The sequence below is a fragment of the Apium graveolens genome, chromosome 10 (assembly GCF_009905375.1).
Source record: "Apium graveolens cultivar Ventura chromosome 10, ASM990537v1, whole genome shotgun sequence".
Taxonomy (NCBI): domain Eukaryota; kingdom Viridiplantae; phylum Streptophyta; class Magnoliopsida; order Apiales; family Apiaceae; genus Apium; species Apium graveolens.
The window spans coordinates 220,401,986-220,546,164 of NC_133656.1; the positions used below are offsets into that span (position 1 = coordinate 220,401,986).

Sequence of the window (144,179 nt, forward strand, 5' to 3'; positions counted from 1 at the left end):
GAACTTAAGTTAAGTTCTGATTTAACTCATCAGTACTTAAGTTCTGATTCGACTCATCAGTACTTAAGTTCTGATTTTATTCATCAGCTCTTAAGTTCTGATTCTAATATCAGAACTTGTTACAGATCAGATTATTTGCAGGTTCAATATATTTAGACTACTTAGCCTATTTCAGAACCCAGCCCAATAATCCAATCACCGATAAATAAATTCGAATTAAAGTAATTCTCAAATAAATAAAATCCTCGCCCAGGTCGCCTCGCGTACGCGAGACGCCGAGACATTCGCCCAAATCGCCCTTCGACCCGACCCGGTCCGGTGCGTGGCGGGGCGGGCGCGCGCGTGTGTGTGCGCGCGCGTGAAGCACACAACAACACAATGGACCATCACACACCTTAGTAGTTGTATACTACTCATGTGGTTAATACCATATAAAGCACACAACCCCCTTTATTTATTTCAATGTGGGACAAATATTCTCAAATTTTCCAAGCTTTTCCAAGCTACTTTCAACTCTCATTTCATATGGATTTCATTAAGAAAATTCTTAAAACCATACATGAAAATTTAAGTTCAAATATCATTGAACAATTTCCAATCATTAGATTTTAGGATTAACATCAAGAACATAATTAAATTAAGCTCTAAAATCCTAATTTTCTAACATTTGTTTCTTTAAAAGCAATTTAACATATTTCTTCTGAAATATATTATTCAAACCTCTTAAAAAATTAAATAAAGTTATTCTTACACTCCCCGAGGAATATAGCTTTTTCGTATATTGTCCAACAGCCCGAATCCTGTCTTCAATGAAATCAATGCTCATAACTTTGTGTTAAAAAAATATTGGAATTAATCGGTAAATACACTTATAATAATTAATGGGAATGATTAATCAAAACACTCCGATGTGTTTAATAAAATATAAAAATATTTAATTTATTAAACTAAATATATTAATTTAAAAAAATATAATAATTAATTAAATTATAAAATTAATCGCCAAAACACTTTAAAATAACTAATCAATAAAATTAAAACAAAAAAGTTAAAACAAAACCACTAAGTAATATATTCAGACTCCGCCACTATTTAATGTTAAAATTTATATCTCTTCTCCAAGTCGACTTGCGCATTTGGAACTTGGTTGGGACACGTTGCGTGTATAGACCTGGCAACATTTCTAGTAGTACAAATATTTTGTGTATTTTTGTATTTTGTGTACTAAATTTTAAATCCGAACCTGATTTGGATTTGCATTCGTATATCAATTTGGTGACACTAACCTGAAACTAATATATTTATATTTATCCGCTTTAGTATATAGACAGATTATATATAAAAAATATTAATCGTTAAAAAATGCAATAGATAATTAAATGGTGAAGTGCTCACTCACATAATTGAAGAACAATAAAATATATTTTAATATTTACAATTATATATATGTTATTTAGAATAGATAAAATTCACATTTGATATTTAGTATATATATATTATTAATTTTTTAAAAATTTAATTATTTATTTATTCCGTATACTTTTGTTTCGTGTCGTGTACCTATATTGGAAAACCAAACCCGACACTAATTATATTCATGTTTTTTCGTGTATCAAATTTTCGAATTCAAATATTAATTATTTGTATTGTTTCGTATGTGTTCACCTGTATTGCCGCCATCTACATATAGAGGAGATAAACATAACTCTTGTGTGATTACTTAATCTACCAAAAAGGAACTCTTCTTAATAACTTAACGGTCTTTTTAATGTGTGTCCAATAACATACAATAAGCACTAACTCCTATGAGTTTGGTTTATTTTGACTAGTGAAATTGTTGTAAATGCAAAGTTTATCAATATTTATGATTAAAGGATCAATCAAAATATATCAAATTTATGGAAGTTAGTATTTATTGTGTGTTGTTAAACACACATTAGAAAACCCGATAACCTAATACATTGGTCAAGTACAACTTGCTCAATCAAATAACATCAAATTATTGTCACGTAGTTCCAAAAAGATGAACTAATACAACCTCACTTAAGTATCATTACACTAAAATCTTGGACAATAATATTTTTGATATCCGGATAAAATATTATTATAAGAAGATTGTTTTTTAATTAAGGATGATATATAAATTTTGAATTTTTAAAATTAATTAAAAATATTTAATATATATCATGAACATAAATTTAAAAAATATATCATAATTTTTTAAAATAAATTACATAATGACTTGTTTGGAAACAAAAATTTCATTTGACATGATGGATTTCAAATGATATAATTTGAGTTTTCATTTCAAAATCTTATATTTACACTAAAATTTGAATATTTTAAATTTCAAATAAAATTTAAATTCAATTTTTTTTATTTATCCAAACATGTTATAACATAATATTATATGCATGAATTTGAAATAACTTATTAAGAGGTCTGTTAATAAATGATTATGGGGGCACAAGTTAAATGATGCAGTGTTAATAAAAAAAAATATTACTTTGAAGCCAGGTTAACAAAAATGAGAGTATAACTTTGAAAAATATTTTAAGTCGGGTTTGTTTATGTAAGAAAATTAAAAATATACAGGTGTGTGTATATATATATATAAGTTTGTTAATCTCTATATAAAAGAAAATAATAAAGGATGGTCTTAAAAATGTATTATAATATAGAAATTATTTTTAATTATAACTGAATAAATGAAAATTTTAATTTTTGATTATAAGAAAGAGATTATTACTGTATAAACATTATTAGACAGAGGTTGTGGTCTGCTTTTAACAAATGGTATGCAGGTCACCAACCCTCACATTGGTTACCATTCTGCCTAAAAATGACGAAGGTGAGCAAAACTGTTTTCTGCCCCCTTTAAAGTTTAAAGTTTAAACTATGCTCTGTACAAGTGCAGGTATGATATCTGTATATACAAACTATAGTCAACTGATTTTTGCGGGGAAGCAAAGTTTAAGATAAAAAAAAAAATTACAAATCTTTAGTAACATCGATGGAGATACGACACATTTGTCTCCATTTAAGTATTGTAAACGTAAGAATTAAAATTACTCAACTCGGCAAGGCATATCCTTTGCCTGGCTTCCCATTTGCTTCACATTTTTTTTTCCGATATATACAACAACATTTAAGACTTTAGTTTAGTTCATAATGAAAAATGAAAGTACTAGTAGTTAGAAAATGGAAAGTTTGGTGCTGCTAGAACATATTTTATTTACCGTTTCTCTCTGGCATGAGAGTTGGTTGTCCTACCTTATTCTAAGCCTAGCCGTCCTACCTTCTTTTTCACATTTTCTATCCATCACTATCTTCGTATTCATCTCCATCTACTTCTTTTATTTACTTTTTTTCAATAAAATCGAGAATTGTTCCAAAAAACTCGAAAAATTCATTATATTTCCTTTTTTTTATTTTCAGATCTAGTGAGGTAAGAGCTTGAATTTTATAATATAATTCAGTTTTTTGATTCAAAATCTCCGGTGTAACAACATTATAATTTGGTGTCATTCCGGGATTTTTGAATTTTGTGTCTTTTCATATTGTTCTATTTAAGTTATTACATGTGTATTTTATTGTCTCATTTTATGCGATTTGTCTCGCTTTGTGTGATGTGGTGGTTGTATTGAAAATGAATTTGAGGACGTATTGGAAGATCTGGATATCTCGCATCAACAACACTTTCGGCAGATCTATAGCTACTGTCTGACAAATAGATTTTAACAACCCAACTAATTAAGGTTTCTCAAGGTAATACTTATTTAAATCCAAACTCCATTAAAATCCAATAAAATTTTACAACTTCTCAAAAATACAATAAACTTACAATTCTTGAATTAAAATACAACTAAATTACAACTACAACAACAGACTCTAATAAAAATCTAAGAATAAAATCAAACTCCTAAGAGTCTTGGAACTCGCACTCTTCCCCTTAAACATCCCACCTAAAAGAGAGAATACCTGTCGGAGGAAAATAAGAAAAATAAAGGACCGGCAGTGAGCGAAGGGCTCATATACGGATATAAAACAACGCAATACTGAACAAAGACTAAAAATGATGGGGATAAAAGTTGTAAGTCATATGTCAGAGACCTATTTGTACATTCGAGGATTCAACTCAACTCAAATAAGAATGTAATAAGTAAATAGTGGATCGACCGTCAGAGAGATCTCGCAAAGTAATATCTGTCAAAGGATTCAGAAACAAGGTTCTTCTACAGACTTGAGGAGTTAATTCACTGGAAGAAGTTCAAGAAGTTGATCATGCCTCAGTGATATAAATCAAGATCGTGGATTTAATCAAGTGACAGAGATCTCGTCAGAGTATCATTAATTACAAGGATTTAATCTCAAGAAAATCAAAGTGTCAAAGTCAAGACATGAAGAAACGTCACGGAAGTTAGTCACTCATGAACCAGACAGTACATCGAGTGTCAACATTGAAGTGGTGGAATTGATTCATAATTTTCAGTAATTTTCAGAAGATTTGCAGAAGGATGGGTGCTGTTGAAGACTAGAATTAATTCTCTATTAATTAATTAAGTCATCTAATTTAATTAAGAAAATAAATTATATCTGCGAAGAATAATTTATTTATTAATTGAATTAATTGATTAATTAATTCTGAAATAATTTTAGGAATTTTCAGAATTTAAATTGGATTAAAATTCATTTAAATTCAGCAAGTCAAACTGATTGTACTAGTATGACAATCGGTATGACAATCAATAGTCATACCGAAAGTCATGCTAGTACAAACAATAGTCTCACCGAAAGTTACACTGAGAGGAATATTGTCTTGCTAGTTCATTCTGATTGTCTTGCTAGTTCATTCTGATAGTCTTGCTAGTTCATTTGATTGTCATACCGAAAGTCTTGCTGAGCTCAGGATTGTCATTCCAGTTCAATTCAATTCTGTTGAATGAATTAAAAAGAAAAAGAAGCAGCAAAAAGCATCATCCAATACACAAGTCAAGAACAAGAACACAGCAGCCGCAACAAATATTTCATTTTCATCTGCAAAACTTCAAGATCAACTTCTAGATTGTAAAGTTAAATCCAATCAACTAGAAATCTTTATCTTGTTCTTGTATAACAATCTAGCGGATCAAAATCCCTAGAACTTAATCTCAAATCGCGTTTAGCATTTGATTCTAATTATTGCAAAAATAGAAAAAGTTCATGTCGAATTTATTCTAAATTTGTGATAATTAATTTGAGATTAATTCCTTGTAATCGATACAGTTGTTGTAACACCTTTCAAGTTTAATAATATTTTTATTTAACTTGAATTTTGTTTCATATTTTTTATTCCGCATTTATTTGATTATTCGGTACTGTTTGTATTCAACCCCCCCTTCTACAAACACATTGGGACCCAACAATTGGTATCAGAGCCTTCTGATTAACGAACAAATCTAGATCCTAGACTTTTGTGATTTTTCAACTCCTTGAATTTTTATTTATTCAAAAATTCATAATGACTTCACAAAAAGTTGGAACCGTTAAAATTCCACTATTTGATAAAGAAAATTATATCATGTGGAAGAAGAAGATGCTATTATTTTTACAAGTTGCAAATCCCAAATATCTGAACTTGTTAAAGAAGGGTCTAAAAACTCCGATGGTTATTGAACCAGAGGTGATAGTAGATGATGTTGTGATTACCAAAGCTAGAACATATCCAAAAGAGCCTGAAGATTTTACTCCTGCTGAGAAGGAAGAAGCCTTCTTGGATGTCAGCCTTCAATTAATATTAATTGATTCCCTTGATCCCTTGATGAACAGACATGTGATGAACTGTAAAAATTCCAAACACATGTGGGAAACTATTGAGGTGATTAATGAAGGCACAAAGGAAGTTAGGGAGAACAAGTTGGAGATCCTAACCTCTGAGTATGAATATTTTAAATCAAATCCAGGAGAAGGAATTACTGAAGTGTTTGAGAGGTACAATGCGTTGATCAACAACCTGAACATAAATGGGAAATATTATTCAATTAGGGAGGTCAACAAAAAGTTCCTTTTAACACTGCCAACTCATCTTGAACATAGAATCACTGCCATTAGAGAAGCTAGAGATCTGAGTGAGATTTCTTTGGACAGGCTCTATGGAGTGTTAAAAACCTATGAGTTGGAGCAGATTCAACAGAAGGAAGTCTACAGGAAGGATAGAATGGTCAGCACATCTACTGCACTTGTAGCTGAAGGTCAACAACAACAGCAATCTCAACAATTGGAGAGAATGGTACAGTGTTCCAAGGCTGAGGAAAATATGTTAGTAGCAGAATATGATCCTCCTACTACAAATCAATCAAGTGATGATTTTTATTCCTTGGAAGAGCTGGAGCAATTGGAAGACGAGTCAATGGCCCAAATTGTCAAGAGATTCTCCCATGTCAGATTCAAGAGGAATCCCAAGCTTAAGTACAAGTCCAACTATAACAAATTCCAGAAAGGTGGATCTTCATCCTCTAACACCAGCAGTGGTGGATACAAAACAGGGATGGTTGATCGGAGCACCATCAGATGCTATAACTGCAATGAGTTGGGACACTTTGCCACAGAATGTAGGAAGCCAAAGCAAGTAAGAAAGAACTCTGAAAGGGCTTATCTGGCAAAGGGAAGAAGCTGGGATGATACTGACAGTGAAGATGAAGAAGAAGAAAATCTTGCTCTTATGGCTATTGATGGAAAAGCTTCATCGTCAAGAATAGAGGTAAAACTTTCTGATGCTGAAATGATTTATCATCTAAGAGGTAACTTAGATTGTGCACGTCGTGATAATGAACTGTTAGGTTTACAGATCACAGACCTTGAGAAAGAGGTCAATGAATTAAGACTTGTGCACATTAATCAAGACAAATTAAAAGAACATGTATCTTTTCTAGAGAATAGAGTTGACTGTTATAGAAAACTCGAAACTATTCTCAAAGACAAGATCACCGGTATTGAGACTAAGGTTAGAGCCTACTTCAATTCTTGTTCGAAGGCTAAAGAGTTCTACAGTAAGCAAGCTGTTAATCAAACATCTGGAATAGGTTGTGATTACAATGCTGCTATTGGAGAATTAGGCATAAACTCCCCTCCTCATGTCTGTGCTAAAGGGAGGGAAGTACCATATGTGCTTAAGGGTGTTGATGAACCCCTCTATAAAGCATCAATTGCTGAACCATTTGATGCGACCTCTTCTGTTATTCAAGAAGAAATACGTGCTGAGGATCATGCTTATGAGAAGATTGTTTCCAAGTCATGTGAGTCGAAAGTTCCAGTCAAAGTTGTGAAAGCAACTGAGATTAACTCAGACACACATGAGTTGGATAACAATAATGTCATGTCTACCATGCATAAATTGCCTGCTGTTAATCACTCTCATAGAGCATGTAATATTGCTAATTGTATGTCTTGTGCTTTTAATATGATGTATATTTATTTTAATGGTAAGCATGTGTCTAATGATAAGACTACTCCTCGTCAGCATGTGAATAACAAGAAGCATGATAGGTCTAAGACTGCTAGTCCTTCTAAGACTAGAAAGGAGACATTTGTGCCTAAGCTTAAACAGAAATTTGTTAAGGCTGTTTACAAGGTCAAATGTTCAGTCATTGAGAAAGTTGAGGCAATTAAAATAAAAAATGTTGTTTTGCCTGACAAAGGACAGTTCTACAAGTATGCCGGGCCCAACCAAGTTTGGGTTCCGAAGAAGGTCTAATCCATTTGTAGTGCAGGGCATTAAACAGGTGTAACCGGTAGTGTGGATTCTTGACAGTAGATCATCAAGACATATGACCGGAGATAGAGCCCTGCTATCAAATGTGGATTGAGAAAGCTGGCCCCCTGATTACCTTTGGAGATAACAGCAAAGGTTTATCTGAGGGATATGGCTGTTTGCAAGCTGGGAATGTTATCATTGTAATTTTGTATATTGTGCTAGGTTATTATCAGGAAGCAGTATCCAACATATAGCACCAGTGACGAGACTTGGGAATATTACGACATATCAAGCACCTGCTGCACATTACACTTGGAATTGTACTCTAGTAAGATGTGTACAAGTGTACTCCTGGTTGGTGAGTTAAAAGAGGAAGTCAGTGCACCACAGTTCATGGACTTTGCAGCTGCAGATCTATTGGACTATGCAATCTCTTCTTCACAATCTCACTTCAGGTTGGTATGAACTAGTATACTGCTCAAGCAATCGTCAAGGACATGGTATGGCACTCTAACAGAAGTTATAATTTTATATGAATAAGTAGAGTCGTCATATTAATAACTATCTTATCACTAGGCACAATCATATTATTTTATATGTGCAGTGGTATATTGATTATGCAACATAACAATTAGTATCTAAAGTACTTGACAAGTATCGGTCAATGATATCTTGTTAACATTATGTTGCAGATATTTGTAAGCTTTTGACATGAATGAGAATTACTTAGACTTTACCCTAAGTGATCAATGTTTTATCAAAAACTCATTCATATTGAAAAACAAAATCAAACTTCTTTCTACATTAGTGATTTCTTATTTCATGTAAAATCTTTTGAAATCACTATTGTAAATCATTTTCTCTCTATTACCATATATTCTGTGTTACAGGTTCAGTCTCCAATGACTTTCTTTCATTGACAGTCATGAGGTTGAAAACCCACAACGTCTATCCCAGACTGTAAAGACAAACACAAAAAGAGAACCAACCAACACTCTCTTACCACTAAATGTAGTATGAATGAGCGTGAGGGAGATAGTTCCTAGTGCACCACATAAGGAAGGTTCTGTAGTCAACCCAGTAGCTCTGTCTCATACATAGATGAGTAGTATTTAAACCGAGACAACTGCTAGCCCCCAGACATCTTCTCAAAAAGATGTAATGGCTGAAAAGGCACAAAAATAGTTACTAGATTCATTCTCTCAACAGGGTGCGTCAATTGAATTTTGCCTGTCGGCCAAGGTATCCTATGTAGTGTCACCACTTCAAATATAAACAATTCTTGATGCACAAGGAGAGGTTACACACACAAAGGATGAGTTGACGGAAATAAGAGTTTCGACCATTTTAAGGTCAGATGCGATTGTTCAAGGTTCGTTAATGGACCAATTGCCTTTACAGGTGTTAGGAGAGGATATTGATCCAAAAGCCATATGTCAGTGGTCAGTGTCTACCTCCCCAGGCTTAAATCCCCTGGATGCATCTGCGGATAGTGGATCTGACATAGGTGCAGATCGGCAACTTGTTGACAATGATTCAGATATTACCTGATGAGTCACAAGGAAATGTCTTCACAGACATTAGAAGGGAACCTTGATCTTTATGCTAAATTCTTTGGATCATTGTTTACCTTCCCAGAATTCAAATCTGGAACCCTAAAAGGGAAACTAGCAACTTGTAAATTATGACTCAGATTCATCTGACGAGTTTAACAAGGATGGGGATTTGCGAACTCCCATTGCACCACCTGTGACCTCCTTAAGGATGGCTCAGGTGATTTTCCTTGCAGGTACAGCTGGATTATGGAGCTATGAGAGAAGAGTGATACACTTGTGAGAATGAGTGTAAACACGAGTGGAGAGAAGAGTGAAACACATGTGAGGTACACTAAACAGAATCACACACTCACAGTGAGGAAGAAAGAGAAACTACTTGTTATTTCTTTTCCAACCAAGTGAAATATGAGAACTTCTTCAGACGACGACATACATTCCTTCACTAAGGGGGAGATAAAAGCTTAAGTAATAGTTTGGAGGATTCATCAACTAAGGGGGAGAAATAGCAGGGAGGAAGAAAAAGATCATATGTACACTACACCACACCATTGTTGTTTGTAACTACGGATCCTATTGTACGGGAGAGGTGGTAAACACAAGGTGATTTCCTAGTATGGGAAGAAGCTGTTAGGAGAGTACCATTGGTTTTTATCTGCGGATCCTATTGTACGGGAGAGGTGGTAAAACGAAGGTGATCTTCTTTAATCAGTTGATTCTCATAGGGGGAGAAGCAAGAGATATGAGCTTCTCAACAGGAAATGTGGTTGTACAAATGAAGATGGAACTACTTGAAGATATGTTCAGTCTAGAGGAACATCTACTTGGAATCTGGAAAATGTTAAATCTAGTCCAGAACTTTTCTACTATTTACTTTGCATTTCTTTTTATATCTTTTTTCTTATTTGTTAGTTGAGTTATCCTCTAGGTATTTGTGTGTTATTGTCTAACAAACAAATAGGGGGAGATTGTAAGTCATATGTCAGAGACCTATTTGTACATTCGAGGATTCAACTCAACTCAAATAAGAATGTAATAAGTAAATAGTGGATCGACCGTCAGAGAGATCTCGCAAAGTAATATCTGTCAAAGGATTCAGAAACAAGGTTCATCTACAGACTTGAGGAGTTAATTCACTGGAAGAAGTTGAAGAAGTTGATCATGCCTCAGTGATATAAATCAAGATCGTGGATTTAATCAAGTGACAGAGATCTCGTCAGAGTATCATTAATTACAAGGATTTAATCTCAAGAAAATCAAAGTGTCAAAGTCAAGACATGAAGAAACGTCACGGAAGTTAGTCACTCATGAACCAGACAGTACATCGAGTGTCAACATTGAAGTGGTGGAATTGATTCATAATTTTCAGTGATTTTCAGAAGATTTGCAGAAGGATGGGTGTTGTTGAAGACTAGAATTAATTCTCTATTAATTAATTAAGTCATCTAATTTAATTAAGAAAATAAATTATATCTGCGAAGAATAATTTATTTATTAATTAAATTAATTGATTAATTAATTCTGAATTAATTTTAGGAATTTTCAGAATTTAAATTGGATTAAAATTCATTTAAATTCAGCAAGTCAAACTGATTGTACTAGTATGACAATCGGTATGACAATCAATAGTCATACCGAAAGTCATGCTAGTACAAACAATAGTCTCACCGAAAGTTACACTGGGAGGAGGATTGTCTTGCTAGTTCATTCTGATAGTCTTGCTAGTTCATTCTGATAGTCTTGCTAGTTCATTTGATTGTCATACCGAAAGTCTTGCTGAGCTCAGGATTGTCATTCCAGTTCAATTCAATTCTGTTGAATGAATTAAAAAGAAAAAGAAGCAGCAAAAAGCATCATCCAATACACAAGTCAAGAACAAGAACACAGCAGCCGCAACAAATATTTCATTTTCATCTGCAAAACTTCAAGATCAACTTCTAGATTGTAAAGTTAAATCCAATCAACTAGAAATCTTTATCTTGTTCTTGTATAACAATCTAGCGGATCAAAATCCCTAGAACTTAATCTCAAATCGCGTTTAGCATTTGATTCTAATTATTGTAAAAATAGAAAAAGTTCATGTCAAATTTATTCTAAATTTGTGATAATTAATTTGAGATTAATTCCTTGTAATCGATACAGTTGTTGTAACACCTTTCAAGTTTAATAATATTTTTATTTAACTTGAATTTTGTTTCACATTTTTTATTCCGCATTTATTTGATTATTCGGTATTGTTTGTATTCAACCCCCCCTTCTACAAACACATTGGGACCCAACAAAAGCACAACTAGATATCTGAATGAAGATCAAAAGAAATAATTAATGAGGCAATTAGAGAAAAAGGATACTCAACTCACAAAACAAAACTAAATGCTTACCACCCAAAACTTATCATACTCTTACACATATCCTTATCAATTATACATAATAATCACAAATAATATAATCGAAAGAATAATGATAAAATGAAATCATACCCTTACACATACTCTTACACATATTCTCACACTTACAAAATAATACATAAAATAGCTTACATACGAACATGAGAGATAATCTTACACTTACAGGATGTCCTACATTTTCGGTAATCCAGAAATATGTAGTCATAAAAACTTACAGGGGCTTGCACAACACAAAGCAAATGCTACCCAATATCTTACAGGGGCTTGCACGACAATAAGCACGTGCTACCCAAAAGGCCAAATCATACACATATTAGCCATGGCTATACGTGTCCCACAACTTCGGCGACACGCCCATACAATTTAAGTACACCGCATAGGAGGTGCCAAGCACGAGATTATCCACTCGCGACGGATGTCTTACAAACTCTCAAGTCATACAAATAACATAAATAGCTCAAAATAAATACTCAAAGATCACACACTCAGATATCTTACATCTCCAAAATCATATATAAATTTATCAAATAACCTCAAAAAAACTATAACCCAACATCACGAAATAAAATAACATAACAAACCACTAATTATTGATAAGCTCAAATCTGATCAGCTTCAAAGAATGTCAAATTACTACATAAAGATGAAGTCAACTGAAAAAGTACGAAACACGAAAGTCGTAGGAAATTCCGAGACCTTTCCAGAATGGTAAGGCTCGTCAAAAAAAAACAAGTAACGAATTCAGAAAACAAATAAATGTAGACTGCAAAAAAGAATCAGCCCCTGATTACAGTAGTATTTTGATGTTTAAGACATCAAAATCATAGAATTTAGCAGCAGAATGTAAACGCAAATTGTAGATATTGAAAAGAGCTTTCCAGAATGGTATTGCTAATAATATTTGAACAAATATTCAATTTATAATGAATTTTTGAAGTTAGGCCGAACAAACAGAAATTTTGGCAATAGATTACACAAACAACGGATTTTGACATATTTACAAGCAGAATTTCAAAAAATACAAAGAACGATAAACGAAGATAATCAAAATAGATTTCCAACGAGAATAAAATCACAATCATACAATGAACAGCGAATCGGATGTGAATTTAACAAGATTCAGAATATGCAATATACATACACAGATTCGAATACGAAAAGAAAGAATACAAGAAAGATATTCGTACCTTGAGATCTTAGTAACCGAGAATGCTAATAACGATTTCAGAACCACAAATTACAAGAACCCAATTCCACAAACGCCAAATTTAAAACCCTCAAAAAAGTTCTTGATGTTCATCTCTATCTCTATCTATTTTCTCTTTCTCTTTCTCTCTCCCTCTCTCCTCTCTTCTCCGATACGCAAACCCTTATTTTTTTAGCAAACCCTAACTCTTCCTTCTTTCTCCCTTTTTTTATTAAAACCCTCACTTTTTTTAATAAAGCCTTACTATTTTTTTAAAACTAATACTTTTAAAACAATATTATGATTATAAATATAAAAATAAACTTACACAAACTAATTTAATTACAACACATTGACATTAATAAATAATTAAATCAAATAATCCAACTAAAAATAATTATAAAATATCAGGATGTTACATAGATAGCTGGGGTGCGCTTGGAACGGTAGTGAAAATCACGTGTGCTCACCTCTCACAAAAGATATTTGTTCATAACATGAGGCATATAAACTCAATTGTTGCAACTGAGTCCTCTGAACATTGCACTTTCAATGGAATTAATGTGAGGGTCAATTGTGAAGCTACTATTTTTGGGGTAGATGCATGCTGGATTGCCCGGGAAATCATTACCTTCATTTTTAATTTTCTGAATATTTGTATTCAGTTTGTTAAGCAGTTCAGAAATAAAATGGCTAATTATTTAACTCTATTTATTTTTCAACCTGGTTGCATGATCGGTTGGGGGGTTTGTCCCGATTGAGTCTCTTTCAAGTTACTAATGAAATTTGCTTTAAATTTGGCAAAAAAAAGGAATGTTTGAGCCTTATTTTAGACATGTTGTTGATGCAATGCCATAAAACTAATTGTTGGAGGTTGATCCTTGATATGAGTACTAAAATTTTAATGTTTGAATTCAAGTCATTTTGTTAGTATAATTCATATAGAAATTCATGTAAAATGAGTAGTTTCAATTGGGTTGTGTGGGTTTATCCCACATTGATAAAATAAAGATGAGTTGATTATTTTATATAGTACCATGTGCAAGTATAGTGTATAACTATTAAGGCATGTGGGTGTGCACGATGTTATTGTGTGCCTCACGCACAAAATACTGATGGTTATCATAGATGCTGATATGATATCAGCATTTGTTGAGAGGCTGTTAAATATGTAACTGTTATAATTCTGATTCTGAAAATATTCTATTAAATGCAATTTAAGTATGAATGACTTGTGAAATTAGGGATGACAATTTTACCCGACACGCCGGATACCTGATTCTTTTGGATTTACCCGAACCCCCGATTTTTTGAATTTGGATTTGGATCTTATTTTTAGACTCGAAAAAGTTTGGATCTAGATTTGGATCTTAGGTATACCGAACCGATACCCGACCCGAAACCCGAAATCCGTTCCAAACTCGATCCGAACCCAAAACCAAAAAAAAAATTGATAGCATATTCTTATCTTACATAATTTTATAATAATAATACATGATTTATATATATATATCAAATATTTAAATATAATATTTATAACCGGGACATTTGATAATTATCGATACTTAAATTTATTATATTTGACGCTAATACTGAATTATCAATATACGTAGAGTACTATTTTTTAGTTAAATAAACACATTGAGTGATTCGAACTTTTAAAGTACGCTTAGGAAATTAAGACCTCGACCACTACACTAACCCTTTATTAAGAATATAAAAAGTACTCCCCCCGTCCCACCGAAATTTTTACAGTTACTATTTTGAGTCGTCCCACTCATTTATTTACATTACCAAAAATAGTAAGAAATTTAATATAATAAAATTATTGTACTGAATTTAATTATCAGAAAAATTCTATAATCCAAATTTAATGAAAAAATAATCATATTTTATGAACTAAACTAATCTCACCCACCAACTCCTCAAACTTTTAAGCTTACTATACCCACACTCGATCAAACCAAATATGCTTCATCTTTCTTTATTCCTCAAGAACCCTAAATTAAATATCTTCATTTTCATTTTGTATCGTTTGTATACATTCGATTAAGCTAATTCAATGGAGTCTCAAATCATAAACGATTCAGCCCTAATTTTTGATTCAGATTCTGAAATCGAATCATCTTTATCGTCGTTAGTCTATACAATTGGAGATATTATGGATTTGTATGACATGATTGTCGAAGATACTCCGGAAAGGGTGAATAATCACGTAATTAAAGAGGAGGCACGTAATTTAAAAGGAAGAAGATTAAACTTTGATAAGCCAATCGGCGTATTTCAAATTTTCGACTTTGTCGAGGATGGTACAGAAAGGTGAAGAAGCGTGTTGTTGAACAAGACCCAATTAACATCAAAGCAAAAAGGTTGAAGATTGATGACGCAAATGGCTTATTCCTGAATTCTGAAGTTATCGAGGACGGTTCGGAAAAGGTGTAAAAGGACATTGTTGAACAAGAGCCGATCAATTTAAAAGCAGGAAGGGTGAAGTTTAATGACCAAACTGGATTGTTGCATGATTTTCTATAACACCACTGACCCTGTTTTTACTTGCTCTAACTGCTGGTTCCTTAATTGTGAAGGGAAATATCCCTATTTTCCCATCAAAAGTACAAGTACCATCTTCATCATACCTAGGTGTATCAATAGCACTCATAAACATTATTTTGGTTATAAATCTATTTGATTTGGAGTTTCTATGTGGTTCCGTTTCATCCGGAAGCAAGTAGTACTTTTGTGATGTTCTTATCATATAAAATCATTTTTCATCTATGTAAATTATAGAAAATATGCATACATAGGCTGGATATGTGTGTAGTGTTGATCTTTCGATATGGGTTAAGACAAACTTCACCATTGCCTCAATATTTAGATGTGTTAAAATAGGGTTTCCAAGCATTTGAATGCGATTTGAATTTTCCTTTCTAGACCAACTTATGGACGGTAGATTTAGGTGTACCGAGTTGACAAGAAAGTGTTCTAATATTTGTTCTTTAATGCATAGGAATTAATCGTACCTTTTATAAATCCACTGTGTATCCATGGCACGTACCTTTATATTTTTTCTGGACAGTGGGAACTTCACCAATTTTTATTGCTTGTAAAATCACTCTCCATATCTTTAAAATTGTCACTATGCTCACTGCATATTCAGAGGCAAGATTTTTGATTATTCCTTTTTTGAGCTAGTGATTGTTGTAATTTATTGATAGTACTTGAACAATTTGATTCCTTTCTGCACTTGACAATCTCTTTCCTTTTGCAGTGACCATAACTTAACTTGAAATTAAAGCAATATTCTCCTAAATTTGGAAATGTAGCTGCCATTTTTATACCTTTGATAGATGAGTGTGTCTATATATATATATATATATATATATATATATATATATATATATATAGAACATAGTTTGTACATATGTTAGCTTGCTATTTATAGTATCTCTGTTTTCTATTTTTGGAGCCAAATTTTGGTGGAGCCAAATTATATTGTAATTTGAGCGGGTTATTGTGTTACTTTCCCCCATCAGCTAATTACTTTGTACCTTTATATTAAATTAATGCTTAACTACTGCTTGTGTCATTTATTTTATTAATTGTTATGCAGTGCCTTGTCCTTCGTGCCTACTGGTTATGTAAACATCCCAGTGGGACGGAGGGAGTACTATTTTTATATACTTAACATTCAAAAAAAATATTTGTATAATAATATATAAATTTATTTATTTTTAATTAATTAATTTTAAAATATTCGAATTAAACCTAAAACCGGCCCGAAATCCAAAAAAAACTGATAAATTGGATTTGGATCTTTATTTTTAATATCCGGACCCGAACCCGATTCGAACCGAAACATAACAGATCGGATTTGGATCTTACGAAACCCGATCTGACCCGTTGCCATCCCTGTGTGAAATCCTAACTGCTACTTTTCTTTCTATCCTCTCTACAAATATACAGATCTTTGCATAGGTTTCTGGGCGAACTGAGATACAAGTCGTTGTTGAGCATCACGTGACTGTGATCTGAGTGCTCTGTGTTATTTTATCCTGAAAGTAGTGATATTGCTGCAACCCAGTACAACGTAAGTGAGGTAAAAATCTCTCAAAAACAGTATAGGTTTCTCGAAGGTTGGACGACTCAGCTGTTATTGATTTTTTCAGATTTATTAAAACTTCTGTTAGAGTCGAGTGTTCTTTCGTATCTTTGTGAATTTAGTTAGTGATTTATGTTGTTGTTTCGCCTTCGTATTTTGTTTCATTATTTGATTTATTACCTGTTTTTATTGACCATGATTAATTTAATTGTGCCATTGTTGCGCGTAATATTAAATTATACCCGACATTAATAATAGACATACCAACAAATTATGATTTATGGGAATGTGACTCTATTGTGAATTTATTAAATTATATGTATTTGGCTTAATATATTTTGACTTAATATGTTTTTGGGATTGAGACTTAACTTGATTTTTGAAAAAAATTACAATTTGATTAGGATTGTTACAAATGTATTAAAATATCTGACACATATTTTGGTTAATTAAAGATTCATTTATTAAAGCTCCTGAAAAAATAAAGATTAATTAAAGTTTGAGGTCTTCACTTTTATAATTAATGACAGGAAGATATGTCATAAATTAATTTTAATTCTTAACAAATAATTTGCCATATCCTGATTCTTCAATCTTAATTCTGATGCAAGTGATTATTTTATTTAAATTTGAAGTTTTTTAAGTCTCGCAAACAAACAGTAAAACAAATATGAGGAGTCTACATGAGATAGACCACGAGTCACGAGTACATTGTGCATGCTTAGCAGGAATGTTGGATTTGGCATTTAGTCCTCCTATAAATACCCAGACAGTTCTGCACCAAAACAGAATTTGTCAATATATAAATGTTAATCATACCACAAACCTAACAGAAAATCCCTCAAGAAGCTTGATTTTGTGAAATTTAAATTTCTTTTATAAAATTTTACCTGGCTTACAATTAAACTATATCTCTCTAAAGTAAAATTTGTAGTCCTCTAAAAAGTCATAATTTTAATAAATTTGTGACTTAGCAAGCATTTGTAGTTACTATATTGCCAATAATTCGTCATAATGATACAAAAGATGTAAATTAAAATAATCACTTATGAAATTAATTTCTGTACATCCAAGTCAAGAAAGTGAAGGAGACAGTTGTATTAAAGTAAAAACATCCCCATCCTTTTACAAAACAAAATAAAACATAAAATGAATTAACACAACAAAAGTTGATAGCCTACAAAAGTTGGTCAAACCAAAGAAACACAAACACTAGTAACTGCTACAGCTCAAATGTTTATGTGTTGTAAAATTAGCAAATTTACAAACAAAAGTAAAAACAACATCCAATGTGAGACAGGCTGGAACAATACAAACCCAACCCCACTCACCCATTATTATTTACAATTAATATAAACAGCCTCATTGTACCATATCAATCACTACTGTGTTTTGTTTGTATTTTCCACAATTTTTCAAACCCAAAAATAAGAAAAACCCACCTTCCAATTTATAAAATAAAGGTGGGTATGGCTTCTTTCCTTTTTCTTCTTCTCTCTGCTTTTCCTTTTCTTGCTGCCTCTACTTAGCATTAAGCATCTTTTCTCCATTCATCTCACTCACCCTTTTGTCATCTTTTCTTCAAGCTCCATTCTTTACCCTCATTCTTGTTCTTTTTTATATCTTTCCTTTCTTTTTCTGGGCTTCATTTGCTCTCTTCTGCTGTTATTACAACATTTTTCAGGTAAATTCTTGGCCTAAATTTAGTGATTTTTTCATTCGGTTTGTTTGTTTTTCATTGTTTTTCTGATCAGAAAGTTGGGTTTCTTTTTTCTTGTTTTTTCAATTCTTGGGTTGGTCTTTTTGGGCTTTAGTTTGTTACAGAAGTTGTGTTATTGGGTTTTCTTGATTAAGTTGGAAAAAGAAAGAATGCCCTTTTAATCTTGCAATTTGAATTTTGGTGTAGCCCTTTTGATTGTGATTTTTCTTGCTTTATTCAATTGCAAGAACTTTGTGTTTTTGTCTTTTTTCAATTCAGTTTAGTGTAGTTTGTCTCTATATAAATCTTTTGTTATCAAGTTTTGAACTTTTTGTCTGTACTTCTTGTTTTGTGATTAGTGGTTATTGTATTACAGAAGGGTTTGTAATTCTCTATGGGGCTTTGTCATGGAAAACCCATTGAAGCCTCTCAAAACCAAACAGAAAATCCAGTAATTCCTAGTGAAAATGAGTTAGTACTCAATTCTCAAACTGGGAAAGCATCGGAATTTCCATTTTACAGCCCGAGTCCTCTTCCTGGTAGCGCGTACAAGGGTTCTCCTGCCAATTCTAGCGTTAATTCGACTCCTCTTCGGACGCCTCTTCGTTTGTTTAAGCGTCCCTTCCCTCCACCTTCTCCAGCAAAGCACATTCGGGCCTTGCTTGCACGAAGGCATGGTTCGGTTAAGCCTAATGAGGCCTCGATTCCTGAAGGAAATGAGCTTGAGATTGGTCTAGATAAGAATTTTGGGTATTCTAAGCAAATTTTACAACATTATGAGCTTGGTGAAGAGGTAGGCCGAGGGCATTTTGGTTATACTTGTTCTGCTAAGGCGAAGAAAGGGAGTTTGAAGGGGCAAGATGTGGCTGTTAAAGTCATTCCAAAATCGAAGGTCTGATGTTTAGCCCTTGTAGTTATTCTTGTTTTCTATTCTATTGATTTTACACTATTCTAATATTCAGATTTATTTCAAGGTGTTCTTATTAGTTAGATGTAAATTATCATTTTAATTGCGGCTAGTTAGTAGAGTCTGATCTGAATGTTAATTGCTGCCATTTCTAATAATTTCAGTGTTGACTATTGATGCTTTGCAATCAAGGTCATTGTTATTTATAAAAGATAGTTTATTACTTTCCTTTTGTATTTATAAATTATTATCTTTCCACGTCTCTGGTCCGAAATTGGTATTATGTCACTTCAAAAAATCGATACCAGTTAACATATCATTGAATTGACAAGGGATCGTATTTAAGGCAATATATTTATTCCATCAATCAGAACAGTTTATAGCTGTCAGCAGATTGGGGTTAGGGTTTTTTTTTTACTTTATTATGTCACTAAAAGATGTTCTTATATAGTCATTAATTGCTACTTAGTCCAATGTTTCAGATATCTTCATATAGCAAAGCCCATATTTATTGTGACATATTCTTAAATGAAGATGTTCTACGTAATCTAAATTAAAAAGCAGGATTTTCTTCCAAATTGGGAGCTGTTGTTACTTACTTTGCTTAATTGAAGTATACTATATTGGACATTGTTCCTTTATCTTCAAGCAATTTGGAAGTGGTATAGTTCTCTGTTGTCTTCTAATATTAGGAAGAAATGTATTTTTCAGATGACTACAGCGATTGCCATCGAAGATGTAAGAAGAGAAGTTAAGATATTACGTGCTCTAACCGGACATAAGAATCTCGTGCAATTTTATGATGCCTATGAGGATGAAGACAGTGTTTACGTAGTGATGGAGTAAGTCCGAATAGTATTGTCTACTTGTTTGGTTGGCACAAACCTGCTGTTGCTGATTTTGTTTTATTACTGTACTCAATATATTTACATGCATAAAAACCAGGCCTGTAAACTAAGGGCGATTTTGCAAGTATTCTGATCTATTGACCTTTTTAGTTCCGTAGGTATCTAGCATGTTTTCCCAAGTGCTTCCTGCATATATAAGATGTGTAAAGCTAAATTGTATTTATCGTACATTTGTATTGTACACTTTCTTAAAAAAACATCTAAATATAACCTAGGAGCAATAACGGTTCAGTATGGAATGTAGTACTATATTAGACTAATTCCGTTATTGGTTCGTGTTATAAAACATTAAGAGTTGTGTTCATAATAAAAGTAAAAAAGAGATATGTGTACTTGAATTCATCTTTATTCGAGGAATGAAGCTAATTTCATACTATTTATTATCTTCTACAGGCTTTGCAAAGGAGGGGAATTATTGGATAGAATTCTTTCAAGGTACCTATTCAGTTACACTTGTATTTAATGGTTACTCCTTGCGTTGCTGTGCTGCTATCCTGATAGTTTGATAACTCTTTACTCGTGTTATTTAGGGGCGGGAAATACTCAGAAGAAGATGCAAAAGCTGTAATGGTGCAAATTTTAAGTGTTGTTGCTTACTGTCATCTCCAAGGAGTAGTCCACAGGGACTTGAAGCCCGAGGTAATTGAATATAATCGTGCAATATTGTCATAGTCTTGGACTACTTTGGTTAATGGTCCCTCCCCACACTTGTCGTACTAGATCACTATAGACCGGTTTTGTGTTCCCATTCTATCTGCTTTCTATTGGATAGTCGATAATTACTGACTATTCTAGTGCGAGAAGCACTAACATATTTTGTATGATCTTGCGACATGTACTAGCTTTGTGAAACAAACATCCACTACCCGGTTGCACTTATAAATACGCTTAATTTTTTTTATATTTAAGCGTTGGTGGCCCAACATGATATAACAACCGGCATGTTGCTATGACATTTATATCCATTTATTTAAAGATGAAATAAATGGGATGAGACTGTGACACATTATTGAAAATTGGTTTTTTAATTTCTGCTGCAGACATAAGATGAACAAAAATTCACTTTGGGAATTCTAGCGATATCATTCTAGCCTTGTATATATAATATGCGGCCATAACTATTTAGCATGTCTTTCCCAAATGACCCTCATCATATATTAGTTTTTATTATTAGTTTAGTTGGCTTTACTAGAGCCGAGTTGTTTTATTAGGATCCAAGTTTAAAGGCATAGTTAGAGTGAAAGCTCTTGCAGAGGTGCAGCGGCCTACTGGTTTTGTCTTGGTCTATTTTTTCTCTACCGGTCTGCAGCTTGACACATTAAACCTAACAACACTCCTTTGGCATGGTTGGGAAACCATTAATGACTCTTTGTTTACTGAAATAATTATCAGCTTGTAATTCTAGCTATAGATAGATATGGTAGTTATGATATTCTCATATTCCCTTGAGTACACATTTACCTTTTTTAAATTTTCCGAATAATATAGATGAACTAGGAAAATTGTAAAAGTAATTATTAATAGATTTGTTGTATGTTTAGAGTTTATTTAATGTTATTACATGTCTTCATCTATAGCCTATCAAAAGAGATTTATGAAGTCTCTTAACCATGATGAATAGATTTATCATTATTTTCTCTTCTCAGTTAAATAGTCTATGCTTACTCTTTTTTCTTTTGGATTTCTTTTTGCTACATTTTACCTCTGCATTCCTTTCAGCGTGTGTGATTGACTTGTCATTCTGTTCTCCAGAACTTTCTGTATGTTTCTAAAGATGAGGATTGTCAGTTGAAAGCCATTGACTTTGGACTCTCAGACTACGTAAAGCCAGGTTAAATTAATTACTAAAGACTTGTGCATTTATCTACTTTTATCATAATTATATATCAAGTTTAAGTGTCTGACAGCTAAAGCTTTGTACAGATGAAAGGCTGAATGACATCGTGGGGAGTGCATACTATGTTGCTCCAGAAGTTCTGCATAGATCATATGGAACCGAGGCTGATATGTGGAGTATTGGTGTAATTGCTTATATTCTTTTATGTGGAAGCCGCCCTTTTTGGGCTCGGACAGAGTCTGGGATCTTTAGAGCTGTACTTAAAGCTGATCCAAGCTTTGATGAAACCCCGTGGCCTTCTTTGTCTTCAGATGCAGTGGACTTCGTGAAGAGATTGTTGAACAAGGACTACCGCAAGAGATTAACTGCTGCACAGGCCCTTAGTAAGTCACTTACAAAATACACCTTTTGGATGCCATAATTGCATTTCATTTATGTTTTTTTTTCATGCATTTCTTATGTGTTATAAATAAGAGAAACTAGTTGATTAATTAGTCTAATATCTGTGCGCTCGATATATCTTTACTAGGTCATCCTTGGCTAGCCAACTGCCATGATACCAAGATACCGCTGGACATGATAATTTACAAGGTTGTTAAAGCCTATATATGTTCATCTTCTCTGAGAAAAGCTGCATTGGGGGTATGTCCTTCCGTCTCTTAAAGGTTACGTGTGTTTATTAGCTTAGTAAATGCTTCACAGGAAAGTAACTTGAAGGAAATTGAGAGTAAATGTAAATAACAATCTGCACCTAGAGCAATATGGTTTTAGTTGTACACTTGTACTTATCATCATTCTTGTAACCTTGTAGCTTAATTATTTTTATTTTGGACTAAATTATCACCCCTGTACAAAGAAAAAAGCACCTTGGTGAATTAAGATACTGAATGTGCTAAAAGGAAAGTGATTAAATTCTATGACCCTAGCTAGGCTTAAATCACTAAACTAGTTTGTTATTGTTAGTTGGGTAACAGTGCACCACATTTATGGGATATATATAGTTCTATATACTCATTTTAGCTCATGCGCCCAGGTTGCTACTCCCTGATTATCCTAAGATATTATGCCACTGTTTCAGGCACTTGCTAAGACATTGACAATACCTCAGCTAGCATATCTGCGCGAACAATTTGCTTTACTTGGGCCTAGCAAAAGTGGATTCGTATCTTTACAGAACTTTAAATCGGTTTGACCTTTTTGCCCTTTCTGATTTATCAATACTCAAGGTTTGAATTTTGGGGTCATTCTAAAGTATAGTTGTTCTCAGGCTGTAACGAAAAACTGCACGGAGGCCATAAAGGATTCACGAGTTCTAGATTTTGCGAACATGGTAAGATTCTAGATCCTTGTTTTTTTCTTCAGATCACAAAGATGAGCCTTGATGATCGATAACATTGTTGCCACTTGGAAAAGATTTGTGCTGAATTTATAGTCATGTTTATGGCAGGTGGGTTCTCTTCAATATAGAAAATTAGATTTCGAAGAATTTTGTGCTGCAGCTATAAGTGTACATCAGTTGGAAGGAATGGATAGCTGGGAGCAACATGCTCGCCGTGCCTATGAACTGTTTGAGAAAGATGGAAACAGGCCTATTATGATAGAGGAACTTGCCTCGGTATGTTCTCACTTTTTCTCTCGCTATAGGCATGTCTGCGCAATGTGGTATCATTGTCGCATATAGTACTCCCTAAATTTTTGAACATTTTATTAGAAACAATTAACTTATGTGTACATTCGGCAATCTTGCGTGTATATAAGAACGTATATGCATTCTGGCCACTTTGTGCAATATCCGCTGTCCGTAAGTTTCTTCAAGTAGAGAGAATCTATGCATCAATCCAAGACACATAATTTGACTACAAATTTCTTATTTTTAAAAGTTCCACAGTTCTCCATTTCAGGCTGTTTTACCATTTTTACATGTTACTATGTCAGATATTTTAGATACATGCATTTTTTTGCTAGTCGTTGTAATGTATTAAAGTATTTTAATCTTACCTTTTCTCATCATGGAGATGTCTGCTAAAAATGTTAGATATTGGTTTGGATATAGGTTATAACTGCTATATTTTCCATAATCACATTTCTCAGCTAGTTACATTCTTTCAAAAGCGAGGAGCGTCCTCCTCTACATATTAAAATGTTTCTAAATATTGCATATGGTCAGCTTTCTGATATTTACACTGCTTTCTGTTCCCCAGGAGCTAGGACTTAGCCCATCGGTTCCAGTTCATGTAGTTCTCCAGGATTGGATAAGACACTCGGATGGAAAGCTCAGTTTCCTGGGTTTTGTGAGGCTTGTGCATGGGGTTTCTTCTCGCGCATTTCAAAAAGCTTGATATAGTATGCGGGCACACATACTCACCCATTGGGCTTACAGTATGTTGATGAACTGGGTTACATATAATATTATAGGAGACAAATTGCTTGAAGCGGAGAACATACCTCAAGAGCAAAAGCTATACCCAAGTATAATCCTTATTCACAGACAGCAGAAGCAATCTAATATGTTACTATGTTCTCTATCATTAGAATGTTCTCGCACAACTTATTTTTTTTTAGTAATTTTGTTTTTTGTTTCTTTCCTAGTCGAGCGCTGGTAGAGAATTGTACAGCTGAGGTAGATCACAAAATGTTTTAGATTAGAAAAAAGACAGCTTAATGTTGCTGGAGTGAATGTTGTGTTGTTGGGGGTATCACTATCGTGCCCGCCTGTGCACATTCTTAATAAATTCTTGTTGTGATCTATGTCATTTTTAACTTTTTTGAACCTGGGCTTAGCATTGTTCATAATTAGCTGGTTAAAAATTATACCATTTTTCATTTTTTCCAGACTTCTGCAATCCAATTATAATGATATCAAATCATGTACTTTGCCGGCAACTGATATTTGATTGAAATCTGAACGATTCAATCTTCTAAAAAATGAAAAGATTTAGCCAAGTTTTGTTGTAGAAGAAAAATTATCATCTCATCACAAAAAGAAAACACAAAACAGAAAAGAGAGCAAGAAATAGCTGCATGCCCTGTGGTCTAGAAATAAGCAAATATAAATGCAACATTTTTCCATAAAAGCAATACTTTTTATGCTAATTATGAGCTTCATCTCAATTCTCAAGTCTTGCTCAGGGAAAAAAGGCACTACGCCACAATGAATTGTAGACATCTCTAAATGACGCCGTCTCTTCCGATCCCTGTGAATTCTGATCATTAGCAGCCCCATTATCGTTTATCACCGACTCATTAAACCAATATGGGATTGGCACTAATCCATCATTAACTAAATCAGTAACTGAGTTTTGTTGCTCCACCACGCCTGTAGCCAAAACTCCAATATTGTCACCAGCACTTGTCGAAATTTGATTCCCAGTATCGCATTCAGTACTCATCTCAGCAATCCTTTTATTAATTTCTGTCATTTTATGTTCAATCAAGCTTCCAAGATGATTTAAATCAGACAACTTCAAGTTATTCAACCCTAACCTCCCTGTCAAGCATTGATACATTACCTCAGTCATCTCCTCTTCACGATTATCCGTCATCTGTTGGTTTAGCTTCTCATTTGTTTTCGCTATACGTTGTTTAATGATACTCTCTAAACTCATCATATTCCTGCCTTGTTCTATCTCTGGCATGCTTTTGAATTGATCCACCACGCCTTGGACAGCAGTAGCATTAGGCCACACCTGAGGTTGCGGATCATAAGGACTGTATGTGATGGCACATGCATTAACATCACATAAGGTGCTTAGCTCATCCATCTTCTTCAACAGATCCTTCTTTCTTTTGTTATATGCTACTCTTCTTGTAGTGTTATTAGTGATAAATCCCAACTTCACTTTCTTCCTTGCCATGACAAGCTTCAAGCCAACAGGGTAATAACAATAAACGTTTATGGAATTCTTGAGAGAAAACTAGTGTGTGTGGCCTCTAAATCCAAAGGTGTGAATTGAGATATATTTATTTACGTAAAAATAATATGCAACGAAGATTTTTAATATCCTGTAATGTAAATGATTATCTAGATTATATCTAATTATCTGATTAGAATGATTTATTCTTCAATACATTTTGTTGTTGAAATCCATAATTTTTGTGCTAGCAAATTTCGAAAGATAATAAAAATCAATTATTAAATTATTAAGGGCTTTATCAATTGAGATTTTCACTGATTTTTTTTTTTTGGATTATGAAAAAATTATGAGTATTCTATTTGAAATTTGGATAGTCCATTAAAATCTGATTAAATTCAAATAGAATTTTAAAAAGTCTTAAAAATTATAGGGTATTCAATCCAAATTTCAAAATAGGTGTGTTCAATGAAGATTTAAAATAATTTATTAAAACCTGGTGATATTCAAAAAGTCCTGATTTTTTTTGAATTTAATAAAATAATAGATCTAATTGGATTTGCTAGTTTACTTTACATGTTTTGAAATCAAGTCAAATCTTGTGAGATTTTGATGGATTCCTAAATTTTTATATGAGAACTTGAAATATTTTGGAAACACTGTACTCTTGTTAAACATATTTACTTCAATTCAATTTATACAATCTCTCATTGTTCACAAATCCTAAAATCGTCATTTATTAATTAGTTTTATAATATCTTGAAAGACTAATTTAATCTATGACATCTTATTATTATTTTATTTACGGTAATTTTTTTTATTTGTACTGGATTATCTTCGAATTTATTTTCTCTAAGTAAAAATAAAAACGAGATTAAATATCATACAAGTTTTAAATAGAGTAAATATAAATTATTTAATTGTTCAGAAAGTTTAACTTATTACTTTCGTGAAATTTTTAAATGCTAATGGAATCGAGATTAAATATTAAATCGTAAATTATACAATTTTATTAAAGTGAACATGACGAGATGACCGATCGGACAGGGAGGATGTAAACTTGATCAAATAGATCGAAACAAATGAAGAAGATGATGAAGAATAATATAACAAGAGTGAGGAACACATGAATAAAAACCGATGAGTTAAACTTGATACTTGAATCTTGTTATTTATTTTGGACTATAATATTTTTTATATATTAGTTGATATGAAATTGTGATGTAAAAGAAATTATAATGAACCAATCCAATAAAATCCATGAATTGCATTTAATTCGCCAAAATTTTGATAGATTAATTCATCAAAATATGTATAGAATTTAAAAGTCAATATACAATTTTCATGGAATTTAAACCATTCGTGAATTTACAAATCTAATAAAATTTATTGATTATTATTGTCAATCCATTAAAATCTTAAATAAATAAACCCTTTGGGGTTGTTTGGTTCGAGAAATGGGATGGGATAATCATGTTAAAGTGGTATAGAATTGAGGTAGCATTTATAATTATTTAAAACATTTTTTTAAGTCATTATTATTAGTTTATTTAAAAATTTAGCAAAAAATATTTATTTAAAATATTTTTTAAATTATTATTTTAATAATTTTTGGTTCATTAATTTATTTTTGCATTAAATAGTTATATTTGATTGCTTAAATAGAACTAAACTACTATAAATAAAATTGATTTTTCATACTTGAACCGACCTAACCTACCCGACAGCCCTCACCTAACCCGAAAAAATTTAAACTGAACCTTAGTTGGATTAAAAATTATAAAAACCGACTTAAATAAATTGGATATACTTTTAAGTGTAAATCACTCATTCTAAGCCTACCTGCGCCCTTACTTTTAACAATATATTTTGATTTCATTTGATCTTTGCATCGCATTGGTGCAATACTTAGTTAACATTACAAGACATGTTCTTTTTTTAACAAGTTCATAACTTTGCTTCGGGTAGACGAAAAAATAATCAGGTCCGAAGACTTAAAGATAAAACCGGAGAGTGGAAATAAGAGGAGAAAGAGATACAACAGATAATTACAGACTACTTTGTTGAGCTATTTACATCATCAGGAAGTGCAGGTAATCTATCGAGTAGAGAAAAAGTGGGATGTGTCACGGAAAAACAAAATAATGAGTTACTTCAGCCAATATCTAGAGAAGAAGTGAAAGATGCAGTTTTTGCTATGCATCCGGAAAAGGCCCGAGGGTATGATGGTTTAAACCCTGCATTTTATAGGCATTTTGGAGTATAATCGAGAATGATGTGGTGGCATTTTGCCAGAATTTTTTCAGCACAGGAGAGCTAGCACCGAAATTTAATCGAACTATGGTATGTCTAATTCCGAAGGTCAAACAGTCAGAACAAATGTCTGATCTAAGATCAATCTCGCTGTGTAATGTGTTGTTTAGAGTTTTAACCAAATATTGGCAAATAGGTTAAAAATAGGTTAAAAACCTGCTTACCAAACTTGATATCTGCCAACCACAGTCCATTCGTCGAAGGGAGACTGTTAACAGATAACGCATTGATAGCGTTTGAAATTAATCACTATATTAAACGACGGACGCAAGGGATGAATGGTGTAGTCGGGCTCAAAATAGACGTGTCTAAAGCATATGACCGATTGGAATGGAATTTTGTCAAGGGAATGCTACTCAAGTTTGGTTTTCATGAGACCTGGAGATCGAGAATTATGTCCTGTATAAAGACTGTGTCTTACAGCTTTGTGCAACAAGGTATAGTTTTCGGAGAAATTTATCCTCAAAGGGGGATTCGGCAGGGAGACCCGATATCCCCATACCTGTATATCTTGTGTGTTGAAGGCCTTAGCTCAATGATTAGAAGAAACAAAGAAGTGAAACTGATTCATGGTTGTAGCATTGCTCGAGGTGCTCCACCTGTTTCATATTTACAGTTTGCCGATGACTGTTATCTTTTTTTCAAGGCAACAACTTCAGAGGCAACAGTAATGAAGAAAATAATAAATCGATATGAGAGGTTATCTGGACAAGCTATAAATCTTCATAAATCTACCATCACTTATAGCCCGAATACGCCAGAAGAAGTGCGAGGAATGATTTGTGGTCTGCTGGGAGTGGGGAGAGGTCAAGTCCAGGGAAGTATTTGGGTCTGCCGATGATAATAGGGAGGAAGAAGAATGAGGTGTTTAGTTGTCTAACCGACCGTGTGCGTCAGAAATTGCAAGGTTGAAAAAATACTGCTATGTCGAAGGCTGGGAAGTGTGTTCTACTAAAAACAGCGGCGCAATCTATACCAAATTTTTGGATGAATTTGCTGCTTATTCCAAATGAGATCTGTAATACAATTCAACGTCAAATGAATAGCTTTTGGTGGGGGGAGGATCTGACAGGAAAGGAATCCGATGGATGGCATGAGATAAATTAAGTACTGTAAAAGAGGCAGGAGGGTTGGGTTTCAAAAATCTGAGAGCTTTTAACATGACAATGTTAGCAAAGCAAGGGTGGAGGCTGATAAATAACAAAAATCCTCTTCTCACGGGGATTATGAAGGCAAGGTATTTCCCCAATTCTGAGTTTCTTGACGCAAAATTGGGAGACAACCCAAGCTATATGTGGAGGAGTATATTTGAAGCTAAAGGGGTGCTTGCACAGGGATGTCGTAAGAAGATTAGGTCAGGTAATGAAACAAGGGTGTGGAAAGTGTCGTGGCTGCCAAGTAAGGAGAATGGCTACATCACAACAGATTTGTCAGTCGAGTTACAGAACATTAATGTGCACAGTTTAATGCGAGAAAATGAGAGGGAATGGGATGATGAGATACTAAGGGATATTTTCAATAACATGGATGTTCAACTCATTCAGAATATTCCCCTGCCTGTAGTAGAAAGAAAAGACTCTTGGATGTGGGTGTACGAGGATAGAGAAAATTTTACGGTTAAAAGTTGTTACCGTAAGCGTATTGGAGAGCATAACACATTAGATGCAGTTTTTTGGAGGAAGATCTGGACACTGGATGTGCCTGAAAAAATTGTGTTTTTCATATGGAGGACATGCAGGCTATGTCTTCCTACAGCACAAGCTCTAATAACAAAATGGGTTGAAATTGAAAGTAGATGCTCCTGGTGTCGCATGGGGAATGAAGATGCGCTACATGTTTTGTTTGAGTGTTCCTTCGCAAAATCAGTATGGGAGTCGCTGAGGTTTTCAAACTGGGTCCAAGTGCTCCAAGATGAATCGATTATTTATATCTTCAAACGGTTGTTTACAACTGGAATGAAGGAGCAGTACGTGTTGGTTGCGGTGATTTGTTGGAGTATGTGGAATCGGAGAAACAAGTGGGTGCGGGATAAGATGGACCTGTCGGTGTTTGGTACGAAGAATGTTGCTTTAAATTTGCTAGCTGATTGGAGGAAATCACAGTTAGACACTGCAAAGTACAAGCCAATGGTGAGCTCAAGTGACAGATGTTGGCATAAACCTCCAAGGGACTGGGTAAAAATTAATATAGATGCGGCTGTATTCATGCTGAATCATGCAGTTGGAATTGGAGGGATTATTCGGGACGAAAATGGGAATTTCTTACGAGCAGGGTGTCAAAGAGTTGCAGGGATATGGCAACCCCGAGAAGCAGAGGCCATTAGTTTTAAGGAGCTAATGACTTGGACGAAGAAGTGTGGATATACAAGGTGTGTTTTCGAGACTGACTCGAAACTCTTGGCTGATGCATATAACAGAGGGACTGGGAATTCTTATTTTCATTCTATTGTTAGCGATCGCATTGAACTAAGTAAGAATTTTGATAGCGTGCTAGTGCAATTTGTGTATAGGTCTGCGAATGAGTGAGCTCATTTGTTAGCTCGGACTTCTCATTCTGAGTCAAACTTCAGGGAGTGGAGTACTTTTGCTCCGGACTTCCTTATGGATGTAATTACTGCTGAGGCATTCTAATGCAAGTACGTTTTGCTTCAAAAAAAAGTTCATATGACTTACTGTAAACAAAAAATTAGAAGTCCCTGAATCCCATGCATATAACTGTAATATACTTTGTTAAATATCAATATTTATTTAAGCATATTATTTAAGTTTCTATTTTTTTTAAAAATTATTAGATGAAAATTTTGGGGACAAGTTCGCTTTATTGATTTTTCTAGTAGCTTATTTTACCTGACCCAAACTGAAACGATCCAACCAAAATTCTAACCGATTGAATTTGATAAAATTTAAACCGAACTTTAGTTAGGTTAAAAATTAAATTAAATAAATTGGATTAGAATTTTGCTCGCAAACCAACCTGCGGACACCTCTACCTCACTCGCATCCATCGTCGCCTCTCTTCGATATAAAAAATCGATAAATTGAGGATATTAGAAATGAGTTTGGATAAATAAAATTTCAAACCAAATATTTGGGGTTAGAATAACTGAAATTCATAAATTATACCTGAATGTCTCCGACCATGCTACTTGTTATATTCTGAAAATGAATATTTTGACAATATTTTAATAAATGTAATTATTGTAATTGCTTAATTTCAATGGAAATATTAATTTTTTTTTTTAATTTTGTTGCTATTTTACTCTCTTTTCAAATATTTACAAAAATACGAAATTGAGAGACGAAAATAATTAACATATTCAAGATCAAAATATCGAAGTGCAAATATCTCATAGATGAAGTGTAACTAGATCTAGTAAATCCTAAACACTGGCCAGATTAAAAGTTTAAATATAATAAAATAGGAAGATTTAGGGCATTTTTGATGGTGATCCAAAATATGTAAATTTTGGATAAACTATCCCAAATTCTTGAATGGTCCAAATAGTGATCCAAATTTGGATCAGTGAATAACACTGATCCAAATTTGAATCAACACTGTTCACCGATCCAAATTTAGTTTTAATATAAAATAATATTTTTTTATTAATATATTTTAGTTTATTAGATTTAAAATTGATTTGTGATTAATTAATGAATGTTAATAATATTTTATATCTTAATTAATAAAATGAATATGTTTTTCATTAATTGAGCATATAATTTTTTAATTATTTTTACGTATATTAACATTTTTCTTTGATTTAAATAATTTATCAAATATAATATAAATAACTCATAATGGTTAAAAATTAAATTAAAAAATGAAGAGTTTAATATAATATTTGTGTATTATAATATGAAAAAGATAATTTGGATCGAAATTTGGATCATGCTTTTGGAGTTAATTTGGATCAGAATTTGGATCAAGTGGTGATCCAAATTTGAATTTTTGGATCAAAACGGTTAGTGATGACCTTAACATTTAATATCTACCTGTTTTCAAAATAAGAAGTTATTTTCTTAATAGATTTGTAGTTATTAAGGAATGAGAGTCTCTATAAATAATAGAAATAAAAGATATGAAACCAATTAGTGACTATCTTTAAATTGGGAATTTTATCTAAATTGACAATTCGAAACAAAAATTGAATAAATTTTAATAAAATATAATATATTATTTTTATTTATGATAAATTATATCAATCAAAATAATATTAAGTAATAAATTAAATTTTAAAATTAGACAGATCAAATATTTTTAAAATACGATATTTGAAAATAGGACATTTTTTTATTTCAAGGAACATTTTTTATAACATTTCTTTTAATTACGAGTAAACTTTGGGTGTTTTATTTCCTTGCACAGAGTTGAGCGTGCAAGTAGAGTTGTCTGTAATGGCGATCTACAGAGCTCAAAAGAATAAACCCCAGAAACCCAGATCTCCAGTTCTGATACTTACAGCCGCCATTCTTGTTATATCTATATTATATCTTCTTTCTTCTTTCAATTCCACAAATGGGTCATCTTCTAACACTCAAAAAAGACTCAAAGAGTTTGTAAGTGTCAATACTAAAAACACAGTGTACGATAAGTACTTGTATTGGGGTAATAGAATTGATTGTCCAGGTAAGCATTGTGGGTCCTGTGAAGGTCTCGGACATCAAGAATCTAGTCTTAGGTGTGCTCTTGAAGAGGCCTTGTTCCTTAATAGGTAACTTTATCTTACATTTTCTTTGTGTTTATTGTAAGTATATAACTTTAATAATAATAATAATGTGTTAAAGATGTTTGCTTCATCACATTGGTAGCTTAATTAGTGATTTAGTTTGGTTAATGTATTTAGTACCATGATAAATTAATTTCCAGTTTGGGTGTAATTTAAGACTTTTAAGGTTTTTTACCAATTAGTAGAGGGTCTTGAGGATGTACCGGACCCCTTGTGTTCAGGGATTCCCTTCGTAAATGAATTTTATCGTTGAAATGAAATTGGAAATATGAATTTATCAAGAGTCATCTTATTTTTGTATAAACTAAATTAAGCTGCATTTAACTATTCTTGGTTATATGTTCTGGTGTTTGTGATGGCCTGTCACAGCTGATTTTTTCTTTTCTTTTCTGTAAGTTTTAAGTTGCTCTTGTATCTTTTTTGCCGTCTTTCAATTAAAGTATACATTGCTCTTATAGTTATTTTTTATTGGTGATTGATTCACAAGATTAATATGATTAGTCCTAGTTTAGAAACATATTGTAGACCAATTTGTGAACGTATCACTTACACTGTCTTTGTTGTGCAGAACTTTTGTGATGCCTTCCAGGATGTGCATCAATCCAATACACAATAAAAAGGGGATCCTTCATGCCGCCAACAACGGAAGTTTAGATGATGGGTGAGTTTTGGTTTTGGTTCTTGGTACTAGCCCTTTATTTGTAAGTAGTTCCTGCTTCTTTCTAAATATCAGAAGAGGTTGAGTTTCAATCTCTCTCCATGCTGTACTAATATTAGTGGTTATCTCTGCGTGGCTTGCTCACTGGTAGATGTTTTTAACAATGAGGAACTGAAGCAGCCTGCACACATATTGTTGGCTTTTTCCTTTTGTTTACATATATTGTTATTGCAAATGAGAATCTGTTCCTTGTTTGTTGGCAATCGACCTTAATGACCACCAGATGAATGTTAATCATAGGAACAATAGTTGTGATATGAATATTGTATGTTTTATAAATAGGTGGGCAGCAAGTTCCTGTGCAATGGATTCTTTATATGATTTAGAACTCATATCCAAGACTGTACCTGCAATTCTGGATAATTCAGAAATGTGGTTGCAAATCCTGTCAACAAGCCTGAAGATGGGTTCCAAAGGGGTCGCTCATGTAGCAGGAGTAACTCGGACTGATCTTAAAGAGAGAAGTCAATACTCGGATATTTTTCTCATAAATAGGACGGCAAGCCCTCTTTCCTGGTAAGTCTTACCTCTCCTTCTTGTTTCATAGCTCCTTGTTTTTCTATAAACAGTGTTTTATGTCCCTGAAATTGATTGTAATGTAGATGGGCCCCATTGAAAAAGTGGTTTTAGACAAGATTTAAGTTTTACATTTTTCTATTACTTAAAATATATTTCAACTCGCACACCCATGTAAGTGATATGAACCTCTGGCCTCAATTGAGATGAGCGGATGCCTTACTACCCGGGGGGGATCCTTCACTTCTAGCTTTTATAATATCTAACAATAAATATTTTCAATATACATGTTTAAGTAAGAAATAATAAAATTAAATTTGCCTAGTGACCCGCTTACTCAGCCTAGGTCCTCCAGATTTCATTCAATGCCTAGGTCCATGGTCTACCTTGCGCTTCTAAGTACACTGTAACTTGGTAAATATAAAGTTTCTAAATTATTTTGTTATATCGTTTTGGCTAGTAAGTAATAACTGATCTCTATCTCTTTCATAGATAGAGACGTCGGCGGACATAGTCGCGTGCACATGCAAACAAACCTTGATGTCATATGTTTCACAACTAAATAGTTTTAATTGTGGTGAAGCAGAAAAGTAAAGCTGCTAAGTCTCATATGCTGTTACATTATTAATGGTAATAACCATGAATTTTTATTCAGGTTTATGGAGTGCAAGGATCGGAACAATCGCAGTGCTATTATGTTGCCATATTCATTTCTGCCTTCCATGGCTTCTAAAAAGCTTCAGGATGCTGCAGATAAGGTTAGTTTGTGGCTTACAGTTCAGGATTTTATCCCTGGATGTGGTATTTTAAGTTAAATGGGTAATCATTTGTTACAACATAGTAATTTGTTTTTTGAACTCTCCCATTGATGATAAGATTGGGAGCATTGCTTTCCTGGAAATATTACTACTAATGTGATTAAACGGAGCATTCTCTTCCCGTGTCCGGATGTTTTGACATGTATACATTTCAGTTATAGCATCTCACCCAGTTTTTTACCCAGTTCTGCCTTGCATAGCAGCATTGGAACGAAAATAGCATTATTATGCATCACCCCCACCTTTTTTATTGTGCTTTTATTAGGGCATCTCGGTTATATGATATGTTTATATTGCACTGTGTTGCTGTCTTCTATATTTGCTGAAATGTAGGAAAATGATATTCCTTCTGTGCTGTTATCTCTCTAATCCATGAAGTTATGTCAACCCACAGATTAAATTACACCTTGGTGACTATGATGCTATTCATGTTCGTCGAGGTGATAAGATAAAAACTCGAAAAGATAGACATGGGGTTGACAGGAGCTTACATCCGCATCTGGACAGGGACACACGCGCTGAATTTATCCTCTGCAGAATCTCAAAATGGGTTCCAGCAGGGCGAACACTTTTCATTGCTTCAAATGAGAGGACACCTGGTTTCTTTTCACCTCTCTCAGCGAGGTAAATTTCTTGATTGTATTTCTTACGTGCGTCTTAACTTGGCTAAAATCAGGTGCTGAATTGATACGTGTATCTATCTGGAACCAACATAAATCCTGTAAATGCTGTCTTAAAATTTTATATAAAGACATGATATAGGTCCTATGGGAATTGTCAAAGTGGTTGTGCAAGGATTTGGAGGTTAATTACTTAGTTTAATTGAAGTTAATGGATTGTGAAGGTAAAGATTTAGTACCTTAAGTTAATGAATGCTAAATGTTATGTGTATGTGGAAATGATTTTCGATTTGGTTCATAAGTAACTAATGAGTCTCATGTATGATACTACATTTTAACTTTGCTTCAAAATCATGCTAATACTCTTTAGCTTTGCTAGGTTTCTAGATAAGCAAATGCAAGGCAGTACCTAATAGGAGAAATACTGCTCACTTTAGATGCGGAATTTTTTTTGTATGCTGGAGATCTCATATTTGTATGAATTGATTATGTACCTACAGCTTGAATTGTACTGAAGTTGGAAAAATCTATTATTATAATAGCATTTGTGATCATGGACTGCATGAATCTCGAACTCAAATCTCTTGCTGACGGGTAATGTTGCAGGTTCAAGCTAGCATACTCATCCAATTACAGCTATATCATAGATCCATTGATCGAAAATAACTACCAACTATTCATGCTAGAAAGACTTATCTTGATGGGTGCAAGAAAATTTATTAGAACATTCAAAGAAGATGAGAATGGTCTCAGCCTAACAGACGATCCCAAGAAGAATACAAAGGCTTGGCAAATACCTGTTTATACGAAGGATGGAGAGGAGTGTTGACATTATTTTTCCTATACATATTCATCGTTCTCAAATATCCTTTCCACGGATCACAATGCTATACCTTGTGGTTGATCAGTTACCTTCAGCAGAGTAGAGCCACCACATCTGTCTTGAAAATCGGAATTATCAACCATCTGCCGTTTCACATGTTTTATATTCCAGTAACCAGAGAGTACTACTAAAGTGGCACTTCTGATGCTGTATGTTGTGGCATTGTTATGTGTCAATATATGTACAGAAGAATTAGCAGGTGATTATTTTTGTGATTATTTTGCCTTAAATATTATTGCAAGCTGTGCCTGTAATGGGTAACTTGTCCGTTTAGGTATTTTAAGAGCAATCTTGTTGCTGTTAAATGTGTAGGAATTAGATAAGCTCATTATTTCTAAGCATTGTTTGATTAATTGGGAAATAGCGGCAGAAAATTTGTTATCATTTCAGCAATATCTTTGTGTTTTATGTCACATTATAGGGATAATACCAATTTTACCCTCAAAATTTGGACATCAACCCCCATATATTACAGTCTTACTCTTACCTTCTACCCTAGAGTTTTGCACTTATACATGATGATCCTTTTCCATTTTTCTTCCAATATTACCCTCAAAGTATTTTTCACTGCTCTCGTGATTTTGATTTGTCGTTTACTTTGAATTCCCAAAATATTTCATAGATTGTTTGCAAGATTCAGGTAAATCACGACTTTAGATATCCTGTGTCCTTAACATAAAACAATATGAACGGAAGTGAGATGTTTTTAGTATGACAAAATCTATGTTTACTATGTGTAGCATATCATTTATCTCTGCTGACAGAAGAGGGTGAGCCTTATGAGCTTCCCGCTGTGCATTTCATTGTTAAGGACAATTGATCCATTTTTTAGGCTAAGCACAATTGATCCCTTAAAGGAACCGCCACCCATTATTATCAATATGACAATCCATCTCGTGTACTATATTGTCAATGTACTGTTGGACCTTTTAAGAAGATAAATTCCCAAACAAAGCTCATTAATTCTTTGAAAAAAAATTCCCAAACAATACAAACTATTAAAAAAATTACTCGCGTACTTCATATTTTTGCTCCTCATCCGTAAATTGATTTGCTAAAGTAGCAAGACAATCATCCTTCTCGCTTCCTCAATCTATGTTTACTCCTGATAATGAAATGGACTAGTTACTATACCTTCTCCAAAAACATAAATTCTTTGGGACTGCTAGTTTATTTAATACTGGTTTATAAAGATGCCTGTCACAGGGACAGATACATAATGTCAAGCAAACAATTCTTCATTTTGCATGCGAGCACTCTGACTAAAACTGGAAGATCGTGCATGTAACTGAAAAATGTGCAAGATTGAGACCTGCAACTCTGCATATCTCTTTACATATGAATTGCCGATACAGTCAAACAACTCAGCAGCTCCTATATTTTCAAATGCAGTCAGTGTACATATGCCTAAAGATTAAAATAATTGAGTTCAAATGAGAACAGAAGCCCCCCCCCCCCCCCAAAAAAAAGAAATATCATGACTACACGGACTTTTTGCAGCATCAGATCAATCTGATCCTTGTTAGCTTTAAAGATGAAATAGTCTCCCTGTGTGGTGCTCCATTCTTCCATTTTATAGCAAACTTCCTTTTCTGGAGAGTAAGAAGATAATTCCATTAGATCAGTGAGACTGTGACTCCAGAAGGATGTTTGTCGCAGTGTTAATGTCATTTCTGGCATGGACAAGTGCTTGTCTGGCCGAGGTCCTATCAAAACCCATTGAAACGAGTGTTGCAATTGAATCCTCTGGCGGCTCTGCCATGGATGATACTGGCGTAGGCTGGTTTACCTGAGACGAACCAAGTTTAATTTTAGTTGTTTCAAGTCGATGAAAATGTAAATGTAGGAAAAATCTCAACTGAAATACAACCACAAAAATTCTACATATTGCCCAAGACAAGGGAAATTTTAACTTGGTTTACCATAATTCTTTAGTTCAATAATTACCCCACTCATTCTAACATCAGTGTCCGATTTTCAAGCGGACACTTGTGGACAATAAACCCCAAAATCTAACCCCCTCGGCTCCTCTCTTCCACCTTGATATAGAGTAACTTTTAATGCAAGAAAGAAAGATATTCATCATGATAAACCACTGCCACCCAGATTGATCTGTGCACCTAAACCCTGGGCAGGTTAAATTTATAATCATAATAACTACTCCTGAAAAATTATTTACCCAATTTATTACAATGATAAGGTAACTTACAAAGAAAAATAAAATCCCTCCGCTAATCCCTTTTGTTTCTATTTGACTGCTTCTACAATTTTTTGCTTTTAATACCCTTTTGTTACACTAACATTTGACGCTGATATACTGAGATTGTAAGTAATGGATGCTACAAATTGATCTGCTAATTGATTATATAGCTGGTATATAATAAACTAATAATTGCAATCCTGAAACAGTGCAAGAAAAACACCTTGAAATGACAGATAAATGGAACGGAATCAAGGTGAAAACATGCAAACAAAAAATATCATGAAAGTCGATAAATAAGCACAATAATGTTTACACTGACATGTCTAAATTACTCGGTAAAATGCAAGTTCATATCTCTCTTTATACCCCTTTCTTTTATATTAATTTCATGCTAGGACTTCTTTATTTTCTTTGTATTATAAACTCATAATATAGTTCCATTAATCCGTAAAGAAGCTGAAAAAACAAAATTTAAATGTAAACTCGCCTCCACTTGGCGACCAGCTGCTGCATATGTAGGTACATTTCCCATAACATTTCTAGTTGGTACTGCAGATGTACTCCCAACTGAAGGTAAAGAGAGCCTTGAAAAGAATGAGGCAATGGACTCTGGAAACTGCAAATTTGAAAAAGGGACACACATCAATGACGGGTTCCAAAACAAAAGTTTTTATCATATGTATCCATATTTGTTGGCAACAATTATTCTATATCAGAAAAGCCATTATATAAGATGGACATGCAATTATGCTTTAGGGAATTCTATAACGAAAACTAGAACTTCAAATTCCAGTATCCATTTTCATTAGTTATTATGCAGTACCCGTGCACTTGTTACAATACCTATCTAACATATTAGTATCAGTTGTTATTATGAAGTACCACGGACTTGTTACAATATCTATTCAATTAATCTGATACAAAAAAAAAGATGAAATTGCCTGTAACCTATGTTTAACTGGACTCTTATTTCAACTTCAGTACTCGTATTGGACAAATGATACTTGGGCATGGGTATAGACACTCTGAACTTCATTTTGGGATTTAAACATGTTTTAAAACGTCGCCGAGTTTGTCATTTGAACGCTTTCAGCCGAGTCCAAGTGGCATAGCCTCGATCACATGATGTTTTATACTCGATACATATGAATAATACCTAAGAGGCTAAGACTCATATCTCCAACATTATTATATAAGTTTTAGTTCATTACACTTATCTTTGAAAAAATTGACAGCTGTAACAAAATATTTAAGAATGTAAATAAAAGTATTCTCAGACTATTAAAATATGTAACATCTAAAAAATTCTACGGATTATGATATCACCTTCAATTTTCGGATGTAAAAAAAATTTAACCGATATAAAGAACCAGCAAGAATGCCACATATTCCCGGTATCATAGATCTCTTCCAGGATGATAAGAGAAGCTGCAAGAGAAAACCTCAAGTAAATATGAATGAGAGAAAAAAAACACAAGAGCGAGCAATTGGGTGTATGGCAATGAAGCAAAAAGATAAAATGGAAAAAAGAATTAGTGCATTTAAGTTTTAAAATATAAATGGAGGAAAAAAGTGATTATTGTGTTAAAGTTTTATCACCTGAAGACCTGCTAAATATATGAAAGTCTTATCAGAGAAGCGGAGGCCAGACACACGAAACCGGGTTGAAATTGGAATGTCGAAGTAAAAGGGTACAAATGCAGAAAATATAAGCCAGTATGGGCCAGATGTGAGCGAATTTAAGGACGGATCTGCAGAGTTAGATAAAGCAGATATGACTTTAAAATATAAAAAGGAACATGTTAATGACAATTAAAGAACTAAGCACATTCATCAGCTCATTGATCGACCGCATACATGGAGGTACAAAAAAGTGTACCATTGGTTAATTTCTAATTCATGTTCCTATCACAATTAAAAGCATGTAACATTATTAGATATCCTAGACATAAGTGGGTATGCTTTGGAAACCACAATCTCTATTGCCAAGTAAGCTGTTTCCACATTTTTTATAAATGAGCTTGTACTTTTATGACCACCAAAATGCAACATATTTTCTAAGATGAAGGACAGTGTTATAGCTCTTCACTTGTCCAGTTTCCTCTCACAATAAAAGAATTGGAACAAAACAGTTCACCAACCAATATCCGCAGAGCACCTCGATATTTTGATAAGATCACACTAGATCTTATTTTCAGTTCTAGTTAGTTATACTTATTCTATATCAAATTTTAATTTCAGTAACAAATCATGTCGTGATTTCGTCAAAAAGGGAGAAGTTTTTTATTCATAAACCTTTGAACTTCCACTCCCTAATCTTTTTTAACCTTACCATGAATTTTAATTGTATACTTAAATTTCTATATCTTCACCTTAACATATATAGCTTTTATAAAAAATATCTAATTCTCAAGTTCGTAACCACAAAATTTTTGCATAGCTTACCTCCAAGTTCCGTTATATTTTTTTTTTTACTTTTTAGAGCATGCTAACATATTAAAGTTCTTATACATTGACAAGTAAAAGGGTTGAGTTGATCTTTCTGTTTATAACAGTCCTTGACACATCCTTCCTGCCACATTCCACGATCGTCTCTAACTGATTAAAGTTTTTTAAATGAGAACGCCCACTCTACCTTCATAAATATTTTAACTTCAAATACTAACAAAATTCTACTTTTATGAATTCTGACCACTTAATTCTTAAAAACCAATCTCTGGATTTCTCTGATCCCAATTTTTTTTTATTCCGATTACAAACTAAAATTAGATATAGTAGTTATGTTATCTAGCTAGAAGGGGGGGGGGTCAGTGAACATTCACTTATACAAACTTATACTCCTACCACATTAAAAATATGTTACTACAAATGTAAAGAGGAAAGTAGTGCAAGTGGATAAATGATATCAACAATAATTAACAAAAGTTCTGAAGTAACATATTCACCACTGTAGAATACCTCTCAGAAGTGCTACTGCAAGGAACTCAAGCAGTAAAGACACACTCAAAGAGAAAAAGATAAACACCTGCAAAATATGAAGACAGTATTAAAAACCTGAACCAAATTCATCCAGATGTTAAAAAAGTTGCCAAGATCAACGAATCTTTTTTAATTAACTTGGGAAAGCAACAGCCAATAATGCAGAAGAGAAATGTCACTCAGTCATACATCACGAACAGGTAATGTTATTATAATTTAAGAGTGGTAATACTACTAATTACTATTACTTACTCATTGAGTAAAAAGTACACAAACCAAGTACTCAAGTGAACCCAAAAATGAAAAATCCAACTAGTCACTTCATATCATCCATAAAAAGATGCAATTGTAAGTAGGCCCATATTTGAAATGACATGGCTTTAAACTCTGAGAAATCGATGAGTTTCTAAAGGGCTGATAATGAGGAAAATAGAAGGTACAGTAATTAGACATCTTTAAAAATGTTGAACAAGTAGCATTTTTGATACATTAATGAAGTTCATTCATTTAGCTAAAAAGATAAATCCCAGAGTTGCATCTGCATATATGAAATTGAGAGTGAAACACTACAATTTACAATATTTGGATTCCTTAAAAATTATAAAAGAGGAGAAATCTATAGAATGAATAAAATATCTGACAACCCTTTTATTTAGATCCATTATTGTGATCTCTCCACTCAACCAATCCACCGCCTGCTTGTATATTTGTTTGGAGAAATAAAATATAGAAATGTAATAAATTGATGATTAGATGAAGGCTTTGAGCCCAGTGGAATGCTTTCTGCTCAGATGTATTATATATATTGAGGCTAATTGAAAACAATAGAAATTAGTATATCATCTCCTGTTCCCAAATAGTAAGAAGAAAGATTATATATCAAACACTCAAACATGGTGAAATAGAAAAATACTTACAGCGTGTTTGTTCGAACTTATCTGCCTCTCAAACACCCGAAAGTAGTACAATAGATATGCTCCAAACATCAACTCCGGTGTGGATGAGAAGGCGAAAACCGAAATAATTAGCTTCCAAAGTTTAAGCTTCTTGAAAATATCCTGTAATTTTTGGAAACATGTCGTCAAAACTTACATGCAGTGTAATATTGAGTAGTAGGCAATATAAAACTTCACTAGTAAAGTCTATATCAGGAAACATTCTAGTAGTCTTCCTATTTTGCAATATCCTAAATTCCTTTGACTTCTACACATTGAAGGACACGTTCTATCGCTAACCTTTAATTCCTATGGAATCGTAAAAAGAATACTCTCAACATACTGATCTGATTGAGGGATTCCATTCAAGATTTCACTATGTACCGTGTTTAAAACCCGCGAAGCATTTCACAATTCGACCTAGTTCCAATGTGGTCGGACAGCATGTTCATAACCTATACATGTTAATCAAAGACAATAATTTTATACTGCATACTTCATAATGCATACCGCATACTGCATACCCTGCATACCGCATACCGCAAACGGCATACTGCATACTTCTTCATTATTAAAAATTTTGATAGGTAATTATATATATATGTATATATATATCCTTCAATACACATTGCATGAATAATAACAAACCTAAAAACCAGTTTCAAAATAAATAAAAGATAATTATATGTTTTCTCAAATGGCCTAAAGCCACTATTGAAATTTTTTGAGGTTAAAAGCTGAAATTTGGTCTCCTTACAGTTTGGAGACTTTTTCTGTATTTGTGTGTCAGTATTAGGTTGGAAAGAAAATTGCAGATCTATAGTATTTCTAATTTCTCATCCTTGCCCTTTGGAGTATGTTGACTGAGAGAAATTTCAACGATTAGCAACTTCCACCTGAGATTCTAAAAGTGGTAGAATTTATAACTTTGAAAGAGTGATTTGTTGGATACAATTCATATTTCTACACAATAGTGTAGGTCTGCTCCATCTTAGAGTATTTCTTATATGACCTTTATGTGTTTTCTTTTCTATTTAACAATACACTCCATCTACGTGTTTGTTACACTACAAGAATAATGTTTTGTTGATGTGGGTGGGCGTGGATACAATTCCTCTTTTTGTACACTACAGTTCAAGTCTGCTCTATCATAGAGCATTTCTTGTATGCCCCTTGTGTATTTTCTTTTCTACTGAACAATACACTCCATCTATGTGTCAGTTACACTTACAATATGAGAATAATGTTGTGTTGCCCTGTGGATGTGGGTGGACATGCATGCCTGTGATGGGGGGAGAGAGATATGAAGTGAGAGGGAGGGGGATATATATATATATATATATATATAGAGAGAGAGAGAGAGAGAGAGAGAGAGACGGAGGGGGGCGAGAGGGAGAGAGAAATAGAGGGAGAGGGGGAAGGGGGGATTGGAAGGGGGATGGAGAAGTTGAGGCTTATGTTGTAATCTGCTTAAGTGCGTATTATTGAAATGTAAACAAAATTGTCCGAGTGTTATACTTGTAGTATTGGGGTCATGAATCGATATTTTTCTTACAGTTGTGGATCGTTTGGGCTGGACATAGTAAATGCAGTGTTATTTAACGCGAGATGCGCACTGAAGCGCAAAGGCTTCCTGGAGCATAAGCGCAACGCGCAACGCGAGAAGCGCGCTTTTTGAAAAAAAAATGCAATAGTTTGAAAAAAATGTATAACAATAAATTTAACATGTAATCAACAAATTAGATTGTCATAAAATGTTAATAATAACCAGAATCAAATTTAAGGCCAAAATAAGTCTTTGTAACAAAATAATATAGAGGATCAACTAAATTAATTACCATATTTACCCCTAATCAAGATTATTGGGCCTCGCCACATTGTATCACCACAATACAAACTTACATGACATTTCAACGTCAAATGAACTTGTCAAAATTTACCTAACACATATATTTGAATCATTTAAAGTGTAAACATTGTAGCCACCATTCTTCTTGATGTGTGCAAGACTATCAGCATGAATGAAGTGGTTAAACAGTACATAGGAATCATACGTTTTAATGCGGAGAATATTTTTAATTTAGAAATGTGAGCGACAAATGATAAGCACTAGGGTTGTGAAGCCAATAGATACAAATGATTGAAGATCATAATAACGAATAAACGGAGATTAAATATTAAATCACAGAGCACCACCTAGTGTACTCAAAACCCTAGAAATCACACATTTCCTTAATTTCGACATCCAATTTATTAATCGAAACACATAAACATATACTTACGAGATTTAACAGAGGTGCAAAACTAAACAAGTCCTATATGTACAAAAAAAATAACAATAAAAGATCATATTGAAATGTAATAATTACACAAGTAAAGTGAATGAGATTAGTTAAGAGGGGGGGGGGGATTAGTACCTGATATGAGATATCTAGGTTGTTAGAACGACCTTGGATCCCAAAAACAATTGTAAAGATCACACAGCTTATTACGAATGCTCTTGTGATCGGAGCATTATCTGCAAGTAAAACATATACACACAAATCAATCAGATATACATACAAATTAGTGGCGTAGAGAAACAGATAGATAGATACACACTGAAACCAGATGGGCCGCCGTTCATCTTCAAAGTGAACCAACGACCTCTCTCTCTCTCTCTCGATTATAAGTCTAATTTTATATACGTATCGTATGTGCTATTGTTGTTGTACTACTCTCTTCGTCTCCAAGTCTCTCTTGTTTATCTTTTGTTTTGTTGAGTTAAACCAACCCCCACTTCACATCACATTTTGACCCCTTTCTGAAAAAATATAACATTTTGGTTGAATTTGTTTCAAGAAAAATAAATACAATTTCATTGGAGCACGGTTGGATAGGTCAAGTGGTAAAGGGCTTATCCTTTGTTGTCCCAGATCCTGAGTTCGATCTGGCTCACCCCGAGAATTGTTGAGAACAGATACTCATTTGTAAGGCTATAAGCCAAAATTAGTCAAAAAAAATAATACAATTTCATTGAATTTGTATTTAGATACAATAATTATTTAATAAGTTTAAAATTTGTGAATTAATCAGTTGTGTGTGAAGCAATTATATTATATCCTAGTGTAAGGTACTTAAAATGATAAGGTTAAATGGTTTGGTTCCATCCACTTCACAAGCAACTCAATCTAATTATTTATAATATGAAAATATTTTAGATAATAATCTTACACAAATATTAAAAACCTTTACAACCAAATAAACAAATACATAAATAAGAAAACCTAAAAAATGTAAAAATAAATTACATTAATTAATTAATATATCAGATATTACAACAAATAAACATTTAATTAAAAATTAAAAAAAAACAAAAAAAAATAAAATTAAAAAATTATATTAGGTGTGAAAACATTATAGAAAATTTTTATATAATTTACGTACATACGCGTGATAGAAATTAAAAATAAATAAAAAATTTAATATATAAAACATATTACACGACGACATGTTGAAATATATATCATATTGAATGTTGACATGAAATTTTTATAATTATGACTTTAGAACACCGTATGTTCTTAATATTTATATTAAAATATTAATCACAAATCAACATATCTAACAAAATCATACAAAAAGTATATTATTTTTTTAAAAAAATCCCAATAACGAATTTTAGAGATATGCTCCACTCTTCGTGACCAAACATAGAACTAGCTACCTGCGCTAAAGTGTGAGCTGTGAGCTGCCATATTCGCTGATCTTCTAATAAAATAAACACAATAGAACCTCAAATTCTTTAAAAGCTCCAAACAATCTGCTATCACAGCACCAAAATAGGAATCATCACTGGTTTTAGAACGAACGGCCTCAACGACAATAAGGCTATCAAGTTCCATATACACTCTCTGCACTCCCAGCTTCTTCAACCACGACAAAACTTCACGAAAAGCTAAAGCTTCTGCAACTCGAGCATCCAAAGCACCCAAAAAGCGACTCCCACGTTCTGCTACAAAGGAACCAGCGTCGTCCCTTAAAATGCAGCCATAAGAACTCTTGTTATCTTGATCAAAGAAAGTTGCATCCACATTACAGACTTGCCATCCTGAAGGATGAGGTTTCCAAACCATCATGCCTTCACGATCATAACAAGCACTCTGACGGTTTTGAGTAGTCTGCGCTTGCTGCCACTGAAAGAGAGAGGAACTTGCCACATTCGTAACCTGAGAACAATTCTTAAAACGATTGTTCCACACTACTGAATTTCTGTGGTTCCATATACTCCACATAAGTGAGCACATCATTTCCAGGTCCTTAGAAACTAGACCACCATCAAAAAGATCAACCAGTAAATGCCGAACAGTTTGAGTTAAGCAAAGACCAGACATAAGCGAAGTAAAGTTCCAGCACCTAGTAGCAAAAGGACAGAACAAAAGAATATGATCCATAGATTCCAAAGACTGTTTACAGACCAGGCAGAGATGATTAATATACACAAATCTTCTTCTTAGGTTCTCCATAGTGGGAAGACAATTATGAACTACTCGCCAGATAAATTTTTTGATTTTCGGAGGAATGGATAAATTCCAGAGTTTCAACCATTTAAATGAAAAAAAGGCTTCTAGACTCTGAGAAACACCTTGAGTAAGGACTTTATACCCACTCTTAACCGTGTAATGGCCTTTATTATCTTCCAACCAAATCCATTTATCTTCACGAGTCGTATTTGACAGTGGAATCTTTAAGATCTTCTCTACATCCTCCTGAGAAAAAATATCTCTGAGAACATCATAGTCCCACGCATTTTCCTCCATAGACATAAGGTTACAAACTCTTGCATTTTCCAAGCTAGGTACCATGTCAGTTTGAATCTTTGTACATCCCTGCACTGGAAGCCAAGGATCTTTCCAGATAATAATAGACGTACCATCACCCACTTTAAGAATACTACCAGAAGTAATGAGATCCCTAGCAGCCAGAATACTACGCCAAACATAACTCGGGTTATTACCCAAGCCTGCATTAAGAACTGAACAAGCAGAAAAATACCTTGCTTTGAGCATTCTAGCAACAAAAGAGTTAGGAACAGTGAGAAGTCTCCAAATCTGTTTTCCAAGCAAAGCAATATTGAACTCCTTTATTCGTTTAAAACCCATGCCACCAAATTTCTTAGGAGAACACATTTTATCCCAAGCTAGCCACCTGATTCCACTACTTTTTTCCATATTCGAGAGCCACCAGAATTTATTCATCAACATCTCGATTTCTTCACAAAGTGAAATAGGTAAAAGGAAAATACTAGACACACATGAAGGAATTGCTTGAATGACAGATTTAATCAGAATTTCTTTACCAGCACGGGAGATGGTTTTGCCTTTCCAACTCTGTAAACGATTCCAGATCTTTTCTTTAATGTAACTGAACACTGCACGTTTGTTGCCTGCTACTGTCTTTGATAATCCCAGGTAAGAATCATCATTGCGTATAGGCACCTGAAGCAACAGACTGATAGCTTCCTGCTAATCATCAACTGTATTACGACTGAAATTTATACTGGACTTTTGAAAATTTTTTTGCTGTCCCGTAGCTCTCTCATACCTTTTGAGACAGTGCTTAATACAATCAGCTTCATCAACTATTGCCCTAAAGAAAAGATAACAGTCGTCAGCAAAGAAAGGATGTGAAACAATAGGAGCGGAGTTTGCTATTTTGCAGCCATGAAGTGCTCCAATAGATTGATTCCTCTGAAGTAACGAGATAGACCCTCAGCACACAACAAGAAAAGGTAAGATGATATAGGGTCACCTTGTCGTAAACCACGACTTGGAATTATAGGCCCAACTTCATGTCCTGAGACAAGAAAGTTATACCTAACAGTGGACATGCACAATTGAATCCAATCTACCCACTTACTCTGGAACCCCATTTTCAGCATTATATTTACAATAAATTTCCACTCAACACGATCATAAGCTTTGCTCATATCGATTTTCAAATCAGAATAGCCCATCTTACCTCGAGTCTTTCTCTTCATACAGTGGTTCACCTCATACGCATCTATGATATTGTCAGTTATAAGTCTTCCAGGGATGAAAGTACTTTGCATCTCATATATAACATTTGCTAGAACCCCTTTCATTCTATTAGCTAGCATCTTAGTTACGATCTTCATCATAACATTACACAAAGAAATCGGCCACACCTCATTCATTATTTCCGGATTGTTCTTCTTAGGAATAAGAACAACTAGGGTATCATTAAGACCAACAAGAATAACATTTGAAGATAATATGTTTAAACAGGCTGTAGAAACATCGTTAACTATTATGTCCCAGAATCTGGACCTGGGCTTTTATCCGGGTGCATAGAGAAAATAGCACTCTTTACCTCCTCTGTTGAGAAATCAGCCGTACGAGTTTCATTTTGAGTATCAGTAATGTGAGGGCCAATAAGGTCTAACACTTCATCGCATTCTACATCACTTTACTGAAAAAAGTTTATCATAGTATTTCCCAACCACATCACCTAGACCATGATCCCAGTCGTGCCAATTACCATCATCATCTTTCAGCTTTACAATCTGATTTTTCTTTTTTCTGGCAGAAGCATACACATGAAAGTACCTTGTGTTATTATCAGTCGCCTTCAACCAATGTTGCTTCGCTCTCTTTCGCCAAAAATCCTCCTGTTGTTTCAAAAGTTTTGAGTAGTTTGACAGAGCTTCCTTATAGCATTGTTGAGAGAACGCGTCATTAAATCCCCTGAACCTCTCCATCATTTCTCGATAACTATACAGATTTTCTTTAAACTTCTTTGACAATTTATCTCCCCAAGCTTTCAATTCACGAGCACAGTAGTCAATTCTTTTCTCAATACCCATGTCTCTAGTTTTGGCCCAACATTCCCCTATAATTTCACTACATCTTTTTTCTCTCAACCACGAGTTTTCAAAGCGAAAACGAGCCCTACCAGTAACAGGCTTCCATATTTGAATTTAAAAGAAAACAGCTGAGTGATCAGACGAAGGTGCCACTAGATTTTGAGCCTTGTGAGTTGGAAATCGACTTCTCCAATCATCATTAACAAAAACTTTGTCTAACAACTCTCCTGCCCCTCTTTTAGTACCTTTACTTCTTTCCCACGTGAAGGGATATCCCTCCAGAGGTAAATCTGAAAGTCCATAATCAAAAATAGCCTCTTTGAAGCCACTAATCAGCCAAGGAGGTTGTCTGATTCTACCTTTCTTCTCCGAGTCTCTTAAAATATCATTAAAATCTCCCAGAATCACTCATGGCAGAGATCATTGACTAGCTAAACGTCTCAGTAAATTCCAAGACTCACGTCGCCTCGAACGCTCAGGAAACCCATAAAAGCAAGTGAGTCTCCACAGATCCATGTTTTCTCTATGAACCTCAGCATCAATAAAATTATGTGAAGATGCTGTAATTGTTAAAGCACCCTCATGTTTCCAGAAAAGAGCCAAGCCGCCCCCATGTCCAGGACCTGCAACTGTATACAAACCTTCATAACGTAATTTTGCTCGAACACTTTCCATCCTCTCATCACTACACATCGTCTCCATTAAAATTATGAACATAGGCTTCTTCATTTGGACTAGGTCCAGTAGAACTTGAACTGTTAGAGGATTGCCCAAGCCTCTACAGTTCCAGAATAACAAACTCATTGTGGCGGGCAGGCCTGCAAAACAGGTCCCGCCAATGCCAAGTTTTTTTGGTTGTTTTGAATATTTGATTATGTCATGACAATATCCCTTCTATTAAGCTGATTTTGAATTAATTCCCCCTTATTATCTCCAACTGAATCCGCACGAGTTCTTTTTTGTTTGGAAACAACTAATCCCTTATTTACAGGGATATTAACTTCTACATTGAAATTTTCCTTATCCATCAGCTCCTGATTTGTAGCTAGGATATTCTGTGATCGCAACAACATGCACCTTTCTCGCTGATCCACCCGAGAGACCTGGGAAGTTGTTACCACCACACCCTTATCCTCTTTCTCCACCGGAAAAGCACCATAGCCGCCCGAGCTATACATGTTAACAGAACCTCCACTCGCATCCCTGAGCCATTGGTTATCCTTATAAGTATTTTATTTCCTGATCGGGGCTCTTAAAGAACTATCATATTTCCTTGTCTCTCCAGCCTGAGGATTATCAAAAAGATCTTCACAGAATTTTTTCGAATGTCCTATTATGCCACAATAAAAACAAAAGGATGGTAATCTCTCATATTTAAAATGAATCCATAGCCAATCTCCACCCCCTGCTTTATTAATCTTCATGTGACTCCTCAACGGACGTCTATTATCTATGGCCACTTTAATCCTGAGATAATTTTTACTAAGGCCTTGAAAATTCTTTGAGTCCACTTCAATGAATTTACCAACATAGTTTCCTATAGATTTCAATATGAACTCTGAATTAAAATCGATGGGTAGATCATAAATCTGCATCCACATGAAAACATTTGTTAAGTGCACGTCCTTTAGTTGCTCATTCATATCCAATCTCTTCAAAAGTAACACTTGCTGATTAAATGTCCATGACCCGTCATCCAGGACACGCTTAACATCCAACTCATGAAAGAACTTAAAGATGAAGAGGTTTGGGTAGCTTGTTTCCTCCATAAAAACTCCTTTAACTGGTCTCCAGATCGATGATAAAGTTTCCTGCAACGCACCGAAGTTTACCTTCCTGTTTGTCAAGAAAGAACCAAACAAACAGAAATCATAATTCTTATTATGTTCGCCTGCTGGGAGATCCTCCAGTATAAGACCTTCATGGTCATCATCATCCGATATCTTCAGTCTTTCATATCCTTCAATGACATCTTGGTTCCTTGACGTACCTGTCATGGCTGATCAGAAATACAACCAAAATAAAGGGATCTAAAGATTAAAATTTATTGAAAATGGAAAACGGGGATATAGAACTTAAGATAAACTCATCACAATCACAAGATGGGTCAGAGAGAAAACACGTCAATAGACGAGACTTTCATTCACTACTTAGATTTATAAAGCCGTTAATTTGTGAACCATATGAGTTGGAAACAGAAAAAGTATATTATTTAAATATATTAAAATTATTATTTTCTTAAAAGTCAATATTGAAATAGTTCAGTTGTAAATAAGTTTAAAAATAGTTTCTTTAGAAAAATTAAAGAATTGTCATGTGTAGTATAAAATTATATTGACTAAAAAGAATAAAATTTTAATATCTGTTAATTTCAAAGTATACTATATTTATTTTATTTATTCTATTATACAATTATAATAGTTAATAAATTGTATAACAAACACAATAAATAAGTAATTAAGAAATTGAACTATTAATATATATTCTTAGATGATATAAAATAATAAAAAAATTATTATATTATATATATGTATGTGTAATACAAGTAACAATAATCTTGATAAAAATAAATATAAATAACAATTAAGAAATTATTTGTTAATCGGGTTAAAATAATAACATTTTTTACAAAAAATTGAAATGTGCAAGTTTGATTTAAAATATTGTTGAAAAATAATTTTTTTATCTTATAATATAAAAAACACATTTAGATTATATTTAGATATAAATATGACATGTATATTGTTTCTTTTAAAAAATTATACATCATTAATCCCATAAAACATAAAAACGAGAAATAAATATAATAATGATAATAATAATAATAATAATTAAAATAATAATAAAACTATTATAATTTTAAATTGAATTTAAATCTAATAAAATACGTTATATATTATATTTATTTGATTTATTCTAATATTCTATTTAATACTTAATAACTTGTATAATAAACACAACATATAATTAATTAAAAATTTAACTATTATTACATATTATAAAATGATATAAACCCATATTAAAACCATTATATTTATATAATACAAGTAACAATTATCTTAATAAAAATAAATCTAAGTAAGAATTAACGAATTATTTGTTAATCGGGTTAAAGTCGATCATTATTTAATAAAATATTTGGAATGTGTGAGTTTTTTATAAAAAATCATTCTAATTTCTATCATATAAAATAAGAAAAACATTGAAATTATAGTTAAGTATATATATTACATGCGTTTTGTTTCATTTTGTAAAAGGGGTAAGTTATTTGGAGTACACGAATTTTCTAAAACATAAAAATTAAGAAGAAATATAATAATAACATAAAAAACTATTATAATTCAAAATTGAAAAACCAATTAATAAAATATATTTAAAAGTACTATCACAAAAAAATGTAAAGTATTTTATTTTTCAAAATCATTGCTAAAATAAAAAACTATGAAATACTAGGATGCCCCCGCTACGCATGGTAGATGTAGAATTTCGCTTTAGAAATAACGATACATTGCAAGTATTGGATTTTTTGCAATAATATAATATGGAAGCTGACGATTTACATAAATAAAGGTTTGTGTATAATAATACAATAATTTAAAGATTTGTCTTATAGATTTGACTCCAGAATAGTACAATAATTTTATTATTTGGCTTTTGATGTTTGTCTTCAAATAATAATTTTTTATAACAGGATAAATTTTTTATTATAATTTGTGGTTATTTTTTTATATAAATTGTGTTTATCAATATAGCAGTGAAATAAATTTCTTGTCTAGAAGTAATTGTGAAAAGTGATACTTGTCACTTTATAGTTGGTTTATAAAGTTTGACTTGTGGAAGTGGGTGAAAGTTATTAGGTTTGTAACATTAAAAACCGTGTAACTCCATTAACTTTTTTTATTATATCAGTTTTCCTCCTTTTACGCAGATTAAGTGGTTCTTTAGTTTGTCAAATACCCCCATCCCTTTCTTACTTACAGCCGTTACTACTGAAGATCGGTAAGTTTACATGTCTTCTTCTTCCAAAAGCATATATTTTTAAACAGCTATGATGCCCCGATTCTTATGAATGTCAATTCCTTACATCTTTTATTTAATTGACTTGACTTTAGGGTATTTATCTTACTCCTTTGTTTCAATTAGGGAAGTAATTGAAATGATGGATTTGACCCCTAAATTTTCGCGTCGTGTCCGATTATCCGAATGCTCATCAAATGAAATTGTAAGTATACTATTTTGTATGTTGTTGAATAATTTTGTTGTAATTTTTTATCTCAGATTTTTCATAAATTTTGAATGTCAGCGTGTCCCTCATGCATTTTGTTTGAAATATAGTGGTCGTATTCCGACAACTCTTAAGATTGTTGTTCGTAATGGATATGAAATATGGGTTGATTTTGACAAAGTAAATGAGAAGTTTAAGGGGTTTCGTGAATTTTACCACGACTTCGATATAATTTCGGGTAACACTTTGTTGTTCGAATATGTGGATAATTTTGACATGAAAGTTGTCATAGTTGACATGTATGGCTCTGAGATCCGGTACCCACATAGAGTGCATGAACTGCAGAAGCAACTCCCAAATCTAGGTATGTCATGTATGTAGTTTAAATGTTGTTATTCATTTTTGTTTGAACTAATTGTTTTGTCATTATTCATAGTTTCTATTTATGATGGTGGTTGGTCCTTTGTGAGGAATCTTGGATGGGGTGGTCCAGTCATTGATTCGGTTGTAAGTAACTATTCTGTGTCAATTAGTTGTAATTTATTCTATAGCAGAAGTGAAATAAGTAACATAAAACATATTTATTTTGTCAGTATGTACCGACTGAGTTTGATGATCATGTTGGTGCGGTTATTCCTAGAAGAATTGATGTTGTTGTTAGCAGTGGTTATGAGATTGTTGGGGAATACCGTCGAAGTGAAAATAGCTTAAGTCATTTGAGTGGTTTGAAGAGTCTATGCAATATGTTACGTGTTGTTGATTTGAATGGCTTCCACATGTTAGTTTTTACTTTCGATGGTTGGCGTAAATTTACAGTAACTGCAATTGACACTTCACATATCGAAAGTCCTTTGTCTCCAGTTAACGATGCGCCTGGTAATAACTTAACTGTTTATTTCCCTGAATTGTACTATTGCTTTAGTCGGCTGATTAAGTAAATCATTTGGTAGTTTATTTTACTTTGATTTTGACATTTCAGTTGCTATATTACCTGATTTAAGTGGAGCCCCTGCTTTTCATTTTGTTGTTCAGCCATTTCAGCTTTTATACCATGAACATGGTATGGTAAGTTATATACATCCAGTGAATAGGTTTATATAGGATATTGATTTGTATCTTCGACTGTTGAATGTATAATTGAATATACCTTGTTTTTATATTTGTTTCAGGATATCCCAGTAGAATTTAAAAAACTTTGCATGTGCTGGATGAAGACTGATTTTATAAATGTGTATGTGGGCACTCGTGTTTGGGCGCTTGAAATCCGTCGGAGAAGCGACCGGAAGAGAACTACAATTAATAACGGATGGCGCATCTTTAGGGAAGATTTGCAACTTGAGGTTGGTGATACATGTATCTTCAATTGGCGAGATGCAAGTATTTGCAATTTCAATGTAGTAGTTTTGAAGAATGCGTCCAATAATGAGTCCTAAGTAATTCCTTAAGTAAGGAAATTATGTAACTTTAGTTGTTGATTAGACCCTATTATTGCCTTGTTTTGATGGTTTATCTTAAACAATTTGAATTATGTTCAACTTATGGAAGTTCGTTTTGTGTTTAATGTTTTATTCCATTAATCGTAAGGAATCAAGTTTATCCGAATATTAAAACTCTGGTCATATAACACTTTGTTTATTAATTCTTTCTTCTCTTATAATTTTTTTGTAGTGAACAAAAAGTACATTGCACATCCATAGTGCCGATTGGCCATGATGAGTAACCTGTTTATAGGCCAACAAATTTAAATTTTCAAAACACGTAATGAAATTGCAATATGATACTAAAACGGACACATATAATCCATGCTTTGAATAATCTTTAACCACAAAAGTAAACATGCACCTCAACTTTGGCAGATTTAATAAAAATTATAGTCATAAACTTAAAGCTAAAACAGGGGAGATCATATAAGCACTGCCTGAAGGGGATTCAAAAATTTGAATCTGATGGAGAGTAAAGAGGAATGAGAGAAACCCCATTATCAAGAAGTTGTTGCAGGAGGAGAAACAGGGGACTGTTAGGTCACACTTTGAGGTATGTGTGAATTTAGAGTGATTTTGTATGTATAGTGTCCACTGTTAACCCTTCCAATACTTTTCCTTTACACAATTTTTGCTTTTTTCCTTTTGAAAGTTTGAATTTGCTTCACCCGTAAAAGTGTATAATTTAATGTCTTATGGACCATGAAAAATTGAAGACACTAACAGATTCTGATAATTTAAATATCATATTTTTGCCATGTATATCTCCTAACATTTTTTGTAATAGGATACTCTGATATGCTCAAATTTGAATAGATTACATTTGAGCAATTAAAAAGATATTATCTTCTTCTCTTTTTGTAAATTGAAGTTTTAAAAATTGAAGAAATAATCCTACATCAGCGCAACAACACTAATATCAATTTTTTGGCCCTTTTTCCTTATTTAACTCAGAAACTTTATTTTGAATATAGACCGCGGTTTAAGTCTGTAGTTTAAAATACAGTACTGAGAATACTTTTTTACATGGTTAATCTATTTGGAAATGTGTTTGGTTGTTCGGCAAGCAAAACACAGGCTACGTTTGCAACCAATACTAGTAGTTGTACATATAATTGTGGTGCCGTAATTATTTTTCCAATGCTTCCTATATACTCTCATTATTTTCATGTACGTATAATTATATAACATAAGCCTCAATTTATTTTAAATAATATTTTGTAGTTCGAAGCAGTTGTCTTACTTCTCTGTCATACTTTCATTCACATAGTTACAGTTCTTTAGTTGTTCATCGTCATTATGAACATCTGTTTATGCATTTTGTGAACGTATGTACATTAAGCATAATCTTGGGAAAATAGATGTTTCTCAAAAGTTTACATACCTAGGATAACACATACTTAATATCCATTCCGTTAAGAGTTTGATGGTTAAATAGGTAGCCATATTGGATACATCAATATGTTATGTAGACTGCATCTACAACTAATTAAATAAATAATCAAAATTACGTTTTCAATCTTCAAGAGTCTAGATCTCTTTAACTACAAAAATGGTGGATGGAAAATAATTCTTCAAGAATCATCATATTGTCACATGTGAATCTGCCAAGAAATGAGATTGTTTCATACATTTTTCTTAAGATGTATGAAAGGAATTGTGTTCTTGCTTGCATAAATATAATTCACTGTAGCATTTCTAACCTTCTTTGTCCGTCGAGTTTCAATTTCCCATGTAGTTTAGTTGAGATATTTCATCAATGTGGTATGAAGAGCCGGATTCCTGTTTTACCAATAAAAATCTTCATTATGTCTCACAGTGATTAAATTAATTTTTAATTCCAAAATTTTCCATAAATTAATCTGAGTAGTTACACTGTGTGTTGTTTGCATTGTTTCCCTTGGATGCTCTACTACCTCCTCATAATCCCATCCAGCTATAATTCCAGTACAAATATAATCCAGATTAGTATTGTCAATGTTCTCAGGCTGGATCATTATCTTGAATGTGTAGTCCTCTCCTTGAAGTTGTTTCAATTCTTTGGGAAAAGAATTATCCTGCAAAATAAAAAGTTAGTTTAAAGAATTTTATAGAGGTAATGGTGATTCCAGTTATGTTAGAAATGCCTACCTGAGTATCAACATCTTCCACAAGCTTGCCAATTAGGATTCTTATTTCTCGGTCTTTTAAGATGATTTGTAGTCCACCGGTTGGGTCTTGGACTACCGTACAAACGCTGAACCTGTAAAAATCCAAGACAAATAATAAATTGTTCCAATTATTTTAAGAGAGGTAATTATGTGCACACTAAACTTGAGTCAAGTACAAAACCATTTCAAAGTGTGTGGCACCATCTTTTGACATTTCTTGCAGAATTGTTCATTGTTATCGAGGTTAGATTCACAGTAGCAGGAGCTGCATATATATGTCTTCCAATTTGTTGTGGTTTCCACTACCTTCAATGCTGCTTTGCACACAACCTCTTCTTTTACGTAATCTGTAGAAAGTTTTTTGATCTCCTCAATGATACAAATTCTCAATGGTTTCTTCATTCTCGCAAATTGTTGGGTACAGAAGTTAGAATCTCGTAGCCTGTTTCATATGGTAGCATAATGTGAGGTTTAATCCAATTTGTAAATTTAATTTTAAAATAATGACTTACTGTTTGCGTAGTCTGGCAACACTGTGATGATCATAGTTGAGGTAGAATCTAGTTGGGGAGTAGTTGCAAATATCAAGTTCATCTGTGACATGGTAGTGTTAAAAGTTAGAGTTCTATTTTATCGTTTTGCTGAGTGTATTGCTATTATCCTTACCATTCCAGCTACTAATTCTCCCACTTGCAATTATTAAAATGATTGGTTCTTCCAAAGGCTCATGAACTGCTTTCTCAAATTCTTCGGCAAATGTTTTCCAGAAAGTAACATTGATTTTTTTCCTACATAATGATTTTTACTTATACTGCAACAGCCACTAATATATATGTATATACATGAAGTTCATAGAATTACCTCCCATCAGTTATCTTGAACTTAATTTTAACTTGCTTGTTTGGGACTCTACTAATAGTCGGAATTTTCTCCAAAACACCCATGACATCTGATTAAAGGAAATAATATAAATTATGTAAATAGTACAAATGCAAGTCGTAGTTTATAGATTTGATTAGAAATAACCTGTAAGATAAAGAAGTTGCCTTGTCATTGGTTTTAGGTCTGCATAATCGAACAAATCGAAACTGTTTTTGGGTATAAAAAACAATTTCTCATCAACTTCTTTCACTTTAGTATCAGTTGTGAAAATGATTTGCTTATCCATTTGCACAGGTCGGTACTTGTCGCCATCGATATACTCTTTCACATGGAAATTCTTAATGATGTACACCTTCCCTTCAACAATAAGTCTTGAGATTCTGTCGACCAAAGCAGCTAGTACCAAAGCCTCAACTCGGTAATTCTGTGATATAGACAATGTTAATCCATATGACTTGTTAATCCTACCCTGAACTTTTATACTGTATAAATGTAACAACCAAAATACCTTGTTATCTAGTAGTATATAGTTGCAAGTTTTGAAGACAATTCCTGTTGCAGTTACTCCTCGCCATTCTCTTATGACCCGTACTCTAATTTTCCAGTCACTTCTTCCCTTGTGAAGAATTCTTAATGATTCAACATCGGTCCCTGACATTGTATATATTGGTGTTTCAAAATTCTTTTAGCTGCTGTGTGTTGCTGAAGTATGCAGCAAACTCGGTCTTTATCATTTACCTTTTGGTAGGTACATGAATTTAATGTGTTAGGATTGGTAGTTGGTTATTGATGTAAATATTTTAGTTTTTATATAGTCCTTATATCTTCAAAAATATCTAACTTGACGATATTGGTTGGAGGAATCAGTCATATGTTACATGTACAGTATGTCCTTTTCACCTATTTTTATTTTTGGTAATTAGTAAATGCAAATTAATTTTGCAAACTTGTATTTTTTTTCTCAAAGCGTTACTGAATTCAGAATTTTCACAAAATAGATGTCACTTGGAATGAGGTACATAGTTTAATAGTTTGGATAGGTTACATTAGTACATCTAATAGTGATGATCCAACATCCATTTGTTGCAATCACAAAAATTTGAGCTAACTATTAATTCCAACAGTCTTCCCCTCTGAAGTTGGCTCTTCTCGTTTGACTGCTTGACTCCTTAAAGCTGCAAGTTTTTTAATCAGTAAAAGCCAATATAAGGTATCGTGAAATCTGTGGTTTATTCCTTAATTTCACATAAGACATTATGTACCTTTTCAATTTTAACATTCTTGAATTTTGGTGCCTTCTCACTTGGTCCAGGATTGAACTGCAACGGATCGACTTGAAACCTTGGTCTTGTCCGATTACTAGAATGTAGAGTTTGTGGGCTGATTAGTTTTGTCGTAGACGATGTTTGCTTGGTTGAAGGTACAGTTGGTGTGGTTATAACCTTCTTTGGAGATTCTGACGTTTATACCTTACGTACGATTTACAAAAATATATTGCATTTCATTCTTCACTTAAATTGAGATAATTTAAAACTCACATTTGCCATGTGTGTTTGTTTCACAGGATCTGGTTTCCTCTGAGTAGGAGTATGATGGTCCGAGATCTCCAAGGGTTCTGAAATGTGAGAAGCATTGAAAACCTTAGAACCTTCTTTAACATTTTTTCATTGACATCAATAGTAATTTTGTAAGTTTTCTTCTCCAAACTTCTCAACAAATCTGGGATTACTTTGATACCGGTTACCTGTATTATTCATACTGGTTATTAGACTTGGCCAACTTTCAAGGAAAAATGTTGTATGTGACAGATCAAATGATTATGGCTTGGAGGAAATGCATGTTACCTCTGTATGCTCTGCATCAACTTCATAAACAGTTTTTCCAACCAATTTAGTAATTTCATCATCTGGCCAGACAATCGGGACACAACCACTGTCATCACTGCAGAGAGCATACAAACGAAACCTATTTGGCCAATCCATCGAAAGATCAATCAAACTTCAATTACAAAATTGAAATATAATTATCGAAAGACCGTATGTCCGGGTAAGTCCAAGTTCGTCCACAACAACTATAAACCTCCTCAATGAGCTTGAGGTCTTGATCACATTTGATGCAGAAAGGAGTGTACCAACTCATTTTCTCATCAAATTTCCTCACAGTTACTTGACATGAAACCTTTTTCAGTTGAAGAAATGGGTTAGTGGACTGTATCACCCTTTGTTAGGTAAAATGTCTGGATAACTTACCGAAATAAAAGTCTCATTCAACTTTCCTAACTCCGTCAATGTCATACTTGGTAAAGCTGATGGTTCTTCATCATCATCTATGTCCATTATATAGAAATCGGGTTTCCCATGTCAAGAAGGTAATTGTTATTGCAATAATTTATATTGAACAAAAATTGATAACTTTTATTGTAAACGTAATGAGAATTGAGAAATACCTGAGTTTCATTTCGTTAACAACAACGTGATTAACATTTAGGTATATTCTAGTTATGGGGAAGTTTGTTATATAGAGTACATCTACAACACAAAAATATATAAGTGAAAATTATGTTGGTTATAACACTGAAATCTTAAATTATTGGTAGGTTTACTTTTCCATTCACTAACTCGTCCACATGCTATAATAAGTATCACATGCCTGTCTTGGATTTTTTCATATTGTTGTAGAAAGTAGTCACCAAATTCATTGAAGAAAGTGACATTGATACTGGTCCTACAAATATTTTCAAGAAGGTGAAATTATTGAATTAACTTCATTTGTGTATATAAATTTAAATATCAACTGCCACATGAAAGAATGACATACCTGCCATCAGTAATTGTAAGGGCCGCATGGGACTTTTCTACCCCATATTTGTTATAAGAAGCTCTGGGATGTACACCCTTTACTACACAATAACATCTGCATTGATATACATTGAAACATTAAATATGTCCAACTTTGTTTCCAACTTCCTACCTATGCAGTATATTAATTGGAAATGGACCTGCTAGGAATCTGTTGTCTGTCTTCAGTTCCTGACATTTTTCTAGGTTAATGAAATAAAAGCTTGCATTTGGAATATGTAGGCCCCCTTTCGTATCTTTCTCCATTTTTGTTTCTTTTGTAAAGTAAATATGCCTTTGGTTACGTATGGCCCTGTTAGTCTCATCACCATTGTATGTTTTTACTTTGAAAAACTCCACTCGGTATATTTGACCTTCTTCCAAAATTGCTTCGGATTTAGGAAATATTGTCGGTGCAAGAAAGGCATGAATCCTACAACTCTAAAATTCAAGGATAATTATGCTACGTAATATTTGGTAGTTTGACAAAAGTGTAGAGAAATTTTTTCTTGCAGAAAAATTTCAGATTTTGTACTTACATAGTCATCGCAGAATATTATATTGTAACCTTTAACCTCGCCGGTTGCTCGGTTGATTCCCTTCCAAATTGATTGTGCTCTAAGCCATACTCTCCACTCCTCTTTACATTCATCAAGAAGGTGTAAGCTATCATATCTGAAAAAGGTCATTTCTCGTACCTGCAAACATAATGACTCTTGTATTATAAAACTATGCAGTGTTTGTGTTTAATTAAATGTTTGAAAGTTGTATACTGTGCAAAATCAATCATACCTTCAGCCGGACTTGAGGTCTGTAATTTGCTTCCTTCCTTTCACAAATATGAAAGTTAAAGTAGATCTGAGGAGATTGGCACACTTATTAAGGAAATGTTGTATTATTGTACCTCTCTATAATATTTTATATTAATTTTATGGTTTACTGGAAATTACACACTACTCTTTCAAGCCTGGTATAATTCATTGTTGTTTGACAAAGCACTTACTTTTATAATTCATTATTTGACAAAGTACTTTCAAATGTTAATCAAAAAAAAATATTTGTTGGATTTTAAGAATTCAACATTGCTTGACAACAGAAACTTGGAAGTTTTATTTAAAGATGAAAGCAGAAAAGTCAAAATTTATAAAATACATAGTCTTTCACTAGAATTTACACGAAATTGTTCAAAATAAATACCAAATATATGATTTATATTTTCATTTCTATTGATCATAATGTTGAACATTGGCAATCAATAACTGTCATAGGCGGATTAAATTTTACACGGTTTGGAACTATATTACTGGTAAATTGTAGAAAATCTCTTTATAAACAACATTCTGCGTAATGTAGGTGCTCTTACCATCTTCATCATTAATAAAGAGCTTCAGACCCTGTGGGGAAGTTACACGAGATACGGCCACATACAACATACCATGAGTAAACACTCCATTAGGTAGATATAAGGCAACTTGTTGTAGCGACTGACCCTGAGCTTTGTTTATTGTCATTGCATAACATACTCGGAGAGGCATCTGCTTCCTACACAACTTGAAAGGCAGCCTTGTCTCTGTTGGTGCCAACTCCATCCTTGGGATAAAATGTTTGGTTCCCTTTTGCTGTCCAGATATGACCTCACACTCAACGCAATGTGATAGACACTTTGTAACCATCATTCGGGTGCCGTTATAAAGGCCTAGGGTCTGGTTGAGGTTGCGCATCAACATTACGACGACTCCAACTTTAAGCTTTAATTCGTGAAGAGGTAATCCAGGGATGTTAATTGAGTTGAGGTATTCTGTTGGGAAAGATTGCAACTGGTCATCTTTCGATCCAGGATAATCTTCCGCTGTGTCAATAGAGAAGTAAGAAGACATCTCGCCAAGAAGTTTTTCAACAAAAAACTATTAACCTTGCCAAAAGTTAGATTGGTTGGGGTTAATATTGCTCTATTACTCAAATAATCTGGATCTTTATAATTCTCCATAAAATTAGGAAAAGCACTTTCAATCATTTCATCAACAGAGTTGGTTGAGTTTAGGTGGCAGAATTGTTTAGGTATAGCTATGTCATCTTCAACGTATTCACGGTTCACATGAGCAGCCGACCCAACATTCCCATCCCAATCTGCAGAACCCATTTTTCAAAGTTTGACAGAGCTTGTACTTCTTCCTGGTTCCTTCCTTTGTTCAATCGCATGTTGTGTAGCAACTTGAAGACTGTAGCAATTTTCCACAACTTTGATCTTGTAATTTATGCTGAAACAACTTCGCCCCTTGATGCTCTAGGAATAACTGAAAGAATTTGTCTGAAATCACCGCCTAAGACCACTGTGATACCTCTGAATGGCATATGGAATCGGTTTGGGTTTACAACTTTCATGATATCCCTTAATGACCGATCAAGACACTCAAAAGCGTAACGATGTTGCATTGGAGCCTCATCCCATATAATGAGATTTATCCGTTTAATGAGTTCAACAATGTCAGATGTATGAGATATGGAACACATGGAATATTCATCAATAACAATTGGGATCTTAAACCTTGAATGGGCAGTACGGCCTGCTGGCAGTAGCCGCAATTCCTGATGATGCAACCGGCAGGACAATCTTCCGCTCCGACCTTAATTTCGAAATCAAGGTCCTCCAAAGGTACATTTTCCCACAACCACCACTGCCATAAACAAAGAAGACACCTCCTTCATTTTTTTCAACAGATTCCATTACAAAGTGGTAAACAGCCAGCTGCTCTTTGTTGCATTTTGAGAAGAGGATGTTGAATTCCTTAGCCATTTCATTAATATCGTAATTAGTTTCCTCAATAATCAAATTATTAACATTGCAGTCCAAATAACTATTGGGAGGTTGGGGCATCTGAGTGAAGTCTTTTAGTGATTTGCCAATGCTCTTCAACAAAGTATGAATTTTTGTATTATAAACCAAATTATGAAAGAACATAAAATATAAACACAATTAAACAACAAACATGAAATTATGTAACATAAAAAAATTAAAATAGATATAAATTAAATAACACAAAAAAATTGAAAAACACGTATACCATATTTTGAACCCAAACGTTAAGAAGATTTATTGGAAAATATAATATTGAACACATGATTATTACACATAAAATAAACAAATATGGACATGAAAAAAAGTAGAATTAATTAAAATTACATAACAAACATAGGTTGCTTTAAAATAGATGAGATATTTTTGTACAACACTTATAAACTTACAAAACACTTTAGAACACTATGATACTGATGCTAAGTAACACAATACATATCCGTTTTATATTAAATTTTAATTGTTACTTAATATAAAAGCTTGGCCAAAATATCTACAAAATATAAAACTTGGAATAAAAGTGTCTGGCAAATTATGATGGTGAAAATAAGGATATCATGCAGGTGGTGGTTCAAATAGAAAACGGGATCATTTATGATAATCCTGGGATTACCTGCGAGAGCATAATATTGTTGTTACATTTCATTCAGCATCAAATATGGATTCCCTGTGAGTTGATGTTGCTTCAGCAAAAGGTCATCCACCATAGTGGTCCAATGCTTCTTCCATAAATCTCCGAGGTCTTACACCTTGCAGTTGACCATTATATGAACGAACAACTGTCTAATCTGAGGAGGAAATCCACTTTCTGAGCACTGCGATAATACCATATGCCATTCATTGTCATCATCCTGTAGGCCATACTCCTTGCATGCTTCTTGGAAGGTGTTATATGTTTATCCCTTGACTGTTCGTAATGACTCATATGATGTTGCTCCACGAACCTTGGTTAGCAGAAGTCTTAGAAACCATAATTCCCCGACACTGTGATGCGTGTAAGACAATCTACCAATTTTTTTCCCACGCTTACGTGGATTCCAGACTCGGTCCTTATCATTCCAAACGTAATGCTGGGGAATTTCATCGTATAGAAATTGTCTGTCATGCTCATCAGTGGCATTAAGGATAAATAAAGCCTCTAATTGTGTGTGCTTCTCCTTCTCCCTCTCGGCCACTTTGGGTAATGCCTCATTTGAGCGAAAAGTACAGTACTTATTCCCATCCAGGTGTATAGAAAGTCGTTGAACTGCCAAAGACCTATAATGTATATTGAATCCAAAAATGCGGTATGCAGCTTCACATCCACAAATGTACCTCCCATCAAAAAATGATTGAATTTCATCTTCACCAACGTCAAGACCCTCTCCGTTGTTAGATTGTCTTTTCTTCCCACGTATTACAACAGTAGCTCTGTCATGCCCTTTCAGGCAGTACTTAAAAAGATATTTCAGGCTACGTGCATGTGCACAAATCTCTACATTCATATGACATAGGTATTTCACTAGTAAATCACGGTTGTAAGGTACCACACAATGATTATCCAGATTTGCATTCCCTTTGGTCACAGTGATTTTTGATTGACGCCTTCTATAAATTGGAAAGCCTGACTGGTCAAATGTAGTTGAATTACAAAACCTACAAAACAATTTCATATTTTACATATATTAATTAAACGATAATCTATAATTTCCATTTCATACAATAATACAGCTGCTTCTTATAACAACTTCAGGCTTAGCAGGTTCTTACTTTTTGGGGAAATGTCTAGTGCATTTAAATTGCTTTATGCATGGAAATTTAGGATTTTCTTGACCACAGGGTCCATGTACCATGAAAGCATTCACAGCGGCATACCCCACCGGGTCAGTTTCTGGATTCGGAATCTCTGCAGAAACAAACTTGTCAACATTTGCTTGCAAGTTCAACTTGGAAGCACTGTCCAACCATATAAGCATGTGCACATGCAGGAGACCACGCTTCTGGAACTCTACTACATACATAACTGTCAAACAAATAGAAAAGATAGGTAAGTAATTCCACATTTCTTATAACAAAGGTTATTACAAATAAATTCATGTCAATTTGAGCAATACCACCAAGGCAAGTTCCAAAATAGTTCTTCTTCTTTATATCATCAATCAGCTGGTCCAGCTTCAGTATAAAGACACGTGCCATCACATTTGGTGAATTCTGTGATAGGCAATGAGGGAGCAGTTTCATCATCTGTATGACTTCATCCCATAAGGGATTTATTGTCATGGTAAGGAAAATGTCAGGGTGACCAATATGGCGACAAACGGCTAGGGCATCCTGAAAGTTTTGTTGCATGTATCTACGTGAACCAACAAATCCAGCAGGCAATATAAAACCTTTACCCATGTTTGATGTATCAGAGGTACCCTCGTTCAAATTCCTTTGAATGTTAGTATACAGCTCCGAACGTAAAGTGGTTTGGTTCTTACGAAACCACCATAGACGGGCTTGCTCAATAGAGGAGAATGCGTTAACAACATATTGCTGGTAAAGTCTACCACCAAGACGTGGAGTAATTGATGACAACAAATTTTTATTAGTTACATTGGAATCTGAGTACAGTCTAAAGAAAAACACCTGAAATAATGTTCTACTAAAGCAATGTGATTATAGATTACCTTCATTGGTGCGAACTTGGAATTTGTAAGAATAATAGTCTTTCTGTGTAATATATTCTCTTTTTTTGGTAGATTTTTCATCAACCTTTCCATATGGAATATTCTTGTGAAAACCATATGAACCATGAGGAAACAATAAAGGGTACTGTAACGCCATAAGTTTTGGATGAATGTCACTAGTTCTCTCCAAACCTTTAACATGAGAATCTATAACAATATCTCGAGAACCATCAGTATCATCCATGTCCCCAACCATTATACCAGCTACCTCATCAGATGGCCCGACATGATTCTCAAGACCACTTTCAGATCTACACACCTTTAATCTAATTTCTAAATCTTGCACCCCATCTTTCTCAAATCTGTCGCGAGCCATGCGGAATTCTTTGACTAACTCATTTGTCTCATCTAGCATTTTTGATAATCCAACAACTATATCAACATCAAGTGGATCCCCCCTATCAACATTAACCCATTTGAGACGATTACTAATTTCATTCTCCATGTCATAGATATATAACTGACAGAATTTGGGGTCTTCACCATGTTTGGGTATTAAAGAACCAAATAAATGGTGGTTTTGTCCATTTAGTCTATAGATGTAAGGGGCCCCCCGTTATTGATTGAATTGTCAACCTTCCCACAAATGGAAGTAAATGCAAAGATACAATTATACAAACGCATACCATCGCTAAATCTCTAAGAGTATGCTTTATCATTATGCAGCTGCCAAATGAAAGAAGGAGTTAGTTTCTCTTTGGGTAGTTTGATTTGACCTTCTGCACAACACAGGGAAAAACAGGTATTCCGCGGGTAACACTTTTATTTACACGTTCTTCCTTCCACATCCATGCTTCACACTTGCTGAAAGAGATGTGTCATAAGTCCAATCATGTATGATGATTTATGAATAACTTTTATGTAATTTGTTTTGATTTCATTGATATTAATAAAAGACTTGTTTTGGTTTTATTGTGGGCTTTATCTATTTAAGTGTTTAAATAAGATATACCATAGTTTAGAGTAAAACTTTTTATGGATTATGATGAGATCATAATAATGAGACCTAAAAGATGATAACTCTAAACTTAAATATTTCCCAGTCGTAGGATTACTAACTGGTAATTAGTAATCCGCAAAGATCGGTACATACTATGCTTGCTTCATTATGAAGGATGTCTGTTCTCATAGACATTTGTGTGGTGACACTATAGCTAGTATGTAGGTGCTTATTATAGAACAAGTTCAGTGAACATGACTCACACATCTGAACAACTGATGGAGTTCACTCACGTGTCAGCAGTTGTTCACATAGTGATAGTTGTACAAGTATCCTTAGACTTGAGGTCATCATAGTCATCTTGTGTACACTGAACTAGGCTTTGGTTTAGTTCTTAGTCTCCAGGGATAAATATAAGGGCTCTACTGGGTATAGGAATTTGTACACGAAGATAGTGTATGATCGATAAAGGATCTACCCCTTCCAGTGAAGGAAGAGAATGTTCAATGCTGATCCACTTATGCTAGTTCAGGAATCTCTGGCCAGAGTGAATGAAATTAGAAAGGAGTTTCTAATTTACATTAAATAGAACTAAGCATAGTGAATGGGAAAGCAAATGATTAAATAAGATAGGCTTGACACAAGTTCCATGCCTTGTATTTAATCGTGACATTGCAGGGTAGAAGGAATTGATTGTACGGTAACTACTCACTGAATAGGTTCTTGGTATTCTAAGCAGTGAATTTGTATTATCCGGATAGTCGCGATATGCGGAGAAGTATCCCTCACGATGTAGAATAAATATGATTAATTTATTAATTAAGCATATTTAATGAATTAGAGAATTTATATAAATAATGATAAAATAGTTTTATTATTATTCATTTCTACTACCGGCTTAATATTGAACCTACAGGGTCACACCATAAAAGAGAATGATTTAATGGTGGAGGAATTAATTAATAATGGCTGGTAATTATTTATTTGTGAAATAAATAATTAATTAGCAGATTTAATAATTGATTAAATGAGATTTAATTAATTCTTAATATTATTAATTAAGAATTTAATTTTGGAAATTAAATCAAGTGAGAGAATTATTTTTCTAAAGTGTTTAGAAAAGGGATTAATGATTAAAAAGTGTTTTAATTATTAGTAAATTGGTTAATAAGAATAATCAATTAAAGGGTTAATAATAATATTTTATGAAAAGTTTCAGCTGAAAAATTTTGCCTATAAATATACTATTATAAACCCTATTTGCCTCAACCCAAATAATTAACCCTAATTCTAAAGTAGAACAAGAGGGAGGCAACTAATTCTCTCAAGCTCTTCCTCCTCCATCACATTATACTCTTGGTGGATACCGGTGGAGTGCTTCACACTTGAGGAGCAGCTGCTAGGGATTTCCGTTCATCGTTATTGGATCGCTATTAAAGACCTCCATCTTTCCATTAACGTAAAGCTTCTTAAGGTAAACATACTGAACTACGAATTAAATATTATTTTTCGCATGGATCCTGCGGAGGGTTTCAGTTTTTTTTTTAAGATTTAAATTTACGTTTTCGTTGCGTTTATGTGCTAAAAACTCTTCACTTGCTACAACGGACATTGGGAGGGCCTAGTGTAGCGTACTCCATTATAGCTGCAAAACAAAATCCTTAACCTTTTACATTAAATACAAATATTTAAGGAAGGGAATTAGAATAGGCTTTGTACAATGGGCTCATCTTACATTCAGTAGGAAGTTTCATTTCCTCATAGGAGGCACAATTGACATCTTCCTCCAATTCTGCAACCATTTCAATTTGAGAACATAAGGTCATGATTCATATGATGTTCCTGAATAAATATAGAAAAATTATATCAATATAGATACCTTCCTCTGATTCGCCATCAGACTGATCACTATGCATTCCCGCAACATAGGAGAACTCTGAAATAAAGTTAATGTAGAGGTTACTTAATAGCATCATTTATTATGTAGAAAAGTCAATTTACGTTTTTATAGATCCACTTTAATACCATTGTCAATGTTGAGATCATAGTTATCGTCATGACCCTCCATTTCATTAAAATCTAATTTACGTGGTGGGCAATTAAGTGGATTTGAAATCTGTTCATAGGATTCAAAATTGAACTGTTCCACATCATCTGCGCATTAAAAAATTAACTACAATTAATGCTAACATTTTATATGTTAAAAAAATATTGACCTCTTACAAATATTACCTAGGTCGGAGAACACATCACTATTATCACTGTCTGTGTCAGACATTTCATCAAAATCTGCACCACCGGGAATATGATTTTTTAATTTCCATCAACTCTGCTTTAACATGCGATTATTAAATTTATTTTACCTATCCCATTTGATTGTAACTGAATAGGCCTCTTCCCTTTGTCAACAAATGTTAACTGACTACTTTGAGGATGAACATTTCATTCTTCGGTAGTACGTTTATCATCTGTACTAAGGGATATTTTAATTATCTGTGTACCTGTTGTGTATGCAAAAGGCAGCCCTTTACTCGTGCTAAAACCTGGTATGGTTCTTAGGTGCATTGGTACGTTTTTCACGCATATTAGTAATGTGCCATTTCATTTAGAAACTACAAATGTTAAAATATTATATTTAATATATGGTGCTTAGAGGGAGAGAGTAATTACCATGATTTCCTTTAGTAATTGTAGGCAGAGGTTTGGATATTTTCATATTTCTGTAGGTCACATTCGGTTTTGTATAACCGCCATCCATCCTCTTTTCATACTCATATCACAATTTTTTCCACCTAGAAACAATTACCTTAGATCAATCGCTTGAACGTACATGTCATATAAATTTGGTAATAATTTCCTATAAAGCAACTTACTAAATGTGGAAGTTGGTACAAATGGTTCCACAATTTGTGTCTTTCGTGCAGGAACATTCTCCTTGGCTACCATATGCGATTTACCTGCAATATGACAAAAAATTGAAATGTTTGAAAGACATGCTTACGTGTAATAATACAATAGGAGTTGGTTCAACAACGTGAACACTTACGTTCAATACATTCAGCATGCTTCCGTACAAAGTGCGATTTCGCGAGAACAACCGTGTCCTATACAAAATCAGACTTCTCGGACTTTCTTGCACCTATTGATGATAAAGGCGACAATGGGGTAAGTGTGGAAGTTGGTAAAATAGGTTAGGCACTCCGTTTACTCTGTGCAAGCACATTATCCTTTGAAACATCCCGAGATTGACCTGGAATATGACCACAAAGTTTATTATGTTTGAACGATATTTGACATGTAATAAGAATACAAAATGACATTGTTGAATAATGTGAAGACTTACGCTTAATACATTCAGCATGCTTGCGTAAAAAGTGTGGTGATAAGAAGACAGCCCTGTCCTTCGGAATATCAGAATTTTCAGATAACATGGTATTATGTAAAAACTTCAAATTTGTTGATAAAGGCGACAATGGGGTAACGGTATCCGCATTATTTACACAGTCTCTAACTATCAATAAATCAAGTTTATAATAATGTTATTAGAAGGGCAAACTTTCTTGTATAGTATAATTTAGCCAAGGAAATTACCATTTGGGGTAATGGGAATATGGTTTTGAGACTGATAGTTTCCAAAATAGTTTCCCTGGGTTGGGAAAAGAGAAAAACTAGGATTTGGTTTTCGTGCTTTCTTCGACACTTCATTGGCCGATTGAGAGGTCGCATTGGTCGTAAAACCACCTTAAACAAATAAATTAGTAAAAGACGAGTACGTAGATATAGTTTAGTATCATATAATAAGATCAACATTTAAACCCACAATGTACACATTAAAGGTATGCAAGTAAGAAGCAAAAACTAACCTACTCCCTGCACAATATTCTCAAGTTTAAGTCTCTTATTACGGAACTGTTCCATTCTTTGATTCTTTGAAGCAAAAGGACATCAAATCTGGTTACAATGACATAGAAATAAGACACAGAATCAATTCATGGTATTGATTCTTTTAAGCAAAAGCTCACTATATCTGGTTACAAACAAATAAAAATAACACAAAGACTAAAAAGAGAAATGAAATAAAAACTTTCCAAATTTATTACAGGACATACAGACACATTTATGATATTTTGGGCAATCAATAACATAGGATGTATACTTATTATGCAACCTAACATTAAATAACTTGTATGTTTAATCATTGAAAAATTAAACATGGTCTGATTTATTACATGAAACAGTTGCAATAAACAATACCAGCAGATCTGAGAATTCAATTAACACAACAAAAGTAAAGAGGAGACCTCATACCTGAGTAAATCGCCGGAAAAACTTAAAATCTGAAGAGGGTGGGTTCGGAAGCTGGGTAAAAACTAAAAGTAAGTATTGAAGTATTGAAATTGATTTTGAATTCAAATTTGAAATTTAGATTAGACTAAAGATACAGAGATGTAAAAATACTATTAAAGTCTTCAAGGTCTTCGATCACCGGAAGAAATAGTCTTCTGAACCGGGTAGTTGTTTCAACCAATAAAAAACAACCGGGAGAGGATATGGGATGGGATAAAAGAGGAGACTTGAAGTGTGGTAACCGGGAGCACATGTATTGTATTTGTTAAAGGGCAGTGTATACTTTTGAATGAAACATAGGTTAGTAAGGAAAAGTAAGGAGATAAGGGTGTGTTCAATTTGTTATTACAGAGGTGCTAGGAGGGTATTAAAGTAAAAGTCGGTGTAATAAGCCTTCAGGCTTTATATATTAAAGGGATTGGCAAGATGCAAACAACAAACAATTTTACAATTTTTGATCAAACTCCAAAATATTAAGAAAAGAAAATATATAAATAAAATAAAAATAACTACGTAAACATATTATGTAAACTATAATTATATATTATTAAATAATATAAAATAATATTAAAAGTATTATATTATATATAGTACAAGAAATATTTTGATGAAAAGTTTATTTTTTCAAAATCATTACTAGAACCAAAAAATTATAAAATATTATTACAAACGCCGAAAGATGCAAATTCTAAAAAACTTTTTAATTTTTTATCAAACTCCACAAGTTTAAAAAAATATAGATAAATAAAAAAATAATTACGTAAACATAATATATGATATGATTAAAATATTCTATTTAAAAATTGATAATGTGAAAAAAAATCAAATAATGGAATAAATAAAATAAATTATAACACGTAGGTTATATTTTAGTTATTAATGTCAAATATAATAATAATGCAATAATAACTAAATATATAAGTAAAAAAAGTGCAATTTTTTAAAAATGCATTTTTCATGAAAAACATAAAATTTATTTAGAAAAATAAAATTAATTTTATTAAAAAATAATTAAATAAAAATAAATAAATATTCAATATATATATATATATATATAAAATGATAATCAATCCCGCGCACGGGTACAAAGCTAGTAGTTAAAAAGTGGAAAAAGTAATTACGTGACCAAATGGTCATGTAGAAATAGTATAAATCTTTTTGTGGAATTAAATAATTTTGGAATTATGTTTGTTATTAGTAAACCAGATTAATCATGATGTAGACTTTTATAAAATATACTGCTTTTAAAGTTAAATTTTTCCTATTACTTACTAAATTGAAAAAAAATGTCAAAAATAAACAAATTAAAATTTTAATATAATAAAGGACATTTCAAGTTTCAAAAAATTTAAATACACAAAAAGGCATTTTTATTAGTGTTTATTTATTTAAGAAAATATTAATGTAACGACTATTTTGTAGCCTTTATTTGCAAGGTTAAAATGTTAAGATTTCAATATTCGAGTCCATTTCCAGTTTTATCCAGCATCACTCATGAATCAAATATTGTAGACCTCATCTCAAATTCACCCAACTCTATGTAATATGACCTTTTAGTGTTGCCTGTTGAGGCTTAACTTGTCCATCTTTGTACCATGGGCTTCATTAGATTTTAATAGCTTAGTGACTCAAGTTGAGACTGTAGAGTTTATATTTTGCTCATGATGACTAATAAATCTGGAGGACCTGTACTGTGATCTTTTTTAACAGCACACAGAGAAATATTTTTGCTAGAACAAGAAATTCTCATTGTCTGTAATGGCTTAGAAATCATCCACGCTTACACAGTCTAGTAAAGTAGAACCAAACTCTACCTTTAATTTTATATTTATTACGAGTAATGAAGATATGTCTCATTTTGTTACTGTTGTAGTTAGTTAGTCTGAAATCTCAACACACGACCTCTATCAGGAATGCTTTGGATTCTCAAGTGAATAAAACCTTGCAGCATTCTTTTTTTTTTGTTGCTAAATTGTAGCATTCTATTTGGACATCGATATGTCTTAAAGTGGTCGAGTGCTGTAATTTTGTTAGTTTTGGTCAACTTAAGTTGACTTGCTTTCTGTATAAATACAAAACTAGTACTGGTGCTCTGTAACTTTTTTTTACATAAAACATTTCATTCGTTTTCTTTCATTTCTTGTTTGTTGAACTGTTTGTTATACATTGCAGTATACACTAAATCTAATATAGTATCAGAGATTTCATGACTGTTTCGATCTCTTTTATCGCGAAGAAGATGATGAATGTGGCTTCGTTATGTTTCGTCCTCAACACAAAAAGTCAATCGCCATTGTTATTGAGCTTTTGAAACCCTAATTTCAGGTTTCATCGTGTTGTTCTTCGTATTTCATATGATTTTACAGTCGATTTATTGCGATTGTTCTTGATTTTCATATCGTGCTTGTTGACTTGTCTTGTGGTTGTTTTAGTGAGATCTACTCGTTCAATTCATCTCTTCGTTGTGTACTATTGTTAGTTTACACAGTCATGATGCGTTATAGTTATGTCAATGTTGTACAAGGCATAGGATCAAGTAATAATAGGAAGATTGTTACTGAAGATGATGATGTTAGCTTGAATACGGATTGAATGAAAGTGATAAAAAGGCTACTGAGCGTATCACAGCTCCTTTGAATAACAATTATGCTATTGAAAATAATTCGCATCCGCTGTTTATTCATAATCACGATCATCCAGGACTAATGTTAATTGCTAAAAAATTGGTTGGACCGGACAATTATGCTCCCCGGAGTAGATCGATGAAAATTGCACTCAATGCTAGAAATAAATTTGTAATAGTGAATGGTACGTATTGTCGACCTGAAGTTAGTTCTCCTTTGTTCGCTCAATGGGAGAGAGTAAATGATTTGGTTATTACTTGGATTTTGAATTGTGTTGCGGAAGAAATTAGTGATGGCTTAAACTATGTTACTAGTGCTGCTGCGGTCTGGAATGAACTTCATGAACGTTTCTCAGGAGTCAATGGCCATAGGATTTTCCAGGTTATGAGAGATATACATAGCCTTGAACAAGGGAACAAATCTGTTGAAGTTTATTTTCATAAACTTAAAAGCCTTTGGGATGAATATTGAGTTCTTGAGCCTACTGCTACATGTGTTTGTGGTGCACAAAAGATTCAATGGGAAAGAGATCAAAAGAGGAGGTTATTGCAGTTTTTGATGAGATTACATGATAGTAATGCCACAATTTATGGTCAGATTCTCATGATGAGGCCTTTACCATCTGTGTCACAAGCATATGCTTATGTTAAACAGGATGAGAAGGCTAGACAGGGATATCAAAGCATGTTATCTGCTCCGACTCCTTTTGCTAAGGTCATGGTCAATTATTCTACAAATGATGCTGCTAATACTAATTCAAATCCCGCTTTTAAGAAAGTCGTTGTTCCTGCTTCTGGTAGACCTTTGTTGAAATGTACTTATTGCAATTTCAATGGCCACATCAAAGAAAATTGCTACAAGATCATTGGCTATCCTCCTAACTGGAAAAAGAAAAAGGATCAGACAACACCTGGACCATCATCTGTTGGTCAGTTTAGGACTTTGCCCAAGAACACTCAAGCTAATGTTGCTGCTCACACTTATCCCCAATCATCTATTTTTCCTGTTGCTGATCAGTTTAGTCAGATGCAACATCAACTTGATCAACTTAATCACATGATGACGTTCTTTGTGGGTAATGGAAAGAGTTCTAATAGCCCTGAGGATCACTTGGCAGGTATGGTTACTTCTGCAATTAATCTTGTTGTTAGTAGTTCTAAATTTGCATGGCTTATCGACACCGGAGCTACAGATCATATGTGTTGCTCTTAATCACTACTTACTGATGTCAAAACATTAACTACTCCTATTAATCTTGCTTTACCAACTGGAGCAACTGTTCAGGTCCATCAAACTGACACTTTTCAAATTCATCCACATTTGATTTTATACAATGTATTTTTTGTGCCTTCTTTCAATAATAATCTTCTATCTGTTTCCAAATGGATTTCTGATGCTGGTGGAAATGTACTTTTCTTTCCTTCTTATTGTGAGTTTCGAGCAGTCAGATCTACAACCTTGTTAGCTACTAGTCATTTTATTGATGGGTTATACCATCTGAATTTTCAGCCATTGTCTGGTGATAATTCTTTATCTGGTCAGCCTAGCATCAATATTGTTAGAAATAAAACTGAACTCAGTGTTCTCTGGCATTTACGTATAGGTCATGCCTCCAATGATGTTTTACATCACATTCCCGAGATCAAGTCTTTTGTTGCGGATAAGTGCAATCAGCTTTGTCCTATTTGCCCCATTTCTAAACAGACCAAGTTACCTTTTCAATCCAGTCATAGCCGAGCTGATATCATTTTTGGACTCATTCACTTGGATTTATGGGGACCGTATGCTTCTCCTACTCATACTGGGTGTAAGTTTTTCCTTACGATAGTGGATGATCATTCTCGAAATGTGTGGACTTTTCTTCTTCCCTCTAAACAACATGTTGTGTCTCAACTTAAAGGTTTTTTTTGCTTTTGTGGAAAATCAGTTTCACACCAGTGTTAAGCAGATTCGTAGTGATCATGGTACTGAGTTTTTCAGTACCACTCTTACTTACTTTTTCCTTGAAAAATGAGTTGTGCATCAAGCCTCTTGTGTAGGCACCCCGACTCAAAATGGACGTGTTGAACGAAAACATCGTCAACTGTTGTCCATTGCTCGTTCCTTATGTTTCCGGTCTCCATTCATTTTTGGGGGGAATGTATTCTCACTGCTACCTATATTATAAACAGATTACCTACTCATGTGTTGCTTCACAAATCTCCTTTCGAATGTCTTTACAAAGAGCTTCCTGATTACAGTTTGTTCAAAGTATTCGGGCGTTTGTTTTTTGCTTCTGTACATGATTCAGATAAGTTTGAACCTCGTGTTGTACATTCTGTTTTCCTTGTTTATCCTAATGATCACAGGGGATAGAAGTTGCTCAACCTAGCTACTAAACAATTATTTGTCACTCGCCATGTTATTTTTCATGAGACTGAATTTCCATTTCTTACAAGTACTTATTCTCCTTCTAGTTCTGATCCTCATTTCCTTTCTAAATGGATAAATGATAATAATGTTAATACTCCTGCACAGTTAGTGCATGACACATCTTCAAATGGTCCACCACAGTCACCACAACCATTTTCTCCTCTTTCTAAGTCTCTGTCACCTGCAATACCAGCTGCAGATATATTAGAATCTAGTTCCAGTTCCAGTTCTGAGACTTTATTTACTGATTTGTGTCATGATTTACCTCCATATTATGATACTTTAACCAATTTAGCTCATGATGTTGATCTGGCATCTTCTTCTCCTGACCATCTTATTCGCAAATATACCCGAGAACGCAAACATCCTACTTGGTGGTCTGATTACCAGTGTTAGTCTACTTCTGTTAAGTATCCCATGGCTAATTTCATCTCCAATTCTTCTTTTTCTGCTACTCATTCTGTTTTCATGACTCACTTAGTGAAAAATAATGAACTAACTTCTTTTTCTCAAGCCATAGCTTATTCTAAATAAATTGATGCGATAAATAAGGAATTAGATGCATTGGAATCTAACAATACGTGGGTATTGGTTCCTTTACCCAAAGGCAAATAATCAATTGGTTGCAAATGGGTTTTATAAGATCAAATATCATATCAATGGTGATATAGATCGTTATAAAGCCCGTTTGGTTGCCAAAGGGTACACTCAAGAACTTGGAGTAGACTTTCACGATACTTTCGCTCCTGTTGCTAAAGGGGTGACTATGAAAACTGTTATGACAATTGCTTCCTCTAAAAATTGGCTAATTTTTCAACTAGATATCAATAACGCGTTTTTCCATGGTGATCTCATTGAAGAGGTTTATATGGATTTGCCTTTGGGGTACATGGTAGATTCTACAACTGCACATTTTGTTTGTAAGTTAATCAAATCTATTTATAGTTTACGTCAAGTTTCTCGTCAATGTAATAAGAAGTTGTCTGATTTTTTTATTGTTACTTGGATTTAAGCAATCTCTGGATGATTATGCCTTGTTTGTTCATCAACAATCGGATCATTTCACTGTTGTTGTTATATATGTTGATGACATATTATTGACAGGCAACAATACCTCATTCATTGTAACTGTCAAGGAGGCTTTGTATACTAAGTTTAGTATCAAAGATTTGGGCTAGGCTAAGTATTATCTTGTTCTCGAAATTTCTAGAAATGAGACAGATATGGTACTGAGCCAACAGAAGTTCATTTTGGATATGTTATCTAGTACCAATCTTCTTAATTCGAAACCACTTTCTATTCCTCTTGATCAAAATCTCAAGCTTTATGATAATGATCGTTCAGGCCCTTTTAATTTTAAATCCATCCTTGTGCCGGAGTTTGGTTGGCAAAATATTATATTTAACATTTACTCGTCCTGACATTAACTATGCTATCCATTTGTTGAGTCAGTTTTTAAATGCTCCCCGTACAAAGCATCTTGATACTTTGTTTCGTGTTCTTCGTTATCTCAAATGCACATCTGGGTTGGGATTGTTTTTTCCTGCAAATACACCTTTACTTCTTTAAGGGTATTGTGATAGCGATTGGGGTGGCTGCACCATTTTTGGTAGGTCTGTCACGGGCTTTTGTCTCCAGTTAGGGTCTTCTCTCATTAGCTGGCAGGCTAAGAAGCAGTCGGTGATTTCTCAAAGTACTGCAGAAGCGAAATATCGTACCTTAGCTTCTTTCACTACTGAAATTATGTGGTTAAAATAGAGATGCACAAAAAGGTCGGGCCCAAAAATCTAACCCGACCCGATCCGGTCAAATCCCGTTCAAGCCCGGCCCAGTCCCGGCCCGGGCTTAGGGCCTCGACGGGCCCTATATTTTTAGGCAAAGCCCGGCCCGGTTAAAAGCCTGGGCTTCGGCACGGCCCGGTTCTTAGACCGACCCGATTATAAGCCCGAAAAAGCCCGGTTAAATCTGATTATTCTAATATATCTTTTTATATATTTATGAATTTACATTTACTATAGTTATAAATAATACTTTATACACATATATATTTACATATTTGTGATTAATAATATTATTTATATAATTTGTTGCAGGAATAATGAGAGAAGATATAGTAAGTACACTATATATATTTTGATAACATTTGATAAAACATATTATTCTATAAACATGTTTATTTTTTGCCGAACATAAATGTTTTCAACGAAATAATATTTTCATAAAATATTCCATGCAAACTAATACATTTTTACGATGATCTAGTTGCTAACATATGCAGTCTTCAGAATTTCTAATAAAACTTGATCTGATTTAAATTAGAAAAAAGCACGGCTCGGTCCGATCCGGACAAAAAAAAAGCCCGATTAGGCCCGCCTCGAGGGCCCAAACGGGCTCTGACATTTTCTGAAAGCCCGGCCCGGCCCGGTCAAAGTCAAAGCTTGAATGAAAAGCCCGGCCCAGTCAAAGCCCGGGTTTTTTAAGGCCCGGTCAAAACCCGGTCCGGTGGGCCTTTTGTGCGTCTCTAGGTTAAAATACTTGCTTGCAGATCTTCTTGTTCCTATTACTTATGTTTTTCCTGTGTATTGTGATAACCAGGCTCCAGTTGATATCGCTAACAATCCTGTTCAACATGCTCGTACTAAGCATATTGAATTGGATTGTCATTTTATTAGAGAAAAGGTGCAAGCAGGTGTTATCAGTCCTCAAAAAATTTCTACAAAAGAGCAATTTGCTGATATTTTTACTAAAGTATTGGGTAGTGCTGCTCATTGGTACTTTTGATCCAAGCTTGGATTACACAATCCTTGTGTATCTTCAGCTTGTGGGGGGGGGGGTATTACGAGTAATGAAGATAGGTCTCAATTGTTGTTGTTGTAGTTAGTCTGAAGTCTCAACACAAGACCTCTATCAGGAATGCTTTGGATTCTCAAGTGAACAAAGCCTTGCACCATTCTATTTGGACTTAGTGCTAGCTGTCAGCTGTATTGACAGTTGTAAGAGCAAGTCCAACAGCTCTCTTATATGAGCTCTTAAGTTCAATTATAAGGATTTTGCAATAAAAAATTTATTTCTCTCTCCTCTTTTTACATTTCTCTCTCTCTATTTGTTCCACTTTTTATCCATATCTTTTCAAATTTATTAATATAATAATAATAAGGAAGGAAGATAAGAATCATTGTTGGAGTTGAAATTCAAAATCATGTCTTAAATCACTAAGAGTTAATATTTTATAAAATTTACCCGGTCAAAACCCGGCTCGGTGGGCTTTTTGTACATCTCTAGGTTAAATAAATACTTGCTTGCAGATCTTCTTGTCCCTGTTACTTATGTTTTTTTTTCTGTGTATTGTGATAACCATGCTGTAGTTGATATCGCTAACAATCATGTTCAACATGCTCGTACTAAGCATATTGAATTGGATTGTCATTTTATTAGAGAAAAGGTGCAAGCAGGTGTTTTCAGTCCTCAGAAATTTTCTACAAAAGAGCAATTTGCTAATATTTTTACTAAAGTATTGGGTAGTGTTGCTCATTGGTACTTTTGTTCCAAGTTTGGATTACACAATCCTTGTTGTGGGGAGAGTTTTACGAGTAATGAAGATAGGTGTCATATTGTTGCTGTAGTTAGTCTGAAGTCTCAACACAACAGGAATGCTTTGGATTCTCAAGTGAATAAAGCCTTGCACCATTCTATTTGGACTTACTGCTAGCTCTCAGCTGTAGTGACAGTTGTAAGAGCAAGTCCAACTCCCTGTAAGAGCAAGTCCAACTCCCTTGTATGAGCTCTAAAGTTCAACACAACAACGGTGTCTTAATACTTCCTTATATCACTAAGACATGAGTTTCATTCTTTATTTTTAAGGAACTTTTAGTGCTGACTTATAACATTTTTAGCAATAAAAAATTCATTTCTCTTTTTTTTTACATATCTCTCTCTGTGTTTCACTTTTTGTCCATATCTTTTCAAATTTATTAATATAATAATAATAAGGAAGGAAGATAAGAATCATTGTTGGAGTTGAAATTCAAAATCATGTCTTAAATCACTACGAGTTAATATTTTATAAAATTTATAAGGAACCCACTAGAATATTGTTAAACTTGCTCTAATTCTGTTAGTTTTGGTCAACTTGAATGGACTTGCTTTATGTATAAATACAAAACTAGCACGAGTGCTCTGTAACTTTTTTTTACATAAAACATTTCATTGCTTTTCTATCATTTCTTATTTGTTGAAATGCTTGTTACACATTGCAGTATACACTAAAAATCTAATAATATATTCTTCTCAAACAAGTGGACTTGTGTCGGCTGTTTTATACATTCCAGGGATTGTGCATCCTCCAGGAGTAAAACCGACGCCAACTTACTAATCCGTCCTACATTCAACTACTCGCTTACGCTACGCTTCCAAGTTTCAACTCTAAACTTTGTACATTTGAAAATTGAGGCAATTGATTTACATTCAAGTCATGAACTCTGAACTAGCTACAAGCTTTGTGCACACTATTCCACGACTTTTGTTGGCCAGATCCCCTTCCACATTGATATCTCGTCTTTATTTTTAATCTTTCTGATGCCTCCGTAAAAACCATTTATTTCATCACCTATTTCGGTGTGATGCTTCCTATCTATAATTGTTTCTCTCCATCGGGAGCCCGGTGTGTACTGCTTGAACTCTAGTACCACTGCATCTGTCATTGGACATTTTAAGTGTGTTAAATAAGTCACTTGGTGGATTTACCAAGTCAATGACATTATGATACAGAGAGCAACAAATTAAGTTTTAAGAATAGTCTGTGGCGAAATCTAGTCATGATTTGTTTTTACATACGAATGACAGGATGCCAAGTCTTTGGCATTGTGCCTTGAGCACAAACAAGACTGAAATTCAGGAATGTTGTATTATATTGAGGAAACAAGAATCTAGAAAGTAAATAACTTTAAGCTAATGTCTCAAATCTGATTTCTGTTAAAATTGTGTTTTCAGAGCAAGGTGATAACTGAAGTAGGTAGATATAGATAAATTTGATCTGCTTACCAGAACTATGACACCGGCAAAGAAGTTTGCATCCATCACATGATCCCAAGTGGCCAACAACTCCATACCACCAGCCTGCAATGCATTTACAGACATGTTTATCATTCTATTCTTTCAGACAAATTAAACTGCTTCAGTAATCCTTTAAAAAAATTTAAGATGCGCCAATGTAGTTTATAATCGTTACCATAAGGGAAATCGTTGTTTCTTCTCCACTGTATCTCTATGTGATCCCCTGGTTGTAACTCGCCTAAACAATCTGACAGATGAAGATCATGTGCAGGAGTTTTAACAGTTGATGCTCTTATCCTATCCCACTCTATATCATGTTCCATTGTTGCTCTACCTTGAGCTGAGTACCTGCAACACAAAATTTATTTCAACAATCGACATATAGCCCCAGGAACAAACATCAATCTTCTAAATTTTTTCAAATTTTAATAATACTGTTAAAACAGTCCCCTTTCATCCAACAAAATATAAATATAAAATAGCTTAGACATATTACAAATTTGTGTACCTTGCCCTGAAGTTGTTCGATCGATGATCATAGCAAAGTTCAGCATCATAACATGACAGCATAAAACCAACATTCCCATTCTGCATTTACAAAAAAAACTGACTTTTAACTGTTTGTTCATTATCTTATCATACAAACAAGAAATAACTAGAATTTCGAAAGATCTATACGAAATTGTAAATTACCTCTCGATTAATAACTTGACCCGGGAACCAAAACTTGCCACTCTCAAGAGATTGATACAATGACATTATAGACTCCAGTGGTAAAGCAGTTCCCAACTTCTCCCTCTTATCCATCTTTAACTTGTAAAACGAAAAAAGCCGAAAAATTCCATTTTGATCTGAGCAATCTGAAAGAGCTTGTTTCTTTTTTAGTGCAATGTTAGATTTCCATTCTCTATATGCAATATCACCAATAACTCTAACCCATTTGTGTTTCAAGTGCTTCTCCCAGAAATAATCATTTACACACACATTCCTTAAAGAAGTGCATACACTTGCCATATTACACAACTCTGCTGGTGAGAGTTTTTCAAGAATACAGTCCAGTGCCAAATCAGGCAAATCTAGTAGAGATGTTTCTCTTATAATCTCTTCATTCTTTGGTTTAGAACTAAAGGTAGGAACTTTGAAGAATGCAACAAGAATTTTTCTTCTTTTGAACAAAGAAATGATAAATAAAGACAGTGCTTCTAAGATCCAAGGTACTAATATTGTTCTTAACTCATTCTTCATTTCCATGAATGAGTTGAGAAAGGAGATATGATTGAACATGATGAAAGAAAAGCAAGATATAAGCAAGAGAAACATAAAGTTCAAGAGTCTCCAAAATGGTTAGAGAGAAATCTTAAATTTAAATAAGGTGGTAATGGTGATTAAAGCAATTTATAGAGGGGAGGAAAATAATGACTTTGTGATGAAGACAAAGGAAGATTTATTGACTGTTTGAGAGAAGGTTGAGAATTAAAGTAGTATAGTATTGCAGTGAAATTTGGCGGAGTTGACAAGCATTAATAAGAGGGACTTGAAAGTATATAGACATTGCATGTGACAAAGCTTTCACTTTTGTTAAATACAACATCAATTTGTGATGAAAACAAAGCATTTATCTTGGAATCTAACATAATTAAAGAATTTATATTATGGGATTAAGGTAAACAAAATTGGCCTGAAATTGATTATAAGATCATAATCAATTAGGTGAATGTAGATAACTTAAACAAAGAAGACATGAATGAGCCCCCCCCCCCCCACCTAAATTATGGTCTTTTTTCAATGGATGAGCAAAGGCATATCTATATGATAGTGTAGAAGAAGGGCTATTACTGCTCAACTAGTTTACCAGTAACTTCAGATCACCAAAAAACTTATAGAGTTAAAAAAACAAAACATAAATTTAGTATTGAAGTTGGTTGAAGCAGGACTTTGAAATTGTCAGATTTTAAGAATACCAGTTGAATTTTTCTGTCTTACGGATACCCCTCGTCTGTAGGTAATAATAAATGGGTGAATTTAACAGAAACATGCAATGCCCTGAGTAATAAAGATAAATACAGTGATTGGCTTAGAGTTAGAGGTTTTACAGTTAGGAGTAGCATGTCAAAGGAACAACACAAGATTTAGTTGGGAAATTGATCAAGTAAAATGGAAGATAGGTAGATGGTGGCCACATATATGCCCAACTGCCAACAAACTTTGGTAACAGATATTACAATGACAAATTTATGTCTTGACAAGTCCCACCGTCTTAACTATACTTTACAGATCATCCCAATGTGACCCTGTCTTTGACCTATTACTACTACATATGCTACAACACCCAGTTGATTAACGAGCCGATCTCGAACATTACCCGCTCGATTATTAAACTCAACTCGGTTCCGGCAGAACTCAGCTCAACTCTTTCGTTGCTGTTCTAAAAAATTATTAAGCGTGACCTTTCTTTCCAATTGTTTTTAACAAAGTTGTTCATGAATTTATTTCTTCCAAAATTAAAAAAGACAGCCTTTTTTTGTATAGTCCTTGTTGTATCATTAAACTATATAGCAAAAAATAATTTAAAAATAATTCACATAAGTATGATAAATCTCATAATACTAATTTTCAAAGTTTCTGGAAAGAGAATATGTTCAAGTATAACTTGACTAATTCATATGAAATACAGAGTTTAGGCAACCTAAGCAGAACATCCCCCAAAACAGATATCATCCATCACAAAACGCTAGATTTTAGCATATATAAAAAAATATATGTAACAAAGTACAAAAAACAAACTTGTGTGTGAAAGAATTTGTTAACATTCCGTGTACATGTAAGTTTCTTGTACCCATATGTATTGTAATTAGCTTAACTACCATGTCTTTATATTAGTATTCTAGTTAACTTCTAAACATAGAACAAATAACACAATTGAAAACGACCAGCAACTAATTAATGGCACTTTTTTTATTAGTACTACATACATGATATATTTTTATTACATTAGCCTCTCATTGTCAACATGTCTATTCTCCGTAATCCTTGAAGTTACAACTAAGGAATTATAAAACAAAGTGTGTGCATCTGAATCTGATTCTGTCATTATGCAGCAAAGACCCAAATCTTAACAAATATAATTTTTTGTTAAAAAATTTTGTTGACAAATAATACATATTAATAAGAGCAGTCAGAATTTTATCTCCCCGGGGCCCTGTTGTTGTACTCCAAATTATATCACCTGTGTAAGAAAATTATGTTGAGGAGATTAGGTCCACAGGCATATAATTGGATGGCATTTGAAAGGGCAAATGTTGAGGGGCATTTGATAATGAAATGTATTCATGTGATTCATGTAGATAAGTAAATGCAGCATTCTTTTGTTGGTGAACATTAATCAAGTAGTAGGTTTCTTGGTTGTTAATGTATTAACACCCGATATAGCAAGTACTACAACATTACCCCCACCATATAGTAGACCTTCACCTGCCTTCCCTGGCACTTGTGAAATAAGTTCCATCACATTTTCTGAAAGTAATTTGGTATGCGAGAGGTAAACATAAAATGTCTGCAGTTAGTCATCTGCAACCCCTGTCAACATTGCTTGTCACACACAAGTGAAATTTCTTTGTGGTTCGAAAGCAACATAATGCATTACTCACACGCTTGTGCAAACATGGTAAAAACGAGTCATCATTAGGAGTAAGAAAGATTATTCCACTCTTCCAGAGTAGGTCCTCAAAAGACCTAGGCAAATTGCACAGCCATCTCTCTGAGACTTTGACGCAGCCCTGGAGTACATCGCGTTTCCAAAACTATTTGAAGAGGTTGCTGCTTCTCCACTTGGATGATGATTGATGCATGATATCCTGGTTGACAGGTTTGTGTAACAAGTCCTTGCCGCCCTTCATCCTGGTCAGTGGCGGAGCTCAAGTGACTGGAGAAAAGATGTCAACTTCACTTGACTGGTTTTTTGCAGACTGTTTCAACAATATTTACTATAATAATCTTAGTTTGTTCAAACCTTCCTATTTACATTGTGAAACTTGATTTGAACTACATTATAAGAGAAATTTATACATTTTTTTTTTTGTAATTTATGCAAAATGCAATGTGCTAGTATGTATATTAAGAATAAAAATATATTCAAATAGTGAAGAAGAGCTTGTCATGTGAACTCTCTGGATTTTGAGTATGATCTTAGCTATATATAGTGAATCTTGGGTATATTGAATAGATATGTTGTTACTCCCTATTTTCAATATAAGTGATGATCTTTTATAAGTGAATTAGGACGAAACACTGCTGAAACCAATACCACAGGGGAATCTTCTATCAAAACATAGAATTTTCGAGTTTTAATTAATAATTCTTCCGAGGGCAACCATGGAATGATAACATAATAATGAAAACAAGGGATTAGTTATCTCATCACCAGGAAAACATATCAACCAGGATACTAAAGGGAATACAAAGAATACTAATTTTCAATGATGGTCTAGTTTATCAAAAAGGGAGCAACTAAACTTATTAAAAAAAAACATGCACATACAAATCAATAAGATAAATCACCTTCTTTAGCCAGAACCTAACCTTCTAGGTCGCGCTTTTAAATGAAGCTCACTCACAACTCACAACTCACACCTGACACCACTGCTTGTGCTTTGCTCGCCTCCGATTCAAAGTCGTCCCTGAGTTTTAAGATACCCTGCACCGCCCCCGAATTTGCCCCAATTAGCAATAGGATCAAAGGTGGTCAAAATGAATGAAAGAGAGACTAAACTCTCATTACTATTAAATATTATGCTATTTGTTTATTATTTTTTTAAATAAAATGACCGCAAATCATGCGCTACGAAGGTTTAATTTTAATATTTTCTATTTTGTAATTTGTATTTTTCACATTTTTATTAATTTTACTGGTTAAAGAATAATTAAGTAAATCCTTGAGTATATATTTAAATTAGAATAATTATATCTAGTTTTTATTTTTATATATTTATTAATAAACATATTGAGCAAAATTGAAGTTAGATATTTTCGAAAAATAAACCTATAAACACATTTAATGTAACGTTTTTTGGACTTAGATCGGTCCGTCAAATAAAACTCTATAAATAAAGTCAAGTAATTAATACTACATTATATTAATTATAAAGCCATATGACTGATGTGATAATTTGGGCAAATCTCGATATCGAGTGTAAAACAAGCCGAAACTTATTGGCCTAAATGCAATTAATTTGGATAGTCCACAAGCCCATCACATATCTCCCAAAAAATCATGATATGTTCGTGTACATAGTAAGAATAACTTTAACTTATAAAATAAATAAAAGTCCTAAATCTATTCGATATTGGACTATTGTGTTGAAACTCGCCGACAGAAACTTGTAAAGCCTTTGTCATGTCGAATAAACACCTATTTGTACGAATCATTCTTCTTTAATCATTTTGGGATAATAGCGGGGTTTCGTGTTCACACCTCTGGATCTTTATCCATTCTGAGATAATACGACCAGTTTTTATATCCATATCTTCGACAACTTTCTCAATCAAATTTTTGGGAGTCGGCTCTCATATCATATGTAACAATTCGATCTCCCACAATCTTTTCTAAAATCAGGTCAATTCTCAATTTCGAGTTTGAAAATCGGGACAACTCGGTCAAATCTGGTCAAGTCATGAGAGGCGAGATTTGACCCAATTTTTAAAACAGACTTGGGATTTGATCGGATTATTTCGAACTATCAAGTTGGTTGTATTTGGGCAAGTAGATTTTTGACTTATTTCTGACCTGAAATCGAGATTACACACTATTTTCGAAAAAGGCTCAGGATTGTCGGACTTCTTTCTCACATCATTTAATTGGCTTCACATTTTAATTAACGATGTATTTTTACTCGTCATTATTTTTGAGTTTTGTTTAATAAACTAATCTAGCCATAAAATGTTATATTAAATATATTTCTTTGGTTTGATTTTAGCGCATAGCAATTTCAATGCCGCTCAACATGTTTATTAGAAAAATAACGATGAAATATAATAATTTTAATTTAAACATATTCAAGCACCCGATTAAATACTCTTTTAACAAAAAAAATTAGTAAAATTTTAAACATAGAAATTAAAAATAACAAATATTAAAAATATATCGTGCATCGCACATGACTTTCAATCATTCAATGTAAAAATTAATAAATAAATAGCATAATATTTAGAGATAATTAATTAATTATTTTTTATATCCGAAATATTTTATATTTCTTTTCTAAAATTAAACCTATTTTATATAATAAATTAATTTGCACCCCTTGAGGGGTGCAAAGTGAAAACCATATTTTTTAACAGTTCTTCGACTCTTTTAATAAAAGGACATTAAAAAGTTGCGAACCGCCATGATTCTTACACTGGAAGGTGCAAAATATAGTGAATTAAATTATGAGATCAAAACAAAATAACACCCAAATATAAGGGGTTCAAATTGATTTTTTCTCTTTTGCTTACCTAAATCTAGGGGTCAACAAAAAATGGATCAAACCGTAAAACCGATCCAACCCGCCCATTATTTCGGCTGACGCAGCCGAACTATCCAAAACCCGAAATTTAATTGGTTTATAATTTTGTTAACCCGAATATAATGGATTGGGATAAGGTTTAAAAAATTTAAACTCTTATTAACCCAACCCAACCCGATGTTATAATTATAGTAATATTATTTGAAATTATAATTTATGTAATTATTGTATTAATATGTATATTCTAAATAATATTATTATTTTACAGATAACACACTATAAGTTATTGAAATTAAACTAGAAGAGTATAGGGTACATATAATATCCAATAATATTTATCTTCCGTTAAATTATGGGGTACTACTAGTTTACTTCAATTTTTGATAAAATTTATTTGAAATTTTGACTCCTAAGAAATATTTTAAAAAATTTATTCGAGTTTTAACCCAAACAAACCCGATCCAACATATAAAGGGTAGGGTTGGGTTGAATATTTTTTTTTGGTCAACGGGTACATTTTTTAAAAACCGAACTAATTAGATTGGTTCGATTTATTACCCATAACCTGACCCGCGTTTACCGTATCTAAAACTAGACCTGACAATTTTGGATATGACACGAAACGACACAAAAATTTAGTGTTTGGATTTGCATTTTTAGTACACGAACACGAAAGTACACGGTCAAGATTTAATGTCGGTTTTGTGTCTAACCTTCGAGTACACGACACGACACGAAGTATACAACATAAATATATATATAATTAAATTTTAATATTTTTTTTATAAATATATGTAGAATTATAATAAATGTATGCATATTTATTTTAAATATATTATTTGATTTCATTATATTATATAGAATTGAGATCTAAATATATATTTTTCATATATTTCATAATTTTTTTAACTAAAAAACTTATATTTTAATTATATTAACATGAAATTTAATAAATATTAATATTCAATTAACACGACACGAAACGAAAGTATACGAATACGAATGTACACAACGCTAAACATGTCGGTTTTGTGTTTTTCATTCAAGTACATAAAACACGAAAATACATGACACGAAAGTATATAACACGAACGAATTGCAAGATCTATCTAAAACCATGTAAAAAAGGTTTTAAAATAAAATTTCCTTTTCAATAATTAAAAATGGTATTTTTATGTGGGTGGGCTTGGACTTGGTAAGGTAAGTACGGTTGAGGCCTTGAGGGTTTTAGAAAGCTGAGAAAACACTGAGCAAAGAAGTTGGGGTTTTTCCTAGGGTTTAGTCATCATTTTACACTATTTCTCTTGTACCTCTCTCACTCCTATCTAGTACTTTTAGATTTTTATCATCTCCTTCAAAAATCAAGCATGTGGGCTCTTCGTCGAGCTTCCAATTCACTCAAGTATTCTCTCTCTCTCTCTCTCTCTCTCTCTCTCTCTCCCTCTCTCTCTCTATCTATCTCCCTATCTATCTACTATGCCATCTCACACTCTGACTGGTTATGTGTTAAGTCTAATTCATATTAGATCTATGTTCGCTGATTCTACCATTTCATCATATCTATATATAACTCTTTCATGTTCGACCGTGTGTGTAACTAGTGTAAAAATGTTTCATGTTATCGTAGCTTGTATTGCCTTGTTTTTACTGCTTGTAATTTTAAATGGTAGCTGGGTAATTTATAGAAATAATTTCAGTTTATGTTTACTCTTTGTGTTGGACACGTTTGCCAATGTACACTTTTGATTGTTAATATCTTTAATTTCGTATTAATATTAACTATAAAAACTTTATTGTATTAAAGTACTCATAAATACGATTCCAACAAAATCACTTATAGATTAGACGTAAATTGGTAGTCAATCGCTTAACATGAACAGTATAAAAAGTCAAAATGGGATAAATATTTTGGGACGGAGGGAGTATTATTTTTTAATTGGTTGTGTTATTTTATTTTATTGTTAGGCCGTTATGGGAAACGGAGGTTTGGTGATTTTGAACATGTCAAGTGTTTAAGACCTGAAAGAGTTAACCACTAATTTGAAATTATTAGCACAACTGACTGAACTAAGTTCGAATATGATCATAGAGACGTTTAAGAGGTGCTCTTTACAAGTTGCTCTAGAGGTGTTTTTTGGTAGATTGTTATGGTATTCAAATTGAATTTGAGAATCATATTCTTATTCAGTCGTGTGGGATTAAAATTTTATCTATCTGTGTAACGAGTGTTTGGATTCTAAAGACGGAGTACATTTGATTTGTGATTATTAATGAAGTGGTTTTGATCCCTATGATTGCCCCTATTAAGCTGGTTTGTTTGAAAGCTGACTACTACCTGATTTGGGTCTATATTCTTGCAGCCTCCAAGCCTCTTTTGTTTGTTTACAGTTTTCCATCAAATTATAGCTAATATATTATATTTCTTATTTTTTACTATTTGCACTGTTCCTTGTGGTTAGGAACCGAGATATAAGCCTAGGAAGCTTTCGAGCTGGCTGTGCTAGGTTGGAATCAGCAAGCAGTTACTTGAAGAATGACACCAAATCAGCTGAGCATGCACCGGTATTTCCTGATCAATTTGTATCTTTTAAGAGATATCATCACAAAAAATGTGAGTCCTTTAAATTCTATAATGGGAGGCATCATTTTTCATCACATGCTGGCATGAAGAGCAGTGAGGATGAAGATGATTTGGAGGATGGTTTTTCTGAACTTGAAACTGCAGCTAGTGCCAATAAAATTCAAGCAAGCAAGACACCATTTGAAAGTGATAATACTCTGATATCTGAATCTGAGATTTCTGATGTGGACAGTGATGATGAAGTGTCAGGACTTAAAAATGAGCTGGAACTATCAGATACTGTGGCTGAAGGAAGTAAGAAAAAAATTGAACCAAAAAGGGATACTATTCGATTGCTGAAGGCTATTATGAATGCTCCAGGATTGTCCATTAAGAGTGTGTTGGATAAGTGGGTTGAAGATGGAAACGAGGTGAACAAATCAGATATAATGATACTCAATTCAAATCTTCGAAAACGTAAGATGTATGGAAGAGCATTGCAGGTTTGTCTACATCTTCACAATTACATATGCTATATTGTAGGTCTTCATTATGGTCTATCTACGCTCACTTTTTTTTAATTATTAATATTTTGTTCCAAGTAATGTAAGAATAATAGCTGATAAATAATATATGAATTTTAAACCTGGCCTTCATGTGGTGTCAATTTTCTAATCATTCATGTCTTAATATCATTGCACGTTGCAACAATGTCTGTACTGGGGTTACAGCTTTTAGCAACTTCCGGTCTATGTTCTATAACTATAGATTTGTTCACCACTTCCTTAAGATATTTGATTTTCTTTTATTGCTTTGACTAATTTACTCTGCGAAGGTTACGGCAGTCAGTTAGCCCCTTTGTGGTTCATTGCTCGATGTCTAGAGTTATTGTTCTGTATTTTTTCTTTATTCGATAGTAGAAGTGTCTGGTTTTAGAGTTTGTATTTTTGTGCAGTTATTTTACGGGCAAGTACTAATATACTGGTCCTATTATAGTACAAAGCACTTTTTTATATTTCTTGTGTTTGATGAATATTTTTGTGGTGTACATTTTGCCTCCTTAAACATTGTAGTCTTAAATATTGGTACTTCAAAGACAGTGTTAAATATATTTCTTTGTTATCTATCTATCTATACTCCCTCCGTCCCTAAAAAAGTTTCCTCTTTGTGTTGGACACGTTTGCCCATGCATACTTTTAATTGTTAATATCTTTAATTTTGTATTAGTATTAAATATAAAAACTTCATTGTATTAAAGTACTTATAAATACGAATCCAACAAAATTACTCATGACTGTTTGATCTTATAAATTAGACGTAAATTAGTACTCAATCCCTTAACATGAACAGTACAAAAAGTCAAAATGGGAGAAACATTTTGGGACGGAGGGAGTATTTACCAAATTCAGTATTACAGTTTCAGTGTGTATGTAACATAACCTGAAATACCAAACTAAATATACCCATTGTATCCCGCTTGTAGAACAGGGTCTAATGAGGGTAAGATGACCTTACATGTACTCTAAAATAAAATATTCATGCCATAGATAAAATTTTAATAATTATTTGATCAACCAGTTTTTCAGTGCATTGAAAACGCAAGTGTTCTGGAATTTATGACTCTAAGCTTAACTTATAGTATGAAGTTACCCTCAGTCCATCGTTTTACTATATTGGTAAATGCACCATATTCTAGGTACCATTCACCAAGACATTACATCTGTTCCCAAGGTTAGCTCAGTAATATATTATTATTATTATGTTACCAGTGGATTTTTAGTCTTTTTGTAATTTACCTGGGTTGTCTGGTCTTACTGATAAGCGGATGATATGAGAAACCATTAAAGGTAATATTGATACTTATAATATTCTACAGTGTTTATTTGCAATCGACCTGTTGTAATTTTTTAAATGTTGAGCAGTTGATAACAAACAATCAGAGCATCACAATGATATCTGATTAATTTTTTTGTACTACTTTGGGCCTCCACATCTGTTGTAGTCATGTGCCCATTTGATTCAATTGGAGGATTATATAAATATTGAGCTATTTGAGTGATGCTTGCTTGTTGGATTGTTTAGATATCATTCTTAAAGGGAATAGTCTTTTTCGATTATGTTCTGCTTTCATGCCTTCTATTTTTTCTCTGAGTTTGACCATTTTTTGTATGGTCATGCAGATGTTAGAATGGTCTGGAGATCACTGTGAATGTTCTGAGAAAGATTATGCTTCTCGCCTTGATTTGATTGCCAAGGTACAGGGTCTTGGAAAAGCAGAAATATTCATTGAAAAGATTCCCCCGGCTTACATAGGAGAATTTGTATACCGAACATTTTTGGCCAACTGCGTTCTTACCCAAAATGTAAGGAAGGCAACAGAAGTGATCAACAAAATGAAAAGTTTGAAGTTGCCGATCACAGCCTTTTCTTACAATCAGCTGCTTTTGTTATATAAGAGGATTGATAGAAAGAAAATAGCTGATTTGCTGATGCAGATGGAAAAAGATAATGTCAAACCCACTGCCTTCACTTATAATTTATTGATAGACACCAAAGGCCAGTCTAAAGATATTACAGGAATGGATCAAATTGTTGAGACCATGAAGGAAGAGGGCATAGAGCCCCTTCATGAAACACGTAACATAATGGCAAGGCATTACATCGCTGCTAGGTTCAAAGATAAAGCTGAAGCTGTTATGAAAGAAATGGAAGGAGGTGATGCACGTGAGAACCGCGCTGCTTGCAGGTATTTGCTGGTACTGTATGGATTGCTCGGAAAGGCAGATGAAGTATCTAGAATATGGGAAATTTGCCAATCCGATGCCAATATTTATGAGTGCCTAGCTGCTATTGAAGCTTGGGGAAAATTAAACAAAATAAAAGAAGCAGAGGAAGTGTTTGAGAAGACTAGTAGTAGGTGGAAAAGGCCCTCTGCGAAGATATATTCTACTCTATTGAAAGTATATGCAGATCATAAGATGTTGGCCGAGGGAAAGGATCTGGTGAAAAGAATGGCCGATGGTGGTTGCCGTATTGGTCCACAGACTTGGGATGCACTTGTTAGACTTCATGTCGAAGCTGGTGAGGTAGAAAAAGCTGACACAATTTTGCACAAGGCGACTCAGCAAACACTATCAAAGCCCATGTTTAATTCGTTTATTGCAATCATGGAACAATATTCCAAGAAGGGTGATGTGCATAATGCAGAAAAGATATTCTACAGAATGCAAAAGGCCGGTTATGCAGTCAGGATACGGCAATTCCAAGTACTTGTGAAAGCCTACGTAAATGGCAAGTCTCCGGCTTACGGAATGAACCAGAGAATGAAGGCTGATAATATTTTTCCAAGCCATCAACTGGTAGAAATGTTGAACCAGGTTGATCCATTCAAGAAAACTGCAGCATCTGATTTATTGGATTGATGACCATCAGCTTACAAGTGTAAGCTTTGCATCTTTACATGCTCTGCTTGGATGCTTCTTGTTACTAATCATAATCTATCAGTTTAAACTTAGGTTTGGTCAAGTGCTATTTTTCTGCAATTATTACGAGTAAGGTTGATGCTTTAAATATTATGAACTGTACGCTGACAAGTCTTGCTTTCCCCTTCCTATTATATTAGCGCTATGAATGATCACCTTATTGATCCGAAGTTTGTTTCATGGTGACTGTAACTTCAATTTTTTTGAGTAAATAAGAAAAAGTTTTAGTTAAATATATTAATATCATTGGATATCTGGAGTATGTAGACTATGTGTTGAAGGAGAAATTATTAATTGAAAAACTTTGTTAATTGGAATAGAACATTTGCTTCGTGTACATGTCCAGCATTCCAGTCAAATCCAATCCATTCCAATGGTAAATATGGAATGAATTGGATGAATTTTAGAGACCATGAAGTTGGATGGCATAGAGGCCTGTACTGTGCACTGTACTGATAAAGTATTTACATTATTTAAGGCGAAGCAAGGAGACTAAAGTATTTATAACCAGATGGAATGAGCAATCTCTAAAGAACATAAATTTATTTCTTATAATTCAGCAATTTCCAACAAAATTACATTTTAATTTTTGAAATTCAATTATACTTTTTAATTTTTTCAGGGCTTTTATTAGAAAACTTCAAGAGTAACAACATTAGTTCTTGAAACTCAAAACTCTACATAGATTAAAAAGCTTGAAAAAATAGCATATGATTGAAACTGGTAAGAGACCTCATTCTAAATAAAACCAGCATGATGAAAAAAAAGAGGACAAAAAAGAAGTGAACTTGAAGGCTGTATTTAGATGGGGGTTGAGAGGGAGTGAGGTGTGCTGGCTGAGATGAGATCAAAAGAATCATGTTATGGGGAAATTTGTCAAAGTAGGGTTTGAGTTTTGTGAGGGTTCATCAAGGATTGAAAGGGTTTAATTTACAATACAAAAATTAAAATTTTCCAACATCCCAATGTGGGATGTTGTCTCTCTCTATTAAAGTTTTTTCATTATTTTCTTTTTGAATTTTTTTGAATTTTAAAATATTTTAAAATTTAGTTAAATTTTTTAAATAAATTTAAATCATTCACTAATTTTTTAATATATAATTTATACATGATAAAAACTAACCTTCCTCCGATCTCAAACCAAACGTGGCACTTGGTACCTACATTTGATAAGAGTTCAACCTAATCTAATTCATCCTAGCCCAACCTAATCCAACTCAAACTCTCCCTCCTCAACCCCAATCCAAAAAAGGCCGAAGTGTTTCCATGACCAGATGCAACAAGGCCGAAGTGTTTCCATGACCAGATGCATCAATCAATCAACAGAGAAATCAAGAAGAAGCTAATGCTTGCAAGTATTGCAAACCCCGTCTCGTTGAGACATCTCTACTTTGGATTTTTGTCTACATTTTGGGGCCCGGGCTTCCTCCCGTACACACACAAGCTTCCATCAAATTAAACCATCATCAACTTCGTGTGCACGTTAGGATGCGCAAAAAAGTCCACCCACCGAGTCGGATTTTGACCGGACCGGACTTTTCGGGTTTTAATTTTAACCGGGCCGGAAGGGACTTTCCGAAAATATCAAAACCCGGTTTGGGTTATTGAGGCGGATCTAACCGGGTTTTTTTTAAATTTAAATTGGATCGAATTTTATTAAAGATTTCGAAGACTACATACGTTAACAACTAGATCATCGTAAAAATGTATTAGTTTACGTGAAATATTTTATAAAAACATTATTTCGTTGAAAACATTTAAGTTCGGCAAAAAATAAACATGTTTATAGAATATTATGTTTTATCATTATTATCCAAATATATATAGTGTATTTACTATATATTCTTTCATTATTTATGCAATGAAATATATAAATAATATTATTAATCACAAATATGTAAATATATATGTGTTTAAAGTATTATTTATATTTATAATAAATGTGAATTCATAAATATATAAGAAAATATATCAGAATAATCAGATTTTAACCAGGATTTTTCAGGCTTTTAACGGGGCCGAGCCGGGCTTCGGCCCGACCCAGATTTTGCCTAAAAATATACGGACCGTCAAGGCCCTAAGCCCGGACCGGATTTTGACCAGGCTTTGACCGGATCGGGCCGGGCCAGATCTTCGGCCTCGGGCTTTTTGTGCATCTCTAGTTCACGTACATACTCTAAATACTAAATTATATTCATTTTTGATGAGTTTTCATATTTTTATTGATTAAATTTTTTGTGCATACAGAAAGTCCATTATTATTAATGATTCAAGAGTCAATAAAAAATATCACCTAAAAAATTATTGTGTACCCCATATGAAAACCGATCAAAATTTAAAATAAATGACAAAAGTAATAACTCCAATAATGTTATTCTAAGAAAATCCTAACACTTTTAATAATAAAAAATTACTACCGTCATTGATCCAAACGAGCCCCCGGGTACATGTTATTACGGAGATGGTGAAATCGAACATGGGGACATACATGAGATAATCGAGCTAATTTAAACACAAAGCGGCTAATTGTTTCATTATTACATTAACCAAATATACTGCAGTCATTATGAATGACTTGATGTAATGTAATCACTTGATTTACAATTTTCCATTTGCTTACGTGCACATTATGTAAACTTTAGATTCTGTATCTATACAAAAATTGCATCCACATTATTATTTTTCTCTAAATTCATTTTTTTTTTGTCTTTCAGTGTTAAAAAGCCATAGCATTTTCCAAATAAAGACATGATATATAAATTGAGCATGAACCATTTCTCCAAAACTCAAAAATGACAACCCTCAGAATCAAGAAGAAACACCACAACCATCTTAACAATCCATTCACTTCAAACTCCAAATCACTTCCTTTTATTACAGGACCTCTTTTTTTCACCCAAACAATCCCTTACCATCAAACCTTTCATTTAGGTGACAGCTTTCTGGTAACATGGGCTTCAAAGAATGGTGGCTCAATCTCAATTTCTCATCAGTCTCAGCCCAAAAGATCCATTTGGGCTACTGTTCCTGGACAAGCTTTTGTATCAGCAGCATTAGCTGAGACTCAAGTGGTTGAAAGCAGGGGATCATTTGTTATTAAAGACAGAAATATTCAACTGGTATGTGATTGTCAAACTGTTGAAGATATAAGAATGATCAATGAATTTCATGATTGTTTTTATGCTAAAAATGATGACTTTTTATCTGGGGTTGATCAGAAATTTGAGTTCAAGAACATTGAGTACCCTGCTTTGTTAATTATGGGTAGGATTTTTAGTTTCAAGAAAAGTAAAAAGATGGTTCCTTTAGGTGAAATTCAAGAAAATTTGCATCTTTTAGATAAAGAACCCTCTAATTCTGCAAGATATTGGCTTTTGTTTGATCAGAAAAATAGTAATCAACTCGGGTTTCAGTTGAGACTTGGAAATCCTGGTTTCCAGGATCAACAAAGGGTTTCACCAAGATTTCATGAGGGTTTTACCCGGAGGCTGAGACCGATACGGAGACGAAGTAGGAGAAAAGGTTTTATTGCTGTTACAACAGCAGAGGAAGATGTGGTTGTTAAGACTGTAGAGCCTTCTAATCGGTTTAATAGAGTGTGTCTTACATACTCAAGTGAAAGAAATGAAAGATTTTATGGTTTCGGAGAGCAATTCTCTCATATGGAATTTAAAGGGAAAAGGGTGCCTATTATAGTTCAAGAACAAGGAATTGGGAGAGGTGATCAACCAATCACATTTGCAGCTAATTTGATTAGCTATAGGTGAATAGGATTAACACTAGTCTTTAGACAACTTTTGTGTGTGTGTGTGTGTGTGATCTGATAGAAAGTGTTAACTGTTTATTGCAGGTCTGGTGGTGATTGGAGCACAACTTATGCTCCCTCTCCATTATATATGACATCTAAGATGAGGTCACTTTATCTTGAAGGTTACGATTATTCAGTTTTTGATCTAACAAGGGATGATAGAGTTCAAATACAGGTAATATTTCTTGTTGCATGTTAGATTTATCAAGGCAGTATGAGTTCCAGTAGCTTTTGATTGAAGTTAGTGGTGTACTTATTTGGGATACAATGAGGCCAGAGTAGTTCAAATAATCAAATGCCACTGCTTCAAGTCTATAAGGTTGAAGAATTAATTAATTTTGCATAAAATAGAAACTTCTCATCGTTAAAGAGACAATACAATCATAAAACAAACTATTTGGTGCTTTACAATATTTGAATTTACAACCTAAGATTTGTCTCTGGAATAATATTTATGACACTGTGGGCAGATATATGGAGGTTTTGCTGAAGGTAGAATCTTGAATGGGAACTCACCCTGTGAGCTCATTGAATGTCTTACCGAATCTATAGGAAGACCACCAAAGCTTCCTGATTGGATTATATCAGGCCCTGTGGTGGGAATGCAAGGGGGCACAGCTACTGTACGTGAAGTTTGGGAAGAACTGAATAGATATGAAGTACCTGTGTCAGCCTTTTGGTTGCAGGTAAATGATTTTCCTGCCAAAAATTAAAAAAAAAACATTAACATTGAAAGTTATGATATTTTGTCACTAAAAAATTACCGAAGTTCTCAACTTTGGCAGGTTGTACGATGTGAATTTATATTTGATGTACATAATGTCACTGATATTTTTAATTATTTGAGATAATCCATATTCAAAGTTGTACCGACTATCCTAGGTGTTTGTTCTCTCTCTTTCTCACCTCCTTGCTTTTATTTTATGCAGGACTGGGTGGGGCAAAGAAAGACTGTGATTGGATCTCAACTTTGGTGGAATTGGGAAGTCGATGCTGAAAGGTATAGAGGATGGCAGGAACTAATTAAAGATCTAACTTCGGAGCATATTAAAGTGATGACATACTGCAATCCTTGTTTAGCTCCGGTACATATTTACAATAATTTGGAGCAAATCTCTATCTTTAACCAGGATATTATGCCGTTAATGGTGAAGAATGAGAAATTTAAACTGAGTGACATATTTGAAGCTCTTGTACTAACAGATGAATGGGAAGGCAAATGTAAAAAGGAATCTTTTTGAGGAAGCGAAGAAGTTAGGCATACTAGTGAGAGACAGCAAAGGGGAACCATATATGGTTCCGAACACTGCATTTGATGTGGGAATGTTGGACTTGACACACCCACACACAACAAGTTGGTTCAAGCAGGTTTTACAAGATATGATAAATGATGGAGTCAGTGGTTGGATGGCTGATTTTGGTGAAGGCCTACCAATTGATGCCTGCCTTTATTCAGGTTTAACATGCATCCTTCAATGAGTTTTCAGTTGTAGACAATTGTACCTAATTAGACTAAGATAATTATACAGCCCTGCACAGTACTGTTAAAAGTTTCAAAGTAGAACCAGTAAAAGCATTGCATCTATCTTCCCTTGGGTTAAGTCGTATAAAAACTAAACCCAACTTTTTATTTTTTATACCAATTTGCTCCAGTAAAGCACTGATACCTAACAATTATCCAAAATACTTAAATAAGGGGTTTTTGAAACACCAACAAAAAATAAGTATACATGTGATTTCTTGGTTCTAGTTTTTGACATTGAGAGATGTAGAATTATATTTGGATGGAATCCACGGGTGAATGACGACTTTAAAAAGCACAAGCGCATTTCTTCTTAAATTTTTGTACCGAGACATGTGACTAGGTTTTGTTCAACACTCTGCATTTATAATTTTTATGGTCTTCAATCTACATGTGACAAGCAAACAAAGTCTGGCAATTTTATGGTTATAAAAGTTCGATAAAACCCCATAAGTTCAATCTTTAACTTCTCCTTCAGGTGAAGATCCTATCTCTGCCCATAATAGATACCCAGAACTATGGGCCAAGCTAAACCATGAATTTGTTGAAGAATGGAAAAGTAAACATAAAGGTGAGGAGCCAGAAGGCTCAGAGGGGGCCTTAGTTTTCTTCATGAGAGCAGGTTTTAGGAACAGTCCTAGATGGGCTATGCTGTTTTGGGAAGGGGACCAAATGGTAAGTTGGCAGGCAAATGATGGCATAAAAAGTTCAGTTGTCGGGTTGCTGAGCAGCGGAATTTCTGGATATGCTTATAATCATAGTGATATTGGAGGCTACTGTGCAGTAAAGTTGCCGTTCTGCTTGAATTATACAAGGAGCGAGGAGTTGCTATTGCGGTGGATGGAGTTGAATGCCTTCACATCTGTATTCCGAACCCATGAAGTAAGTCAAAGCTTACCATCTAAGACACGTCATGAATGCTATTAGCTCCATCAAGTTGTTGATAGACTAAGGCTACCATGAAACAGTAATATGTCCTAATTGAATATATCAAGTTTTTTCATCATATACAACAGTATTTACTTCCTGACTTAAGTTGCCTCTTACAAAAAAAAGAGCCAGAACATAATGAAAATTGTGGTAAAAATCTAATCAATAAGAAACGAGGAAAAAGACTTTAGTGCTTATATTTTAAGCTGCACTACAGGTCTTAGTTATAGCATGTGGTCAATTATAATGTACTAATCTGTGGGTTTTTTTGATCTTGTTATTAGGGGAACAAGCCATCTTGCAACAGCCAGTTTTACTCAAATCACAAAACTTTATCGCATTTTGCACGTTTAGCAAAGATGTACAGAGCTTGGAAGTTTTACAGGATACAACTGGTGAAGGTAATTCCGACCTGCAATAATTTTTCATCTACTTCTAAATTGCAATGGCCATTATAAATTTAATCTTCATCCTACATGTTTTATAATTTGCCTTGCTCACGTCTCAGGAAGCGTCTCAGAAAGGACTCCCTGTTTGTCGTCACCTATTTCTACACTACCCAAATGACGAGTATGTGCATAGCTTGACTTACGAACAGTTTCTTGTTGGTACTGAGATTCTAGTTGTGCCTGTTCTTGACAAAGGTAAGAAGAAGGTTAAAGCCTATTTTCCTATAGGAGAAAAGTGTCCATGGAAACATATATGGACAGGAAATCTATACACAGAACAAGGTTCAAAAGCATGGATTGAAGCCCATATTGGTTATCCTGCTATCTTTGTTAAAGATGGCTCAGTCGTTGGAGACACATTTCTAAAGAACCTAAAAGAATACAATATTCTGTAACATTATTACAAAGAATTGTATAGAAAATTGCTGTTCAACTAAATGTTTTCAATATACTACTAGTATTTAAAGCTGAAACATGGGCTAATTAAAAATCGTTGAACTTATTTATCAAGAATAATAGTAAAGAAGTCTGCTAAATGAAAACTTACAAGACAACGCCCTGGAAGCTTTTCCATGAGAATAAAGATGTGTTTTCTTCTGGTTACTTTAGGTTGCCTTCACTCTTCAAGATTGTTATATGACAAAGTTAAGTAATCCAAATTCATTTGATTCGAATACATTTGGGGGATATTCTCTCTCGTTGGACATGTCACAATATTTTATTTTAGATTGTTTATTTGCAGAATAGTAGATCTTTTCCAACTTCCATTTAACCAATACTACAAAGTTCCTAATTATGAATTCAACAAATGACATAACATTATTCCACACAAGAAAAATAAACAGACACATTACTCTGTTGACTAAAACGGATCCAGATAAATAATATTGTACAATTTGACATGATTTTTGTTAAAAAAGGTCACATAATAATTCTATTTATCTATTGACAAGTTTTTACTAATACAGACTGACGACGTGGCTTTAACTCACTAAACCACCCTAACATGTGAAGCATTCATCAAAATCTACCTATTACACCAACTAAACCACCGTAACGATATGCTAATGATCCATTATATAACAAGTTTCCGATAAGTGAAGAACATCTCGAAAACTATAAATAAACCCCGTCTGTCGCCAAATGGCATCAACTGCCCAACTTGATAGGTAGTAAAACAAGTTGAACCAAAAAACTTTTGTTTGCCATAGCAGAGCTTCCAAGGGGGTACATTCACGGTCAGCTATCCTGTACAAAGAACATCCTCTACACATGAATGTATACACTCGTCTCCAGCTGCCCTCTGCATTTATATATCTAGTTGCTTGAAGTTCATCACACTTGCAGCATCCTTTATAAGTTGCTTTCGGACATCCACCTTAAAAGGTCACGTTCAAGGTTTGTTGTCAAATAACAGTAAAAAATGTAGCATTACATTGTACTCCAGCAACCATCTATAATATGCTTACCCGAGAACCCATGAGTGAGGAGAAAACGACATTGGCTTCAGCTGCATCGTCAACCACTAGTTGTTTTAGCAGTCTTGTCTCCGGATTCAAAGTGGTTTCCCATAGCTGTAAAGGCATCATCTCACCCAAACCTGTAATTTATTGATAACGTACAGATGTATTTCATGATTACCAAAAAGGTTGACAAATGAACAAAAACAAGGAGGCTCGCAGATTTAGAATTTAAAAGAGAAAAGAGATCTAGACGACAAAAATATATATTAAATGGAAACAAGTAATAATATTAAAAGTTATGATTCACAAAACCCAGAAAGTAAAGTGGCCTGTGATTTCTCCCTAGTAAAATTAAAAGCTACTTCACATTAATAAATTGTTTAGAAAATTTTTTGAGCTTACCACCCCAATAAATGCTTCTTGTTTTTATAAAGAGACAAGAGTAGGTACAAAATGAATACTATTAACTTTCCTTTATAAACGGCAGAAATTTGTTTGCAACTAAAGAACAGACCTCTTTGATATGTGATCCTAAAACGATCAGTGGCATTTATTAGGCAATATGCACATTAAACATTCACAGTACTCGGTACAACCTTCAGTCATATCTCATTTTGTAAATTTATATTGTCATGGTATACGTCATCGAAAGTTTTTTCAGACAACTAAAATTACTAATTGGATTGGCTCTTGATGTTATTTTCAATCAAATTATTGGACGCTTAATTGTTTGGAAGAGATATGGATTGATATTCCCAATCTTACCTTTAAACCTCTGAATGTTGTAAGATGCATTTGAAGGAAATTCACTTTGAAGTTTAACAAGTTCCGCTTCACTGTAGCAATAAAATGCTTGCTTCCCCCTCTCAACCTGGTACATTTAGCAAAGAAAAATATATGAACTTAAATGTAAGGAACCAGGGAGGGGGCGTGTTTCATGATAGTTTTCAATATTCTTTTTCTGTAATACATATGAAAAAATTTACCAATTACTCAAAGTCTATAGGCACTACTTGTGGAGCTACAAGTTTGACTTAGCTCAAATTTAGTACATAAGCTCATTAATTTGACTAGCACATAAAAGACCATGACAAAAGTAGTTGTTATAACGCATTGATACATTACATAACCAGAATACATGCTATGCAAGTATTGTATTTATATGCATACCTTGTAAAGGGGTGGTACACCAACATAAATGTAGCCTCCATCAAATAAAGCTCTCTGCAAACAAAACTAAATGTCTGAATTCTATTTTTAACATATTACTAAAATTTAGAACAATCTATGTAACATCATAGGAAACAACAATTACACATGACAGGCTCCTTTACGTACCTGGTATCTGTAGAAGAAGGTTAGCAACAATGTCCGGATGTGAGCTCCATCAACATCAGCATCTGTTAAGATTATAATTTTATGATAACGTAGAGCCTCCTTATTGAAATCCTCCCCCTGAAATATAAACGAATAAACATATATGCATGCCAGATAGTCCAAATAACAAACCAAAGTATGATGGAATAACCTTCACTCCAAGTCCCAGACCAAGGATAAGATTTTGAATCTCCTCATTCTTGTACATTGCTGCCTCATCTCTTCTTTCAACATTTAAAATCTTACCTCTTAAAGGAAGAACAGCCTGAATCAGAAGGCACAAGGTTATTCTTAAACACAATTGCATCATTAACTTTCCAAATTTTATATTATATATTGAAAAAAAAAGCGAAATAAAAACATCAAATTCTACATAAATCAATCAGTCTATGACCATTAAATGCAGTGCGAGCTTCTAGAACATTAACCCACTAACATATATCTAGATAAAACGCACTCATGACGCATCTATGCTTAACATGCCAAAATCAATGAAGCAATATATGGCAGCTTTTATACACCACAAGGAACATTCATTACTAAGTGCTGTGGGCATTAATGAGAGTTGAGAGAGCTTCTGGTTCTTATTCAATGGATCATAACTTTTGCTTCTTATCTAATCTTTTGTAATCTACTATGCATATAAAGCATAGTAGAACTTGATTTTTGCCAATATAATCCCTTTAACCAAATAAAATCTACTAATCTTATGGTAACTAAAACTTAAATCTCACAATATACATACAGTAGGTGTGCCTGAGCTGTGGCGATCAATGCATGACATTCTAGTCTGATATCTTTGCCATGCATTAAAACTATTACAGATGAGTATTAACAATGCATTTATTATAAAATTTAGAACCATAAGTTGCCAGCTACAACTCAAATTGAACTTTAACCTGAAAGCGCCTATCACGGCCTTGCTTAGTACTTCCACCAGCTGAATCTCCTTCAACTATGAAAATTTCTGCAAAAGTTTCACGGTATATCATACTTACTGATGCAGGAAAAGGTTAAACAAATAAAGAATTACGGAATAGAAACAGTAAACAGATAGGCAAGGGTGATTCAACCACAGAAATGAAAAGTGTAAAAAACGCAACCCACAAGAGAAAAATCTCAATTGAAGCTTGAAAATTATAATGAACCACATCTCCTTATAAAGTACAACTTTTAAATACGATCTAGGAAAGAGAATGGCCAAAGTTCATTAAGATCAAGAATACATATTGAGCTTATAGAAGATATTTAAGATTCAATAGGTTGCTGCATGAGCATCAAGTTTAGACAACATAGTAAATAATCCTTTGTTCTAGTCCACTGCGTAAAGAAATCAAAGGCACTTAAAACAACACCGAAACAACTTACGTTACCAAAAAACAGATCATATCACATTCAAGATAAATCTAATATGAGCCATAATATTAGTAAAGCTTCGCAGTAGCAGCTTAGGAACCATATAAACTAAGATCCTTTATAGACGTGTAGATTCTATATATAACTATTATGTGATAACAAAAAAAACAGATGAACAAACATTAACAAGTTTTGGAAAAGCAAATTAAGCATACCAGAGTCTTCAGGGTTTGTGGAAGAACAATCAGCAAGCTTTCCAGGAAGAGATGAAGACCTCAAAACGCTCTTTTGCCTCACTAATTCCCTTGCTCTCTTAGCAGCTAGAGCTGCCTATAATGGCTCCCACCAAAATAAAATAAATCATACTATACTGCCTAAGATTAATTAGATTGACAAAGTTCACAATTAAGTAGCCATTGTAGGATTCACAAGGCCGTGATTGTAACAGTGTTTACCTTGAGAGCATTTAGAGACTTCGAAAGAATTGAATCTAGTACATCTGGATGCAACTCCAGGTATTCAGTAAGATATTCCTGAATAAATTGGTCAACCAACTTCCGCACTTCTGGATTTCCCAGCCTTGTCTTTGGAAATAGGGAAACTTATGAGTGGATAATTTCCAGTATGAATGGTAAGTGACAATGCCAATTTAATGTAAACTCCATAAATATAGACACACACACACACATATATATATATATGCCCGTTCACCTCATCTCCAATACAATAGTATATAAAAGTGCTTACCTTTGTTTGTCCTTCAAATTCTGGATTTGGGACTTTGACTGAGATCACACATGTTAACCCTTCCCTTACATGCTCACCACTTAAACTAATATCTTTTTCCTGTAAACATACATAACATACAGAATTTATTTAAATTCTAAAGGACATGCAAAGAGAGACAAATAGAACCACAATCTAAAAGCTTGGTACAATCAAATTCTATACACTGTGTTAAAAGACATACAACTGAAGTTGACAAATTTATTGTACCTTGATTATCTTTGACTTTTTTCCCAGATTGTTTATAGTTCTTGTTAGTGAAGCTTTCACACCATCAATGTGTGTACCACCATCAATTGTCCTTATGCTGTTAGCATATCCCAGCAATGTGTCTGAGTATGCATCTGAACACCTTCATTAATATTAAAAACAAGAAACTGAATCAAATTTTACTGTATAAAGAATCCAACAATCTATTGAAATCATTAATTATTATATACTATCTTGGGAGGGGGTAAATAAAACAAAAAACAAGTTTCGCTTCAGGCATGTGGGTAAAATATAACTCCAAGGTGAAGTGAAAAACACCTTCCTTTTCAGCCATCGAGCATGCAAGTACAATATAAACTCCGCAGTAAAGTCAAGAACACATTACTTTTCAGGTACAGAGTGGGGTCGTGTCACTTTTCAACAAGAATAACACTGAAAGGAAAGATTACCACTGCAGAGCTACATCAATCGAGATTCCATCTGCTGCTTTACTAAAACCCAATATGTCATGAAGTGGATTCTGGTTCAAAAGATTAACATTTACTATTTAGTAAAGAATCAACCAACTGGCACTTCAAACATCGCAGAGTGATCAAAATATCATCCAGATATAAGAAACGCTGTATACTAAATAATTGTGTAATGTAGCAAAATTAATCAGGTGTTACAAACTATGAATGAATAGAACTAGAGAAGGTGGCATAAACTAGTGTTATCAGCCTAATGCTTTCCAATTTCTTGCATGATGGAAAAAGAAACTAACACACAAAAACTAAATAAAGACATCCCGACAGGAGACAGAAATGGTTGGACATACCTTGTCAGTATTAAGCCATCTCACATACTCAACTAAACCTCCTGCATAGCAGTATTTATGATATTGGTTTTTCTCAGAGTCAACATCCTCTTTACTGAGAGTAATCGTCAACTGCAATTTAATAACAAAGGATGAATGAGATTGCAACAGCTTCCTCATGGTCAAAGTAAAAAAAATAATTAAGACGTAAACTAGACAAGCAAACGGCATGGCTTTGATCTAGGCTGCAAGGACTCGATGCAGAAAGTCGACAATTATCCAAGTGTCGGACTTAATAATTAATGCATGCTGAATAAAAACATTAGTGGATGAATTCTGATAATAACTGAACTACAACTGACTGATATCTGGATCAGGAGAGGGAAGAGAAAGTAAAACGTTCAAGATCGAATTCTAGAAGTAAACCTAATTACATACTGGAGCTTCATGTTCTAGTCGGATTACACATTTAAGCTTAAATATGACTTTTCCTGTAAATGCTGAACCTTAAAAAATAAGACCAGTTGCAAAGTTATCATTCAAGTTGCATTTTTAAGCCCAGGAAAAGTCATGTGACTGTCCTGGTGTTCAAATTCCCCAAAATCTGCAGAGATAAAGTTGTTTACAGTTAATTATGTTATGATTCGAGGTACATTTGAACTAAAACATGGAAGTCTAAATTTTAATATTATCAGGAAATAGTGAAAAACTATGCCTGTTCAAATATATATCCTAAGCCAAATTTTAAGTTGAGTGAGCAATGCAATAGCATATTCAATTCATCAATCCAGTAACTACATATGACCATATGGGCTGGCAGGAACTTTGAGCTAAATTATAACAGAATACTACAATGTAATGTTAAGAACAGATTAAAAGGAAATGTGCATGTCTACTTTTTGGACACAGATTGTATAGATAAATATTAAACAAGCAAAACTATAAACATAGTGACAATTACCTCGGGATTAAGAAAAGCCAGTTCCCTGATTCTTCCCGCTATAGTATTGTAGTCAAATTGGATTTCAGTAAATACTGCAAAAAACATAACCATAAAAGAAGATATTAATTCTTGATGTAAATTATAACCCACAAAATACAATAGATCATAAACATATAAGTTTACAAGAACAGGTACAGTATCCAAGAGTTAACCTTCTTTATCAGGCCAAAAATGTATGGTAGTCCCTTTCAGATTTTTTTCATTGGCCAGAAGCTCATGGGATATTAGATTTGTGATAGGCTTCCCACGAGAATAGGTCTGCTTATATTGCCATCCATCACGTGTTACAGTAACTTCTAGTGCCTATAACAAACACAATGCAGAATCAGATCATCACAACCATGCTCTGAAAAGTTACTAGGCACTATAATAAAAGAGTAATATTTTCTTTTCTTCGAATTTAGATTTTTTAAAATATATGCATATTTTTCAACCAAAAAACACACATAACTTATAACATACTTCATGAACTTATCCAAGAATTAATACCCTCGCAGACTTAATAAGCAAAAAGAAAACAAAAAAGTCATCCAGCTTCAAACAAAGTATTTATGTCCATTAACTTCCAATAATAAAATGTCTATAACATTAGCAAGTAGTCACAAGAGTATATTGTCAGCTACATAATGTATGCATTTAAACAAAACAAATAAAATTTAATCTCTACATATTCAAGAGAGGAGAAGATGCTTATAAGCCTCTTAAATAAAAACAAGTTAACCAAAAGTGACGAAAAGAAATAAATGAGGTCATGCTAATAAACTAAGACAATCTTGGTGACATTTCAATATAGATGTGATCAACTCCAAGACAATAATACGAGTGCAACAGGAACTAACAACTCCTCAAAGAATGTGTTCCTCAGAAACTAGAACACAGCCTGGAATAATTCAGGTTTAGTGGTATACATTAACATTAATAGATATTAAAGGCCCACCTCAGACAATGCATTGACAACAGATAAGCCAACACCATGTAATCCACCTGAAACACTGTAACCACTACTTGAACCACCAAATTTCCCCCCAGCATGCAAGACCTGCACCAAGTGGTAATCTTATGTCATGTCAACTGCATCAATTCAAATAAAATTTTTAAAAAATTATCCATCATATATGACTAAATTTTGTTTTTACGGGAAGAACCAATAATATTCATAAATTGGCAAAGATAAAAAGAGAACTTTTTTTTCCAACTATGTCCATGCACATGAGAACACCCTGTTAATGTGCTTTAGGACACAGTATTAAGATGGAATTATTAGGACACGGTATTGGCACTTTTATGCATTTCAGACATGCAGCAAGGACCAAACTGATAAAAAAAATTTGTCTCCATTGTATCCTGCTTCCCCCAAAAATGCTATTCAATTACTAGGTATAAACTATCAACTACTGTCGATATTCTTGCTTCCTAATTTTGACATTCGATCATGAATCCTACTATTCATTATTCAAAACTGTAGCAAAGAAATAACCAGGGAACCTTACAAGGTCCTATCCTATCCTTAAAGAACTCTCCGACCCTTGAAAAAAACATTCGCCCACCAAAACCACTGACTGGAGAAAGGTATACTAATTTGCTATAATTTACTAAATTTTATGATAGATGGCGAAATACTTTACACGTCATAATCCCTTAAAAAAGAGTTCTGAACAGTGAACACGTTCACTATTGCTCCTTGCATCCTAATGCTTATGATTGGAAATCACTTGTATCTTTAATTTACCGAGAAAAGCAATGACAAACAGTGAAACATCAATTGAATTTAAAGGGTGGATAACGATACCGTCAAGACTGTCTCCAAGGAAGATTTCTTTGTGACAGGATGAACGTCAATCGGAATCTGAAAGGAAGCGAGAGAAGGGTGGTTAGTAACATGCTAAAAGGGGAAAATGTGAGATTATAGTAGATATATTAGCAATCTAACTTCAACCAACAGATATCTACCAATTTGAGAAATATTTTAACAAGCTACATAATACATAGCAGTGGCAAGCCCAATGATACATAGCAGTGACAAGTCCAAAGGGGACTGGCTATATGGCATGTGATGGTTGCACCATTTATATGGAGATACTCACATGCCAAATCACTGACCTCGAAGAGTACACACACAAGCTTATGCTTGGATTTTCATGAGAAATGACACTAAGGAGCATATTCCACGAGATAAGCATAGTGCTCAAGGAGGTTCATCCATGATTTCATAATAAAAAGGGACAGAGTGTTGACAGGATATAAAGTATGGTTAAACATTATAATTGAGCTAATAATTTTGTCTTGACAAAATTTTGCACAAGGCCCAACATTTCCAGATCATTGAATAGCAAAGAAAGTAAATTCGTCATCCGAAACACATGAAATGCTGCAGCTTATGAGATCATATTGTACGTTTTATACTTAAAAGATTAAGCTCCACTTAATTTGCAATAGTCACAGCTTCTGTACAACATTAAAGGGCATGTTCCTTCACGATATGTTAGATATGCAACCAGTATCATAGTGAACCATTTACAATAAGCAAATAGAGGCATTTAGGTCGAATATATACAACAATGTCATACCGATGACGAGCAAGTGGTAACTGTAGAGTTGTAAGAAACATTACTCAAGTAACAGAAATTTAAACAGAGGTTTCGCATTGTAACTTAATGCAGCAAATTTTTAAAGCAATAAGATTAAAATATCAATTTTCACAAAAGAAGCAACACATACCCCGCGCCCATTATCTGTGATCATCACGGAATTGTCTGCGCCCAGAATGACGTCTACCTTTGAAGCGAATCCTGCCTGTGCTTCATCAACAGCATTATCCAAAATTTCGTAAACCTAAAAGAATCACATCAATTAGTCTTGAACCTAAAATATACTGAACCAACTCAATCCAATATGATAAAACTGAAAGTCAAATATTAACTAGCTACATCGTGTGTGTGTGTGTAGGTTTGGATTCAAATGAGGACCCATCGAAGCAACTGCTATTTGAAATTTTAAAACATGCATGTTAAAAAAATCAAATGCAAAACTAGACCCTGTTCCATAAAAGAAATTACATATAATATCCTGTAAAATTAATGCAAAAGAAGTATAGGTTCTATATTTGACATTATTTTGTGTCGTATAATTTTAAAATTGTTTTGTGTTCTATAATTTCTATTGTATTCTTTATTTTTATTTTTTGGTGTTTTGTATTTTGTGTGTTCTGTATTTTACCTATTTTGTATGTATTGAATTTTATTGTATAACATTCATGTTCAGTAATTTATGTTAATATTTTAAGTTTCGATTTATTTTTTTCTAATGTTTTATGTTGTCTTCTGTATTGTTTATAACATGCTAAAAATAATATGATAAAATATTACATGTTCTATAAAGAAAATTAAATATAGTATCCTGTGAAAAATTGTAGAACATGTATAGGTTCGGTAAATAAAAAATATTACATCTATTCTATACAAACATTTTTTTACTACAATTATAAAATCTAAATATTTTAACATAAAACAATTTAAAAACTACACATGATATACACAAGTCAAGAAACATAGGGAAAAAATATGAAATTTTTATTTAAAAAATAAATAAACTGTAAAATATATTTTCTTCCATTTGTTTGTAATGTGGTGTCATTGTATTTTGTTGATATGAACAAAGGAGTTGTATGGAAAATGGACGTTGTGACTGTTGTAACCTATTCATTCATGTGCTACATTCACATCTTTAATCTATCGATGGTCAATAAGTTAACAGGTTATCCAATTAAAATGGGTTCCTCAGTGAACCTCCGTGTATATATATTAGTGATAGCCTTGAGTCCAAATCTGACAGGAAAGATATAACAATTGTCTGTCATCTTTTCTCACTGTTTTCATTAACGATATTAAAACTCAGGAATGACAATGTCACGTTAGAAATGAAAGCGTTAATACTACTACACTTAATAATAGAGGAATTTGACTAATTACACGGTTATGAAATTAACCCCACAAACCGCCATAACAAGATAGATCTTTAAATGGAACCATGACTAACCGCAATAACAAGATGGATCTTTAAATGCAACCATGACTAAGGCTTACTAAGCTTGACAGTTTAACTCACAACAAATACTCAGACAAAAAGTAAGCCATCTTAATTCTGCTGACTGAAATTGAAAAATCAATTTTTCCAATCATTGCAGAATACTGTCAACATTAATAGTGAAATAGCCGTTAATAAAAGATATCAATGTAAAGTATTGTTGACATCCGATAGATTTAATCAACGAATTAATTTATGAAATTTTATTTAATTTAAAATTTTGGTTAAGTTAGACATGTTGAGTTAATAATTTTTTAAGTAACAATAATGCAATCACTTGATTCTTCTGATAGGACATTTCAACAAATATGCAATTGTGGCTCACTAATTTATGTTGAGTTGAAAATCTAAACTACATTAGGCTTTCCTCTGAAATGTTTCTCAACATTTAGATTATTGGCTAAACTGATAACTGATCAGTTAGTCTATTACAGGTCAAATACATTTAGATTATGGTTAAAAGCAGCAGCAGCTGATATGGGATGGCAAGCACCCTTCTTACAAGTATGTTTTTTCTTGTTCAAGTAATATTGTGGGATTAAACCTCATTCTATCCATTAAACTGATTTTCCACTCAGCTGTTGATTCTCACCTGGAACAAAGCACACTAGTGATTTAGTTTAATGTATCTGAGTTGTATTTTATCTGCTGCTTCATTAGTTCTTAAGTAGAAGAGAGACTTAACATGTATGATTCTGACTATACAGTGAGTTCAAGTACGAGCAAACAAGAAGATTCATCAGGAATAAAGTGGCTCTTACGTAAGACATAAGAAATAAGGAGCTCGTTATAATTGCAGGGCTTGGGTGGATATGAAATAAAATATAATATGGAAGTGAACTAGAGAACAAGCAAGACTTTGTTATTTTAACAGTGTCATACAGAAATACAGTATAGGATATGTTATATAGTTCACAATCATACCAATAACTAGTATTTACTACTTAAAGAAGCAGAGCTTCATTTTTATCCTAATCCATAAGTAGATCACCATGGCCCTTGTGGGCTATGAGTAATCACACCATCTTATAGAAGTCTACCTTTTGTCTACATAAGACAAATGCCTTATAAATGGGCTTGTCAAGGCCATTTCAAAGTGCCCAAACTCAGCTAATTATTGTGGGAAACAACATACCATCCTTTCTCACCTTTTTCAATCTTGCATCAAACAAGAATTGACACATGGCAAGAATACTATTTCCACACGATATTTTCTTTAAATATACAAGTGGTTAAGGATATCTTCTTACTCACGTCCTATGCTACGTTTCAAACATAGGAAGAGGAAAAAGACTCATGCTATTGTTATAATAAAATTAGGAAAGAGAATCAAACAACATAAAACTGTGAATAAAATAAAACACAAGATTTATAAGAAGAATCCATGATAAAGAAGACAGATAATGATAATTCTGTTTTAGAATAGGTTGACATATACAAAAAATAGTTTGGCAAAAACAAAAAGTTGATACCAGATGGTGCAAACCACGAGGCCCAGTGCTCCCGATGTACATTCCTGGCCTTTTTCTGACCGGGTCTAAACCTTCTAATACCTGAGGAGATAAAAATTAATTAGATCAAATCTTCGGAAAAACATCTATGGTAGAGATGAAACAATTAAATATGCACCGATACATTCACCATATTCTAAATCAACATAGGGTGATGTTATACTAATCATAACACTTGATTGTATAATATATAAGTCGCATATAAAATAGATATGTTATAAATCCCATACATGTCTCAGATCAAAATAGCACTACTACGTTGTTTTATTTCATAGTGAAACTTATCGGATCTTTACATGAACATGCATACAATCATATGTAAATTTGACACATTTAAATTTGAAACCCCTAGCATAACTACTCCATATGAAAGATGGAGCAAGATGATATTCAATATTTAGAAATATTTGTCAACCGTAATGAATTAAAATAAATATAAATAAGATTAATAATTGTTTTCGATTTCTTGTATTTTGCAATGATTACAGCAACAAAATTTGTAAAAATATGAAATACCACAACTATAACAGGGACTAACCTCCTGAAAAATTAATCGAACTAATGATATTTAACCAAAGGACAAACTTAGTGTGTAATGCTAATCTGATTAACTTGGCAAAAGTTTCCATGTTGTCTCTCTGTAAGTAGTCAAATTCTACAACTTCGTCGGGTGTTTTACCTAGTTGTTATTATGGTCACAGTTCAGAAATTAGTTAGGGTCTCTACTCCAGCCTCAAATCAAATTTACTTTTGCTAAAATATTTGTCCATTATCATAACATTAAATAATTTGTCTGTGTGTGTCATATCTTAACACTACATTCTCAAAACACAATATGTATATCTGACTTTCCCACACAGCATTAAACACTGCATTCACCTGGATCTGTTCAGAACCATATGCTTTAGAGCTGGCACTCTCTTTAACTGCATCCATTGCAAGTCTAGACGACGTAATGGTCCTCCGAGTCTCTGCATTTCGGGTAAAAACACTTGCAGGCACTAATATTGGGGGAAAAGTCGCCCTGAAAATAAATAGACATCATCAAACAGCAATACAACCCCCCAAATATCCACATAAGCAAAAGAAAACAAATAACACCTAATCAAAATATTTTTTTTCCTAAGTTAGTAAGATACAATTTTATGTCAGGGAGAGGGGGGAGAGAGGGGGAGAGAGAGAGAGAGACGGAGGGGGGGGGAGAGACGGAGGAGAGAGAGAGAGAGAGAGAGAGACGGAGAGAGAGAGACCTATAAAATTTGCACACATTTGTTGTCGAGAGTAAATGTAAGTAATAAAATTAGGCGCACAAAACCTCATGAAAGAGAGGATAGCAAAATAAAGTAAATGCTAAAAATAAATACACAATTAAAAAAAGAGGTACCTGGAAGTGAGGAGAAGAGGGGAAGGAGAAAAGGAAGAAGAGACAGTGAAGAAACGATGAGAGCAAGAGAGAGAGGCCATTAAACGAGATCTAAGAATACAACTATACACACTGCTTGGCTTCACAAATTGCGCCATTAATTCATATGCTTAACTTTCTTTCAGGTACCGGGAACAACTTGTACTTTGAGTTTAACAGGATAAGAAATAGTACATATAGAGCTCAGGGAGATAAATATATATATATATATACTCCTACATACAAAACATATACAAATCTAAAACCCTCTTCTCTTCACCCTTTTTTTTTAATTTCCCTCCGGGTTATTAAACCCTATCCTATGGGGACTTTGGGGATGGGCATTTTTCTTTTGTCAGGGGGTGGGCTTTTAGTTGGGTTATTACATGGGTCATGTTAATGTCCTATGACTATGACAAATATATTGTCCAACAGGTAACAGATTAGGGTAAGAGTAGTTTTATTTTTACTACTCTTATACCAAATATATTAGAAAATATATATAGAAAATATATTTGGTAACAGGTAATAGAAAAATAGAAAATAGAAGATGAAGGTGTTTAGGCATGCTCAAAAAGAGTGTAAATCTTTATTTTTAAATCAACTATCCTGATTATCACATACTAACTAATTATTATAAAGAATGTCAACTTAATTTTAGAAATATTTAACTGTATAAATGGATTAACAATCTATACTAACTATAATTTGGTTCAACCGTTAATCCTATTTAATTTTGCTTTTTAAAATCATAAGAAATAAGTAATTTTTATACAAGCATGCAACTACACGAATTCTACCCAAGTGCAATCACTTGTTTTGTTAAATCCATATAAAACTTGAGACTTGTTTTGGATAAGAAATCGGGTTCTATTTATTTTCTAAAAGCAAGTAATCGACTGCTATAAATATAATGATTTTGATTAGTGAACCATCTCATATATATATATATATATGAGAAAATTGCACTTTCCACCCTCAAATAAAGTTGAAAAAACAATTTTATATCAGAACTTTCGAAAATACAACTTGCACCCCTCAGTTTCAACTTATTAATTCAGTATGCACCCTTTTGCAGATTATAATTAAAATAATAAGGGGTAAAAAGGGAACTTTATTTTAAAATTTTAAATAAATTTTAGTTAGAATTTTAAAAATAAGTTAAAATATTTATAAAAATGATTTCTTGTATATTAAATATTAATATTGATCAGAATATTTTCATTAAATGCACTTTAAGATCATAACGACGTCAAAAACTTTAAAATGAAATAATTACATTAAATTAAATATATATAAAATATATAAAAAAAATTATTTTGAATTTAATTTTGGTAGAATTATATAATTTTTGGCATTAATAATATTACTAAAATTCAAAACTCAACTATATAATATTATTCAAAAAATTTAAAGATATTATTTTATAGCTATAATAATAATAAATTTAATTTTTAATAAAATCTGAAAAATAAAAAAATTAGTTTAGTTAATATTTTACAGAAATTCACATTCTACCCCTTATTTTTTTAATAATAATCGTCGAATGGGTGCTTTCTGAATTAGAAGGTTGAAGTTGAGGGCTGCAAACTGAGTTTCCAATATTATTGATACACATTTATACAGGGGAATGATTAAATACAAACTAAAATTAAAATAAAAACTTAGAACTAATCTGACAACCAATTTAAGCTTTTCCCCTCCATTTTTAATTTGATATTTCCCGTCAAACCGTAATTTTTTTTTAAAATCCGATTTCACTGTATTTTTCTACATCTCTCAACGATCGATTTGCATACCATATGTGTTATATTTCTAATTAATTTTAAAAAGAAAATTATTTGATTTCTAGTTTTCATTATAAATTGGTTTCTATCGGAGTAGCCCCATATATATATATTATATATATTATATTTTTTCTTTTAACTATCAACCATTATTTATAATCGTTGTTTTAAAATATTGATATAATTAGGATTTGAGTTTATTAAATTTTTAAGTATCGTCATTTTTCTTCTCAATAGCCGCATAAACAAGTCTACAAAAAACTCACAATAATCCATAATCTATATTATTTAATAAACAATTATTATTACTTATTTATATGTTATTAATATTATAATCCCATAAATATTTGTTTTAACAGTTATAAGTTATAATGGCAGCTTTATTTGGAAGCTAATTAACAAGAGTTCAAATATATTTCAATCAATATAAACTATTTGTGCCAATTTTATTTTTAAAAGCTAATTAACATTAATTAATATATATATATCACATTAAAATAACATAACTATAAAATTAATTATATAAAAATGAATAAGCTATAATAAATTAGAAGAGCCCGTGCATCGCACGAGTTTTAAACTAATATCTAGTAATATTATTGTCATATATCTCTTTCGAAATGCGATTACTTGATCATATGCCTAAAGCATATAACATGCACAATTTATAGTGATAAAATAAAAAAATATTATTTACTTGATGACAACCTGTGTGATGAACGAACTTTTAAAATACATATTATATTTTTTTTAAATTGTAAATAATATTTTTGAAAATAAGTAAATTAGGTTAATTAGTTTTATAATAAAACTAATATTTATAATTTATATCGATGAAAACTTCATCTTTGAGAGATTATAATCTCGAAAGATATCTTGTTTTGACATTTATTAAATAATTAAGAAATTAATAATAGGTCACTTAATACCTCTCGCTAGGAGTCAATGTCCTATTTAGTGACAAGTCAAACATTGGTCAAATCCGAGTTAATTACAATCAAACACGTGTTTTAAGATAAATAAATATTTCTTATGGTTTGACTTAACTAAAATATGTAAAATATCATTTGATGGTAATCATTTATATTTCGTATCGATCGCTCTAAACTTTATGGTTGAATTATTTTTTGAAATGACGATTCGTACCAATGAATATATCATGGCTTAATACACTTTGAAAATATTTTACAAATATATCTAATGATTTAATATGATATATTGATTTCTAATGTAAGTCCAGTATCGTATTTAAAAAATACTTCTTTTGATACCCCTAATCGTTATATTTATTCAAAAAATATTATTTTAAATATACTAGTACATCTCCCAACACCTTAATTGCTTTTGCTTTAATTTTTTCTTGCGATTAGTTATACTACACTATATAGTTCAAATATCCACTACATTGGCTTGATTGAACAAAGAGTGATATGTTATAGTTAATCTCATGAATAGAACAAGTTAAACAAAGAAGTCGTAACTCATCTTTTGCACAATTTCAATTCGGTTTAGGGGCTGTTTTTAAAACATTTAAATCTTGTTTTGTGCTTTCTTAAATCTCTTTGAGTTGGTAAGATATTAGTCTGTGTGTTGGTGGTTTTTTGACAACTCATTTCGAAGAAATCCAAGTTAAAAAATAAGATTATTCACTAAAAAAATTCTAGGCCATTTTAACATTTCTCAAGTCTCAGTTTTGTGGTGTTTTTAAACACATTAAACAATATCTAAGAGGGTTATAGGGTTGTCAAAAATATGAAAAAAGACTGGCTAAGTCTGAGCAATTTTTATCACGATTTTAATGTTCAAGAACCAAGTGTATTGTAATGGGAGTAAAGAAACTAATTTGACCCATTTTATTTGTTTATCTTCTTGTCATTTGTAGTTTGTTTCTTGAACTTATATACTTTTTCTTTAATTATTTTTATGCTCGTAGTATATATGTGTGCTTGTAAGGAAGCTTGAATTGCATGGACATTTTTTAGTATTTTGTGTAAGACTTATTTGTTCTTCATTAACATGAACTATCTTTCCCCTATATTTACACTTATATAGTGGCTTGTGTTGAAAGATCTGAGTTTATCATTATCTCTCATTTTGGTGGGAAGTTTAGATAAACTTACAAAGTCTACTTAGCTATTAAATGTTTTTTAAAATAACACTAATCAAATTGAGATTAACATTATTGTTATCTCTCTATCGGAATGAACTAAGTATTTATATGGTTTATTCGAAAGTCTAGACCTCTGATTCGGCTTTGAATATATTCTAAGGGAAAAGATTGTTCTTCATTTAAGAACATCAAGATTGCTAGTTATATTTAATTTTTCATATTTATCATCTTTAATATAATTTATTAATCTTTCTTTAATTGTTAAAATATACTCTCTCTCTCTCTCAATATGCTTTAACATATCTGTTTATTTCATTGCTAGTGATATCCACTCTCTCATTTTTTGATGCCTTGATATAACTTGTTGATTATTTGTTCTTTTTTTTGCAGATATATATATATATATATATATATATATATATATTGATACATATCAAGAATACAACCCGGAGGGATGGGGTTTCCTTCATTCACGAGAATATATCATTTAACTGAAAAGTAGGGCAAGTGCTCCCAGAAACTTAGACAATGTCGCCCCAATGTCCGATCAGATAACCCACAAAAAAGGCCTCATTAAAACCCCGCAAGAGTAAAATTCAATGGGAAAAAAACTGAAGAGGGGAAAAAGAGTACCCACTAAAAATATATTCTATACAAAACTAAGTAAACTAGTGTATGATTGTTACGCGGACAATCTCGCATATATTCAAAATTTTCTTGTAATTCGAGATCTTGGTTGATAATTGAACTTTAAATCTGATAAGAGATCCTCCATTAAATCTCTTACAACCATCTATTATATTCTGATTTTTTTTTTGGATCCGTGGCCCCTGGATAAATGATTGTGCTTTAAACGCTTTGATAAGAGAAGTAGCCATTAAAACTCTTTTCAACATCTTGAAAATAAAACAAGTGAACTAAAAGAAAAAATATATATTAAAATCACATTCGATAAATTATTCAAAAGGAAAGAAAATAAATAAAATCTAACCAAAGAAAATCTTTAGTTAGTCACAAATAAGCCAAAAATAAATTGGCACACAATTTCCTCTAAAAGACCAAATATTTTCCCCCCAAAAGACCACCCATAAAAGGTACAAATAAAACCTTCAACCAAGGCACTAATGAACCCATTAAAGGTACAAATAAAACCTTCAATTAAGGAACTAATGATCCAAACATAAAATCCATTTTAATTTTCTTTACTTTCCTTTTTACTACAACATCCCGTCATCATCACGTCATCACCATCACAAACCTATCGGCCATGGTGGTCACCTGCCGGAAAGTCGCCGGCGGCGACTCACCCTCGCCCCGCTGCATCCCAAATCTCTCTCTCTCTCTCTCTCTCTCTCTCTCTCTCCCTCCCTCCCTCGTCTATCACCATAGCCTCACCATCGCCACCACCGCATCGGTGGTGCCTCATACATCAAAAAAGCACACTCACGCATATAACAAATGCCCACATCACTATCGCCACCACCGCATCGGTGGTGCCTCATACATCGGAAAAGCACACTCACGCACGCAACAAATGCCCACATCTTCCAAAAATTCTCTCAATCTCGATCTCTTCCTATCATGACACTGTTGCATCACCCCTCTACTACATCCACCTCGGCTGGTCACCCCTAGTTTTAAGTATTGGGAAGCTTGGAGATTATATATTGTTTATACAACGAATTTAAGCCGATTAACACACTGATATTTAACATTAAAGTATATCCAAGATCTAACCATTTTCACATATTAGAGAAAATATTGTAAGCATTTAATAATTTGGAAAATGATAATGAGAAAAATCCAAATAAGATGGTTATGCAAATGCAAATGTTTAAGTAGGAGCTCACTTAGCTCCGAATCTTGGTCACTCCGGTCTTCTCAATCTTGTTAGGACGATTATTTGTTCTTTAAATTGCATGTTATATTCTTTCTTTCATTTCAATACGCTTGAATATAACATATCAATTTATTTGTGCTATATATAGTATTTTCGCTCTAGGTCTTCTAGTTTTATTCATGATATATCTACATATATATACATATATACGAGTTAAGTTCTATGGAGACCACATTTTTGTTGGAGACTTGGAGACCACTTATGTTCTGCAAGTAAAATCTTACATAAAAAATTGCAAAACTTATTATTTTGTGAATCATGTTCTGTAAAAATCATTATTTTATTCAAAATTTTGAATATCATATATATATACTGCATGTAAAACATTACAAAATGTTTTATTTTATGAAACATGTCTAGTTTGCAGAACATTTGTTCAGCTTGCAGAACATACACATTTTACTTATTAAACTTAAAGGATCTTCAACAATTTTAATGAATTAGTGATATTTGTTAAACATACTTAAAAAAATAATGTATTTTATAGTGTTTTGATTGCAAAATATAGGTGGTCTCCGAGGTCTCCGATAAAATAGTGTTCTCCATAGAACCTGACTCACATATATATATATATACACACATTTGGCACACACCACAACTATATGTATTAACACACACACACACATATAGGGTCACGCTCCAGTGTGAACTTTTTAGAATGAGAACCGCGAGAACTAGTGATTTCTGTAGTTAAAATTGGTGATTTTTTGAAAAGTTGATATTTTGAATTCGGTATATTGGTGATTTTGTTCAAACCAAAAAAAAATATTTTATAAAATTACCAATTTAAACTACGAAAATCACTAGTTCTCTCTCACGATTCTCATTTTAAAAAGTTATCACTGGAGCGTGACCCTATACATATATTCTTACTTGTTACAAACATGCTTAAATATATTATTAATTATATAACATATCAGCAGATTACTTGCACTTATTTTATCAACTGGGTTAATATTATATTTGCTTCTTGTATAATATATTCTTATATATTTTATATCTTATTTTACTCTTATTATACCATTCTTAATTGTTTTATCAATCTGTATAACTTGTTGTAGAATTAGTGCATGTATATTTGTAATAGGTTGGACTTGTTAGTTGTATGTTTGCTCCCACGGATTAATATTTTAGTAATATTAATTCATTTATGTACGTGTGTTATACCATGTAAATCTTCATATCAATTGAGTAACATGTTGTAAATTTATTGCACTTATATTTCTAATAAGTTAGACTTGTTAATTACATATTTACTTTCTTGAATTAATATTGTTGTCATATTAGTTCAATTCTTTTATTTTATAAAACGGATTTTTGTAGATGTTGTATACTGTGTTAACTTTTGCAGTGAGATGAAGTAAATTGTAGTGATCTTTGTCCTAATATTCAAGTCTTAAACACGTCGACGTGGAGTTTGGTCTGAGTGCTTTTACACCGTGATAAAAAAGAAAGATCCAAGACATAAGACCTAAGATCCAAGATCGAAAAAGGTTAGTGATATAAGGACTACACATGAGATACATTGGCTTTGAAGAGGTGACAGAGAGTTATCATCTAAGATAGGTCATGTAGGGTTTTTTGTACATTAATTTGAGGAGATAACAAGGAGTTACGCTCCAAGATAATTTTTGTATGTTTGCTATTTTACTTTGATGGGGTAACGAGAAGTTACGGTCCAAGATTGGTTAGTAGTGGTTTCTACTTGTATTTTGAGAAAGTAACAGGAAGTTACGCTTCAACACATATATTGTTAGAATTTGTAAAGGCATATCCGCAAAAGTTTAGGAATGTATTTTTAGTGGTAACTCTCGAGATCTAGGAAGGTCTCAGGTATTGAATGTGTGTATATATATATATATATATATATATATATATATATATAGAGAGAGAGAGAGAGAGAGATGTTTCGCGAACAAGGTGAAAAATCATTCGCGTGGTTTGTTCTTCTTTTCTCTTTACTAGCACTTATAATTTGTTATTATGTTATAACAACTTTTCAAAAAGAAAAAATCCGTTTTGAAAAAGTCCTTCGACGCAAGTCATCTTAATCTTTCAAATCGGCTCTTCGTGAAATCTGCATCATTATTCTCAGATGGGTTAATCAATGTGTTAAAACTGAAGGATTTTAAATAGCTCTCTAGTTTTCCTCCGGAGCTATTTGATTGATCTCGAATATTTATAGATTACTTGTGTTCGTTAAACTTACCTTATAAATTTTAAATTGGTAATAAGTTATTCAACCCCATGTAGATTATTATTACATCATATCAAACTTAATAATATAAGAATAATAACAATAAAAATTAAACTTATTTAATTAGTTGCATGTATATTATTTAAAACTAACAATACAAATTCTCAATTTTAATATTGTTGTTGTAGTGATACAAAACTTAGGATTTTGGTAGAATAACCTAAATATAAATCTTTTAATATTGTTGTTGAGGTGATTCAGACTTTAGGTTTTTGATTGAATAGACTAAATAGAGAATATCTTTGATTGTGGATCTAACAGCTTTTATTCATGTAACAAAAAATTACTAGTTAGTTATTAATTTAATGGTTGAAACAAACGACGATCAATCCTTTTTAATTATGATTAAAATAAAAAAAGCGTAATTTCAACTTTCTATTCTTAATCTTTTTCTATTTGAATGTTAACTTTAGTGTACATATTAAGAATGGTTTAAACCAAACCAAAACATTTTAAACATATTGGTTCGGTTTAATTTTTACACCTAACAGCCTGGTTTCATATTGAGATTTAGAAAAATTGATGATTTCGATTTGGTTCATTTCGGTATAAATGTTCTAAACCGCTCAAATCAATCGATACTCACCCATAGTAAATTCTATCGCAATACAATATGAGATGTAAGAAACATTTTTCATTTAACGGAGTTCATTATCAAACCAAAATATGCACATGTTGCCTCCAGAAAAAACCCTGTTAATCAAATTACAACATTTGAGTGAGAGTTGAAAACATCCGGTTATTAAAGTGGTACTATTTGGATCATAATAAAAGTTATGATACCAAAATACCTCATCAAGATCATGTGGGGAATATTACTATACGCACAACAATGGGACAGTTATATATCACAAATTAACAAGAACATGCAAATCCAACCAAGTAACGAAACAAACACGAAGGCACAAACAATATATAATTATAGACTAGAATGACAAGAAATTAGAGAAAATCACTTAGCTCTATGAAGCTTTATCAAAATTAGAGAATCAGCTCCAAGCCCGCGAGAAGACTCGACTGTTATTGAAGAGATTATTGCCCCACTTACGCTGTGATGGGTTGCGGCAATATCACTTCCAGGATAAAACAGCTCAAAGCGATTCGTTCACAGATACGAGAAGGCTCAACAACGACCAGCACCTCAATTCCCCAAGAAAATCAATAAATATATGTATGTATATGTAGGAGAGAGCCAGATAGATGATGTTCTAGGGTTTCTATCTTTTTCCCTAATCGATCCCCCTCTTCATATTTTCACCTTTGGCTCGTCTCTACAAAAGTAACGTATGTAATCTGATCTACTATATATTTTATAAGATTCTAATAATGATTATTATTAAAATAATAATAATCCTAACTCAAATATTAATATATAATATACTTATTTATACAAAACATGTTTATATAATTTTAGCAATTGGCTTTCCAGTTCAGGCCCTGAGCACCAGCCTCGGGCCCTAAACAAACCAAAACTTTTCAGTAGCTCGGGACCTGACCTCTAGCCTCATGCCCCGAGCATTCCAGAAATGTTTTCAGCATACCATCAGGTCCTGAGCTTCCAACCTCAGGCCCTAAACATTGCAGTTTTCAGCATACCATCAGGTCCTGAGCTTCCAACCTCAGGCCCTAAACATTGCAGAAACTTATTTCAGCACATCATCAGGCCCTGAACATTACATAAATTTCACATATGCTTCTCAGCTAAAATCGAAATAACTATTATACAAATAAGCATTCTTGCTCTTATTTCTACATAGATTTCACTAAGAAAATGTCCTAGATCCAGATATAAAAGTTTATGTGCTTATAGCAAGGAACAACCTCTATTTGTATTATCCGAAAGTTACATCAAGAACACAAATTAAATGTGTCCTAAAATTTCCATTTTCTAATAATCCCCCACAAATCTATATAGAAATGCATATCAGATTTTATCATGACTTGTTTTTTCAGAGTCGATACCCTTCCGAGTTTGAACCCTCATAAGTCCCCTACTTAGATGGCTATCTGATATAGATGGAATATTTCACCTTGAATCTCTATCCGTTTGGTGTAACCACACTCCATAGACAACGAAAGTCAAAAGGCTATGGTGCAGATCTACAGCTTTGAGACGTTATGGCCGTGCCTCGATCCTGTTCGTCGAATGCTTCAAGGAATAACCCTTTCCTCTAATTGCGACCTCAAAATTACATTCGCTTAGCTGGGCATCTACAAAGATGTACTGCCAACATCTCGTCTTATGACTTGACCCCATTCAGAGTTTATAAATCCTGACACGATATTTGGTCCATCATTATTTATCAAATCCTGATCCAAAAATGTTTCCATCTGAGTTTATTAAAACTCTTGCTAACTAGCAGTTCAAGCACCTCTTAAGGTTTACATGGGATAGACTCAGATACATAAGTATCTCAATATATATGGTAGATGTACTACCAATTCATCCTTACAACTTGTTATTACCACATTGAATACACTTCGAGGGATCTCCTCTCAGGTGCACTGGGTTCCCGCTGTTGATGAATTATGCTCGACTTAAGGACTACAGCATGCTCAAGCCCCTTAGTCAGCGGATCAACTATATTATCCTGAATTCCTATGAAGTATATAATAATAATATTATCAAACGCAAGACCCCTTATAGACTTCAGTCTAACTTGGATGTGTCTCTTTGTCTTAGCATTATATTTCACACTTCTGATCTAGTCGATAGTTTTACGACTATCACAATGAACAAAATGGCGGGAATCGGCTTGCTTACTACAGGTAACATAGACATAAGCCAATGTAGCCATTCAAACTTTGTCCCTGTGGCATCAAGTGCACACAACTCAGCCTCAAAAGTAGACCGAGTAACTAAAGTCTGTCTAGAAGACTTACAAGACACAGCTCCACCCGCAAGGGTAAACACATATCCAGTCACTCAATTGGAACTAGATTTTTTTAACTATCCAACTTGCATCACTGTACCCCTCGAGTACCCCCGAAAATCTCTAGTAATGCAAGCCAAATGAAATAGTTCCCTTGAGATATCTAAGAACTATATCCAGTGCCTCCAAATGAGTCTTGTTTAACTTAGACACAAAATAAGAAATATCTGGTCTAGTCACATTAATAAGATATGGCAAACTCCCAATAATATGAGAATAACTTAACTGAGACACGGGAACTCCTGACCTATTCTTTACTATGGCAACTTTTGAATCATATGGTGTACTAGAGATTCTACAATATGAATAACCGTACTTCTCAAGTATAGATTTCTCTATATAATGAGACTGTGACAATATTATTCCATCAGTTGACTAAGTCAACTTGATCCCGAGAATCACACTAGCCTCACCCACATTCATTTCAAAGTGCCTTTTCAAGAAACTCTTTGTCTCGTTAATAATCTCAATATTGGTTCCAAACAACAAAATATCATCTACATACAAGCACACAATCACACAATCATTACCTCTAACCTTATAGTAGACACACTTGTCACTTTCATTAACTAAAAACTCAAAGTCTAAAATAGTTTCATCAAACTTTTTATGCCAGTCTATTGGTTTTTGTTTAAGGCCATATATGGACTTGACTAGTCTACATACTTTCCTCTCATTACCATAAGCAACAAATCCCTCATGATGATCCATATAAATCTCTTCTTCAAGGTCACCATGAAGAAAATATGTCTTTACATCCATTTGATGGATGATAAGACCATGTACGGAAGCCAATACAATAAGCATTCTGATTGTTATCATTCGAGCAACAGGAGAGTATGTATCAAAATAGTCGATGCCTTCCCTTTGGCTAAAGCCCTTAGCAACTAGTCTAACCTTGTACTTATCTATTGAACCATCAGGGTTTAGCTTCCTTTTGAAGATCCATTTACATCCAATAGTAGAACACCCATGAAGGAGATCAACTAACTCCTATGTTTCATTAGAAACAATTGAGTCAATTTCACTCTTCACAGCGCCTTTCCAATGTCTTGACTCCGAGGAATCCATGGCTTGACGAAAAGTTAAAGGCTCATCCTCGACATTGTAAGTGATAAAATCACTTCCAAAGTCCTTGACTGCCTTTGCACGCTTACTCCTTCTAGGTTCCTCTAATTCATTAGGAGTAGAGCTACTACTAGTATTTGCCCTCACATTTCCATCTTTTCCACATGATCACGAATAGAGCTCGATGTGTGAGTGAGATCATTCTCAGAATTACCCAAAGGTATACCAGTCTTCATAGGGAACACTTATTCAAAGAAAGTTGCATCGCAAAACTCAACTATCGTATTTGCCACAATACCATCTATGTCAGATTTTAATACTAAAAATCTTATAGCAGTAGTGGTTTCAAGATAGCCCAGAAAGATACAATCAACAGTTTTCGGACCTAGTTTCTTTCTCTTGTGTTCAGGGACAAACACCTTAGCAAGGCACCCCCACACATGAAGATAACTCAGACTTATCTTACGCTTTCTCCATAATTCATAAGGTGTATTTTCCATATGTTTCAAAGGGACTCTATTCAGAATATGGTCAGCCGTATTCAGAGCCTCTCCCCACATGTACTTAGGCAACCTAGAATAATCAGCATACTATTAATCATGGCTTTAAAAGTTCTGTTTTTTTCACTCTGCCACCCCATTAGACTCAGGTGTGTATGGTGGAGTAACCTCATGAACTATACCATTGCTTGCGCAACATTCATTAAATAAGGTACTCGTATATTCACCACCTCTATCATATCTCAAACGTTTAAGTACTTTGCCAGTTTATGTTTCAGTTTCATTTTTATATATAATGAATTTATCTAGTGATTCATCCTTATGTTTAATCAAATAAGCATAACAATATCTACTACAATCATATATAAAGGTAATGAAATATCTACAGTGATCCGTAATCAACATACCACCAAATTCACATATGTCCGAGTGAACTAAATCTAACAAGTCTGAATCCCTAACCACATTATGAAAAGGCTTCCTTGTTTGTTTAGCAGTTATACACACTTGACACTTAGATTTCTTATCAATGGCATATTTTGGAATCAAATCTAAATTCATCATATTCTTTAGAGCACCAAAATCTATAAATATAATGAAATATCTACAGTGATGCTTAGTCAACATACCACCAAATTTATATATGTCCGAGTGAACTCAATCTAACAAGTCTGAACCCCTAACCACATTATGAAAAGGCTTCCTTGTTTGTTTAGAAGTTACACACACTTGACACTTAGATTTCTTATCAATGACATACTTTGGAATCAACTCTAAATTCATCATATTCTTTAGGGCACCAAAATTTAAATGACCAAGTCGTAATTGCCAAAAAATCAGATGATTCAACACAGTTAACAGAAGGTGCAATACTATCATTAATAAAATCACCCAAAACGGGTTCAACATTTATTAAAAACAAACCATCAGATAATTAACCCTTGCCAAAAAATGTACCAGTGTGAGTAATCACTACTTTATTACATTTCAAAGAAAGTTCAAAGCCATTCTTAACTGAACAACTTCCACTTATTATATTTCTACGAATAGAGGGAACACGATAGACTCTAGTAAGAGACTGAATACGCCCAGAAGGAAACTTTAGGTCCACGTTTCCTACTCCAAGCACTTGTGCAGCACTATCACTCCCCATCGTCACTGTCACTCCATGACTTTGTTGATAAGATACAAAAGGACTAATATCAGCATAAATATGCACATTAGTTTCAGTATCAATCAACCATTCATGTGACATATGAGTGGAAAGTAGTACAGGGTTGTAAATAACATACATGTCATCGGTTCCAGAGGCAACAACCTCATCGATGACCATGTTAGCTACAGGCTCACTCGTGGTTCCAAGTCCAAGCACAGTATTTTCTTGAGCTACCACTCCAGCTTTCTTAGTTTTCTTACTAGGACAGTCCTTCCTCCAATGACCAACTTGTCCACAAGATCAACATGGTTTGTTTGTATTTGGTTTCTTAGCCTTGTTCTTGTCAGGTTTAGTGTTGGCCTTCTTAGTGACTTCCTTTCTTTTCTGTCATACAATCATTACATTAACCTTCGAACTTCCATGTTCAGCTGGCATCACATGCCCTTGTTTGGACTTGTGTTGCTCTCGCACAGAGATGTCCAACGTCAAGTTAGTCCATATGATCTCTCATTTCTGTCTTATCAGGGAGAGAGCAAACTCTTCCCAAAACTTAGGGAGCTTTTCAATGACAGACATGTTGGGTTCCGTGCACATAAAGGCAACGAAAACAGTAATTAAAAATGTGAAAAATGGAATTTTCGAAACCCACTGCAGGATCCATGTGAAAAACAGATATTTAATTCATAGATCAAATTATTTACCTTAAGAAGCTTTACAGATTGGTTGAATAATGGAGATCCAAAGATTGTTCAATCACCACGCATCCCGCTATCGCGATCTACGCTCTATCGGTATCCACACGAATGCTTGAACTCAAGGATTGGATGTGTACTAGCACAAACTCGTTTCTTATTGCTCTCTCCATCTTCTCTCTTGGTGGCTAAGGTTTTAATAAAAGTATTGCACACAAAATTAGCCACACAAGAGATATTATATAGAGAGAAAAATAATTATAACTCTTAACTAATTAGGAGTTATTATTAATTCGAAATTCCTATTTGTATAATAATTAAGTCACGCTTAATTATTTAACAACTGAATTTCATAATTGATATTAGTAAATTCGAATATCATTCTTTACTGATTAATTAAGTCATACTTAATTAATATTATAAATAATTTGAACTAATTTAATATAATTTAAATCCAATTTAAATTAAATAATCCTTCAAGCATTCTTTGTGTGTGATCCTATAGGTTATTATTACGTTGACAACGAATTTTAAATCAAATTTAAATTTGTAAATAATGAGCGGCATCTGATAATACATCATTGCTAACCAAGTAATAATAATTGAATCGGTGATCGATTAAACCTTTCATTAATAATGTACAATGTAATATAATCCCTTTAATCAAATATTATAGATTAAACTAGAAGCATGTAATGTGACATCCTCATCATAGTTTAATCCAAGTTTCCTTGATCAATGAGTAGACTATCATATCAAATCAACATTTGAGCATGGCCACGCATTTCATAGTCTAGCTCACACAAGAGGCCAATAATATCACTCCTAAAATAGGAGGGTTAAATATCATCTAGATCATTCATATTTCTCATACGATTCATAATATACCCAATGTCCACTTTTATCATTACCCGGTCAATGATAACTTTTAATGGAATCAATGTATATTAATTCTCGTATAAAAATATAATGACTTCAGGTCTAAGGACCATTACATCATTATCATTATGAGAATTACTTATGGCACAACAGACATGTAGAATCTCACACCGGGTCTGTCCAACACCATGTATATTTACATATGCGTGTGTTTTTTACTTTAGTATCATTATACCTATGATCAATGAGATGTGATCATCAGTCAACAGACACACCAGTCTTAATGCATTATTATTGTCCCTTAATAATAATACTCGACTAGGGACCTTTAGGAATATTGATACTATTCTCATAATCTCATTTCTAAGTCACGTACTTAGAGATATAGAATTACATATCATATTCCAAGGACATTTATTAAACTAACATTAATATCGCAGTAAATTAAGAATTAATATATTATAAAGGGAATAATCGATAGAACATAAACATTAATAATCCAAATGTCTTAAACTAAAATATCATAGTGTTGTCTCTATGGCACAAACACTAACAATCTCCCACTTGCACTAGAGCCAATCACCCATGTATCTAATACTCATGAAACTAGTATGACCATCGTGCTTTTGCTGCGACAAAGCCTTAGTCAGTGGGTCTGCAACACTATCATTACTATGCACTTTACATTTATATCTCCTTGATCATTAATCTCATTAATAAGGTGATATCACTTAAGGACATGCCTAAACAGTCTCCTTGACTGTTTCGAAAGCATTAATATATTCGGCTTCCGTAGAATCATCAATGTTCTTGCTGTAAACTATTCAAGCTAACATCAATTATATTTAAACAAAACACAAACCAAACATAGACACATAATCATCCTTGCCATCCAGAAATTAGGTTCAGAAATTAGTATCAGTGTAACCCTGTACAACCAGTTCCCTATCTTTTCCATACACCAAAAATAAATCTTTAGTCCTCTTTAAGTACTTAAAAATATTCTTGATAACTATCCAGTGACCCTCACCTGGATTAGACTGGTATCTGTTCGTCATGCTCAAAGTATATGAAATATCATGACAAGTACATATCATTACATACATTATAGATCCAATTGCTGAAGCATATGGAGCTTTTCTAATACGGACCTTATCATCTAATGATTTAAGGCAGTTATACTATAAGATCACTGTCCCATGAGACATCGGGACATATCATCTCTTTGCCTCTTGCATCCTAAAATGATGCAATACTTTATCAATGTATGTACAACGACTAGATTGATTAATCTCCTCAATCTATCTTTATAGATCTTAATGCCTAATATATCGGTAGCATCGCCTAAGTCTTTCATCGAGAAACTATTTCTCAACCAAGTCTTAACAGCCTTTAGAGAAGGTATATCATTTCATATATATATTATATGTCATCTACATATAATACTAGGAATGTCACATGGCTCTCACTAACCTTCTTGCAAACACATGGTTCATCTTTGTTTTGAATAAAGCCAAAATATTCATTTTTCTTGAGGCTTGTTTCAATCTATAAATAGATAGAAGCAACTTACAAACTATCTTAACAAACTTTGGATCGACAAAACCCTTAGGTTGTATCATATATACATCCTCTTCAAGGCTCCTAGATAAGAAAGCAGTTTTTACATCCATTTTCCAAATCTCATAGTCAAAGTAAGCAACTATTGCTAACAAAATCCTGATGGACTTGACCATAGAAATTGATGAAAAAGTCTCATCATAGTCTATACCATGAATTTGTTTGAAACCTTTTTCCACTAGTAGCACCTTATAGGTCTGTACTTTACCATCCATGTTAGTTTTCTTCTTGAAAACCCACTTGCACCCTATAGGTTTTACCCCTTTGAGTGGATCAATTAAAGTCAATACTTTATTTTGATAAATGGATTCCATCTCGGATTTTAAGGCCTTCAACTATCTCTCGGAGTCTGGACGGTTCATAGCATCTTGGTAGGTGAGAGGAATTATCATTATCCGTAAGCATCACATCACCATTTTGTGTCAAAAGAAATTCATAATTTCTCCCAGAATCATGGTGAATCCTACTAGATCTACGAATAACCTGTGTTTCTTCGACATGATTACTTCAACATTTTAATGTACAACCTGATCTTATTCCAACTCTGGTACAATGTTATCATGTGGTTCTCGATCTTCATCGAGATGTATTATCCTCCCACTAATTTTCTTAGAAAGTAGTTCTACCTCAAGAAATACAGCGGCCCGAGCAACAAACACTTTGTTCTTGGAAGGATTATAAAGACTATACCCTAGTCTCACTTGGATATCCCACAAAATAACATCTATCTAATTTTGGTCTAAGTTTGTCAAAGGCTAAACGTTTTACAAATGCTTCATATCCCCAAATTTTCATAAATGACATGTTATGATGTTTATCAGTTTATATCTCATATGGAGTATTTTGAACCACTTTAGTCGGAACTTGGTTAAGTATATATGCAGCCGTTTCTAGAGCATAACCCCAGAAACTGAATGGAAGATCCGCATGACTCATCATCGATCGCACTATGTCCAACAAGGTACGATTTCTCCTCTCAGAATCTCTATTCCATTGAGGTGTTTCAGAAGGAGTAAGTTATGATAAAATATCACACTCTTTCAAGAAACTCTTAAATTTGAGGCTTAAGTATTCTCCTCTACGATCTGATCGTAAAACTTTTATACTTTTCCCTTGTTTGCTTTTCTACTTCGGCCTTATATTCTTTGAATATTTCAAAAAAAATTGGATTGTTCTTCATAAGAACCACATATCCATATCTACTGAAATCATCAGTAAATGTTATGAAGTAGTATAAGCCACCCCTTGTCATCATATGCATTCGACCACATACATCATTATATATAAGTCCTAATCGTTCGGTGGCCCTTTCACCTGATCAAGTAAAAGAAGTTTTAGTCATTATGCCAATGAGACAAAGTTCGCATCTTCCGTATGATTCAAAATCAAACTTATCCAAGTATCTATCTATATGTAACTCAGAAATGCGTTTCTCATTAATATGGCTTAACGACAATGCTAGAGGTAATGTCTGATTTGAGTCATCTTAGAACATATAAATTGTTAACTAATTGTGCAATATTATAAGCCTTATCATTAAAATAGAATAAACAATTATTATTTATTTAATTAAAATGAAAACATTTCTTGTCCTGACAAGAAATTGATTTAATGTATCCGCTAAAGGCAGGCACGTAATAACAATTTATCAAGTTCTCAATCTCGCCTTATGGGCAAAATTAGGTATCGAGTTCCTTCAACTAGAGCAACAACTTTTGCTCCGGTTCTAACCCGATACCTGAAGCTTGACCATTGCTAGTCTTCTTCTTTTGATCTTCCAAACAAGCTCGATAATTTAACTTCCAATCATCCAATTATTTCCACAGAAATGACAATATCTCCTTTAGCAACACCATTATCAGGCTTCAAAAGCCCTTTGGGATTGGACTTTGGTTTGGCACCGAATAAGATCAAATCTTCACCTTGCCTGTCCACTGTCCTTTCCCATTTGCATTCCATGCGTACATCATCAATATGGACGTAATTCATGCCTTTGCCGTGTTATTTTCAGCAGTTCTAAACATGCTTAACAACTCAGTGAGTGTTCTTTCTATCTCATTCCTTTTGTTCTTAACAAACTAAAAATAGAAGTTGTTCAAAGATTATTTGATCAAATCAAGCTGAGTCTCTAGACTATTCTTGAAACCCAAAATATCAAGGTACCTTATTATTGTCAAATCTTTCTGACGAGCCTATCCTTCAAACATCTTTTGAAGGTGCTCAATCATATCATAAGCATCATTATGCTCTTGTTGCTTCTAAAGTTCAACACTCATAATTATAAGAATGAGACATGAAATATCAGTTGTATAATCAATTTGCTTCTGGTAAGCATTTTGTTCAGCACATGTTTTATTCTCATCTAGAAGAAATAAGGGAGGGGTTTGAGTGACATCTTTGAACCTGAGGACAATCCTCAAGTTCCCATGTCAATTGAGGAAATTATTTCATGTCAGCTTGTCCTTCTCAAGGACTATTACATAGAGAAGTTATTTGTGTTAACTGTCATTTGATATCTACAATATTAAAGTACATAAAATGACTTAGTCTACAGATGATCATTAAATTATGTTCAAGTGATTATTCATATATATATATTCACAATATATATCTTCCACTATTTTTATCAAATCAATAGCCCTAACTATTAATTCGGAAAGAATATCTTCTATATCCTTTCTAGTGAGCCAAGATCCATATTTCACCATGCGTTAGGTCAGCTTTGGCTTTTCTCCTAAAATATGATTATTTAGGTAGACAACATTTGTCAATTATATCAACTATATAACTCTTGGATAGCTTGGTGAAATAACATTTGTTCATATTTATCTAATAAATCTCGCCAAACTTTATGCCTATAAGTTCACAATCCTATTGTGGTAACTTAGTTAAGTCAAACCCAATAGTCAAAAAGTATCAATATACTTCAGCACGTCTCCCACGATAGATGGGAGTACTTCGCTTTGGCAAACCCACTCCTTGTTGATCTAAGGGTTAACACATTGGACTCATTGGAAGGCATCTGATCAACTCAATATTAACTTTAGGGTTTTGTTAATTTTAAAACGATCATGATCCCATCATAAAGAGATTCCCAATTTTTCATTGAATAGAATACTTCAAATCAATATTCGTCAATGGTTTGATTTCCAGGTAGTGGGGGAGTCACAACGGTCTCGCTTAAAACCCACAACCTTACAAGTTCAATGAACTCGCTTTTGACAAAATCGCCCCATGTCAGAAATAAAGAAAATTTGTATTTTATTCCATGTTTCATAAACACGAGAATCTCATATTCGTTTGTTAATTTTAAAATCTTGAGTCGTTACATATTTTATCTTATTTAGCAAACATGGCATGGGTGTCGTATCTAATACATACATCCTTAATCTAATTAAGCATGCATCTTTATAAACTACTCTACACATACATTCATCATATGCGCATATATATATATATATATATGTTAAGTGCAATAAATAAACATGGTTGGTTATGGATTTATCCTATGTGATCTTCATCAAGCTAATGACAAAGATCTAGGTCAATCTAAGGTGAAAAATAAATACAAGCTAACTATTACATGTTTTTTTTCTTGTATTGCTTCCTTGGATGGCCTCCATGTGAGATTACCCTTCCTTGATCTTCAAATCTTCATGTCTTTATGTACATTACAATAATGAAATATAAAAAATAATCTAATGAACTTACAAGAAGAACTCGACTTACATTCGAGATTTAATAATTACAAGAATAAACGACACACAAGCCGTATCTAAAAAACTAAAACCATTAACCTAAGATCATAAGCCATAATTATCCACCATGCTCAATTAACACATAATAACATGTTAAAACACAAAATATGATCTTAACATATTATACCCATCATGATCTAATCATAAAAACCAAATATGGCAAAAATTAGAAAATTCGAAATTAAATCTGATAACATTAAATCGCATATTACATGGGTTAAACGACGTCAAACGCCTTACAGATCAGTCGATAATAGCTTTAGCTATCTGTTTTGTTCAGACGCTCGATTCCATATGAAATAGCGTATTCATTCTCCAAAATCGGACACTAGACACAGATTTCAGCAAATCCGCTGCATCTGATTCAGAATTGTATCAAATACGATTCTTATAATAAGAACAAACACAAAAAATATATATATCATTATATATACAGATTATATAATCATCATATGATTATACAACTCTCATGAATATCATATATTCAAAACATATACATGCATACGTATATATAAACATAACAACATATAAAACATATAAAATCACATACATAACAGTCATGAAATATTGTATACATGTTATCATCATAAAACTAGTAAACACATAAATGAATTAAATACTTTTCGGAAGTAGCTCTGATGCCATTTTTGGGTTTCGTGCACATAAACACAACGGAAACAGTAATTAAAAACGTGAAAAACATAATTTTCGAAACCCGCTGCAGGATTCATGCGAAAAACAAATATTTAATTCGTAAATCATATTGTTTATCTTAAGAATCTTTACAAATTGGTTGAATAATGGAGATCCAAAGATTTTTCAATCACCACGCATCCCTCTCTCGCGATCTACGCTCTATCGGTATCCACACAAATGCTTGAACTCAAGGATTGGATTTGTACTAGCACAAACTCGTTTCTTCTTGCTCTCTCCATCTTCTCTCTTGGTCGCTAAGGTTTTAATAAAAGTATTGCACACAAAATCAGTCACACAAGAGATATTATATATAGAGAAAAATAATTATAACTCTTAACTAATTAGGAGTTATTATTAATTCGGAAATTCCTATTTGTATAATAATTAAGTCATACTTAATTATTTAACAACTGAATTTCATAATTGATATTAGTAAATTTGAATATCATTCTTTATCTAATTAATTAAGTCATACTTAATTAATATTATAAATAATTCGAACTACTTTAATTTAATTTAAATCCAATTTAAATTAAATAATATTTCAAGCATTCTTTGTGTGTGACCCTATAGGTTATTATTACGTTGACAACGAATTTTAAATCTAATTTAAAATCTTAAACAATGAGCGACATCTAGTAATACATCATTGCTACCCAAGTAATAATAATTGAATCGGTCATTGATTAAACATTTCGTGAATAATGTACAATATAATATAATCCCTTTAAAAAATATTATAGTTTAAACTAGAGGAATGTAATATGTCATTCTCATCATAGTTTAATCCAAGTTTCCTTTATCAATTACTAGACAATCATATCAAATCAACATTTGAGCGTGGCCACGCATTTCGTAGTCTAGCTCACACAAGAGGCCAATAATATCACTCCTAAAATAGGAGGTTTAAATATCATCTAGATCATTCATATTTCTCATACGATTCATAATACACCCAATGTCCACTTTTATCATTAACCGGTCAAGGATAACTTTTAATGGAATCAATGTATATTAATTCGCGTATAGAAATATAATGAATTCAGGTCTAAGGACCATTATATCATTATCACTGTGAGAATTACTTATGACACAACAAACATGTAGAATCTCACACCGGGTCTCTCCAGCACCATGTACATTTACATATGCCTGTGTATTTTACTCTAGTATCACTATACCTATGATCAATGAGATGTGATCACCAGTCAATAAACACACCAGTCTTAATGCATTATTATTGTCATTAATAATAATACTCGATTAGGACCTTTAGGAATATTGATAATATTCTCATAATCTCATTTCTAAGTCACGTACTTAGAGATATAGAATTGCATATCATATTCCAAGGGCATTTATTAATCTAACATTTATATCGCAGTAAATTAAGAATTAATAAATTATAAAGGGAATAATCGATATAACATAAATATTAATAATCCAAATGTCTTAAACTAAAACATCATAGTGTTATCTCTAGGGCACAAACACTAAGAAGACATAACCCAAAAATTTGCAGGCAAGACCATACCGGACTCACCCAAAGCATGAACCAACATGTCAAACTCATGAACCTGTTCAGTCATGGATTTTCCATCCACCATCTTGAACTCAAGAAACCTAGCCACAGAATACTTCTCAAGTCCTTGAAAATCAATTTATGGGTTTGGTCCAGCTTATCCCATAACACCTTAGCAGCATAGACATCTGATGAATAAACATCGAATAAGGTGTTCGTCGAGGCTGCCAATATGGCTACCCTAGCCACTCCATCCTTCTCAACCCATAAATCATAACCTTAACTGATTTAGCTTTCTCTTGATCCAACACAAGATGATCATACTGCACCATTGACCATAGACCCTTAACCGTTAACTAGACCTGGCAATTTGTGTCGTGTCGTGTACTTTCATTTTTTGTATACTGATATGCTGATTCATGAACGAAATGAAATTATTTCGTGTACACATAATCTAAAATGAAACACGAAACTAAAGTTTCGTGTCAAAACGAAATGAAACGTTAAGTACACGAATTATTTCGTATAATTTTCGTGTACTAAACAAAAATGAAATGAAAACAAAAAACGAAACGAAATGGTACACGAATTAGTACACGATAATAAAGATAAAAAGTATGGCAATGTAATTTAAAATATCTGTTTATATCAGAATTAACATTAAAATGTAGATTAAACTCCATAATCAAATTCAGGGGTACATAAAACAAAAATATAAAGCTCCAGTTTTGACAGACTTCACGTTTTTCGTAAATTCACCAAAAAATATTCCAGTTGAAACATCATATTTGTCAGCAGCCATTAGTATATCCGGCAAACAAGAAGGCGTGGCAGGTGACAAGGTACTGTTGTACATAAAATTCAGAAGCTCCATCAATCTCGATCAAATTCAATGCTGCAAAATTGAAAAAAGGCTGTTTATCAACGGATGTGCAAGTAAATACTACATATAAAATACCGGAGAGAGCAGACTGTGATTCGCAAGAAGATGCTGAGTTTATAGAAGTGACACCAGATAATTGTCTCTTGTTAGACACTCTTATGTACATTAATTATGATTATTTCTGTAGAAACGGGCCTTGTAATGAATTAACTGACTATTCTTTAAAACTGATCGACAACGACTGGTGGTAATTACTTTAAAAAAAATACTTTCTAGCCAGTGAATTAGCTGGCTTAAATTGCAGGCACCATTTAGTATATAAAACAATCAATTGATTAAAACGGGCGCATATTGTATGAATACAGGTTTTAGTCAAGATTCCTATCCCAAAATAGAACTTTCGTAAACAGACAAGTCCCAATCAATACACAGGATACACTAATGCTATAACAGAAATTTAAAATATCAATGAATATCTTTTTAAGCAGGAGCTACTAATGCATTAGTAACCTAATAAAGGCACACTTATTATAAACAAAAAAAGAGTTCTATGACTCATCAAAATATCAATAAAAATCAGTAGATCTGTTGACACTTCATATAATAGTGCATCGATAAACTTCTTTAAAACAGAATTGGATCCTCTCCAACTGTGATATTGGACATCAAGTGTGAACAAAGTAACAGATGCAGAGTTTACCTTATGTGCCAGGGCCCAAATCATCTTTGATCTCCAAATTTATAATCTCTTGAGTAAGCTCTTTCAAAGAATAATTCAGAAGAACTGAAATAAGAAAGAGAAAAATTAACTATTTAGCTGTAAATTCTATTCTGAACAGCATGTATAAAATTAAATATACCAAATTAATTACTACCTTCTTTTTCATTACATCTCCAATCTCGTGTGCAAATCAAGCTCCCAACAACTGCATGTGCCAAACAACTTCGATATTGATCCAATATTCTCCCACCGGTACTAAACGCAGATTCAGAGGCAACGGTTGAAATATGAATCGATAAGATATCCCGAGCCATAAAAGCAAGATAGGGAAATCTGAATTGGTTTGAGTTTCAATATTCCAGAATATCGATATCAAGACTCCTGTTCAACCTTTTCTCTTCCAAATACCTTTCTAACTCTGTTTTTTTATCGGATTTAAATCTCTGTCCAGGACATCAAATTTCCTGAAAAAAAATATAATGCAAGGCAAATTATAAAATATGCAGATTAGCAAAATAATAAAATAACTGGACAAATAATTCTTGTATAACAATTACCTTCGTTACATCTGATCCAGCCATCTGCAATGAACTTCCAGCATCAGGTTTACACACAACAGTATACGTCAGAATTCTATCTTTGTAAAAATCAAATAACTGCATTAAAGTGTTATGAAGCAGTTTTATTTGTTCACAATCATCCCGATACAATATTTTCTAGCAAAACTCCATAAAATGAGTCTTATAGCGTGGATCAAAGACAACAGCAATAGCAAGAATGGTATTGTAATCTGCCTGGCATTTATCAAATTTAGGTTTCATTTTTATAGCCAAAGACCTTGCTACGTAATTCCTATCCTCAATCGCCTTAATCAATGTAAGTTGGACCAAAAAAACATTTGGAAAGTACAAATTCGCCGTGGGATATTTCGATCCGGAAAATAATTTTGTAACATTGTAAAAAACTCCTAGAAACTTACATATCCCTTCAACTTTCTCCCATTCCTAATACCTTCGTACTCAACAAATGAAAAAGGCAGATTATGTCTTAACACGACACTAGTGATCATATCTCTGAAATTTTTTGGATCGAATAATGTATTCCGTAATGCAATAGAACCTTGACAAGATCATCTGCCTTACATCTCTAGTGCTTAGACAAACTTTCTGATGTTTAAGCATATTACCTGTCCCGTTTGTTGAATTGTAAATGCAGGTACACCCACATTTCGAACATCTGACATCGGAAGTTCATCAAATGTATCCCATGCTTCGATCTTCTTTTTCTTGTTCCCTTACGCTTCTGTCCAGGTTTACTCGAACCCTCAGTTGGATTAGTCGGGTCAGTTGGGTCGGTTGCTTCATCATCTTTGTCTTCATCGTGCTTGTCTCCTTCATCATTGCTTAAAGATTCATAATCTTGCAAACGATTTACAATCCCAATCGATTTAGTATTTACGCAAATCATGGCCCTGATAGAAAATTAATACTACTTCACCTTCTATATGCGCCTGCTAAAAATTATTTATAGTACAAATCTCAAGTCACATTAGACAATACCATGACCATAGTTCAGTTGGTCACTATATTACAAACAAAAATCATATAACCATTTACTAGTTGGCTTTCAATCAACCTCACTTAGGTATCTGCACAAATTACTAGTTGTCGTCTCCTCGAACTTTATACAATTAAGTTCATATAAATAATATTGATATTTGCTAGACATAATACTAAAGTAGCAATCTCTAATTATGAATGGTTTTAAAATAAGCTAATTAATTCAAAAACAGATTTGATAATCCAAAGTTCTTCAAGTATATAGGTTTTTCATAACAAGTTTATAAGAACAAAAAGATTGCTTCAAGATATCAAAGCTTACTGGAATATTAGTGTTCGTTTCTTCCATTGGAAGTGAAGAACTCAGAGAGCAACAGATTGAAAGAAGAGAGCGGCAGAATGTTTGAAAGAGTGAGAAAATAAAAACCCTAAACTGCTTTTAGTTTCAAAAGATGTGGACGTGGATTTTGGTGGTCAACAACTACTTCCGGGTATAAAAGTAAAATTTAAAATAAATATAAATATATATATATATATATATTATTTAATTAAATATTTATTTATTTAGTTCGTGTACTTTCATTTCGTGTCGTGTACATGTCGATAAAACCAAAACCAACACTATAATTATTCATGTAATTTCGTGTTCGTGTACTTTTGTGTCATGTTATCGTGTCGTGTACGATATTGCCAGCTCTACCGTTAAACAGAGCTTCGTCTTTTTCAGCCAACAAGAAAAAGAAGCTCCACCACTGAATTTATCAGACATACCCGATAAATCAATAGGCTGGGGAAAACGATATGTAGTCCAATCAATGGTAGTAATAACACCAGAACCAGAATCAGTCACAGCAGTCTTAAGAACATCACCGGTTTCATTAACCATCTTGCTAATTACACAATATAACAAATAATCTCTTCAAGATTGTTGGCACTACTAGAATTCTGTCAATAGACATCGGTCCTTAGACATCGGTTGCTCAGACGACCGATGTTAAAGTTTTTTTAGACATCGGTTATTTTAAAACTGATGTTATTGCTTATATTAGACATCGGTCGAGAAAATAACCGTTGTCTATAGTTATTTTTCAAAACTGAGAAATGTTAGTTAGACATCGGTTTTCTATATAACCGATGCTTTGTTTTATAGACATCGGTTGTATTTTACAACCGTTGTCGATGGTTAACTTAAAAAAATTAAAAAAAACACGCGGAAACTTTCCCCCCATTATTCCCCAAATATTCCCCCCTTAACAAAAAAAACCTGTTTTCCCCTAATTCTTTTTCTTCTCTCTTTCTCTCTCTATCACTCTCACTCTCTCTACTCTCTCTCTCTGAGCTCTCTCGTTCTTTCTCTCTCTCTCTCACACACACAATATATCAGTTGATTGCAAGTATATAGGGTCTCAATTAAACCCCAAATTGAAGAACACCTTCAATTAATCAAATCCCATATACGAGAAACCCTAATTTCTGAATAGGTTTGTTTGTTCAATTAGGTTTGTTTGTTCAATTAGGTTTAATTTGTTCAATTAGGTTTGTTTGTTCAATTAGGTTTAATTCGTCCGTCTCCCTTTCGTATGCCCACCAGAAATCCATCTCTCTCCACTCGTTTATTCAGGTACTAATTATTACACACACTCTTGCCTATTATATTGTGCTATTACATTTATTATTTACATACATTGATGATATTTATGTGTGTTTTGTAGTTGTCCGGTTGAAATGAGTTCGATGCAACCCTATCACATGATCACTGCTTCTGCTTTGATGACTTCTATGCTTACGCTTTCGAGAGTCGGTTACGGTTGGCTCCCCGAAGGTATTTTCTTTTTTCATCCTTTTAAACTAAAGATGGAGGCATTGATGTTATTGAGACATATATGTTTTGGAATGTTCATGAGCCTTCTCCTGGCATTGTACTTTACTTTTATCTCTATTTCTAGTAATTGGTTCTTTTACATTGATTCCATTTTTTACTTTAAGATCTATAATATGTTTCTATTTAATTTCAGTACAATTTTGAGGGGAGATATGATCTAGTTAGGTTTCTAACGACAGTGCAGAAAGCAGGGCTTTATGCGAATCTTCGAGTTGGGCCTTATGTTTGTGCCGAATAGAATTTTGAGTACTGTATATAGTTGTTTTAGATCTTATTTTGTTTATTCTGATGCATGTGTCGGTGAAAATTAAAATGTGAAGTTGTTTTAATGGGATGTGTGTTTTTTTGTAAATTTGTTCAGAGGATTTCCTCTTTGGCTGAAGTATGTTCTAGGCATTAGCTTCAGAACAGACAATGAGTCAATTAAGGTTATAATTTTGGATTTGAATTACTTCCATTTTTGCATATTTCTCGGTGTTATCGACTTAAGTAATTAACTTGTTACTTGAATGAAATGGCGGTGTTGTAGATGGCCATGAAAGGTTTTACAGAGAAAATTACAGAGAAAACTTGTTACTTGTTACTTGTTACTTGATGAATGAAATGAAGGTTTTCAGAGATGGAAGGTGGAATGAGGAAGATGATGTTGTTTTGGTGCCTGGAGATATTATCAGCATAAAATTAGGAGATATAGTTCCTGCAGATGCTCGTTTACTTGAGGACGATCCTTTGAAAATTGATCAA

General features: G+C 33.3%; 12 protein-coding genes across 12 annotated transcripts in view; 6 read left to right on the forward strand and 6 right to left on the reverse strand.

Moving 5' to 3' along the window:
• Nucleotides 1–18,376: 18,376 nt before the first annotated feature.
• Nucleotides 18,377–25,075, forward strand: LOC141689773 (CDPK-related kinase 1-like). Its single transcript, XM_074494162.1, has 12 exons — nucleotides 18,377–18,662; nucleotides 19,054–19,569; nucleotides 20,296–20,426; nucleotides 20,886–20,927; nucleotides 21,023–21,131; nucleotides 22,245–22,323; nucleotides 22,416–22,712; nucleotides 22,859–22,971; nucleotides 23,408–23,515; nucleotides 23,597–23,659; nucleotides 23,777–23,944; nucleotides 24,531–25,075. The coding sequence occupies exons 2-12, from the start codon at nucleotides 19,072–19,074 to the stop codon at nucleotides 24,666–24,668; spliced, it is 1,746 nt and encodes a 581-aa protein (XP_074350263.1). The 5' UTR covers nucleotides 18,377–18,662; nucleotides 19,054–19,071; the 3' UTR covers nucleotides 24,669–25,075.
• A 379-nt stretch (nucleotides 25,076–25,454) lies between these two features.
• Nucleotides 25,455–26,183, reverse strand: LOC141691853 (agamous-like MADS-box protein AGL80). The gene has a single exon (XM_074496605.1). The coding sequence runs from the start codon at nucleotides 26,181–26,183 to the stop codon at nucleotides 25,455–25,457; it is 729 nt and encodes a 242-aa protein (XP_074352706.1).
• A 6,655-nt stretch (nucleotides 26,184–32,838) lies between these two features.
• On the forward strand, nucleotides 32,839–37,057 carry LOC141693621 (uncharacterized). Its single transcript, XM_074498773.1, has 6 exons — nucleotides 32,839–33,204; nucleotides 33,788–33,880; nucleotides 34,220–34,453; nucleotides 35,109–35,211; nucleotides 35,666–35,895; nucleotides 36,498–37,057. The coding sequence occupies exons 1-6, from the start codon at nucleotides 32,888–32,890 to the stop codon at nucleotides 36,718–36,720; spliced, it is 1,200 nt and encodes a 399-aa protein (XP_074354874.1). The 5' UTR covers nucleotides 32,839–32,887; the 3' UTR covers nucleotides 36,721–37,057.
• A 980-nt stretch (nucleotides 37,058–38,037) lies between these two features.
• On the reverse strand, nucleotides 38,038–45,677 carry LOC141692696 (rhomboid-like protein 20). Its single transcript, XM_074497611.1, has 8 exons — nucleotides 45,493–45,677; nucleotides 45,309–45,409; nucleotides 42,874–43,014; nucleotides 41,936–42,002; nucleotides 40,577–40,728; nucleotides 40,304–40,405; nucleotides 39,465–39,593; nucleotides 38,038–38,563 (listed from the first exon to the last, which is right to left on the reverse strand). Exons 1-8 carry the CDS (start codon nucleotides 45,515–45,517, stop codon nucleotides 38,396–38,398), a joined length of 885 nt encoding a protein of 294 aa, XP_074353712.1. The 5' UTR covers nucleotides 45,518–45,677; the 3' UTR covers nucleotides 38,038–38,395.
• A 5,311-nt stretch (nucleotides 45,678–50,988) lies between these two features.
• LOC141691854 (uncharacterized protein At4g02000-like) lies at nucleotides 50,989–51,753 on the reverse strand. Its single transcript, XM_074496606.1, has one exon. The coding sequence runs from the start codon at nucleotides 51,751–51,753 to the stop codon at nucleotides 50,989–50,991; it is 765 nt and encodes a 254-aa protein (XP_074352707.1).
• Nucleotides 51,754–63,870: 12,117 nt separating this feature from the next.
• Nucleotides 63,871–67,341, reverse strand: LOC141691855 (uncharacterized). Its single transcript, XM_074496607.1, has 5 exons — nucleotides 66,837–67,341; nucleotides 66,279–66,770; nucleotides 65,935–66,187; nucleotides 65,130–65,820; nucleotides 63,871–64,239 (listed from the first exon to the last, which is right to left on the reverse strand). The coding sequence occupies exons 1-5, from the start codon at nucleotides 67,339–67,341 to the stop codon at nucleotides 63,871–63,873; spliced, it is 2,310 nt and encodes a 769-aa protein (XP_074352708.1).
• Nucleotides 67,342–74,888: 7,547 nt separating this feature from the next.
• LOC141691856 (uncharacterized) lies at nucleotides 74,889–80,928 on the forward strand. Its single transcript, XM_074496608.1, has 10 exons — nucleotides 74,889–75,188; nucleotides 75,321–75,953; nucleotides 76,317–76,588; nucleotides 76,979–77,117; nucleotides 77,325–77,610; nucleotides 77,891–78,139; nucleotides 78,790–78,933; nucleotides 79,313–79,332; nucleotides 79,815–79,908; nucleotides 80,525–80,928. Exons 1-10 carry the CDS (start codon nucleotides 74,889–74,891, stop codon nucleotides 80,926–80,928), a joined length of 2,541 nt encoding a protein of 846 aa, XP_074352709.1.
• Nucleotides 80,929–81,477: 549 nt separating this feature from the next.
• LOC141693205 (F-box protein At2g26850-like) lies at nucleotides 81,478–83,754 on the reverse strand. Its single transcript, XM_074498227.1, has 5 exons — nucleotides 82,965–83,754; nucleotides 82,780–82,859; nucleotides 82,447–82,619; nucleotides 82,260–82,334; nucleotides 81,478–81,912 (listed from the first exon to the last, which is right to left on the reverse strand). The coding sequence occupies exons 1-5, from the start codon at nucleotides 83,589–83,591 to the stop codon at nucleotides 81,725–81,727; spliced, it is 1,143 nt and encodes a 380-aa protein (XP_074354328.1). The 5' UTR covers nucleotides 83,592–83,754; the 3' UTR covers nucleotides 81,478–81,724.
• A 6,231-nt stretch (nucleotides 83,755–89,985) lies between these two features.
• Nucleotides 89,986–94,986, forward strand: LOC141692736 (pentatricopeptide repeat-containing protein At1g80270, mitochondrial-like). The gene is made up of 3 exons (XM_074497668.1): nucleotides 89,986–90,176; nucleotides 91,234–91,837; nucleotides 93,515–94,986. The coding sequence occupies exons 1-3, from the start codon at nucleotides 90,142–90,144 to the stop codon at nucleotides 94,754–94,756; spliced, it is 1,881 nt and encodes a 626-aa protein (XP_074353769.1). The 5' UTR covers nucleotides 89,986–90,141; the 3' UTR covers nucleotides 94,757–94,986.
• A 2,564-nt stretch (nucleotides 94,987–97,550) lies between these two features.
• On the forward strand, nucleotides 97,551–102,039 carry LOC141693238 (uncharacterized). The gene is made up of 8 exons (XM_074498257.1): nucleotides 97,551–98,579; nucleotides 98,667–98,799; nucleotides 99,095–99,310; nucleotides 99,554–99,709; nucleotides 99,828–100,080; nucleotides 100,625–101,028; nucleotides 101,361–101,477; nucleotides 101,585–102,039. Exons 1-8 carry the CDS (start codon nucleotides 97,609–97,611, stop codon nucleotides 101,918–101,920), a joined length of 2,586 nt encoding a protein of 861 aa, XP_074354358.1. The 5' UTR covers nucleotides 97,551–97,608; the 3' UTR covers nucleotides 101,921–102,039.
• A 344-nt stretch (nucleotides 102,040–102,383) lies between these two features.
• LOC141692320 (DNA gyrase subunit B, chloroplastic/mitochondrial-like) lies at nucleotides 102,384–115,850 on the reverse strand. The gene is made up of 21 exons (XM_074497097.1): nucleotides 115,495–115,850; nucleotides 114,990–115,134; nucleotides 114,072–114,152; nucleotides 111,235–111,348; nucleotides 110,306–110,362; nucleotides 109,454–109,555; nucleotides 108,669–108,819; nucleotides 108,475–108,548; nucleotides 107,535–107,645; nucleotides 107,167–107,237; nucleotides 106,718–106,859; nucleotides 106,469–106,567; nucleotides 106,177–106,305; nucleotides 105,937–106,051; nucleotides 105,265–105,332; nucleotides 104,517–104,630; nucleotides 104,327–104,443; nucleotides 104,159–104,212; nucleotides 103,754–103,859; nucleotides 102,995–103,125; nucleotides 102,384–102,903 (listed from the first exon to the last, which is right to left on the reverse strand). Exons 1-21 carry the CDS (start codon nucleotides 115,629–115,631, stop codon nucleotides 102,835–102,837), a joined length of 2,187 nt encoding a protein of 728 aa, XP_074353198.1. The 5' UTR covers nucleotides 115,632–115,850; the 3' UTR covers nucleotides 102,384–102,834.
• A 27,557-nt stretch (nucleotides 115,851–143,407) lies between these two features.
• The window catches only part of LOC141691857 (plasma membrane ATPase 1-like), a 2,465-nt gene continuing 1,693 nt past the window's right edge, over nucleotides 143,408–144,179 (forward strand). The window contains exons 1-4 of the mRNA XM_074496609.1: nucleotides 143,408–143,413; nucleotides 143,569–143,658; nucleotides 143,797–143,817; nucleotides 144,045–144,179. Coding sequence (XP_074352710.1) covers nucleotides 143,408–143,413; nucleotides 143,569–143,658; nucleotides 143,797–143,817; nucleotides 144,045–144,179 — 252 coding nt within the window. The remainder of the gene's footprint in view (nucleotides 143,414–143,568; nucleotides 143,659–143,796; nucleotides 143,818–144,044) is intronic.

Excerpts from the sequence above, each read along its gene's own strand:
- LOC141689773 (XM_074494162.1), top strand. The coding sequence starts at position 19,072 with ATGGGGCTTTGTCATGGAAAACCCATTGAAGCCTCTCAAAACCAAACA. Across the intron at positions 22,324-22,415 it reads CTCAGACTACGTAAAGCCAG|ATGAAAGGCTGAATGACATC; the intron begins GTTAAATTAATT and ends AGCTTTGTACAG. Across the intron at positions 23,660-23,776 it reads TTCTAGATTTTGCGAACATG|GTGGGTTCTCTTCAATATAG; the intron begins GTAAGATTCTAG and ends TGTTTATGGCAG.
- LOC141691853 (XM_074496605.1), bottom strand. The coding sequence starts at position 26,183 with ATGGCAAGGAAGAAAGTGAAGTTGGGATTTATCACTAATAACACTACA.
- LOC141693621 (XM_074498773.1), top strand. The coding sequence starts at position 32,888 with ATGGCGATCTACAGAGCTCAAAAGAATAAACCCCAGAAACCCAGATCT. Across the intron at positions 34,454-35,108 it reads ACGGCAAGCCCTCTTTCCTG|GTTTATGGAGTGCAAGGATC; the intron begins GTAAGTCTTACC and ends ATTTTTATTCAG. Across the intron at positions 35,896-36,497 it reads TTTTCACCTCTCTCAGCGAG|GTTCAAGCTAGCATACTCAT; the intron begins GTAAATTTCTTG and ends GTAATGTTGCAG.
- LOC141692696 (XM_074497611.1), bottom strand. The coding sequence starts at position 45,517 with ATGAACGGCGGCCCATCTGGTTTCA. Across the intron at positions 45,410-45,492 it reads CGGCGGCCCATCTGGTTTCA|ATAATGCTCCGATCACAAGA; the intron begins GTGTGTATCTAT and ends TTTTACTTGCAG. Across the intron at positions 42,003-42,873 it reads TAAGTTCGAACAAACACGCT|GTGTTTATCTTTTTCTCTTT; the intron begins GTAAGTATTTTT and ends CATATTTTGCAG.
- LOC141691854 (XM_074496606.1), bottom strand. The coding sequence starts at position 51,753 with ATGACAGGTACGTCAAGGAACCAAGATGTCATTGAAGGATATGAAAGA.
- LOC141691855 (XM_074496607.1), bottom strand. The coding sequence starts at position 67,341 with ATGGAGAATGAAATTAGTAATCGTCTCAAATGGGTTAATGTTGATAGG. Across the intron at positions 66,771-66,836 it reads CCAAGTTCGCACCAATGAAG|ATTCCAATGTAACTAATAAA; the intron begins GTAATCTATAAT and ends GACTGTACTCAG. Across the intron at positions 66,188-66,278 it reads TTTTGGAACTTGCCTTGGTG|TTATGTATGTAGTAGAGTTC; the intron begins GTATTGCTCAAA and ends TTTGTTTGACAG.
- LOC141691856 (XM_074496608.1), top strand. The coding sequence starts at position 74,889 with ATGTTAATTGCTAAAAAATTGGTTGGACCGGACAATTATGCTCCCCGG. Across the intron at positions 76,589-76,978 it reads CACTTGGATTTATGGGGACC|ATTACCTACTCATGTGTTGC; the intron begins GTATGCTTCTCC and ends TATTATAAACAG. Across the intron at positions 77,611-77,890 it reads TTGGTGGTCTGATTACCAGT|ATCGTTATAAAGCCCGTTTG; the intron begins GTTAGTCTACTT and ends ATGGTGATATAG.
- LOC141693205 (XM_074498227.1), bottom strand. The coding sequence starts at position 83,591 with ATGTTTCTCTTGCTTATATCTTGCTTTTCTTTCATCATGTTCAATCAT. Across the intron at positions 82,860-82,964 it reads GTCAAGTTATTAATCGAGAG|AATGGGAATGTTGGTTTTAT; the intron begins GTAATTTACAAT and ends TTGTAAATGCAG. Across the intron at positions 81,913-82,259 it reads TTGCCGGTGTCATAGTTCTG|ATGCAGTGGTACTAGAGTTC; the intron begins GTAAGCAGATCA and ends GTCCAATGACAG.
- LOC141692736 (XM_074497668.1), top strand. The coding sequence starts at position 90,142 with ATGTGGGCTCTTCGTCGAGCTTCCAATTCACTCAA. Across the intron at positions 90,177-91,233 it reads CGAGCTTCCAATTCACTCAA|GAACCGAGATATAAGCCTAG; the intron begins GTATTCTCTCTC and ends CCTTGTGGTTAG. Across the intron at positions 91,838-93,514 it reads TGTATGGAAGAGCATTGCAG|ATGTTAGAATGGTCTGGAGA; the intron begins GTTTGTCTACAT and ends ATGGTCATGCAG.
- LOC141693238 (XM_074498257.1), top strand. The coding sequence starts at position 97,609 with ATGACAACCCTCAGAATCAAGAAGAAACACCACAACCATCTTAACAAT. Across the intron at positions 98,580-98,666 it reads GCTAATTTGATTAGCTATAG|GTCTGGTGGTGATTGGAGCA; the intron begins GTGAATAGGATT and ends TGTTTATTGCAG. Across the intron at positions 98,800-99,094 it reads ATGATAGAGTTCAAATACAG|ATATATGGAGGTTTTGCTGA; the intron begins GTAATATTTCTT and ends CACTGTGGGCAG.
- LOC141692320 (XM_074497097.1), bottom strand. The coding sequence starts at position 115,631 with ATGGCGCAATTTGTGAAGCCAAGCAGTGTGTATAGTTGTATTCTTAGA. Across the intron at positions 107,646-108,474 it reads TGGCTTTTCTTAATCCCGAG|TTGACGATTACTCTCAGTAA; the intron begins GTAATTGTCACT and ends ATTAAATTGCAG. Across the intron at positions 103,860-104,158 it reads GTGTACCACCCCTTTACAAG|GTTGAGAGGGGGAAGCAAGC; the intron begins GTATGCATATAA and ends TAAATGTACCAG.